The sequence below is a fragment of the Cervus canadensis genome, chromosome 25, assembly GCF_019320065.1.
Source record: "Cervus canadensis isolate Bull #8, Minnesota chromosome 25, ASM1932006v1, whole genome shotgun sequence".
NCBI classification, from domain to species: Eukaryota; Metazoa; Chordata; class Mammalia; order Artiodactyla; family Cervidae; genus Cervus; species Cervus canadensis.
In genome coordinates, this window is record NC_057410.1 from 52,341,087 (window position 1) to 52,462,982 (window position 121,896).

At 44.3% G+C, this 121,896-nt stretch overlaps 1 protein-coding gene across 3 annotated transcripts; it reads right to left on the reverse strand.

Annotated features, from left to right (window-relative positions):
- Nucleotides 1-4,877: 4,877 nt before the first annotated feature.
- TPH2 (tryptophan hydroxylase 2) lies at nucleotides 4,878-121,658 on the reverse strand. 3 transcript variants are annotated; one of them, XM_043447290.1, is made up of 13 exons: nucleotides 121,356-121,658; nucleotides 117,245-117,266; nucleotides 116,259-116,481; nucleotides 113,660-113,812; nucleotides 97,140-97,323; nucleotides 96,944-97,044; nucleotides 92,134-92,201; nucleotides 73,314-73,510; nucleotides 67,644-67,779; nucleotides 51,456-51,582; nucleotides 19,197-19,292; nucleotides 6,946-7,079; nucleotides 4,878-6,816 (listed from the first exon to the last, which is right to left on the reverse strand). In XM_043447290.1, exons 1-13 carry the CDS (start codon nucleotides 121,510-121,512, stop codon nucleotides 6,642-6,644), a joined length of 1,773 nt encoding a protein of 590 aa, XP_043303225.1. In that variant the 5' UTR covers nucleotides 121,513-121,658; the 3' UTR covers nucleotides 4,878-6,641. The 3 variants fall into 3 exon arrangements, with proteins under 3 accessions (XP_043303225.1, XP_043303224.1, XP_043303226.1); XM_043447289.1 differs by having other exon boundaries at nucleotides 96,944-97,047; XM_043447291.1 differs by lacking the exon at nucleotides 117,245-117,266 and having other exon boundaries at nucleotides 96,944-97,047; nucleotides 121,356-121,490.
- Nucleotides 121,659-121,896: the final 238 nt, after the last annotated feature.

A 121,896-nucleotide genomic window follows, 5' to 3' on the forward strand; every position in this document is an offset into this window, starting at 1 on the left:
ACTCGTTTTCAGCAGTAAGGATTAACCTGCAAGTTATTTTCTTTGATACTGACTATATGTGGGCAAGGGAGGAATTTAGGCTTCTTTTAAGTTCTGATCAACAGGCAAGACCAAAAAGTTTTAGAGATTTGTAAGGAGGCTAATCAGAATCTATTCCAACTTAATGGCTACGCTTTCACAATGAAATGGATAGGGGACATGTTCTGCCCTTGCAAGGTAGAGATTTTTCTTCCAAGTAACTATCTGATTTAGGAACCTCATTCTCTCATAATGCCACGTTCAGTGATCAATCAGATGTAATGATCAAAAAGACATTTGCTTCAATCAATCCCAATAAACAAATAAGTGCTATTGTGGCAAACCTGTGCTCTTCACTTCAAATTCACTTGCCGATAATTGGCCTCATTAATGTCTGTGAAGTTAGTTGTTCACTAAAATTGGGCAAGCTGTACATTAGATGTGTTCAGTGGTTTGCAAACCTTTGGGAATAATAGACGTACTGAATCAGCAAGTTCCATGAAAATTCTAGCAAGTTCCATGAAAATTAACATACTTAAAAAGTAAGCAGACTGTAACAGAACTGGAAGGAGCAAAGGAGACATCAGGAAAGTCCTACACCCTTCCTATAATTAATATTAACTTTCTCAACCTACAAAATGAGGGTTAGCTTTGCATCTTTTTTTAAAGATTTGATTTTGACAGAAAATGAACTTGATTTCTTTTGCCACTAGTTTTCAAATTACCCTGCCCGCATCTGTCAGATCGTTCTGTTGTTCAGTTATAAAAACTCTATCCAGACTGGATTATGAGAAAGCTGTTTGCTTGCACCATCACCACAGATGCCCTTGGGCTGAACACCAGGCTCACTACAATCCTCCCAAAGAAGGAAACATCCGTTCAGCTGCTGCACCAGACCCATCCTTCCTAGAGAGAGGAAGACAGCTCAGCAAGTGAGCCTTGCCTGGTATCTCAGATACGTGTTGAAGATGGACAGCAGTGAGAAGCGTGGAAGTAGACTTAATAAACTCCCTTGCATCTATATGACCTACTCCTATAGAAATGACCAGGGGGACAGTGAATACGACTATTTCCGTTTGCCCAGAGGTGAGGGTGCTTTTTTGTCTTGAATTACCCCGTATATCAGCACCAGCGTTCACCAATAATCCCCATTCCTTACTTCATTTCTGCTTATGCAGTGACTATGAGTCTCTAGGGGGGAAAAAAAAGTGTTTGCTCTCCAGTCTGCTTTCTTACCCTTAAAAGCTGTCCAGGGAAAATTAAACATGAGGTGATACTTTGTTAAAGGAAGTGTTAATTATTTGCATAAGACACAGGATGTCATTGGATGTCTGCTTCTCCAGTCAGATGATAATCCACCCAGGTACTGGTTATTCCAGTTTCCCCTGGTGTTTCATTTGACAGTTCTGAGTCACTTAGTAACTTATTTAATTATAACTATTTTTAATGATGTCCACCATGACCCAGTAAGATATTGATTTTTTCGAGTCTCAGTATTGCAATGGTCTCCTAATTGGTTTTCCAGCACTCTCCAATCCCCCGACAATTCATTTCCACACAGCAGCTTGAGTCACCTTTCAAAATGTAACTCAGATCTTGTTTACAGCCCTCCAGTGACTCCACTGCATTGAGAGCCCACCCCGCCCCCTCTGGAACCTGTGTTATCTCATCCTTGCTTCCCAGGCTGTCATTCTATCCTTCCTCTCCAGCCCACTGGCAATCTGTCTTCCCTGAACACATCCATTTCTGCCTATGATCTTGCTGTTCCCTCTTTCAGAGGACACTCTTTCCATGGCTCCCTTCATGCCTGGCTTCTGCTTATCCCATGGTTCTTAGTCAAATGCCATCTGCTCAGAAATGCTTTCCCTGGCCGGCTTATTCCCTCCCCATTCCATTGCTCTGTATCACATCACTCCAACTATTTTCTTCATAAAATTTGCCATGATCTCAATCTGGTTTTTTGCTGATATCTCTCATAGAATATAAGTTTGAAGTGGGCATAAACCTCTTCTGCCTAATTCATCACTATATACTCAGTGTTGAGAACAGTGCCTGATACAGCCCCTGATATGGTCTAAGCCATATCTGAACATTTTGAGACCACGAGTGACATTATATAAAGACTCACCATTCCATGTTTCAGAGCTGGTTTATTTTGAACACGTGCAAATCTAATATGAGAAGAGCAATATATCACTATTAATTCCCTTGCCTCTTCCCAGAAAATGGCAATCTGCATAAGAATAATTTTCCCAATAAGAGAATGTCTTTGGAAATTGAAGAAGGGAAAAAAAAAAAACTCAGACACACTAGAAAACTCTGGACTGCTTTCTTTTTCATTATAAGTAAGACAAGGTTCATGAGAGTAAGCATCAGGGCTTGATTCTTTAGAAGTTGAAAATTAGATCCAATGAATTAGAGGACAACTACATCTTGTGTTAATGTTTTCCTCCTCAAATGAAGAAAATGAGATGATGTGAGCCATGACTGCATTTGAAAATGAAACTTTGTATTTCTATTTGCTTTCACGTTAAAGCACACTGTTTTTCATTTTCAAACTTTTCATGTTGGAAAATGTTGCAATACATTACATTCATTAGGCGCAGGCCCATTTACCATGTGCAAGCAAGACAGGCACAGATATATCATTCCCATAAAGCATCATCTCTAAATTACACAGTAAATAAATGAGACTAAGCCAGACACTCGTTTCACAACCCTTAACACTAATGTAAAAAAAAAAAAGTTATTTTTTAACCAGCCTGGGTCACAGTTACCCACTCTTAAAACCAGCAATTTATGGGGAGGGAGATGGAACAGAGGTTCAAGAGGGAGGGACATATGTATACCTATGGCTGATTGATGCTGATATTTGGCAGAAGCTAACAAAATTTTGTAAAGCAATTATCCTTCAGCTAAAAAATATTTTTTGAAAAAACCCTGCAATTTATGAACCAGTTTATTAGGCCAAATAAACTTATCATCCAGGAATACACTGGTTGACTGACCCCAACTCATAACAGACAAAAATGCTTTAAGGAAAAACTGAACTAATCAGATTCTAGCTGTTTTTTGCAAAGGATGATACATAAGAAATCTGGTGTTACTAGGAACCTTGAGTTGATTTCTGATTAGCTGATTACAGAAGACAGCAGCAAAGCCAAAATAAAGTAGCGAGTCACAGTGAGATGACAGTGAGCAAGTGTCTTTAAATTTATAATTGCCCTTGGATCTATTTAATTTAGCTTTAAGTCAGGAGGCATAATTGAGACAAATGGTTGCACTGAGCAGGTATCAGATATGACAAGAATCTGGCTGTGATTATTTTGTTGTACTATTTCTATTTGGGGACTTTTTCTGCCAACACTTCTCCTCTGATGGCTATTAAACTTTATAGGACTTTTCCCACTATTAGTTGTAATGACATTTGCATGTTAAATGCTCACAACAAATGAAAACCACAATTCCATTGTTTAACATGGCGAGAACCATGGTTACTGCTATTCCAAAGGGATAATAAATCTATAAAGAATCAAGTAATCCCTCCTCCTTGTATGATACCTCTATAAGCCTGTGTGAAAGCCTTTGCAACTCTTCTATTTTTGAAACACATAGATTTTTGCCCATGTAAGAAAACTGAGGATGCCACTATAGCCAGTCAGAAGACAGATCAACTGTTATTTTTGTTGAGGGAGTTTGTCTATAATTAAGCACAATTCTTCCTTCAGTACATTTAACAGTACATTCTTAAGTACATTAAGAAACTCCGCTTCCACTGGGGCTAGAAGGGAAAAGCTTGATGGCTACTTTTGGGTTTTTTCCTTTTTTACTGAATTACAGTGACTGTAACATAAGTATAGGTGTATAGTATTCAGAATTTTTAAAGGCTATGCTCCCTTTATAGATAATATAAAATGTTGGCTATACTCCCCACGTTGTCCAGTATATCCTTGCAGCTTATCTTATACTTACTGCTCTGTACCTCTTAGCCCTCCAGCCCTCTCCTGCCCCTCCCGTCTTCCCCTCCCCTGGTAACCACTGTTTTGTTCTCTCTGTGACTCTGCTTCTTTTCTGTCATATCTACTAGTTGGTTGTATTTTCTTATTTCACGTATAAGTGATATCACACAGTATTTGTTTTTCTCTGGCTGGGTTATTTCACTTAACATAACATGCCCTCCAAGTCATCCTTGTTGCTGCAAAAGGTAAAATATTATCTAAAGCAACACCAAATTATGGGAACAACAGCAAAAGCAGACATGAAGAGTTTCTTAGCCAATTTTCTCCTTTGAGAAAATTCAGCAACCAGTTCTGGAAATTTCTTACTGTTCCTAGTCTCTCTTAACTGTTTATGGGAAATTTCTGGACTCATTGTTCTGGGTTATCATTCTAGATTAGTATTTATAAATAATTATTCAGGGTCATGTAGATCTAGCAAAGCAAGATGTAAGAAATTAGGTCTTTATGGATTTAGAAAATGATTGGAATTTACAACTACTTGATCATTTCAGATCCTTTTATTTGGGCCCAGCTTGCTCATCATTTCTCTACCACTGATAATTTTTCAAGGCACTACTCTTTCAGCTCAAACAGCATTTAAACTGCATGATTCTAACATTCTAACCATCAAATCCCTTCTCAAAAACTCCATTCTCAGATCTGAGAGGACAGCATCGAAACATGTATATTATCAAGTGTGAAACAGATCGCCAGTCCAGGTTGGATGCATGAGACAAGTGCTCGGGGGCTGGTGCACTGGGATGACCCAGAGGGATGGGATGGGGAGGGAGGTGGGAGGGGGGATCGGGATGGGGAACACATGTAAATCCATGGCTGATTCATGTCAATGTATGGCAAAAACCACTACAATATTGTAAAGTAATTAGCCTCCAACTAATAAAAATAAATGGAAAAAAAAAAAAACTCCACTGTTTTGAGAATCCTTCAAAAATGAAAGAGCCTCAATCATCAAGATAACCAAGAGTCAAATGTCTGATTTCTCATTGTAATTTTACCTCACTCTGATGTGTATTTTAATTTTCTCATATTCTTCCTGAATATATTTAGTCCCAAAATTTCTGACTTGTAACAGGCCATGCAACAGTATGAGTTAGTTTGAAATTTTATGCAATTTCCTATTTAAAGAAAATCCTTGGAAGTAAATATTTGAGAATTGCTACCTTAAAAGTTATTCTGTCATCTTACTCTTCTCTCCTTTTTCTCATCCTCTCTTTCCCCCACCCAGTATTCTGTGCTACTAAAGCAGACTAGAGGAACGATGATTGCATTTGTTAAGGGAGTCAGAAGCTAAAATTCATTCACTCATTCAGCAGTTATTTGTTCACTTGATCACCTGACTATAAGCAAGGGATGACAGGCCTGCAGCGCAGCGTTCCCTTCCCGCTGCTGGAGGGCGGTCACTTCGCCATGTTCTGTCAGTCACCGCGATACAGCAGTGAATCGGCTCTATGTACACATACATCCCCTCTTCCCTAGATTTCCTTCCTGGGCTACATCACTACCATTGACCTAAATTTGCCCAAACTTTGGACAAGTGGCCGGACTCCCAGAGACCTAGCCTGATTTGGGGTTGTGAGGGGAAACATCTGTACTGTTGTCAATCCTTGATCACAAGCCAAGCCCTGTTTACTGATAACATTAGTTCCGATAAGCATTACTTTCCCTTCTGTGACTACACGTCATAAATTACACACATACACCAAGCTGAATGTCTTAGCAATCCAAAAGTGAGATGTGAGCGGCTGTTCACATGGATGCATGGCTAACTGCTACTCTGAGCAAATCACTTAACTCTCTGTGACTCAGTTTCTGCACCAGAAATCAAAGCTCTGTGAAAATTGTTATTCTCCAAGAGAAATGGGTTAAACACCTGAGCAGAATAGTCACTTTATTCCAGCATAAAATTCACAGTCCCAAGATTTATTCTCTACTGTTTAGTCTTTCCTAATGTCCACCCTGGAAGGATTTTCTTCCAAAATACTTTGGGAAGCTTGCCACAACTCAGTCTCCACAAGGTCAATGCAACCTACATATTCTATGTGTGAAAAGTTCACTTTTCTTACATTGTATAAATAATCATCCTGAAAACCATTCCAACTAGTGTGTTCACTATCCATTTTTAAAGAAAATACTGAATCTTTTAGTAAGGTGATAAGAAGTTTCATACAATTCTGGGTTTATCTCAAATAGTGCTGTGAAAACACTCACACTGGAGAAAATAAACAGTCTCACTGCTATTTTCATTGTATCTAGTGAACACAAAGGAAAGGCTGGGATCTGAGAAAGGAAAGGTCACAAGCTAGAGTCAGAAGAGGGCTATTTGTTACCAATTTTCAACAGCTGCAGTTTGGCTAAGGACACTAAGCTGGAACGTCAAATTTATTTAAGACATTTAAACCTGCTTCATATAATGAGTGGCTCTCTACCATTGGGCTCTTTATGGTGTTTCACACATTATCACAGTAAGTTACAAGTAGGTAGGAATACACAGAACTGCGTGCTTACTAGCCAAGCCATGACACAGAAAGCTATTGGTGTTATATGACACTGAATTGTTGTTAAGCCCCCGAAACATCATGCTGGCAGTGACACGGGTCCCAGGCATCAAATCCCCAGATACTGGTTCATTTTGTTCAAGGCATCACACACGGTGTTCAAATCGCTGCGGAGGTCCTGCACCACATTCTCAATACTCCTGGTGTCTTTCAGAATTTCAATACTCTGAGTGTAGGGATTGAAGTAGACTGAGAAGGGACGGGTAATTGACTTTGCGAAGTCCCTGCAAAATAAACAGAACAGAGAAGAATATGGGATCAATCCTCACAGGTTCAAGAGACAGATATTAGGAAGGAACAGAGCCAGCAAAATAAAAAGTCATGTTCTCCAGATGGAAGCAAAAGAAATTTACCTCATCTTTTCTTTGGCTTCTTCAAAACTTTCTGAAACAAAGTAGGCTTCCTGGAAGGTGGTGATAAGGCATTCCTGCAAGCAGGTTGTCTTTGGGTCAAAGACTTTCACACAAGCCTTGTCAGAAAGAGCATGCTGCAAAACACACCATGAAACCTGTTAAAGTCCCGGATGAGACTGCCGCCAGCTCACACTCCTCCAGAGCAGCTCAGTCCTCCCATAGAACTGCCCGGTCACTCATCCACCGTGGCATGGGGACTCTCCCCACAGAAGTGCCCAGGTATCATCCACCGTGGCATACGGACTCTCCCCACAGAACTGCCCAGGTATCATCCACCATGGCAGGGGGACCCTCCCCACAGAACTGCCCGGTCACTCATCCACCATGGCATGCGGACTCTCCCCACAGAGCTGCCCAGTCACTCATCCACCGTGGCAGGGGGACTCTCCCACAGAACTGCCCAGTCATCCACCGTGGCATGGGGACTCTCCCCACAGAAGTGCCCAGTCACTCATCCACCGTGGCATGGGGAATCTCCCCATAGAAATGCCCAGTCACTCATCCACCATGGCAAGGGGACTCTCCCCACAGAGCTGCCCAGTCACCCATCATGGCATGGGGAATCTCCCCACAGAACTGCCCAGGTATCATCCACCATGGCATGGGGACTCTCCCCACAGAATTGCCCAGTCACTCATCCACCGTGGCATGGGGACTCTCCCCACAGAAGTGCCCAGGTATGCATCCACCATGGCATGCGGACTCTCCCCACAGAGCTGCCCAGTCACTCATCCACCGTGGCAGGGGGACTCTCCCCACAGAACTGCCCAGTCATCCACTGTGGCATGGGGACTCTCCCCAAAGAACTGCCCAGTCACTCATCCACTGTGGCATGGGGACTCTCCCCACAGAGCTGCCCAGTCACTCATCCACCATGGCATGGGGAACTCTCCCCGAGGCAGAAGAAACGGGCTGTGAAGGGTTTTGTTTGGTTGGTTGGTTGTTTTGAAGTCCCTTAGTAACTGAGGGGACAAAAAGGAGATAACGGTATTATTTTATTAACTATTAACCAAATTCATACTGAAAGACTGTTCAGAGCTGGAACCCCACAGAACATGCATGCGTGCATGGTCATGTCAGACTCTGTGACCCCATGGTCTGTAGCCCACCAGGCTCCTCTGTTCATAGGATTTCCCAGGCAAGAACACTGGAGTGGGCTGTCATTTCCTCCTCCAGGGGATCTTCCTGACCCAGGGACCAAAACTGCCTCTCCTGCATCTCCTGCGTTGGCAGGCAGATTCTTTACCACTGCGTCACCTGGGAAGCCCAACTCCACCGAAATGAAATTTTAAATCTATGCTATGAATAGAAACAGGAGAGAGAACAAATATGGTCTTAAATTTATTGCTATAAGCAATGGACTGGAATTTCCCTTAAATGGCAGAAGTAATAATTACCTGCGTGCAGAGGTAATTGGGACTCTGACTGAACTATTTGTGGACTCACTGTGAGACATTCTGAGGCCAGGTACTATGATTCAGCAGAGGCTGGAGTGGGCCTGAATATTTGAGGATACATGCAAAGCATTCCTTTACCTTCCCTCAAGCACAGCAGAGCAATATACAGTAGATAAATATTGCCAGGTGGGAAAAAAAAAAGAGCTAATATTAACAGCTATATTTATGCTCAGAGCAGACAAGACGGACACAGGAAAGCTAATGCAGGTCCTCTGCGAACCATCATCAGCCCTGTTCGGGTCACTCCATGACTGACGCTAAGAACAGCAAGCAACGATGAATGGTCGTATTCAGGATAAATCCAGTGATGCTAAAAGTTAGCACTCATTTCCTGCCACCTGCGTGCATATAGCCCCTGGATCTGTGGTTCTCACACAGAATGTGCCTGAGACCACTGAGGAGCCTGTAGAAAATGCAGAAACCCAGGCCTCAGTTTTATTTGGAAGATCTGGATAAATCCCAGAAGTCTGCATTTGAAAGGCATCCACGGTGATTCAGACAGGTGGTTGTAAATTATATTTTGAGGAACACCCCTTTAGATTCTTTCCTTCTTAATTTAAATGATAAACTGGTTGGGAGAGAGAGGCAGAGAGAGAAAAGGTAGCAGAAACAGCCTTGAACTGAGAGTTAGAAAACCTATTCGCAGGGCAGGAATGGAGACGCATGGAGACTGGACTTGTGGACACAGAGGGGACTGAAAGGGTGGGATGACTTGGGAGTTGGAATCGGCATGTATACACCACCATGTGTGAAATAAATAGCTAGTGGGCATGGGGTGGGGAGGTGCGAGGGATGCTCAGGAGGGAGAAAGAGAGAGAGAGAGAGTGTGTGTGTGTGTGTGTGTGTTTATGAATAGAGAGAGAGAGAGCGAGAGAGTGAGAGACAGAGCAAGAGAGAGAGAGAGAGCAAGCGAGAGCAAGCTGATTCACACTGCTGTCCAGCAGAAACCAGCTCAATCCTGTGACGCGTTTAGTCTCCAATAAAATAAATAAATAAGAATAAGTGGTGAATCACAGAGAAAGAAAGAAGAGAAAACCTGGACTCTAGTCCAGGCGTTGCTGCTAACTGGGTAACCTTGGCAGATGATTTCACCTCTCTGGGTCTCCATTTCCTGAGTGTCCATGAGCAGTCTGGGCTGGCTGATTTCTGAAGACACTCTATTCCAGCCTCTGGTCCACCCAAAGCACTTCTCAATCTGTAACTGCTAAGGTTTTCCCAGAGAAACACTGAAAAACCTTTCCTGTTCAATATTCCTGGTGCATTCCCGCAACAATTTCACAATGCTTGGAATGATTTGTAGCCTTCTATGAAGAAGGCTGTGGTTTCCTAAGTGTGAAAATACAATAGTGAACCCAAGGACTGACGGGTGAGAGAAAGGGCACACGGTCCTACCCTGGGTGAGATTTGCTTTCCCGCCAAGTCCCATTGTCCAGATCAATGCAGATGTGAATCAGGGAATGCACAGGGCCCCATCGAATGAACTAATCTTTTTCTTGGCCCACAGAACAACTTCATTATATGCGGAAGGTCACTACACCAGCACATGCATTTGTGCTATATTCAAGGCAGTGCAGCGAACATCAGGGGATTCGGGGTTCCACATGACTAATAATTCTGTCCACATTTTTAAAACGACTTCACAGTTTCAAGAAATAAAATGTGCTTTGATGAGAGTTGTTGCTCCTCTTGGGGATGGTTTTGATTCCTGTCTCCTGTACAATGTCATGAACCTCCGTCCATTGCTCTTCAGGCACTCTGTCTATCAGATCTAGTCCCTTAAATCTATTTCTCACTTCCACTGTATAGTCATAAAGGATTTGATTTAGGTCATACCTGAATGGTCTAGTGGTTTTCTCCACTTTCTTCAATTTCAGTCTGAATTTGGCAATAAGGAGTTCAAGATCTGAGCCATAGTCAGCTCCCAGTCTTGTTTTTGCTGACTGTATAGAGCTTCTCCATCTTTGGCTGCAAAGAATATAATCAATCTGATTTCGGTGTCGACCATCTGGTGATGTCCATTTGTAGAGCCTTCCCTTGTGTTGTTGGAAGAGGGTGTTTGCTATGACCAGTGTGTTTTCTTGACAAAACTCTATTAGCCTTTGCCCTGCTTCATTCTGTACTCAAAGGCCAAATTTGCCTGTTACTCCAGGTGTTTCTTGACTTCCTACTTTTGCATTCCAGTCCCCTATAATGAAAAAGACATCTTTGGGGGGTGTTACTTCTAGAAGGTCTCGTAGGTCCTCATAGAACTGTTCAACTTCAGCTTCTTCAGCACTACTGGTTGGGGCATAGACTTGGATTACCGTGATATTGAATGGTTTGCCTTGGAAACAAACAGAGATCATTCTGTCGTTTTTGAGATTGCATCCAAGTACTGCATTTTGGCCTCTTTTGTTGACTATGATGGCTACTCCATTTCTTCTAAGGGATTCTTGCCCACAGTAGTAGACATAATGGTCATCTGAGTTAAATTCACCCATTCCAGTCGATCTTAGTTCACTGATTCCTAGAATGGCAATGTTCACTCTTGCCATCTCCTCTTTGACCACTTCCAATTTGCCTTGATTCATGGACCTAACATTCCAGGTTCCTATGCAATATTGCTCTTTACAGCATCGAACCTTGCTTCTATCACCAGTCACATCCACAACTGGGTGGTGTTTTCGCTTTGGCTGCATCCCTTCATTCTTTCTGGAGTTATTTCTCCACTGATCTCCATCCTAAAGGAGATCAGTCCCGGGTGTTCATTGGAAGGACTGATTTTGAAGCTGAAACTCCAATACTTTGGCCACCTGATGCGAAGAGCTGACTCATTTGAAAAGACCCTGATGCTGGGAAAGATTGAGGGCAGGAGGAGAAGGGGATGGCAGAGGATGAGATTGTTGGATGGCATCACTGACTCAATGGACATGGGTTTGGGTGGACTCCGGGAGTTGGTGATGGACAGGGAGGCCTGGCATGCTGTGGTTCATGGGGTTGCAAAGAGTAGGACATGACTGAGTGACTGAACTGAACTGAACTGTTGCTCCTCTGCAAAGAATAGGCCTCCTATTGGTCCCCCATGATTTCTGGAACTAGAAGTTGCTTTCTTTGCAACCATACAATCTGCGTGCATTTTATTTAGTATGTTGCTCTAACTGTCCATTTATCCATCGGTACATACAAAAAGGAAGACAGTGCCTGCCTTAGTGTCCCCGATGCTTGCATGTTCCCACACTCGCATTGAGGTGCACGGGCAGAGAGGTAGCAGAACAGGCTGTGTGAAAGTTCAGGGCACGGCCCCCTTGGGGCTCCCCGCTGAGCCAGACTTCTCACTGGGCCAAGGACAAGCAAGGGAAGAGGAGGAAACTTATCAACCTAGGTCTGCAATGTGACAGACCTTGGCTGCAACAGGACCGGAGGACCTTTAGCAGTCACCACGTGTAGAGAATGCCTCTGGTATACAATAACAGAGATCAAAATTAGTGTAGTTTTAGAAAAATGTGTCATATGATGATTCTACTAGATACTCAAATGAGCTCATCTCATCATTTTAACAGATAAACGAGATGAGAGTAGACCAAGAAAAAGCCCAGAAGGCAAGGTGCTCTGCCTCTAAGAGAAGTCAGTGCATTCACAGCATATGATTTGAAGCAAAGACCATTAGCTAAGATATCTCACACTTGACTAATACAATCATCAAAAGGACAACTGGAAGTTCATTGTTCTAAGCTTTCAACAATGTAGTCTATCCTCAAGATCCTGCTGCATCCAACAGCTGGTTATATGTTGGGGACCGCTCCGTCCGTGGAGTATGAGACCAGTTCTCCCCTGTGGCTGTTAAAAATACAGGGATGATAATAGTACCCAAGGATTAGCCTGGAAAATGAAGAGTCCAGAGTTGGGGAAGCAGCCACTGAGTGAGGCCAACAAAGGAGGTGGCAATCACACCAATAAATGTCTCACTTACTAGTGGGAAGTTCTGTGTGATGACCTCCAGGCACATCCATGCAGCCCATGAAGGGCCCCTGCTTCGGGAAACTAAAGCACAGCTCAAGGCTTATAGAATATCGGTCACGTCTCCACTGGTTCCACTGCTCAGTGGAGCAAAGGCCTACTGAGTTTGCTTCTCAACTCCTATCCACATCTCTCTGTAAGCCACCTTGGTCTTAGGGAACAAGTTTCACACTCTCTCCTCTGTGTCCAGAGTCGATTCTCTGTAAACATACAGCCAAACTGCTTGGTGTCCCCAGGGAGCTCTGTGGTGAATCCTTTCCAAAGTGTTAAGAGTCTGATATCCTGAAGTCTGCAAAAATTAATCCAATTTCCTGCAGAGAGAGGCTTTCTAATGCTGAGAGAATCTGGCTGAGAGCTTTTTACTCTGAAGCCATTTTTAAAGTGCAGGAATGCTTGAGAATCACCTCCTCTCATCTACATCCTCTCTCAAAGGGCTGTTTTGGATTTATCCACAGGGCAAAAGGCACACAGGACTAGGAGCCAGGAGACCTGGATTCTAAACATAGCTGTCCCAAAGGTTTACCAGATGAGTGAAAATTCCCCAGGTTAGGATGCATTTTCCTCTTTGAGAAACTGCAAAGATTGTATCTACCTGAACTCTAAAGCTCTTCTTGCAATATGGTTCTAACAGGGCCTGTCATACACAGGGCTTCCCTGGTGGTTCAGATGGTAAAGAAACTGACTGCAATGCTGGGAAACTGGGTTCCATCTCTGGGTCAGGTAAATACACAGCCTTCGTACCATGGTCCCCTCCCTCCACCCCAACCCACATAAATTCACCATAGCAGCCTTTCCCATTGGGCCTGGGTATGGTCTTCCCACCCTCCCCAACAGAGATGGCCATTACCAATTAACTGACTTTAGTGCACTAATTTAAGACTTTTTTTTTTTGCCTGTTCCAGTCTTTTAAATAGAAATTTCTTTTCAGCATCAAAAATTTCGCTGAGTTATTCCACCTCTGAAAGCCTATTCCAGTGTTCATCTGGAAAACAGGAATAGTTCCAGTGTCTATAACCCGGGAATGTGGTAAGGATTAAACGAAAAAATGCATGCGAAGTGTCGGGCAAGTGGGAAGCACTCTGTAAACTCAGTTATCACGGCTGCTTCAGGCTCCCAGTGATGCCTGGTGTACATATGCAGTGAGCCACACCTTCTTGCACTGGGGCAACTCTTCTGGAACCATCGAGAAAGATGCATGGCCCTAGCTATGAGACTGCCAGGTCCTAGACCGCAACTGTGCCGGGCCTGAGTTTATCAGCTTAAAATCTTCCTTCCTCCCAGCCACCTGCCTTTGCAATAACACGGAGTTATTATCTCAGCTCTTCTAGATGTCAACCTGTGATCCTCACCCTCTATATTAGGACTGGTTAAAGTTGGGGAAAAACTCAAGTGTGAAGTCTAGGTAGTTTGGGCCCTAGATCCTAAATAAAAATTTACAAACACCCTTACACTCACACTACAATCATCTTTTCCTACATCAGAACAACAAACATATAATATAATAAGTATGTATGCATGTCTATAGTATTTTTTGAACCCCCCTTAAATGTTTTTCCTTCTAACTGAGCACAGCATGGTCACAACATCCCTACTGCCAAACTGAATATCACACTTTTTTATCAGTGATGTTGAAAGTTTCAGCAGTTTGAACAAGATTCCGGGGGCAGGAGGGGGCATTGGGACAAACTCCCTCAACAAGAAATCCCTGTGTAAAAGCCAAAGACCCTGCTCCAGCGCCCACTGTCTGATCTTTGCTCTGTTCTTACCAACAGTGCTGCTTCGGGAAAGGAAGGAGGAAGGGAGGAAGGGAGCTGGGAGCCGTCTGAACACAGTACAGGCAGAGCAGCTCAGAGGCTCTCAGAGCCCTATCTCCAGCCACCCCGCCGCCACACTGGAAGACCCAGGGGAACACACAGGGGCCCTGGGCCGCCTCCACAGCCTGGCCGTAACGACCAGCCTCTGATCACCTCACAGAGTTGCTGCAAGTGGCCGTAAATACAAATGATCGTAGTAAATATAAAGCTGTTCTGGGAATGCTGATGAACAGCTACGTAAATTCACCATGCAAGGATATCCTAAAACTAAAGCCAAAATATAGTAACTAAATTTTCAAAAACCACCAGCCTTGTCAAAACCTGAAAAGCAGAACAAATGTATTTGTATGTAATATTCCAGCGACACTTATGAGGTAGATGCCATTTGCCAAAAAAAGTATAATCTCTGCCCTTAAGGAAACAAAGAACTTATGCTCTTACCTGCAAAAAGGAAGGAGAAATTACCTTTCATTTTTGAGATGGATTAAGATGGTTGGATGGCATCACTGACTCAATGGGCATGATTCTGAGCAAATTCCGGGGGATAGTGAAGGACAGGGAAGCCTGGTGCAATGCAGTTCACGGGGTCGCAAAGAGTCAGACACAACTTAACGACAGCAAACTTTTTGAGATAAGATTCAGTCAATTCATCAACTAGCAAGCAGTCCTTTACCCCCTAACAAGAACAACCTGCGCTGTTGCTTCTCCAGGAGGACTGGATTCAGCAAAGACCCATGTTCACCCCTTTCTTAGATTTTATCCCCTAAAGACACAAACTTTCTTGAAAACTGAAACTTTCAGTTTTGAGCTTGTTGAGTAAAATAAGTGAAGGAATGAGTGAATAATAAATTTTTTAAATGACAGTCATACAGTTAAGTCAACTCTGAGATAGAAAAAGAATAGAAAAAGGAAAGAAACATGCTAGACTGTGAGTGAACAGCAAGAATTATCCCATTTTCAACCTTTTGTAAAGTCAGTTTTCCAGATGATCTAGCTCATTATCAACTGCTCCCCATAGCGATGAAGGTTTGGAAAGGTCCTTCCCAAGTACACTTCTGGAATTCCTAAAAGCACATCACAGATAAAATGACTAGAACAAGAGAGGGAGAGCAATCACTGCTGAGATGTTTTTGATATCCTTTATAGTTAGCAGATGTATGGTAGTTTTTATAAGCACTTCCATATTTATTTCCTTTATATCTTCAAAGATAAAAAATAAGCATTGTCAAAAAATACGAAGGAAAAATGAAAGGTATCCTTCAAACTATAGAGACACTGCTTGGAAGTACTTGGGCAACTCTGAAGTGCAACATTTATTCCTGAAAACCGAGCCTCTTAAAGCACACATTTTAAAATGTGCCCAGTTCAAGAAAAGAAGAAGAATTGTGGAGAGTTATGTAAAAGTTAGAAGGACTACACCAAAACTTCTGACAACTTACCCAGAATGGACTATAACTGGAACAGCAAAACCAGATTTTACCGCAAAAGGTAACCACATTCAAAACTGCATTAATAGGCAGATTTGTACAGGAATTATTATAATGCTGTTAATAAAGTTATCCCCACCTGGGCTCAAAACTGTCATCTGTTCATGCAAATAAAAGTTGGACAGATGTATTCACAAGTGCTGGGAGAGGACCCTAGACACTCAGGCCAAGGTGAGCAGGGATGGGGTAAGGGCAGGGCAAAGCTAAGACACCAGGGAAAGCTCTTGTGTTATGTATTCTCTGCAAACAGTCAGAAGACATTTCAGAGAGAAAGAATTTCTGAGTTGTAAAAATGGTCCAAATAGCAATCATAGGGATGTTGGAGTGTTGAAATATGGGAATGGAAGAATGCTAATGACCAGAGCTGATGGACCAGAACAAGAAGATTCACGGCAGACAATGCCCTTCAGTGTCCATGTTTCTGGCTGATTTCCATTTCCAGATGACTCGATCCGTACCGACGGAAACAAAAACAACAGATTCACCCGAGTGCTGCCTACACATGCCTCGTTAACCAGACCAGAGGACCCTGACAAAAGTTGGGGCAATGAGAGATTTGTTTCCTTTTTTTTCTGGTGTCATTTGTAAGCCCTCTGAGAAGAATGTAAATAGATGTAACTCAAGAGCTACATCATTTTCTGACTAATTCTTTTTTCTAGGAAATCAAGAAAGAGTCTATAGAAGGCATGGGTCACACAGGGAGATGACATCACACTATGACTTGTGAGCTTTGAGATCAACCCCAAATGGATGTTTTTGTTGTTGAGAACTTAGAAAAAAAATTTTTTTTCACCACATCATATCAGGCCTTTGTTATGTTGAATATTATCGTCTGTTCCAGAGAGGCCTGGCCTCACAGCTCCCGTAACAGGCCAGGCTCTGAGGAGGGCACACTCACGGCGCGGTCTATGGGCTGATCCAGCACCTCCCCTCCCTTTCCTACTCCTCCAAGTCATCCTCCCCTCTCCTCCGGAGTCATCCTTCCCACTCCTCTGGAGTCATCGTCCCCACTCCTTCGGAGTCATCCTTCCCACTCCTGGGGGTCATCCTTTCCACTGCTCCAGAGCCATCTTTCCCACTCCTCGGGGGTCATCCTTCCCACTCCTCCAGGGTCATCCTTCCCACTCCTCCGGGGTCATCCTTCCCACTCCTCCAGGGTCATCCTTCCCACTCCTCCAGAGTCATCCTTCCCACTCCTCAGGGGTCATCCTTTCCACTCCTCCAGAGTCATCTTTCCCACTCCTCGGGGGTCATCCTTTCCACTCCTCCGGGGTCATCCTTCCTAGTCCTCCAGAGTCATCCTTCCCACTCCTCTGGGGTCATCCTTCCCAGTCCTCCAGAGTCATCCTTCCCACTCCTCCAGAGTCATCCTTCCCAGTCCTCCAAAGTCATCCTTCCCACTCCTCCAGAGTCATCCTTCCCACTCCTCTGGGGTCATCCTTCCCAGTCCTCCAGAGTCATCCTTCCCACTCCTCCAGAGTCATCCTTCCCAGTCCTCCAGAGTCATCCTTCCCACTCCTCCAGAGTCATCCTTCCCACTCCTCTGGGGTCATCCTTCCCAGTCCTCCAGAGTCATCCTTCCCACTCCTCCAGAGTCATCCTTCCCAGTCCTCCAGAGTCATCCTTCCCACTCCTCCAGAGTCATCCTTCCCACTCCTCTGGGGTCATCCTTCCCAGTCCTCCAGAGTCATCCTTCCCACTCCTCCAGAGTCATCCTTCCCAGTCCTCCAGAGTCATCCTTCCCACTCCTCCAGAGTCATCCTTCCCACTCCTCTGGGGTCATCCTTCCCAGTCCTCCAGAGTCATCCTTCCCACTCCTCCAGAGTCATCCTTCCCAGTCCTCCAGAGTCATCCTTCCCACTCCTCCAGAGTCATCCTTCCCACTCCTCTGGGGTCATCCTTCCCAGTCCTCCAGAGTCATCCTTCCCACTCCTCCAGAGTCATCCTTCCCAGTCCTCCAGAGTCATCCTTCCCAGTCCTCCAGAATCCGCATAGGCGGCAGCACCCTCATCAGGGAGGCTTCCCAAGCATGGCCAAAAATGTGACAGGTGCATTCGTCACACTGTCTGTGTTACCTCAGTTGTTCGTCTCCTGCACTAGAACGTTACCTGCTTGTAGCAGGGGCCCCAGGTGCTGGGCTCAGATCCTGGAGCTCACACCGCCTGGGCTCGGGGCCACCTCCGACACTCACTAACTGTGGGACCTTCAGCACGCTCCTTACTGACCTTTACCCCTCTGTTCCTCACCTGTGATGACGATGTTACTTATCCTACTGTGTTGCTAGGAGAATTAAGTGGGTTAATAAGTTTCACCTTAAATTCTAAGGTTTATTGAAGTGTCTTTTGAGAGAGCTGTTATCTTTTTCATATTCTTATTCTTCATCATGACTATCTGTCTTTGTATCCTCAATGCCTGGCCCAAGTACACAGTGCATAGTAGGTGCTCAACCAAATATCTGAGAATTGAATGAAGTCATAAAGTGAGTGGACTGAATAAAACTACAGCTAAATCACATTTTTCAAAAGTACAAACATCTGAAAAGCTCTAGTAAACATACACATCCTAGGATAATAAATATCCTGTAAGGATAAAGAATATCAATATTCAAAATAAAAACCCTAGGACTGTTCATACTCCTGACCTCAGTGTGAGTAATCAAAGAAAGATTAAATTATTTTCAGTACCATTTCCAGATTAGATAACACAATGCATTCTAAATTCATCAAAACTTCCTATCCCCCAGTGGTATACAGATAGAAATTCTTAATTAACCAGAATAGTTAAATGATCAGAATGTCCCAGACCTCAACATTTCTGAACAAATTATTCTACTGTATTTTAAGGCAAAAAAAAAAAAGTATATATATATATACACCATCCATTAGGCATCACTGCCCATGTTAGATACCTCTCTGACCACATGTACATTTAAGTGTTTTTTTTTAAATTGTACATGCCCATAAATATTTTAATTTACATCAATTGTGAAGAAGCTAAAATGAGCTCAAAATCCCCTTTGGAAAGTAGATGCTAGGGAATCCATGGGAGCCATGGGGGTGACAGAATTGAGAGTAGCCAAGCCACCCTCACAAAGAAATTTTATATCAGTGGGATCACTGCTAGCTCAGTGCGCACTTTTCAGCACCATATTTAGGCCAGTCATTTGTTACCCAACATCTGAGCATACATTTGTCATTCCTGTTGATTCGGGCACATGGCTGCTCATCCATTTGAGTCACACCACAAACCCAGAAAGGCATGACCCATTTTCAAAAGTGTAAAAAGTCAGGTCAGCACCCACATATGAGGTGCCAAGTCCTCTGTACTAAATATTTATGGGGTATCTGTGAGTAGAGAGACTCAGACAGACGAATCAATATTTTCTGTGACCTTGAACCAGTTTGCTCGGGAAGGATATTTTGCTCACAGCTTCATACCTTTAATTCTCCAATGGAGGAAAGCAGTCCAGCGCCATATGCCCGCAGCTGCCCTTCTTGTTTGCAAAGGCCAAACTCAATCGTGAAGAAATAGCACTGCAAAAAAAATGTGTTTAATGGACACACATCCAGGGAACTGGGCAACAAGTTCTTCTATAAAATAAAAGGGCGCCCAAAATAAAATGGCGCCCTGTGCATAATTTCTTCAGCACCGTCAATGCAAATGCATCTGAATCAACACTTACTGACATTATTCTCTTGCCTAATAACCCCTCCCTAGGTTAAAGGTATATGGGAAAAGCGTTAACTGCTAAGAGTCTTATTTTTCCTAGATTCAGAAACCCTATGAGTCAAATCGTATCCCTTGCAACAATTTTAAAATTAAAAAAAAAAACAGATTTATAGAAAATTAATCTGTCACAGTGATAATGCCATAAGAATATGCTACTATATTTACTAAGTTGTGGTTCAGTAACATAAATAAATCTGTGTAAATGTGGAAAAATAACTTAGAATTCAACGATCCCAAACTGATTTTTACAGTTGGTTTATTCATTTAGCAAACATTTGTTGAGTTCCTACTATGTGCCAATGCTCGGTAAAGAATTGTGGTGAAGAAGCCAGGAGAGTTCAAGAAAACAAGTGTATGCCTTCCAAATTACCATTTTCTTAGCAAAATCTTAAACGGATGCCAATGTATGCACTTATATGTGTGTGTGTGTGCATGCTAAATCACTTCAGTTGTGTCTGACTCTTTGCGACCACATGGAATGCAGCCCAGCAGGCTCCTCTGTCCACGGGATTTCCCAGGCAAGAACACTGGAGTGGGCTGCCATTTCCTTCTCCAGAGGATCTTCCTGATCCAGGGATCAAACCCACGTCTCCTGCACTGGCAGGCAGATTCTTTACCACCAGGAAAGCCCACATACTTACACACGCATACATTAAATACATATAGTAAGAACCATTTCATTGACCCACGTTTTAACTTCATCGACTACTGCAGCTTCCCCAAGATACTAAAATCTACACTTGCTTCTGTTAAGTTCCTACAAATCAACCTAGATAAACAGAAATCTCTGTACAATCAAGCGACTCACAATGCTCTTGAGAGCAGCTGAAGTTACATTATTTGTGCTCTAAAAGTAAAGTGAGAGGCTGACAATGAGCAATAAAAAAATGCATCAAATTAACGCTGTTCTATACCAGTGATGATGGAGCAACAAAGGTGCTGAGAAAGAGAATTTAAACACCCCTGAAAGGGAGAGAAAACCACAATTATTTCTAGCCTGTGGCAGTTTGCTCTGCTTCTATTTGGAGGTTAAGATGTCCCTTGGTTCCCAAGCATTTTATATTTTTATTACATGTGGATGACCTCTGAACTGGAGCGGCCAATATGCTGGCGCCCTGGACTGCACCTCAAGGACTGCTCATTCCAGGTCACAGTGCTGAACCTCTGGAGGCAAAATTTCCTTTCCTGACTCATCTCCCCAAGAAGCTAAAATCACAGCCCTTCTTACCTTGTCACCACCCACAGCACCTACCAGCCTCCTCCTTATCCTGTTCTGACTTGGCTTTCTTTTCAATCACATCACTTTTTGACATGGATTTTCATTGGTATATGAAATGTACTATTTGTCATCTGTTTCCCCCATAACATTATCAGCTCCAGGAGAGCGGTATCCCTGTCTGTTCATCTAGAACAGAGGTTCCCACTCTCAGTAGGATTGACGCATTGGGGTGGCTAGCTCTTTGTTCTGGGGGGCTGTCCTGCACTTTGCAGCTTCCCTGGTCTCTGTCCCCACTAGTCCTCTGATGCCAGTAGCACCCCACCCCACTTGTAACAACCAATAACGTCTCTAGACATTGAGAAATGTTCCAAGAAGGTCAAAATCGCTCCTGGTTGAGAACAACTGATGTAGAATAGTGTCAGAATCATGATAAGAGCTCAATAAATCGCTGGTGAATAAATAAATATTGAATGAATTATTTCTAAATTAGGCTTTTTGTAAGGCAGCAGAACCTAGAGGAAGGAAACACATGAGGCTACCCAAGTCCGATTGTCATTTGTGATTGGCTATGTGACCACAACCTCCCTGCGCTGTAGTTTTCCTGCCTGTGACAACCATCCATTCATTCATCTACTTATTCTACAAACACTCCTACAAATCTGTGTATGCCAGACTCTGCTCTATAGAGAACAAGGGAACAAAGTGCCCCATCCACGAAGCAGGCATGCTACAGGGGTGAGACAGACAAAACAAAATCAGCATACAGGGACTTCCCTGATGGCCCAGTGGTTAAGAATCCACCTTGCAATTTAGGGGGTGTAGGTTCGATTCCTGCTTGGGGACCTAAGATCCCACATGCCGTGAGGCAACTAAGCCCATGCACTGCGACTGTGGCCCACCCGCCACAACCAAAGAATCCACATACCGCAGGTGGGCGCCCTCACATGAGGTAACTGAGACCCAATGCAGCAGATAAATAATAAATAAAATATTTAAAATATGTTAGACGATAATGTCAGGTGAAATCTGCTATATAAATCACAAAATCACGTGACATTCTGACATCAAGCAGAGGATATGGCTGTTTTAGATGGAGGGGTCAGGGAAGGCCTCCCTGCGGGAAGGATATTTGAGCTGCAACTTGCTTGCAAATGGCCCTTTCTTTAGGACGTGAAAAGGCCAGTTGTATAAAGACTACAAGAGTGTTCCCAGTAGACAGCCAGTGCAAAGGACCTGAGGCAGACATATATCTGTATTTCCAAGGGTGTCAGGAAGCTATTGGAAGGTCTAAGGCAGGAGAAAGATGTGTTCTGATTTCCTTTTCCAAAGATCATGTTGGTGCTGGGTAATGAACAGATTGTAGGGAGGCAACAGTGGAAGCAGAGAGACTATTGGAAGGCAGTTGCAGCCAAGAGACAAGGCTGGTAAGCCACTTCGAACTTGACTTCGGCCAGGGGTAGGAGGAGGTTGGGAGAAGTCAGTGTCACAGAGGCCTCAGGGGAAGATCCAAAATAAGAGATGTTAAGATGTGTCATGAGATGAATCAAAATAAAAGATGTAATGTACAGCATAGGAAATACAGTCAATAATACTGTAATAACTCTGTATGGTGACATATGGTAATTAGACATGGTGATAATCATGTTGTAACATATAGAAACATTGAATCATTACATCGTATATAGGAAACTAATATAAAACTGTAAGTCAAATACACTTCAATTGCAAAGGAGAAAGAATAGTTAAAATACAATCCTCAAGTGAGTCCTCAAAAATCTTTGTACAATCCTGGGCACAAAGGAGATGTGATCATACAGTCATAGAATGGGAGGACTGGAAGTTCAGCTTCTTTAACAAAAGGAAAACTCAAGTTTAAGGAGATGAAGTGATTTATCCTGGATCAGTCTAGATGGTGATATTTAAAAGATCCAGAGCTCAGTGTTGTATGAGCTCAACATCTGTCACATTTTAAAGTTTCCAGGTAAAAGATTAATAGATGCATGATTTTCCCTTACAACCAAAAAAAAATTTTAAAAAAGGTGGGGGGGGAATGAAAGGCTAAATCAGGAAAACTACAATCTCATGACACCTTAGTATGTTTTTGGTTGATTTCTCTAATTTATGCTGCATCTATAGCACATGATGTGAAATCCTTAGAGTCTTAACATTAACTACAGAAGAGTTTGTGAAACAAAAAAAAAATGTGGAGCCAGCTACAGGAGCACTTAGGTCAGCCTGTAACATGCATTTTTAATTTTCCGTACACTACATCAGCACATACATAATCCATCCTCATGATTATGATCTAAACCAAAGTAGGCTGAGAGAGCCCCTGAGAAAATCTGCTACACCATATTCACATGGTCTTCACATAGACCTGGCATCCCGACCTAGCATGAGGCAGGAAGTGAAAGGTCTGAAAATTCTAAGCTAAAGCGATCAGTGTGTCTTGGGTCCTTGTGCTTCTAGAACTGGAGTCGCCTCAGAGGAAAGAACCTCTGGGTTTCTTCCTCCCTGTTGTTTGAATGCTCTCGGGCCCCCTCCCTTATCTGGGAATCCTTCCAGAAACTCCGACCGTACACAGTTCCACCTGCTCGTTCCTTACCTGCCTTTCCCTCTGGTTTCCTGCTCTCCTCCACCAAGGAATGAGCTGAGATGCTGCTTCCGCAGGCTTTGCTCCCCAAAGAATCAGACCTTCAGCTTTGACACAGCTTTCTGTTTGCAGCTCCATGTGTGGCTAACAGATCAAGAGGAATGGTAAAGTGTACCTGAAGCTGAGGTGTTGGCAACATTTGAATTATGGACTTGCTCAGGGTAATTTTTCTCTTTCTGTTTCTAATGCCTTAAAATGCATTAGGTGGAGACCTCAAAATGCAGAAGACCCTGAGCACATCAGCAGCGGGGAGGAGAGGGCAATGACACACTCTTCTGCCTGGTGGTCTATTTCTTTTTTGCGGCCAAGCCACGCAGCACGTGGGATCTTAGTTCCCCTACCAGGAATCGAACCTGCTCCCCTTCATTTGGAAGCATGTAGTCTGAACCTCTGGACCACTGGGGAAGCCCCTGCCTGTTTTTTAAATGCAAAGCCTATTTAGAGTTGGACTGGATGACCCCTGCAGACCCTTGAGAATTCAAGGGTAGCTAATCAGTCCTTGAAACTTAAGGAAATAGAATTTGTTTTCCGCAGAGCACTCACCAGATGTGGATCTGCAATATATTCCCTAGAGACTTAACAAATAAATATCCTACCTATTATTTAAAAAAAGCCAAAAACTGAGCCCTAAAAGAACTTCTGTAAAAGAGAGAATTGCAGAGTCTTGGCCACTAATGCCTTTTAAACAGAAACAAATAATAATACTAAGACTAACACCTCCCAAATTGAAGGGTACCTTTCATCAAAGCTGACGTTCATGAATTCAAGTTTTACATACCACTAATTATATGTAATTATTTATAAATATTTTATTTGAATATAATTACACATAATCAGTAACTGAAAACCAAAACAAGAATGATAGATCGGACCTCTTCCCTAGAAGAAAAGCAGAGTCATTTACACACACAGTCATTAGGCAGAAGGGAGTCTGAGTGACAGAGTGAAGTCCAAACGCAGCCAGCGGATGAGCCAGCAGCGAGGCGCTTCGGAACATGAGCTAGGTCGCCCAATGCTGCCATCTTCAGATCACGACTGGTAGGACACCGTTCTGGCGGACGCTCTGGCCTCGTCAAAGAGCGGCAGGGAGAGCAGGCAGGAAGAGGCCACTGACGCTGGGCACGTCGGCAAATCCACCTGATCGCACACGCGCGTGTGCTCACGCTCAGTCAGGGCCAGTCCTTTGCGACCCCATGGACTGTAGCCCGCCAGGCTCCTCTGCTCATGGGACTCTCCAGGAGAGAATACTGGAGTAGGTTGCTGTTCCCTCCTCCAGGGGATCCTCCCGACCCAGGGATCAAACCCATGCCTCCTGTGTCTCCTGCATTGGCAGATGGGTTCCTTACCCCCAAGCCACCTGGAGAGCCCTGATCCCACATGATGATTTACAAAAGGACATGCTGCGATACCCTTCTCCTGTTTGGTGGCAGACATCTGACGCTCTCGCTAAGGCACATACTCCAATTAAAGAGTGCACATCCATGCAAGCTCTGTCGTTTCTGACTCTTTGCGATCCTGTGGACTGTAGCCCACCGGGCTCCTCTGTCCATGGAATTTTCCAGGCAAGAACAGTGGAGTGTGTTGCCATTTCCTCCTCCAGGGGACTAAAGAGATGTACACCTTTTTCAAGGGCCTTCCCAGGTGGTGCAGTGGTGAAGAATCAGCCTGCTGATTCAGGAGACCCTAGAGATGCGGGTTCGAGAGACACTTCCTGGGTCAGGAAGATCCCCTGGAGGAGCAAATGGCAACCCACTCTGGTATTCTTGCCTGGAATTTTCCATGGACAGAGGAGCCTGGCATTCTACAGTCCATGGAGTCACAAAGAGTCAGACATGACTAAGCATGCATGAACACGTTTCTCTCTTGATGAAAAAGAAATTTATAGTTCTGATCTTTCTCTGGAAGAGTTCGTTTGCCTCCTACTTTCCCATCTCTCTGCATCCCTTGAAATAATTATATAACCTCTTCCTGAGACTCAGTCTGCATTCTTAAATTAGATTTAAATGGTGCACAGTCCTAGGAAGATGCCCAAATATCCTACTTCTTTCATTTTGTTCAGGAAATTTGTTTATACACATCATTTAATAAATGCTTGAAGGGGCTTCCCTGGTAGCTCAGTGGTGAAGACCGTGCCAGTGCAGGGGACACAGGTTCGATTCCTGGTCCAGGAAGATCCCACATGCTGAGCAACTAAGCCCAAGCACCACAACTATTGAGCCTGTGCTCTGAGGCCCAGGGAGCCGCAACTACTGAACCCCGAGCACCCCACAGCCCATGCCACAACAAGAAAAGTCCCCACAATGAGAACGCACGCACGACAACCAGAGAGACGTCCACACTGTAAGGAAGACTGGCACAGCCAAAAATGTTAAATAAATGCCAAGTGAGGGACGTATATTCTCTACCACCGTCACTGAAAATGTGGGTTTTTTTGAGCTGGTAGCACATACTTCTAAGTAATCACATACATCATTTCACATCTGGAATTCCGTCATCCACACATACAGGACAGACAAGAGACAAGAAGCGAGCAAAGAATGTTTAAAACAGCCCTAACTGAGATGTGCTAAACATAACAAAAAGTCATGTGCTAAATTTGATTTGCTTTACATATAAAAGAATCCCTCAGGCCCTCACTCAGATGCCATTTATCCATATCTAGTACACAGTTCAAATAAACTTCAGATATGTAGCTTCTAAGTCAACACCCTGACATGAGAGGGGAACAAGAGAAATATACAAAATGCAGATCTGACGGAGAAACACAATATTTGGTGCTTGGATAAACAACCCTAAACACTTTCATACTTGAAGTTTTCACCTAACAGCAGAGCTCAATCATGACACTAACGGCAGAGGAGGAGGGTGGAATGCATTGAGAGAGCAGCATTAGAACATGTACATCCCCATGTGTAAACAGATAGCCAACGGGAAGTAGCTGTGTATCAGAGGAGCGCAGAACGGTGTCTGCGACAGCCTGGGGGCGGGAGGGGGATGACGGGGTGGGAGGTTCAGGCGGGAGAGGATGTGTGCACCCTCACGGCTGACTCACGCTGCTGTAAGGCAGAAGCCAACACAACACTGTAAAGCAATTCTCCTCCAGGTAAAGATACGTTTTTTAAAATGAAAAAGATAATAGCGAAACAGCCAGTGGACCTCCAGTTTAACATGTCCACACATATGTCATCTTGCTACAAATCTGCTACCTTACTACTAACTGAATAGCGTAGCTATTATTATTTCCATTGTACAGATGGGAAAGCTGAGTCTCAGTGATCCAGGAATCTTCCCAGGTTCCTGGACCCATGGCTGGCAGAGCTAGGAGTCAAGCTCCAGCTTCCTAACCTCAGACCCCACATTCTTTCCTCATCAACAGGTGCACTGACAGAAGCAGAGCCACTCCCAGTCCGCCACACTAGCACAGAAGCCCTTGTTGAAATATTGAGATATGTCCAGAACAGGTATAAACCCCTGTGAACACTCTCCAAATGCTCCCGGCCAACCAGGCTCCTCCAGCCCTCTTCCAAGCTCTGACCTCTCCCCCTCCCCGAACCCTTCCCCTCACTACCACTTCTCCATGATCTAGAAAATAAGGTCTTAATACCTACGAAGCTTGGACCTACTGTACCCTGATCCCACACAGGACTGATGAGCGTCGTTCTCTTTTGTACCTACGTCATCCCAGAAAGGAAGAAGGCCACACAAAGATGCTCTTCTACCTCAGGAAGCGCAGATAAAAATGCAGAAAAAGAGCCCTGTGTCTCACAGCCTCCCTTTCTCTAACATCTTTCCACCGAACGACTAGCATGTCAAAGACGACACTAGAAAAACTGTTGAGAAAATGAAGAGGATCCAGGACCCCAGTCACTCCTCTACCACTTGTTGCCAGCTGCTAGAGTTTGGATTTTAGCCACATTGAATTTCAGTCTACAAGCAGGAAGTACCTTCACACCTATAGCCGAAATTCCCTTAATCTTGAATAAATTGCAAATGATAGTAGGATTGGGACAGGAATGAGGTTTGATAGATAAGGGGGAAGCTCTGAGATGGACATGCGAAGGCAATACAAACCCACATGGGGAACAAAAGTGAAAGCGCACGCTGCTCTACTTAAGCCTTACAGGCCGTCAGTCAAGGTCACAAGGTAGAAAACTCTCCAGACACCCATTTTTACTGTAGTTTCTTTGACCACTTAAACTGTCAACACTCCAAGAGTCATGTATAAAGTCAAATCACACTAGGTTGCAATGATTACTACCCCCAGGCTTTGTTTGCAGAGCAAGTGTTCCTGGCTGGGCACAATCTCTGGAACTTAGCTTCAGAAAAGCAGGAAGCGGGGGAAGTGGTGGTTTGCAGTCTTCATGAGCTGACCCTGGGCTACTTCTGGGTGAAACAAAAGTGTAAGAAATGCTAGACACTTAGAGCTGGAAGACACTGGTCTTTTGCCGTCCCAGGCTACAGCCACTCTGTAACCACAGGCCATCCGCACCCCACCTTGAAGCCTCCCGCTGGTAAAAGGAGTGTTTTGGCAAAAGTCTTCCCCCATGTTTGGGGGCCAGCTGCTGTCTAGATTCTAGTACCATCATCCAGATGACTGCAGGATTAGAACCACACTCAGATCCCCACACTCATATGTTACCGCCAGCCCCTAAATGAAAACCACTATAGCAGATCACAACTTAATACATTTTTTAAATTTATATTTGCCCAGTTCTACTGTGTCGAGCTCGACTGGAGATTACAAAAGTAGTTAAAGATATGGTCTCAAGAAAGGGACAAGACAAACAGGTAGACAAGACATATAATAAAAACAACAACAGCAATAATAAAGTTCTGCTGCTGTGATGCCATCCCAAATTTCTGTCTTGAAACTGCAGCATGGCTTATCTGTCTCAGAAGACGAGGAATATGAAGCTTCTGCTGGACTTTGAAGGATCAATGGGACCTCAGACGAGCTTCTGGAAAAGAGGAAGCTGCTGGAAAGAGCAACTAACATCAAGGGCCTAGGGACGGGTGATATTTGGGAACCCAAAACATTAATAACAGGAAGTTAAAGGTAAATCAGATTATGGAAAGGATCGGCTCACAGGCTCCACTGGAGTAGCAGAGACTGCCTCATTTGCCAGTGGTTCTCCTCAAACCAAGACAGACAAACAGAAGCTGAGAAAAAGAGGAAAGCTGGGATCTGAGTATCGTCTTGTCAGCTAGAAAACAGTGACCCTGAATTGTGAAAACAGCATACACTGTCTTAGGCTAAGATCAGCCACAGAATGAATTAAAATGTAAAAACCTGAGCTCTGAGGAAACATTATGGCAAACCTTGTGGAAAATTGATCATCAAATACAAGAGGCACATCCATAGGGAGAATAAAAAAAAGTCAGCAGAAAACAACTTTTATTGAAAAATACATCGACATAGGCGATTTTCAAGCAGCACTGTTTTCAGCAAGATTTTTCTGTGTGTTTAACTACCCTTTCCTCTATCTTTTGGGTTGCTTACAAGAACAAATGGATGATTTGTTTAAGTGCCCTCTGACTGTTTCAGTTTTATGGCCCCTTGTTCAGCTTATCTGAGAGCATTTTCAACTTCAAATACCACCTGACTTGGAACCATTTTACACTTACAAGTTTTTATATCAGGCTTTAATGGCATTTTTTAATTAGAAAAAGAAAAAAAAACAAATGTCTCATCCCCTGGCTCCTGCTCATGGACTAACAGGAATGACAGGCATTCACCCAACATCTGGGCCATCTCATTGGTCCACGCCTAAATTCCAACAGGATCCATTCCACAGCCTCCATCCCCAGGGCTCAATATCAGGTCACAAGGGCCTCATGGTGACCCAGTTACAAGTCACCAGCCTAGGGTGCAGGTCACACTTCATATGGCATAAAAGTCCCTCGGGACTTCCCCGGTGGTCCAGCGGTTAGAATGCACCTGTCAATGCAGGGGACACGGGTTCAATCCTGGTACGGGAACTAAGATCCCACATGCCTTGGGGCAACTAAGCCCACGTGTGTGCCACAAGTATACCATCCAGGCTCCAGAGCCCACCAACCTCAACTACTGGGCCCTCAAGCTGCAACTACCGAAGTCTGAGCGCCCCAGAACCCATGCTCTGCAATAGGAGAAGCCACACAATGAGCAGTCCACACGCCACTACTAGAGAAAGCCCACCCAGCAAAAAGATCCAGCACAGCCCCAAGCAGAGAAAGACAGAAAAAAGACCCCCAAGGACTTGGGCCCTGCCTCCTGCAGCCTCATCTGCAGCCTGCCCTCCCTCCCTGCCGCCCACCCTGCTACCGCCCCTGGCCCCAAGAACTACTTGCAGCTGTGTGGATGGACGCGCTCTTTCCAGCTCCCCACCTAAGCCTTAGAACACTGCCCTGCCTCTGCCAGGGATGCTCTCGTCATGGCTCAGCCCCTCTGCCTACTTCCTGCTGGTCTGCCCCAAGAAGATGCGCTCACAGAGCCAGACGGAAACTTCCAGGCTTCCTGCCACTCCCTCCTCCAGGCTCGGGCCAAGGCTAGAGTCTGCCCTGTTTTTGCCGGTGCTGCTGTTTCACGGCTGGTCTCCTGCCCCCGACCTGACATGTAGCGGGCGCTTGGCAAACACTGAAGGCAGGGAGGAAAAAGTGAATGGAGAAGAATTTCCCAGCAGGCCAAGCCAACAGGGTCCACACCAATCTCCCAGATCAGTAAGTACTCCCCTCAGCACCCTTTCCAATGTTACAGACTCTTTGAAAAGATGAAAATCCCACGACTGTAGCCATCAAATCATTTTTAGCCTATACCTTCAGAAACGGATCGGTCTCTTGACCTCTCTCTACACCTCATTCACCAAAAGCCGAGGGTCCTCCAAGCTAGTGAGGAAGGAGGGGGCCTTCGGGACCCGGCATGCAGGCTGATTGGCAGGCGTCTCCTTCTGGAAGCTGAACAGGCCTGTGGTTACGTGACTTCTGGCCTCCGTCATCTGAGAGGAAAGCTTTTCAGTTTGCTGTTTCTAAGACTGTAGCCAACTGGAAATAAGCCAAGAAAAACGCTAACTGTGCTTGGTCAGAGGATGGAGGAGTTTGTGCTCACTCCAGCCCTCAAAGTACCCTAAGCATCTTCTGAACCTTCAGGTCTTTGGGTTCACAAATGGAAAGCTGGTGTTACGTTCAGTATTACTGCTTGGACCCTAGATTACTGCATGAGCCTCAGTGAACCATCTCCAAAACAAAGTGATCTACAGAGTTTGGCTCTCTTCTTTTAGGGCAATTCCATCTTTTTTCCAAATGACCCTTTGTTGAACCTACTATATAACTGTGTGCATGCTCAGTGGCTCCCTCATGGCCGACTCTTTGTGACCCCACAGACCATAGCCTGCCAGGCTTCTCCGTCCATGGGATTCTCCAGGCAAGAATACTGGAGTGGGTTGCCATTTCCTTCTCCAGGGATCTTCCCGACCCAGGGATCAAACTAGCGTCTCTTGTGTCTCCTGCACTGGCAGGCGTGTTCTTCACCACTGAGCCATCTGGGAAGCCCAACTATATATAACCAGCTACCTCGAAGTGGCTAAACTTCACTCTGAGGACACAGACACACACACACCCACCATTTTCATAGCGGGTGTATGGATCAACATTCCCTTTATATACGTGCTTAATCTACTTTGCACGGAAGACCTACTTAAGCAAAAGCTATAGGTTTGGAAGTGCCCAAGAACTGACTTTTATAACCTAAGCAATTCTGAGCTCCTTGAAGAAGAAAACTGATGAGCACATTCTTGGCCATTCATCCTTCTGCATGCCCTAGAATGCTCTGCCTCAGATCACACATTCTCCCCAGATGTGGTGATTCTAAGATAGGCTCTCAGATGCTTGTATGAAGAATAAGGTTTTTACTGACTCCCAAGTAAGCCGAGGGTAGTCACCACCACCTTTAAAGGGTCATTTTATTTTTATCCCTGTGTTATGAAAAGCTACACCCTCCCAGACATCAGGACTAGAGAGCTGGCATTTTCTCACCTATTTCTTTCCAGGCAAGGCCAAAGATCTTGGGAAATGATTATGTGTCTGAAAACTGAAGAGGAAAGTCCACTGAGTGGAGAGAGCCGTTTTCACCGCCCCACTGCACTGAGCTTCCTCTATATTAAGTTTTTATTAATGAAGTCATGTTTCTTTTCCAGTCACTAACCAACACCACGGTCATCATCATCTCTCACACTCAGAGTCGACACTAACCATCTCTATGTGCAAATGGAGTTGAAAAGATTTACCTATGAATTGGGGTCCCTGCCGCAATGAAGGTCTATAGGTAACTGAACCTCTAAATAGAATTTCAGCTTAGTTGAGCTCCCCTACCTCTAATAACAATCACTGCCAATTACTGAAACCTACAACCTACCACCACACCAAATGCATTACACGGCGCTCACCACAGCCGCAGAGGCAGGCAATGTAACAGTAACATGATAGGGTGGTTTCAGGGTTTGACTTTGGAGCGAAAGGCCAAGGTTCAAAGGCAGGCTCTGCCATTTCCTTGACTTTAGGAAGGTTATGTAGCCTCTCTGAGTCTTAGGTTTCTTGTCTGTAAAATGGAGAAAAATAAATGAATAACATTTATTGAACTCTTACTATGTACCAGTGCTAATACACTAGGACAGATGCTGAAACTGAAGCTCCGATACTTCAGCCACCTGATGAGAAGAGTTGACTCATCGGAAAAAACCCTGCCTGACGCTGGGAAAGATTGAAGGCGGGAGGAGAAGGGGACGACAGAGGGTGAGATGCTTGGATGGCATCATCAACTCAACCGACACGAGTTTGAGCAAGCTCTGGGAGATGGTGAAGGACAGGGAAGCCTGGGGTGCTGCAGTCCATCCATGGGGTCGCTAAGAGTCGGGCACGACTTATCAACTGAACTGAACAACAACCGGAGCTAAATCCCCCCATTTTACAGATGGGAAAACAGGTGGAGTTACTTGGGCAAGTTCAGGGGTGACAGAACTGGGTTGGAATTAGTTGTGCCTGATCCCCCCTGTCCATGCTGTTTGTACTACACCATACTGTTCACCTCTGTTCTTGGTGACTGCAGGCCCTAGAGCTGATGTTCACGTCACCTTTGTGACACTTGAGCTTGGTGGGTTCCTGGAAAGACGGACGCCCGTCCAGCTTGCCTACAGATATCCTGGCCTGGCTTGCACTGGGTCTCATAGCGGTCCAGGAGCGCGTCACAGACATATGAGGAGCCAGTAAGGAGCATAGACTAGAAACCTTCCATGTCAGGAAGCCCAGGCTTTCGAGTCTTGCCAAGGAACAACAGTACTACAGCTAAGCGCGGGAGAACCGAGATGACAAGAGAGGCTGGGCTGGAAATAAAATATATCATGTTTATGTTAAAAAATCATATTACAAAGCCCCAAACCAAACACTACATTGTACTGCTTTAAGCTGCAGCAATCGATTTACACTGGATACAGATGCGTTATTTGATGAGCACAAAGTAGATTTGCTAAAGGGTAATGAGAATTCAAGAGACAGTAAAGAAAGTGTGACCGGAAATGCTTTGGTGCCTCGTGACAAGCTGTTGAACCAAACGTATCCGCTGGCTCTGGCCACCAAGAGGACTGGCATGTCTGCTGCTGCCCAGAACATCAATCCTTCTGTTCTCTCTCCATTCCCCTGACCACTAAAGGATGGACAGGCAGGTGACTGGAAATGAAATTTCATTTCTCAACTCAGGATCATGTACCCCATCTAATGGGGACAGCAATCAGGTGTGGTCACGTGCGTCCTTGGATAAAGACAGTCCGACGGCTAGAGGCACTGGTCTTTTCAAGAGAAGCTGGGAATCTGGGTGTCCATGTGATGGCCTCTGAAGTGGAAACACAGGGCATTTTTTAAAGCTTCATCAAGGTGTAGACTATATTTTTTTCCCATTGACATTAGCCAGAAGACCCTGACTTGTAACCCCTTTAGAGAGGTGCATGATTTTAAAGAGCCCGAATCGCACTTCTGTACCCATAACTTGCCTCCAGGACACCAGTCACACCTTGCCTTGACATCCTAAACTCCTAAGAAGTGGGCTGGTGCACCAGATCAGGACACAGGAAGTCTAGTAGCTCAGCCTCTGCCATTATTGTAATGTATGATCTTGGACGAGTCAGTTCTCTTGTCTCAGTCTCATTTACAAATGGGGACTCCGTTCCTTGCCAAATTGTTACTGGGCACCAATTGTGTCTATAGCAACATGTGAACACCAGGAAGTGTGCCAGCAGGTAATAATGTGAGTCCCATCTGTCTCAGAGAGCCACTGAGACTCAGATGAGTCAATACATGTCAAATGCTAAATCAACGAAGAGGTTAAGTTTAGGTGAAGGTTCCCTGCTCTGAGGTTATTAAGACCATAGTCATATTCACATTGACTCATCCCTTGTCCCAGGACTCTGATTCTACAGAGAATCCCCTGTGGATAGGGGACAGCAGATTTAACTACAGGTCAGCAGTTCCTGACACCCAATCAAGGAGCTCTGCAATATGAAGATAGCCTGTTGAGAAGCAAAAGTTCCTCGAAGTTTTAACATCTATTCTGTCAGTAAGCATATATCACAGCAAATTAAAAAAATAACAATTAGACTGCTAAGAAAGTCTTCCTCAGAAAACCACTTCTGATCATCCATTCCCCTTCCTGAACCTGACCCAAGCACCTTCCTTTCCCTATCTTTGCACTTGTTACATTCAAATCTTTATGTATCCCTCAGTAGACTGTAAGTCCCCAAGAAACAGGGCCATGCCAGCCTGTTTTACAGTTGAATTCCTGATGCTTGACATGTAGTAGATGCTCATTCTCTGAAAGAATACGTGAAGGGGCCACAGTTGATTCTGTCAGAGCTATGGAAAAGATACGCAGTAGGCATCCAGCAAGGTCATGCCTTTGCTAAACATCTTTGCAAAGAAGCAGAGTCCAATGCCCCTTTCCTAGCCAGTTATAGCCTTGACTTTTATCTTGGAGGAACTCTTCTTAATTAGAGTTGAGAGAGGAAAAGGTGAACAGCCCCCAAAAAGTGTTTGTGAGAGCTAAACATTTAAACATTTCTGAAGTATGTCATTTAAAGGTGTGTCCCCTGGTTTTGTTACAGAGAATTTTCAAGCCTTGCTTTTTTGTTGTTCAGTCTCTCAGTCGTGTCTGACTCCGCAACCCTACGGACTGCAGCATGCCAGGCTTCCCTGTCCTTCACCATCTCCCAGAGCTTGCTCAAACTCCTGTCCACTGAGTCAGTGATGCCATCCAATCATCTCATCCTCTGTCACCCCCTTCTCCTCCTGTCTTCAGTCTTTCCCAGCATCAGGGTCTTTTCTAATGAGTCTTGCTAGTTAGACACTAACATAGGATCTCTGTGTATAAGTATGGAGACACATCCAAAATGCATCAAAACTAGAGCAAACACCTTTTGGAATTCTTCCAGTAGCTTCCTGGCATACTTTTATGTTAATACAGCCATCATACAGCCAAACTGCAAACACCTGGCTTAAATTCTCAGGAACTTGAACTCAAGGAGGGAGCAGTCAAGATTAGAAACCCTAAATTGATTGCTTTCTTGAGTTATTAAGAAAGCAATAAATTGGATGCAATCTCAAACATGACAGAATTATCTCTATTCGTTTCCAAGGCAAACTATTCAATATCACAGTAATCCAAGTCTGTGCCCTGACCAGTAATGCTGAAGAAGAACAGTTCAATGAAGACCTACAAGATCTTCTAGAACTAAAACCCAAAAAAGGTGTCCTTTTCATTATAGGGGACTGGAATGCAAAAGTAGGAAGTCAAGAGATACCTGTAGTAATAGGCAAGTTTGGCCTTGACTCCAAGGCCAAATTTGGAAAACTCAGCAGTGGCCATGGGACTGGAAAAGGTCAGTTTTCATTCCAATACCAAAAAGGCAATGCCAAAGGATGCTCAAACTACCACACAATTGCACTCATCTCACACACTAGCAAAGGAATGCTCAAAATTCTCCAAGCCAGGCTTCAACAGTACATGAACCGTGAATGTTCAAGCTGGATTTAGAAAAGGCAGAGGAATCAGAGATCAAATTGCCAGCATCTGTTGGATCATCGAAAAAGCAAGAGAGTTCCAGGAAAACATCTACTTTTGCTTTATTGACTATGCTAAAGCCTTTGACTGTGTGGATCACAAAAAAACTGGAAAATTCTTCAAGAGATGGGTATACCAGACCACCTGACCTGCCTCCTAAGAAATCTGTATGTAGGTCAAGAAGCAATAGTTAGAACTGGACATGGAAGAACAGACTGGTTCCAAATCAGGAAAGGAGTACATCAAGGCTGTATATTGTCACCCTGCTTATTTAACTTCTATGCAGAGTACATCATGAGAAATGTTGGGCTGGATGAAGCACAAGCTGGAATCAAGATTGCCAGGAGAACTATCAATAACTTCAGATATGCAGATGACACCACCCTTTAGGCAAAAAGCAAAGAACTAAAAAGCCTCTTGATGAAAGTGAAAGAGGACAGTGAAAAAGTTGGCTTAAAACTCAACATTCAAAAAACTAAGGTCATGGCATCCAGTGGCATCATTTCATGGCAAAAGATAAGTAAACAATGGAAACAGGGACAGACTTTATTTTGGGGGGGCTCCAAAATCACTGCAGATGGTGATCACAGCCATGAAATTAAAAGACACTTGCTCCTTGAAAGAAAAGTTATGACCATCCTAGACAGCATATTAAAAAGCAGAGACATTACTTTGCCAACAGGTCCATCTATTCAAAGCTATGGTTTTTCCGGTAGTCATGCATGGATGTGAGAGTTAGACTCTCACTGAGCACCAAAGAATTGATGCTTTTGAACTGTGGTGTTGAAGACTCTTGAGAGTCCCTTGGACTGCAAGGAGACCCAACCAACCAATCCTAAAGGAAGTCATTCCTGAATATTCATTGGAAGGACTGATGCTGAAGCTGAAACTCCAATATTTTGATCACCTGATGTGAAGAACTGACTCATTAGAAAAGATCCTGATGCTGTGAAAGATTGAAGGCAGGAGGAAAAGGGGAGGATAGCGGATGAGATGGTTGGATGGCATCACCAACTCAATGGACATGAGTTTGAGCAAGCTCCGGGAGTTGGTGATGGACAGGGAGGCCTGGTGTGCTGCAGTCCATGGGGTCGCAAAGAGTCAGACATGACTGAGCGACTGAACTGAACTGAGTTATTAAGGGAGTGCTGCATGTACCAATGAACAGCATCACTCCTAATCTGCTTGAGAAGTTTAAGTCAGGAATTCATTATTTCATGTGCTCTCATTGGCACAAACAGTTCTCCCCATTTGTTCTCCCCAGCTGGTTCCTGCAACTTGCCTTTCTCTATGCTCACTCACGGGAGGTGTGCTATTAACTCCACGGAGGCCTCTTCCATCTCCAGGGAGAAGTTTGACATCATTCGGAGGAGGCCTTCCCTTTATTATTTATGGTTAAAATACCTTACGTGGCACAGCAGCATGCCACTCCATCTACAACCCCTTTGTAATATAAACCGCACAGCCTGCGTTTCAGAAGGGAAAACCTGAGTTCAGTTAAAAGTTAGAGAACTTGGCAACCCACTCCAGTGTTCTTGCCTGGAGAACCCCAGGGATGGGGGAGCCTGGTGGGCGGCCGTCTATGGGGTCGCACAGGGTTGGACGTGACTGAAGAGCCTTAGCAGCAGCAGCAGCACTTAAAAGAATGGTTATTCCATGCACTTTAGTGGCACCTCTCTACACAGAGATCATTTTTCACCTTAGACAAAATAATCAAAATAGTAAATAAAGTCTATCTTTGGAGAATTCCATGAACAGAGGAGCCTGGTAGTCACAAAGTCAGACACAACCTAGTGACTATCACTACACTTCACTCATTTCCTTAGCTTCCCTTGTCTACCAACTCAGTGGATCTTTCCCCTTTTGACTGCTCCAACTTAAGAATTCAAGGTCATCATGCTCCTTTCCACAGATACCTAGTAAAATCTGCAGTCAAATAAAGTAGTGCTCTTAATTGTCCAAGCCTCTGTTTCTTTATCTGAAACTAAGGAAACTTTTTAGAGCAATCTGAGACCTGTGTACTAAAATCATCTGTATACACAACTCTTGCTAGTGTTATATACACAGAAAAGCTTACAAAGGTCTACCCTAAAGTGTTAACAGTGGTTATCTCTGAGTGAAAGAATGCAATAAATTTATTCCTTATGCAAAAAAAAAAAAGAAAAGAAAAGTTAGAGAACTAACCAAGATCACCAGAAAAGTCACAGTTCTCCCCAGGGGTCTTTCCTGCACTTGAGTTTTACTGACTTGACCACCTAGTGCAATTTGAGTGCAATTTGTCAAATACTCTAGCTGGTATTTATTGAATATCTAGCTCTGTGCTACGCAGCTTTACAATGCCTTATCTTATGAATCCTCAATAGTACTACAAGACTTGATAGTATTACTATTCTCATTTTAATGTTGAAGAAACTAGGGCACAGAGAGGCTAACTAATTTATCCAAGGTTATCCAACCAGTAAGTGATAGAGCCAGATGTGAAGTCACATAATTTGACCTTGAAGCCTGCATTCTGAATACCTACTACACTATACTGCCTTGCTAGCAAGTCCCTAAAGTGCTCAAGAAAAACCCTCATATATTGGAGCATTCACTCTATTTCATTCCAGCTTTTCATTTCTTCCTTACCTGTATGATTATCTGAGATTAAGGGCTCTGGGTAAAGATGTTCATGATCTTATTAAAAAAAAAAAAAAGAACAGTAGGAAGGGTGAATATTGGTTAGATAAAAGTAGAAATCACTAATCTGGGGACAAGAATAGTCCAAATTTTGAAGACTGAAGTTTAAAAGATATATGAAAACCAATTTTCTTATTTTAAAAAGTGCTAACTTTTTTCATTAGCTGCGTCTGATGTTCACTAAAGCACTTTGCAAATCACATGAGTGAAAAACCATAATCCCTATATTTCTAGAGTACTTCCAATTTACTTTTTCTTCCATTGATGTAAAAGGTAAAGTCTCTCCTGACAGCACAAGTGTTTGATCAATGGATCAACATCTTGCTGCTTCTTTTTCCAAAGCCAGGACTCCCCTTTACCAAGTTCTTATTTGCCGTGGCAAAATGACTTTTCAGAAAAACTAGGAGACTATGTACCAAATTGTTAACACTGGTCATTGTTGTGATAGTACAAATGATCTTTAAATTACTTTCCTTGCTTATCCATTTTTAAAATTTTCTACAGTGAATATGTGTCACTTGTATAATAAGAAAGAGAAACAAAGGTTTTTATAAAGACTTCTCAGTAGAGGAGTCCCTGATTCACTCTGCCTTCTCTTCATTGCTGAGGGAATGGGGTTTTTTCCCAGTTTTATTGAGACATAATCAACATATTTCACTGTATACACTTAAGGGGTACAGCAAAATGGTTTGACTTACATATATTGTGAATGATTACTACAAGAAGTTAGTTACACATATATATGGAATTTAGAAAGATGGTAACGATAACCCTATATGCAAAACAGAAAAAGAGACACAGAAGTACAGAGCAGACTTTTGAACTCTGTGGGAGAAGTGAGGGTGGGATGTTTCGAAAGAACAGCATGTATACTATCTATGGTGAAACAGATCACCAGCCCAGGTGGGATGCATGAGACAAGTGCTCGGGCCTGGTGCACTGGGAAGACCCAGAGGAATCGGGTGGAGAGGGAGGTGGGAGGGGGGATCGGGATGGGGAATACGTGTAAATCTATGGCTGATTCATATCAATGTATGACAAAACCCACTGAAATGTTGTGAATTAATTAGCCTCCAACTAATAAAAAAAATTTTTTTTTAATAAAATAAAATAAAAAAAAAAAGAAGTTAGCATCTCATCTACCATCTCATACGTATGTATGTGAAAGTAGCTCAGTCATGTCTGACTCCTTGCGACTCCATCTCATATAGACACAATAAAAAACAGAAAGAAAAAAGTGTTTTTCCTTGTGATGAGAATTCTTAGGGTTTACTTTCTTAGCAATTTTCATGATGTTTTATGGACACTGTAAAGGACAGACTTTAAGGCTGTTTAAAGAAGGATGAGGGCCCCGTGGTGATTTATTCCTTCCCACCCTCCTGGCAGGTCTTAATTGACACCTACTCTGCACTGAAGCCCTCAAATGATAGTATTTCCATTTTCTGGGCGCCTTCTCCCCAGGATGAAATCCACCCATCAGAAATGTTCCAGAAATGCCCATTCTCACAGTGACAAATATATAAAATTCTAAGCCAATTACAATATTTCTACAAAGGGAGCAAAGAGACTTTTAATCACTGTGTGTTCAGTCTCATGTTGCGTTCCTTATTATGCTTTCTTTCACTGTGGATCATAATGTGCAGTAATACATTTTACATCTACTAAATGTGTTCTGGGTTTTTATATCACTGTTCAGAAGAATAGCTCTGGAAAATCTTTTGACTCCTTTATTTGAAAACTACATTTGTGGAATGGGGTAATTAAATTCCTATAGTTCAATATAACATTACTTTTGCTATTCTTCTTCATAAAAAAAATCCCAACCACCTCTCTCTGCTTTTGCTAGAAATGGAATTACACCAGCAATATTTCTGTTAATACAAGTCTAAGATTTTGAAAACCTACTTTATTGTAGTTAAACTAGAAAATTCCTTCTTCTCTACATCTTTATGGAAATTAAAATGACTGCACAAATCTGTGCTTGAAGAAGGCATTCCAGCTTACTTTGAGCAGAGAAAGTAAGAAGGACTCAATGTCAGAGCTTTTGAATCACAGGAAGAAGTTGGCTCTGTGTGAGGAACTAGAGGATTTAAGGGCTTGAAATGACTTTGAAATTAATCAACAATATAACTCCTTTGGTGCAGTTTGGATTTGGGGAATGATAGTGAGATTAATATCACATGTTGATGTGATATATTAGACAATAGCACAGCATACATCACAGAAGTATTTCATCTCATTTGATCCTCATTCAGCATAGAGTGGTAGAAGAACATCTCCATTTTAAAGAAGAGATTTGAGGCACAAATAGGGAATATAGTTGGTGCCTGAGTACAAGATCAAGAAGCAACAGAGCTGGTACTCAGGTCACCAAAAGGTAAGAGCCAGGTTATCAAGAGTCAGGTTCACAAGGATGTGGAGAAAAGAGAACCCTTCTGCGCTACTGGTGAGAATGTAAACTGGTGCAGACACTGTGAAAAGCAGTATGAAGTTACCTCAAAAAACTGAAAACAAAAAAAAAACAAAAAAAAACTGAAAACAGAACTACTCTATGATCCAGAAGTTCTCCTTCTGGGTATATTATCAAAGGAAGTGAAAGCAAGATTTCAAGAGGTATCTGCACTGCATGTTTACCACCATGGCATTGTTTGAAATAGCCAAAATATGAAAACAATCTAACAGTCCATTTGTTGATTAATGGATAAAAATGTGATATGTATATATATGGTATATATATATATATGATATGTGTATATATATATATACACACACAGTAAGTCACTCAGTCATGTCTGACTCTTTGCGACCCCATGGACTAGCCCACCAGGCTCCTCTGCCCATGGGGACTCTCCAGGCAAGAACACTGCAGTGGGCTGCCGTGCCCTCCTCCAGGGGATCTCTCCAGCCCGGGGATCTGCATCTCTTGCATTGGCAGGCAGGTTCTTTATCACTAGCGCCACTTGGGAAGTCACACACACACACACACACACACACACACACTGTAATACTACTCAGCCATGAGAAAGAAGGAAATCCTGCCATTTGCAACAACATCAATGGACCATGAAGGCATTACACTAAGTAAAATAACTCAGAGAAAGACTAATATCTACGATATCGCTTACATGCGGATTCTTAAAAAATTGACCTCACCAAAACACAAATTAGAATGGTGGTTGCTTTCCTGGTGGTTCAGCTGGTAAAGAATCCACCTGCAATGAGGGAGACCCAGGTTCGATCTCTGGGTTGGGAAGATTCCTGGGAGAAGGGAATGGCTACCCGCTCCAGTGTTCTGGCCTGGAGAATTCCATGGATAGCATAGTCCATGGGGTTGCAAAGAGTCGGACACGACTGAGCGACTTGCACTTTCATTTCACTTTACCAGAAGATGGGAATCGGGGAAAAGGGAGATAACAGATCAAAGGATAGAAACCTCCAGCTGTAAGACAAGTAAGTTCTGGGGATCTAATGTATAGAATAGGGATAATAGTTAATAATGCTGTGTTATGTACTTGAAAATTGCTAAGAGAGTAGATCTTAAACATTCTCACCACAAAAAAGAAATGGCAATTTTATAAGGAGATGCAGGTGCTAGCCATCACTATCGTGGTAACCGTTTTGCAACAGGTAAGTATATGACCTATACAAGGTTGTAAGTCAGCTACATCTCAATATAGTTAGAAAAAAACAAAGCTGGCACTCCAGCCCCATCGGGCTCACTTCAGGTTCAGACCCTTCCCAGCACATTACCCCACACCATACACTGCCCTGCAAAACATCCATCTAGTAACTTCATCAAGTTCTGAGACCCCCAACTGCTAACTTGCAGTGATCCTCGAGGATAAAGTCAAGTGGGCACAGAGTTTAACACACAAACAGGATGAACAGTTACTGAAGCAGCTCTAACTTTATGAGTTTCCAAATATCTAAAATAAGCTGTTGGGTTGCTTTTATTTTTCCTCATCTGCAGTTATATGACGGCTCTCTGAGGCCCCTAGGATACAGTTATAAAATGATGAACAAAGATTTGACTTACAAAAATGGATGACCATTCCGGACTGAAAATAGATTTGTTTCTAAACATAGTGAGCAATGTAGAGCTCACTTTTTAATTCCCAGTAACAATGGTGTTCTCATCATAATATAAATAGATGACAAACACGTATAATAGCAACAATGAATATCATAAGTGAAACATATACAGATAGTGCAAAACAGCCTCAGCTCCAGTATCAACGACCTCAGGAGAGAGCACAGTCAGAAGAAAGAACTGCCTTGGGGCACTCAGGTAAGAAAAAGACCAAGGGCGGAGGTGGTAAAAAGACAACGACAAATGTCAGAAGTGAGGCTCTAAGGGGCTGGTTAAAGAAATACAGAGTTCCTTGCAGGGCAAGACCACTTTTCCATATGCACAGAGTACATAAGAGTGAAAGTAATGAGTTGGAATAGATATTATTAATTTTTAATTAAGTTACTCTCAGAAATAGCACACTAACTCATCATCCACCCAAACATCTCAATTAAGAGCGTGTAAATGTGCATTCCTTTCAGCTTTTTGTCAGCTTTGTATCAAATGTTCCAAATGCCTAAACTAGTTCAAAGACTCTACATGGAATAAATAAGCCTGGGGCTTATTTTGAGCTTTCTATAGAGATATTAAATGGTCATTTTTAATGTAATACATTTCAGAAAGAAGTAGAACTGGGCATAAGCTTTTTAAAAGCTGCAAGTTCCCCATGCCGAGCCAGGTAGGCAAACTCATAAGAGACAGGGTAACAAGCTAATGTCCTCCACAGACAGGAAAATATTCATTAGCAATTCATAAACTAACGTTACCTTTACAATTATACTTCTAATGTGAATTACAGTCAATTGTTAGTTTAAAGCTGACTGTACATTTCATTACCACTCTCAGCAAGAGAAAGTCCTACTTATACCTGGAAATTCAAACATACTTCATTAACAGCCATCAAAAGCCCCAAATAATGCAAACTTTTTACTTGGAACAAATAAATTATTTGTTTTTATAAAGTATAAACAGAACCCTATATTGTTAATTTTTTGACAGTCCTTTCTTACAAAAAAAATTAGCTGGTGATTTTTTTTTCATTCAGAGATTCTGCTCACAATGAATCTCATCCTTTCCAAAAAACATCTAGACCTGTAGCTCCTAAACTGTGCTCCTTGGAATATGAATAGCTTGGGATGCTAATACGTCTTCTTTGAAAACAGACTTCAGCAACCATCTAATTACTGGGTTGGCCAAAAAGTTTGTTCAGGTTTTTCTGTAACGTGGGGAAAACTCAGATGAATTTTTTGGTCAACCCAGTACTCTGTTAATTTTCAAGTTCACATTTTAACATTTCTAAAATAGAGCTTCTTACAAACAATATAAAATAATTTGCTAACTGAATCTTTTTTCCCCTTTTAAAGAAAGCTATTAATGATATGTCTTACCACCAATGTCATGTTAAGATGGAAGAAACTTCAGTTTGTAAAAATAAAATTTTTATCACTTATAAGATTCACTCTGCACATTATCTTAGGAAAGGCCCTGAAAACTCGATACTTTGAAAACAAAGTTGTTTATTTCACTTAATCTAGTTTTCCCCAAATATATTTGTCTATGGATCCCTTCTGTCACAGAGCTCATAATAACATTTCACGAGACTAATATTCTGGGAACACATTGTGGAAAAGACTGGTTATTCCTTCCTTACCCTTGGCCAAGACTCTGCTCATCAGCTTCACCAAGGCTCAGCGGCAGAAGTGCTTCATTAGAAAGTGAGGGTAAACATGTTTTGGAGTTGACAGAACTGAATGGATGACCTAAAACTCTCTGTAAAGGGAAAATTCTAACTGGGCCAGAGGCCGATTTATTCTGCTTGGGAAACATCTGTGGTGTATTCCTACTGATTGCTTTCTCCAACAAATGATGCACAGCTTTGTCTGTTTAAAATGCCTTTATGATGTGAGAGATGAACAGACTGAACTGAAGCATCTGCACCATGGGGAGGGGTGCGCTGCGTGGAGAAGGCATCCCTTTACATTTCCTAACAGTTGGGAAAGAGAAATCAATAATCCTTTCGGGACGAGCTCCTAAATCTACCTGATCAGCAAGTTTCTGTCTGTGCGTTCCTGTAAAACTGAACGACATAAGTCATATGGCAAATGAGCAGGTGGCAGGAGAGTGTGAGAGCAGACACACAAAATGGGACCAGGGACACGCACTCAGAGATACCAGGCTCCATTTCCAGGCTCAGGAGAAGTCCTAAATACACTCAGGTCACACCGCACAGTATTTATCCGGCAATGCCCTGTGAGCCCAGTTCTTAGGAAAAGCATTGAATCTGGAACTAAGGCTAAAGGATTGCCATATGCCTTCTGAAAAACACACCCGAGCCTCATCTAGCGGGCACACCTGTGTACCAGGTCACCTGCATCTCTGGACCACCAGCGTCACAGTACCTGGGAGCTCATCAGAAGTGCCAGCTTTCAGGCCCCATTCCAGACCTACTTGCCCAGAGTCTGCCTTGTAACGAGATCTCTAGGTTATTTTATACACATTACCATTTGAAAAGCACTGACATAGGGAATATACCCTTTGCCTGTCTTCCTATTTATATTGATTGAGGCCCAGATGCTGTGAAGTCAGGTGTCAATTTTGTGAAGATTGATAAATTTCAAGTTATTTTTGTCCACTAGACATGCAAATGATTTCTGCCTGGTAGAAAAGATAACTTCAAGCTTACTGTTCTTTGCTCCACAGAACATAAAACATTTTGCACCTTATTCCAGACTGGTCTCAGTCTCTGAAATTCTTCTCTGAGCGAAATTTACCATTTCGCTTTTACCTCATGAGTGAGTTAAATAAATTGTCAACACATGCTTAGCACATATGTATGACAGTCATGCTTGTGACTGTTTAAAGTTGTAATTCAAAACCAGTCACCTCTCAATAGCAGTAAGATATGTATTTCTAGTGAACACAGTAATAGCCGTCTTTTCTTGGGAAAAATAGCCAGTTGTCCAGTAAGTGGTAATTGAGTATGTCCAATATGAAATAAAGATGAATCCAGCATGGGCTGGTCCCTCTGCCTGGTATAATATAATGTATAATCCAACTTTCAATACAAGGGCTGGCAACTGAGAGCCTATAGTTCTGTTTTAGCTTGCAAACAAAGATTTGTAGTCAAAGAATATTTTGTTTTATTTTTATTTTTGGATGTGAAGGCTTTTAGGTATAAGATGTATTCTCTAGTTCTCCACAGGCTCCAATACTCCTTATTATCCTATATCAGGGTATTTCAGACATCCTTGCTACTATCTGGCTCCTGAAGGCATTTAAGTTTACAGCCCTTAAAGAAGACACTAATCTATTAAAGCCATGTAAGCCAGAGCTACTGAGAGAAATGGCTGGTCTGAAAATTACAGCACACGCTAAGCAGGCATTATTGGGAATATTTTTGCATATCTATCATGCACAGACCCTGGACAGCTACGATGAGTATGAAAAGAGTACCGCTGCCAAATCCAGTGACCTTATTCATTATCCACCAGAGGGCAAATTATTTACATGTATAACAGTGCATTTCAAATACAGTTACTGAGCATCATCATCAATTTATTCAGATACAAAAGAGTTTCATTTAAACGGTTCTCAGGGAGTTGCAACCATTGCCCACATAGAACAGCAGAGATAGCTTCACTCTCAAAAATGAGCATTATTAAAATGTCAAAATAAATATCATGCCGAAATATAGCAGAAAGAGGCAGTAGCTATAGGCAATAACCTGGCCCCTCTGAAATCATACCCAGAAGTTCAGAAGCAGCTTTGAACAAGAGTTTGGTGGCATCCACCAGGCTTAGCAGAGGTTGCTCTCTTCCTTAGATGGATTTGTTGACAGCACACGGCAGAAAGTTATTAAGTGTCTACTTTTACCAGGCGTGACTCTCTTTTTCCTAAGTGCTTAAATTCACTAAACAAGGAAAGAGAGGCAGTATATAAACAGAGTCATTAATAATATAAATCTTACCTAGAGTAAAAGAATAATATGGGCTGTCTCATTTTTCTGCATAAATAGTGATTTCTGTGCTTTTCCATTTGTCCTCTCTATGGATTTTTCTCCTTTGGTACATCTCATCTCTCATTTTGTTCTAATACTTTTTCAGGAGACTTAATGGAAACTACTTGGAGGAAATCAGCTAATAATACCTCCATTTCTCATCTGGACAGCTGAGAGGCCTCACTAACCACCACTCTGCCCCCACCATTGGTCTTTTTACCCCTCTCATTGAGGCCTTACCTCTTAATCTCTTAGTCCTTGCAACAGAGTCATTAAATTGAGCTTCTAGCTTCAGCATATGGCTTGACAATCCTTAATATGTGTGCCATCCAATAGGTTATTTATTCCCAGGTTTACTATGAACTTGCCCAGCTGGAATCCGTTTTCTTTCAAGCCAAATTCCAGCAGTGTTCTATTCACTTCGTTTTTAACTGAGGGATAAGATGTGGTTTTGGAAGTCAATGGCAGTATAGTATTATTTCAGCACAAAACCTCCCTAGCGTCCTCACACTGGGAGTCTGTCTTCCTCTATATTCTCCCTATCATGTGGGTAAAACTTTCCAAATTTTTCCTTGGTCCACAAAATACTTTTCAAAGTAAGTGGGCAGTCTATAAAATTGAGAAAAATGGAACTACAAGGCTTGTGAGAGACAGAAAATCAAAGAGAGTTGCTCATGCAAGATCTGCTCAAGCAAGGTCAGGAAAAGAGGAGGAGATCAGGCTCCAACTCTCCACTGTGTTTAAAGAAACTGGTAATCTTTAAGTTGAAGTCTCTTGAAAGCTGATGGTCTCTTTGGTTTTATAAGAGTCAAAGCCACTATGAGGTTCCAGACTTATTCTCTCCCTTGAGAGGCTCTTGATCCTCCCTCACCTGACTCTGCGGCCCAGTCTCCAACAACGAGCGCAGAACTCAGACACACTTAAAAGACTTACATTTACTTCTCCTATGTATCTGCTTATGTGTATGAATGAAAGCTAACACTGACTGGTTTACTGTATTTTTGTGTACTGGATCATGAGTTCTTTGAAGTAAATACTACTTCTTTGCCTTTCCCCTATTCCCACCCGTGGAACCTGGGATTCTTTAGCCACTTAAAGACTATCTGTTGACTTGAATCAGCTTCTGCAGGAAAAAAGTGGTATTTTCTAGGCAAAGAACAATCGAAAAAGAGGAAGAAAGATAGCAAAAGAAACATGATTAGTGATCTCTAATAGATGGAATTGTTTCTGGCCACTGGAACTAAAGCAATCCATGGCTAAGGGTATTGGAACCATGCAAAGGAATGTAAGTTCCAAAGGAAAACTTATTCTACAAATTCACTGGCCCTAGTAAAAAAAGGTTTCAAGCTTCAATTATTAGTTTTATCTTGCAAGCGTAAAAACAGAAACAAAGAAGAATGCCCCCTCAAAGATATCCAGAACCTATGAATATGCTATCTATGCAGACATGGAGTTTGAATGGGGAAATTCATGAATAACCCAGGTAGGCCCCACATTACCCCACAAAGCAATAGTCAATGAGAGACAGAGAGAGAAGTGACAATGGCAGGAAGGTCAGAGAGATGCAACACGGCCGCGTTGATGGTGGATGAAGGGGGCTACGAGCCAAGGAATGCAGGCAGCCTTTAACAGCGGGAAAAAGGCCAGGAAACAGATTATCCCCTAGAGCCTCCAGAGAGTGACACAGCCCTGCCGACACCTTCCTCTTAGCCCAGTGAACAGTGAGTCAGACGTCTAACTCTATGAAACTGCAAGATAACACATTTATACTGTTTTAGATGAGGAGTAATTTGTTCATTGTAATGACAGAAAAGGTGATCCTTGGTTTCAGCATGGTCCTCTAAACTGGTGAGCAGGCCTTCCCTGCCGAGCCTCCAAACCAGAGAGATTTCTTCTAAATGAAACCATCCCTCAACTCTTCCCTTCCCCCTCCCACCTTTCAAGACTCAACACAAAGTTTCTCTCCTCTGACAAGTCTCAGTTTTATCTATATAGTCTATGACTTTCTGAAAGGTGAGGATCCTGTCATATTCTTTGTAAATGTTAGTTTGAAAGATGGAATTACTTAATTGTCATTCAATGGAAGAGAAAATAAAACTGTTTTATTGTCACTGCTTTTAAGAAAGAAATTAGATCACTCACTAGGCTCCACCTACATTCACATCCATGAAGTCCTACCTCACTCCTTCTCCTCCTCTCTTTGGACACAGATACACACACACACACAACCTGGCAGGGTTGACCCCTAGTTTGCAGCTGTTCAGAATAAGACAAGCAAGCAAACCATCCATCTTTGATCAAGAAGTATAAGCTACAGGGGTCAAAGACTGAAACCAGAAAATTTCAAGGAATTTGCAAGGCACAACAAAGTTCTGAAATGTAGCATTTAAAGCCAGAGCTAAGGTTTGAGAATCAAGTAGCAGGACTTACGGTGCGGTGGTCTTAAAGCGCATCTACAGTGGCAAAGGATCACCGGCCGATACTGGAGACATGGATTCAAGCCCTGATCTCGGAAGACTCCACATGTTGCAGAGCAACTAACCCCACGTGTCACCACTACTGAGCCTGTGGTCTAGAGCCCACGTGTCACAACTACTGTTCCCATGTGACTTAGAGCCCAGGCTCCACAACGAGAAAAGCCACCGCAATGAGCAACCCACGTCCCACAACTAGCGGGCAGCCCCTGCTCGCTGCCACTAGAGGAGGCCCTCGCAACAGCAAAGACCCAGCACAACAATAAACAAACAAACAAAATAAAATACACCCACGAACGCTCTGACGCTCCTTCCTCCAAACAACAGAGATGAATTGTCCTCCCCTTGAGTGTGCACTGGAGTGAGTCCCTTCTAAAGAGCAGAACGTGGCTGACGTGATCCGCACCTGATCAAGTCACCAAAGGCATCACAGCTCCCTCGATCAACACCCACCTCTGCGCTGACCTGTGGACACAGCGGGGAAGGAGAGGGTGGGCGGACGGAGGAAGCAGCTCTGAGATACACAGCACCATGTGTACACACGTCGTTGCGTTTATACATCGTCTCGTGTGAAGTGGAGGGCTAGTGCGGAGCTGCTGGGTCACACGGGGACTCCGTGCTGACCCAGGGGGTGGGGTGAGGGGAGGGGACGTGTGTATAATTAATGACCGATTTGTACTGTTGTGCTGCAGAAAGCAATACACCATGGTAAAGTGCTTCTCCTCCAACTAAAAACCAAATTTAAAAATTAGCTATCTCTCTCTCTTCCCTTTCTCTCTTTCCTCCCCCCTCTCTCTCCCCTTCCTGTCTCCCTCTCTCTCTTCCGAAGGAAGCCAGTTGCCAATATCCACATGGCTGAGCCATCTTGGGAGAACTTTCTCAAATCTGAAGACCTCTATAGGTCTAGCCCACATCCTAATAGCAACAACAAAAAGCCCCTGAGCCAAAACCATTCAGCTAAGCTGCTCCCAAATCTTCAAACACAGAAACTATGAGATAACAAATGTTCATTCTTTTAAGCCACCAAGTTTTGGGATTACTTGTTACACAGTAATAGATAACCAAAATACATGAGATACAATTCCTACAGCAGAGGTTACAAATTGGAAGAACAGATCCTAATTCAGTCTACAAATATATTTTCCTGAGTTCATAATGGTAGAATTTTTTCATGAGCTAAAATTTTTAAATCATTCAATTTCACTTAGAAATCTAGATTTCCAATCTGTCTCAAATTTAGAAGATCCAGCAACACAAAGGCCTACATTCCCATCTGGCAGCTTCTGCTGTAAAAGACACACACTCTCCTGAGCTCACGGCAGCCCCCACCAACCTCTGCTCATCGCCACACGGACCCCAGCAGCATGGCTATTCCACTATTCTCTTCGAGTAGAATAATATTTCTCAGTTTCTATATCTCTGTCAAAATTAGGAAACAAAAGATATACTGAAAGGGCTTGGCATCTTAAGAAATCTAGGAGACCGTTTATTTCCTTGTGGGAGTGAAGAATATTCCTGCATGCCGAATATGTCACCAATGTATGTCTGTCAAACACACAATTTAGGATCCTATTTTTTCGTCCTCCAGTAGCTTTGCTCATTGTTGTCAATAGACTGTCCCCTGTAAATAAGTGAGTTTGTTCAACCTGCTCTTTGTTACTCTGGCTTCTTCATATGGGGCTAGGATAAAACATATGAGTTTGCTGGATCTGGCTCTTCAGCAGCTTAAAGGTAGCTGCCAACATTACACCTTTCCTCTCATATGACTTGCTTTGCAAAGAACCTTGCTGAGATCATAGTATCTATTCAATCTTTCTCTGGTTTTGTACTTATAGTAATTGTTTAGCATGAGCTGCTTAATGCTGGCTCAAATTGAGTCTGAAAAACCCATACTGACTAGTCAGAAATAATCCCAAGTACAACTCCTGCATGCACATTAAGTCGCTTTAATCATGTCCAACTCTTTGTGACCCCGTGGACTGTAGCCCGCCAGGCTCCTCTGTTCATGGGATTCTCCAAGCAAGGATACTGGAGTGGATTGCCATGCCCTCCTCCAGGGGATCTTCCTGACCCAGGGGCCAAACCCATGTCTCACGTCTCCTGAGTTCAACTCCTACTTTACCGTAAATGCACACTTTTCACTATTACAAACAATTCTAGAAAATAAAGATTGAACTAGAACAAGGGGCTTCCCAGGTGGCACTGGCGGTAAAGAACGTGCCTTCCGATGCAGGAGACGTAAGAGACGAGGGTTCGATCCCCGGGTGGGGAAGGTCCCCTGGAGGAGGGCATGGCCACCCACTCCAGTATCCTTGCCTGGGAAATCCCACGGACAGAGGAGCCTGGTGGGCTTCAGTGCTGGGGGTCACAGAGAGTCGGACGTGACTGAGCGACTCGGCAGCAGCACGAGAGTCAGCAAACAGGCCAATCCGCCCGCTGTCGGCTTTATACATAAGGTTTTATTGAAATCCACCCACGCATTCATTTCCTTACTGTCTGTGGCTGCTTTCACACCACGCTAGCTGAGCTGAGCAGTTATGAAAGAGACCTCAGGACCTACAGGCCTAAAATGCTTACTATCTAAGAGCTAGCCCCTGAATGAGGAGGATAAAATACAAAGATTCTGGCAGCTAATAAACCAAGTACACGTTGTGCTACAAAGGAACACACATGGGGGAAAATAAAGCCGCCACGCCCTCTCCAGAATGCTTGCCTTACTATTCACGGTGCCTCTAAAGCTTCCCTCATCTTACAAAGGACATACACAGAGTGGGTTTCAGGCTGAAGAGGAACTCACTGTGGCTAGCTTCTGAACATCTTCATCCGAAGCTCCCAGAGACGCCAGGCCTATTTCTTGTGAAAACTGAGCAAACTTAGGATCCGCAAGCAGAGGGACATGTCCCAGGAGTTCATGACATGTGTCTCTGACAAGAAAAACATCACAGAGAAATGTTAGATGAGTTAAATTATCACTGGTAGAAAAAGGCCTAAATTCTAAATAAAACTTTGTTACTATAATTAATTACTGTTACTAAGTTTTACCAATCCTAAAATTTTTTTATCACATTTTAACAACTGAAATCCATATGCATCCTACAACAAATAGCGTCTTAAATTATAGGATACACAGTACTTTAATATTTTGCTATTAATATTACAGTATCTACTATTTTCAAGTAGTAGATATTTGGCAGCAGTAGATACTTGGCATTTTATCACGTGCCAAGCATGTGCTAAGTGTTTTGTTACATACATCATCTCTTTTAATATTCAGAAGAAACTTGAATTAAAGTAACTTACAGTGCAACGTTCTATAGATCATGGGTGGGCAAACTGCAGCTGTTGGCCACATTGAGTCTGTGGCCTATTTCTGTAAATAAAGTTTTATTGGAACACAGGCATGCCTATTCACTGATGTATTGTGTATGGCTCCTTTTCACTAAGACAGCAGAGTTGACTAGTTGTCACCGAGATCATATGGCCCACAAAGCCTAAAATATTTACTAGCTGGCCCTTTACTGAAAAAGGTTGACTCTTGCTACAAACAGTGATAAAGCCAAAATCTGAATCCAGCTTATCATGATTTCTAAACTCTTGCTCTCAACCCTGAAGTCACACTGCATCCCATGTTACACTTTTCTGGCACTGGCAAAGAGCAGAGGACAATATTGTCATCAAGGGGCTTTTCCCATAGACCAAATTTTATGTCTGTAACACAAGCAACTTCTGGAGCCTTCACAGTGGAAGACCCCCAGTCCTCTGCCTTGTCCAGCCTCAACTGGGTCATAACAGAAATTCAGATCCTCTCTCATTTGCCTGGGCTTCCACTTGGAGCCAGATGACCAGGCAAAGGCGGGCATGTGCCGCGATGAGACAAAGCAGATGCCTTCCTGAGTCGTTGCTGTAAACCACAAACTGTTTCCTGACACCAAACAACACCGCAATGCTTCCCCCGATGATTCTCTGGAAATGAGTCAAAAAGCAGACCATATTTCATTTTCTCGACAAAACTAATGAGCCAGGTAGTAATTGAAAGATGCTTCCTGATATGGCCTGGCCTTCTCTTAAGTGTTATTACTTCAAATAGATGCTACAACATAAATGCCAGGTACTGCCACCATTAATACAGGCAGAAAGTAAGCCGGAGGGTTATGAGGTTGAGGCAAGGGGAGATGACGGATACCAGCGTAAAACAGATGGCATGCCTCAGTCAGAAAACCTCATTCCCACAACTCAAAATACACGTCCAGCCCTGGCCAGCCACTTCCCAGTACATCAGGTTGAGAGGACAGCCAAACAAGAATGCATGGACATGATACTGAAAGAAAATCCAAATTCATTCCCCATCAACTGTGTGCTGAGAGTCTCCTTTTTTGCACAGAAGTTGAATTTGTGGAAAAGACTATGTGGAGGTTACTCTCCAATCACACTGCTTAAGGCAGACAATCAGACTCACTGGATTTTAGTGCATCAGAGGAATTTAAATGTTATCAGAAGCCCTCATTTTACCTGTAAAGAAGTTAGAGACAGGAAGAGGAAAGAAAGAAAGCTAACATAGAGTAGGCTCCTGTTATGTGCTGAGTGTGATGCTAAATGTTTTCATATCCCATTAGTAATTTCATCTTCACTTCCAAAGAGGTCTTATTAATGTGAGAAGAAGTCTTTCTAATGTGAGACTGGGACAGGTCATAGTTACTGTGGTGGTGGATTTTTGGTGCAAAACTGGATTCACTTTTGAGCTTGTTAAATGCTTGATGGGGACAGTCTACTATTAATACCTGCCGAGGCACCAATGGAGTCCAAACACTTCTAGGTAGAAGGGAAAGTGAAAAGTAGCAGCTAAAAAAGAATGAAGGAAAATGTGAGAGATCCAAAGTCTTCAAGGAGTCGATTCTCTGTGGTAGAAAAGGAGCTATCACCTGGGTTTTGAGTTAAGGTGTCATTATCAGAAACCTATAACTCAGAGTCAGCTTAAGAGTCTTTAATAACATTACAGTGATAAGGTAATCCAGCCATATATAGAAGAGGAAAGAAATTAAAATTTGAAAGAAAAAAATCATACAACACAGCAGAATGAGTTATATTGTTTCATTAGGAAGGAAAGCCTGAAGCCGGAAGTCTAACGGATCTACTGATGAAGCATCTGGATGCCTCCGCTCTGTTCTGAGCAGAAATAGTTGCTATGTTTCGCTGGCCTGTGCTGTCCTCACTGCTCAGCCCACACAGAGACCCCTACAGAAACTTAGATGTAGTTCACATAGTAACCCCACTTCTCACCGAGCCAAGGCTCTAAGCACCGAAATTTCAAGACCATAAATAGAGCTGTTATCTTTTATGACTTTGGTGGAATATTCTCAGAGATAAACACCGGACTGGTCTCATTCCAGGTTCTTTGGCTAAGGCACATTGTGTAGAGAAAGGAAACTGAAGTGCCTGGAAACTCTTCAACCAGCAGAGAGAGATGTTTCATGTTGCTAGTTAAAAAGTTGGTATTTTCTTTAGCTTCTCTGAGACCAAAAGACTTGGAAGCTGCATTGACTTCTGACTCAGAGGCTGAAAGAGGTTCCAGACTATTGGGAATCTGAGGGAGAAGGCTGAGCCTTCTCTTCAAACTTTGTATCAATTAAGTTCTGTAGGGCTGATATCATGCTATTTCACACTACTTTACAAAGTGCAATCCCTTTTATGTCCAGCAGCTAAAGTAGTTCATGGTCCCAACACTGTGTCATCCACAGCGGGATCCCTGAATATCTAATTATGAATGGTTTCCGATGTGAGTTCATAACTATTGCCTGATCGCACCGCATCTCTCTTAAAACATTCAATTATCTAGCTATAATTGCACCTGTCAGCACACGCTGCCTTCAATCTCCACATCGGCAAACTCCTCTCTTTTCAACTCGCATCCCTTTGATGCATTTCGCCTGAATAATGCTTCTCAGAGCCCTTTTCACAAAAGCACTCTGTTCGCTGGAAATATGGGAACTTTCAAAAGTGTTAACACTGTAAAACATCATGTCTCCTTTTGAAAAAGAGAAGAAGAAGAAGAAAAGCTAGAGCTGATATCAGACACTAAACTTTTTGCTGCTCTAAATTGGAATCTTCTCTGATAAGCCCTGTTTGGAGTCTAAAGCTTACAAAGGGACCTGGGTGAAAACGTCCCCAGGGAATTCTGAAATCATTCTAAGGAAGTTGTGATCACTGCTGCTGGGAAAAGAAGGGTCCTAGTTGTTAAGTTCAAATTCAAAACAAATCTAGCATTCTTCGCTTATCAGTCAGTTTTTCAAAGCTGACTCCTCCTGCCTGGTATTGAACAACTTTTTATTTTTGCTGTAAATTAAAGCTTTTAAGAAGTGAGTGAGCATGCCGCATTTGCTTCCCATCCCCAATCAGCACATCTGTCTTTGAAACCCTATTTTGATAGGTTTTGTTTGTTCTAAATAACACAGAAGCCAACACTTCAGCTAAATCCTGAAGAGAAGGAAAGGAAGATGGGGGTGGGGGAGGGTCACATTGATGAAAAGAGCAGGAGGATGAGCTGGGAGCCGAAATAGTGGTGGGTTTTTTTTTGCTTTTGTTTTTTTCCAGCTTTCACACAACATTTGGTGGGTAAGTGCAAGTAATCCGGGATAACACACTGGGACACATTGGGGGTGGGGTGGGGGAGGGGTGACTTTGTTTTCACTTCACTAAAGAGATAATAACAGGAATTAATTTGGTATTGAGGCAGTTTTTCTCCGTTCTCATTTTAGAGCCACATACAGAGTTTCTGTAGTTTTAAAATAGCAGACTGTAAAATCTGGCCCAGATAAGCTTTTAGGCAGCTCTTGTGATCACTCCCTCTTATGTCCCTGTCAGAGCACAGATACATTCGTATGAGACCCTCTTTTCATGAAGCTGAGCATCTGGATATTGCCCTTGCGGAAATCTTCTTTCCTTTTCTCCCCCTAGGAATCATAAGGAAAGCCACCAATGTTACTCTTCTTCACAGCAATTCTTCTGAGACGGGCAAAAGATAGTACACTTAATTTTTTTTAATTTAGTTCAAGAAGCATTTCTTGTACAGCTATTAAATACTAAGTACTATGTTAGGAACTGAGGCTTAAAAGTAAGTAAGACAAAATCCTAGGATAACTCTTAGCAAAAGTCACCTCTTGGTTCCATAAACAGCAAGTACTAACTTTCCTGATTCAATTAAAAAAAAAAAAAAATCGTTTCCAGGTCCTCAAGTACCACAAAAGAGCTTCAGGGGAAATCTGTACTTAATGTCTCCTGTTCCCCATCATCCTAAATATTTCTTATTTCCTGAATAAAAAGAGATTTCTAACTCTTCCCCTGTCTGCTCCCTCTCCCCAAATTTTCACTAGATATTAGGGAAGCAATGTAACATAATGGTTATCAGTTTATAATCTGGAGTCAGAACAAGCCCACGTTGCACGTTCCTGTGTTGATAAAATGACTTAGAGCGGCGTGGTGCAATAGGGTTTCCTGCAATGACGGAAATATTCTGTATCTGCATCATCCAATACGACAGCCACTTGTTACAGGTGACTACAGAGCATCTTAAACGTGACCAGCACTACTGAGGAACTAAACTCATGGTTCTATTTCATTTTAATTAATAAACTTAGATAGACACATCTCTACCACATCGGACAGCACAGATGTATTGTTTTTTCATCTATAACCTGGAGATTATAAGGGTCCTTATCTCATGGAGTTCTTAGGTTTTGTCCTTTTTGAATCTGTTTTATCACTTCAAAAAGCAGCAGTAAGTTCCTCCAGGACAGAGGTCATGCCATGTTCATTTTTGGGTTTCTGGTACATAGGAAAGCCTGGCACATGTTAGATGTTCAGCAACTGCTTTCTGACTTAACAGAATAAAGCAAAGACGGTGGGGCCCTACTGCACCACAGACAGGCAAATCCACAGGAACCCCAAGCATAGTTTTCCTAATCTCCAAAGTATCTTAAGGGTTCTGGACTTGATCTTGGCCTTGCTATTTTCTAGTCAACTGTCCTGATGCTGAAGCTCTAATACTTTGGCCACCCGATGCGAAGAGCTGACTCATCGGAAAAGACCCTGATGCTGGGAAAGACTGAGGGCAGGAGGAGAAGGGGATGACAGAGGATGAGATGGTTGGATGGCATCACTGACTCGATGGACATGAGTTTGCACAAACTCTGGGAGATAGAAAAGGATAGGGAAGCCTAGCATGCTGCAGTCCGTGGGGTCACAAAGAGTTGGACACGACTTAGGAACCAAACAGCAAGTTATGCGTACATAGGGGAATGATCTGACTTCACTGATCTCTGGAATTACCATCTGTAAAATGGCGACAATCCTGCCTACCCCACATCCACAAGCAGAATGACGTGAGCTGACAGGGGAAATGGCAGATCTCTTTTTCCTTCTCTCTTGCGGGGCCTTCTCTACCTGTTTCTCTACACGGTAGTGAAGAGGTACAACCAGTGCTTACCTCTTCCTTGCCTAAAATTCACTCACCTTGAATTTCTTCTCAATTTGCAATCTTAAAAAGCAAATATTCCTTAAAAAAATTTTCCCAGATCATCTCCATCTTCCACGCCTGAAGGTACATGAATGAGCTTCTCCCTATGACCTGGCACCGAGGGAGTATGAATTGTGAGTCTGCTGTGGGTGCATATGGGTGCTAATTTTGGATGACACACACCACACAAGGGTGGCGAACCTTGGTGGGGGTGGAGTGATGGGGGAAAAAGAAATCCTGCTTTGAATCTGCTAAAATATATACATTCCTACAACTGAAAGCTTTACCCCAAAAAGTCACTACCATTAATAGCCTAAGCGAACAACAGGGCTCTAGCTGGCATTCAGGCACAAATATGGTTTTAAAATGCACAGGTTTTAAATAATGTATAGGGTTGTGTGGGGTGGTGGTGGAGTTCTCAGAATGTTTATTGTTAGAATGCTCAGAGCTTTTGAGACAAAAAAGGCTTGCATAAAAATTCCTAGGGCTTATTTTTGCTTTGAGGTACCTCACGAAACTAGACAAAATACAATGACTGAAAACTTGGGAGGCTGGGTCTAGGAACATGTCCTTGTAACTAAGAGTGACTGGAATGTTTCAAACACATCAGTTTCCACATGAATTTCAGAGGTGACAAGGGAAGAGTGGACCTATTTGGTATTTTCTATAAAGCCTTTTTCTCTGCGAAGATCAAAGCCTTACTTCATCAGCCCTCACACAGGGAGGTTAAGTGTGGTTTGCCAACAGTCACACAGAGCTGCCAGCGGGGCCTGGACCGCGGGCACGTGGTCCAGAGGGCCTTCTGCCTCAGGGTGCACACAGCATCCTCCCATCTGCACCCCTGCTCTGGAGAGAGGCACCTCCCCTCCTTTTTCCTAGCGAAATAAAAGATGCCTCCTCCAGATGAAGGGGCGGGCTAACTGGCCCTGTGAAGATCAAAAGAGAGAGTGGGCTTCTGACAAAGCTTGGTAGTTGGATCATCACTGGATGGAATAGCATGGCACAAGACCACCCAGTAGACACATCCAGTACTTAGGGTCCTGGCAAAGCAGAGCTGCCAGATTAAAGAAAGAAAGTGTCACTCTCAACTATTTTATATAAAATCTGTAATTGGAAAATCGAGAAAGAAACTATTCAACTTTAGTACACATACAAGTTTGGAGTTTTCTCCTGGGCTTGTGTGCTAAGTCGCCTCAGTCGCATCCAACTCTTTGTGACCCCATGGACTATAGTCCACCAGCTCCTCTGTCCATGGGATTCTCCAGGCAAGAACACTGGAGTGGGTTGCCATGCCCTCCTCCAGGTGATCTTCCCAACCCAGGGATCAAAGCCATGTCTCTCACGTCTCCTGAATAACAACCCCTATTGGTAGGTGGGTTCTTTACTACGAGTGCCCCCTCTTGTGGGGTGAGCTTAATACAGAAGAGCAGTCAATCCCACAGACGCCGGCACCACTCCCTGACTCCCCCCCTTACCGGCTGTGTGACCTGGAACAAGGTACTTAACCTTTCTGTGCCTCAATTGCCTCATCCATACATGCAAAATTATAAAAGTAACTCAGAACTTAGAAGGTTGTTGTGAGTACTGAGTTCATCCACTTACAATGCTTAAAATAGTGCCTGGCATATAATAGTTGATAGAGACATGTTTACTGTTAGTAATAATACACACACACACACATATATATGTATATATATACATATATTTAATTGCTTCTTCTGCTATTGTTTTTGAACTAATCTCTGTTGGAGAATGGAAGGGGTGAAAACACTCCCAGGTTTTAGGGCCTCTAACATTCTACCTGACCCCGGTGTGTGTCAGTTGCTCAGTCATGTCCAAGTCTTTGCGACCCCATGAACTATAGCCCACCAGGCTCCTCTGTCCATAGAGTTCTCCTGGCAAGAATACTGGAGTGGGTCGCCATGCCATCCTCCAGGGATCTTCCTGACCCAGAGATCGAACCCAGGTCTCCCACATTGCAGATTCTTTACCATCTGAGCCACCAGGGAAGCCCTGGGTATAGCCCAAACCAAAATTCTTCTGAGGAAGGAGATGGCTGCTAAGCTCGGAGTGTGAACTCCTGTTAAAACTCGGGAAAGGAAGGCCAGATGGGATCAGCTTTTTGAGAACAAGCCATTCTCTGAGAATCACTGGTACAATGCTGCTCTGCTATCCTGAACGGCAAAAACGGTGACAGAGCTGGGGAGGGAGCCAGCTGGCTGGGCAGGAAGCTTGGCATCACACTTGGCAGAGATGAGGCTGATCTGTGGGGGAGGCAACTTTAAGCTAAACAAGAGCTCACAGGGATGAAGGTTCAACCCTATAAAGCTCTGGCTCATCTTCCCAGCTCACCAGGAAGACCATGCCCAGACCTGACTTCAGCAGGCCCTGATATTAAAAACACCCAGGACAGTCAGGGCTTAGATCAGACAAATCCACAGACCCAGGATGTCTCAGACAGCAAGGAGGGAAAGTTGGGAAAGGAAAGGTCCAGTGAAAGGAATCTGTTTGATCCAGAGAGCGGTAGTCAAGCTTCTTATCAATGTGAAAGCCTCTGTCTTCAGCTGCTGGTACTGTTAGTTAACAAATGAGGATTAATGTCAGAGCCACAAGAACAGGAGATGAATGACATCTGCCCATGTTAGACAGGGTTCTGTTGTAACACACAAGGACTAAGCATTAAGTTCACTGACTCGGCTTAGATGAAAACCAGCGTTAGAAATAATTCACTTTTATTTTTCTTATAAAATAGAAACACAGCAGCAATTATAAGAAAAATCACCTGACTGCAAAACCTTTTTTAAACTTTAAAACAGTTATATTTTAAAATAACATTAATTGCCCCTGAAATGTTCAACTATAACAAGAAATATTTTTCTGAATGCAAATGCATTAAGCAATATTATGACAATAAACGTTGCAGTGTGAGCCCATGGTGTCATGAATTATTTCCTGGCGGGGAAAGTTTGCTCTCTGATTTGAAAAGGGACACACGGGGGAAGAGCAGGACAGACTCACATCAGCATGTGCTGGAATCATCAGTCATCAACGCAGCCCTGAATGGGGACTCCCTGACTGAATAAGCTTACACTATGCTGTGCCAAGGATATTTTTGTTACTAGCATATTCAGCACAACATCTGAAAATAAAATAGAAGAAATCTTTTTTAATGTCTTCATTAAAACATTTTTTAAAGGGATTTCTGGTGCAAAAACTGCACTATTACTTTGGCAAGAACTCTACTGGAAAGACACATACTGTACTGGTTTGACCTCGAAGAACTGACATTGAAGAACGGATGTTATATTGAAAATGCCAGTCTTCTCCCTGAGCAGAGGAGAAGGGGTCAGAGTGCTGTGTTATGGATCTGTGTTTCAACACTGCTCTGGGCAATATTTTAGGTTTCTAAGCTACAGAAACAGTTAGAACTGGACATGGAACAACAGACTGGTTCCAAATAGGAAAAGGAGTACGTCAAGGCTGTATATTGTCACCCTGCTTATTTAACTTATATGCAGAGTACATCATGAGAAATGCTGGGCTGGAAGAAGCACAAGCTGGAATCAAGATTGCTGGGGAGAAATATCAATAACCTCAGATATGCAGATGACACCACCCTTATGGCAGAAAGTGAAGAGGAACTAAAAAGCCTGTTGATGAAAGTGAAAGAGGAGAGTGAAAAAATTGGCTGAAAGCTCAACATTCAGAAAACTAAGATCATGGCATCTGGTCCCATCACTTCATGGCAAATAGATGGGGAAATAGTGGAAACAGTGGCTGACTTTATTTTTCTGGACTCCAAAATCACTGCAGATGGTGATTGCAGCCATGAAATTAAAAGACGCTTACTCCTTGGAAGGAAAGTTATGACCAACCTAGAGAGCATATTAAAAAGCAGAGACATTATTTTGCCAACAAAGGTCCATCTAGCCAAGGCTATGGTTTTTCCAGTGGTCATGTATGGACGTGAGAGTTGGACTATAAAGAAAGCTGAGCACTGAAGAATTGATGCTTTTGAACTGTGGTTTGGAGAAGACTCTTGAGAGTCCCTTGGACTGCAAGGAGATCCAACCAGTCCATCCTAAAGGAGATCAGTCCTGGGTGTTCATTGGAAGGACTGATGCTGAAGCTGAAGCTCCAATACTTTGGCCACCTGATGAGAAGAGTTGACTCATTGGAAAAGACCCTGATGCTGGGAGGGATTGGGGGCAGGAGGAGAAGGGGGCAACAGAGGATGAGATGGCTGGATGGCATCACCAAGTTGATGTACATGGGTTTGGGTGGACTCCGGGAGTTGGTGATGGACAGGGAGGCCTGGCACGCTGTGGTTCATGGGGTCGCAAAGAGTCGGACACGACTGAGCGACTGAACTGAACTGAAGGCTAGAGAACCTTGAACTATCTGGCCACCTCTGGTCTCCACCCAGAAATATAGATGGGTGGGTTTGGCCTATACTGGAGAAAACAAGACTAGATTATAATACTTCAGAAAATGGGACCTTCTTGGGACTTCCCTGGTGGTCCAGGGGTTAAGGACCCACCGTGCAATGCGGGGACCCAGGCTTGACCCCTTGCTGGAGATCTAAGATTCCACCTGCCAGGGGCAACTACTCCCTTGCAGGGCAACTACAGAGCCCACGAGCCTCAGAAAGATCCCACGTGATGCAAAGATCCCACATCACAAAGCCAAATAAATATTCTGTAAAACAGAAAAAAAATAGGCCCTTCATGCTTTACCCTCCTTCCTTTCCTAGACCTCAGTCAGTCCACACAGCTTCTGAAGAAAAGCATGAGATTTGGCCCCAGGAGAATATGGTTTTATTAAACCATATTTCTCATTAAAGAGCTCTACATTTCTGAGATACCACTGGCCATCAGGACTACAGATAAAAATAAAAATCATATAGGCAAGTATACATGCACAGGCAAATTCAGAGAGCAAGAATTCAACATCACTTTGCATAAAACACAGCCAAGAAGTCTGTTGCAACTATGAAGAATAGAAACCACAGACCCCCTAAAAGGAAGTGTCTGGGGAAGAAAAACCAAATGCACTAAAGCAGAACTAGGAAGAAGGGGGATACATACAACAGCTGAAAATCCAGAACGCCTCTGAAAGCTGACACCAGAGACAAGACCAGGGCAAGATCCCTCCCTCCAACTCGCTTGCTGCAGTGTGCCCTAGACTTTCCTACACTGCATCTCCACCGCCCCTCTCCAGCAAGAATCTTCTAGAGATTCTTCTAGACAAATCCAGAGATGCTCACTGTTCTACCCACTCACTGCAAACGTGGACAGCACTGCCCAAGACTTTCCTGCACTGACTCTCCAGTGTCCCTCTGCAGCAAGAATCTTCTAGAAACAAATCCAGAGATGTTTCTAATGCTCTATCCACTCAGAGGACAGTCCTGCAGGGACCTACATCAACGCTTGCAGATACAGTCTCAGCGTATCTCTTCTTTATGTCACGTTTAAGACGTTCATATAGAAGTCGGAACACTTCACAGACTGACACTGTTTTTTAAAGGAGGGCAATGAGCTTTCCCGCCTTTAAGGTGAAACTAAATTCGGGGTTTTTTTTACCCAAAGGGGGAAACACCTTCTTAGCACCACATGCCATGCAGTCGGGTCTCCTTTTCTTTCTTGAGCTCTACCCCATATTCATGAAGGGAAGAAGGAAACAACCTTCACATTTCCTTTACGTCCACTCCTTCAGCTTCACAGAGAACAACTAGTTTTGCCATCTGAAACAACGTGCCTTCTCAAAGCAAAAAGGTGAACAGACCAGGCCGCCCCTCCTGGGGATGATTTAGAGAGAAGACTCTTCCAAATGGTCCAAATGGGCTAACTTCAAAGCTGCAACTGATGCCTAAAATTCCACCATTAATGGTTCATGACTTTACCTGAAGACACTGACTATATAATGACTTATTGATGGAAGGGAGTCCAGCCTAGTTCCTGAAATCAGGGTGAAGCTGCGGGAGGGGGTGGAGGATCTGCAACCCTGCAGGGGTAGCCGCTCCTGGCACACGGGGCGCCGCCAGGTCTCCCCTGGGCCCCTCTCCCCACAGATCTCAGACGGAGCCTGGCACTCTGCATATGGCTCCCTAATCGGGCACCTCCTGGTAGCAGCGGCATTCGCGGCTCCAGCCCACCTTGGCCTCCGTTTTCACTCTGGACGCCAGGTTTGGGGATCCACTCCAAACTCAGTCTGGATCTTCTTGTTCCTCTGTTGCCTTTGCCAGCTGGCCTTGAGTTAATTATAGTCTGATGAAGGAGACCAACACATGAACAAACAATTACCATGCAGGGCTGTGAGTGCTCAAATAGAAGTAAGGCAAAAGGCTACAGGAATATCCAGAACTGCCTGGGAAAGTCTTCACAGGAAAGGTTGCAATTGAGTTTTAATCCTGAGACTTAAAATGATCTCACGAGAGTCATTCCAGGGCTAATGAACCATCTGTGCAAAGAGATGCTGGCAAGAACCAGTAGGGCCCCCAGGATGGTGAGAAGTCCAGTGTGGCTGGAGCATAAGGTTTTAGAAGGGGCAGAAAGAGAGACAGAAGATATGATTGGATGATCTCAGACATTTTCCCCCTGAATGTAACAGGGAACCAACAGAGGTTAAACATGAGAATGCTATACTCATATTGGTGTTTTAGAAAGGGAACAAAGCCTACAGCTCGATTTGAAGAGTACAGTAACTGTCGGACAGAGTAGCCATGTTAAGATGACCTGTCAAATATCTCAAACAGTGGCTCGCACTGGGGAAGATGTTGCCCCCTGGGGATATTTGGCAATGTCTGGAGACAACTTCGGTTGTCACATCTGGCAGGGGTGGGTGCCTATGCTTGACATCTAGCGGGTAGAGGCAAGGGATATTGCTAAACATTCTACAATACACAGGACAGCCGCCCACAGCAAAGCATTATTTAGCTCAAAATATCAATACTGCCAAGGCTAAGAAACCCTGCTCTAAAAGACGAGATGGCCAGAGGGTACAGGATGACACAGCCCACAGGGACTCCCCAGAGAGGCAGAAAGGGGACCAGGAGATTGTGGGGCTTCTCACATTTTTGTCCTGCCCCCACGGTAGGTGTGATGCTCACACACCCATGCAACTTGGAGCTTAGCTTCTTTCTGTCTTTCCACGGACTGAGAAGAACGCTATTACTGCAACAACCTTGAATTTGACCCAACTGATTTTTTTTTAAGGAAATCGTTTGTAAACTTCAATACTTGATTAGTGACAAAGGTGCTTGCTGATCAAAGTAGGCTGATCAACGAGGTGCAGAATCCCTGCCTGGGGCAGTGCTCCAAGGGAGAAAGAGCCAGAACACCATCTCCGTTCGGGCAGGATCAGTGACCTTTCAGTCCAAGTAGAAATGCATGGAAAAGAAGCTCCTCCCTCCTCTTCCTGAGCGGGAATTGCTGATTCTCCAGGACACTCTCCTCTACTGTCCCCCAGGCCAGACCACTCCCCACGGGGCAAACCCAAATTGCCATTGCCATTTTAAATTCAAGTCCCAGTTCCTGGCGGGCTTAGAGACACCGGAGTTTTAAAATGTAAAATGGTAAAACAAGCCATGTTTGAAAGTCAATAATGTATTGAGAGTGGGGATATCAAAATACATTCTATCCAGACCAAAATGGAAAATAAAGCTTTTTTTCAGATAACATGTTTTTGCTGCTTTCACTCTCTTTGCTAGCTGCGTCTTCAGGGCTCACCTTTGTCTTATTAGTGCTGCCTCCACCACAACAGTTCAGCAGCTAGAAGCAGTTATTTGGAAGCAGGGTACAAGCACCAAGCGCAGGAGTCAAGTTGAACTCCGCAAATTGGAGAAACTGCCCTCTTGTTGGTTCTCAATTGAGGGAATGGGATTGCATTTAAAAGACAATGCCTGTGAAAGTGCTTGGGCAGGAAACAGAATTTCATAGATTCAAACTACAGCCTGTGGCTGGGAAGAGATCTGGGACTCTGCAGGACCTGAGGACTGAAGGGCTCCTTCCAGAGCACTGTGTCCACACAGGGTATTCCTGGAAGGATGTGGTTGCCGCCAGGGAGGACGCAGCGGGTGTCAAGGAGCAGAGGAAGGGAAACAGTCAATGTTCACAGTGGGCCCTTCTGTAAGCTCTGAATGCTGGATTGTGTACAAGCGTCACCGACTCACAAATCATCATCATCATTTAAGAGACAAATGAATGATATAAAACCCACAGAAGAGGGGACTTCCCTGGTGGGCCAGTGGTTAAGACTGCGAGCCTCCAATGCAAGTGGTGCAGGTTCGATCCCTGCTCAGGGAACTAAGATCCCACATGCTATGTGGCTTGGCTAAAAAAAAAAAAAAAATTTTAAAAATAAGAGTAACTTTAAAAGTAAATAAAATTCATAAAAATGAGCCTGTACAAACAATCCCAAGTTTGCGAATCGCAAGTCTCCATGCTTTCCTTCAGCGTCCTCTTGCTGTGTGGTCAGGGGAGTTGTGAAAGAAGAGAACAGTAAGATCAACAGCGGGAACTAAAATTCACTTCTGAGCTCTCAGCTCTGACTTCCAACCACCAGGAGCTCCTCCATCTGGAGGTCCCTTCCATGGGCCTCTCTAAGACAGGGTGCTCCAAACTCAAAGCCCCCTGTTGTCTCCCTCTTTCCTCCAGGCCTAAGCCCCTTCTGATATTTTCCAGTATTATGAGAAACAACTACCGATCCAGCTTCCCAATCTAAAAACCTGAACACTGCCTTAGGGACCCTCTCACCCTCATTACAGTCGCAAATGCTGTAAATTCCATCTTAAGGAAGCGTTTCACAGAGGTGGCCTCTCCTGCTGTCCTACTGATGCCTTACACACTGCATTCCTTCCTGCATCTCCCAGACAGTTCATGCTCCATATGTCCCAGCCCCCAGCCCCATCAGCTTCCCTAAACATGATGACTTCATCATGCTGAGGAGCCTTGGATAGCTCCCTGCTGCCTACAGAACTATGTCCAAATGCCCTATTTTGACAAATGACTGTTTACATTGTGGACCAGTCAATCCTATCCATCCTAAAGGAAAGCAACCCTGAATATTCATTGGAAGGACTGATGTTGAAGCTGAAACTCCAATATTTTGGCCACCTGATGCAAAGAGCCGACTCATTAGAAAAGACCCTGATGCTGGAAAAGACTGAAGGTAAAAGGAGAAGAGGGTGGCAGAGGATGAGATGGTTGGACGGCATCATCCACTGAGAGGTCATGAGTTTAAGCAAACTCTGGGAGTTGGTGATGGACAGGGAAGCCTGGCATGCTGCAGTCCACGGGGTTGCAAAGAGTTGGACATGACTGAGTGACTTAACAACAAAACTGTGGACAGAAGAATCATTTCACCCCTAACACGTACCTGTGCTCTGGCTACTCTGAAGTAATCAGCCTTGCTCATTTCTGCCTCTCCCTGCCTCCATATCTTTGCACTGGTTGTTTCCTTGACTTGAAAGCGTCCCCCTCACCCCACTTTGCTTATCCAAAGAGAAACTCCTGTCCACCCTTCTAGACCCCTACTCATGTTACATTTCCTCTGAAAAGCCTCTCTGGACCGCTCCCTCCTCTTTGCTCCTCCAACACTCTGCACATATGGCCCCTTACCACACTCTTTTGTAACTGTTTATGCTTCTATCTCTCCTGCCAGAAAAGTCAGAGGCTTTAAAAAAAAAAAAAAAAGCAGCTGCTATATTTTATTCATCTTTGAATCCGCTGCACCTCCCTGCTAGCATTGCACATAAATGTTTGCTGAATGAATTGGCAGCAAGTACTTTGGTAAAAATATAACACATTATCCCCCCAATTCTATAGACCTCTGTGGCTAAAATCTCATTTCTTTGGCCTCTCTCTCTGCATACCTATTGGCACGCTACCACAGGTCTCAGGAGGGCCGGTTATTCAGAGAGCTAACAAAGTGCCTGCTATTTGTAAACAGGGCCATTTGTAAACCCTCTGGGCCAGATTTAGAGATGGCCTATCCAACTGTAACAGCAATTCTTTGAGCACTCATCCACTCTAACAAGTGTTTCTTTCCCAAATGTCTGGAGTCCTATAAGTAACCTTTGTTTGCCCTGAAAACATTTTCAGGGAAGCTGAAAGGAGATAAAAATAAAACTTAAAAAATAAAAGCCATGTAGTGACCCTAGAGGGACCCGCCTGTCAGTGAGCGTCAGGGCCCCTAGGGAGGCGGGGGGCTTTGGACTCAGCTGGAATCCCTGGCACTTCTGCTGTCATCAGCTACTTTACTGCCTGAACCTCCGAGGCTCCCTGCTCCCTAGCGAAGACCTTGGCAGTCCATTAATCACAAGACTATTCAGGTAAAACAGCATCAAAAGCAGAGTGATGAGCTTGGTGGCCCGAGGAACAGTGGTCTTTAGGGTTCCTGGACCCAACTTGTCTCAAATAAAGTGGGCACTGGGACGGCGGTCTCCACCCCACACAGGCTTCCAGCGCGGGTACTCACGGCTCCGGGGTGTAGAGGGGATCTGAGCCGTGGCGGACGTACTGGGTGCAGTGGAACACTCTGTAGGCCAGTCCCGCCAGAAAGTCCCGAGGGCTCAGGTATCCGGCCACCGGCCTCACCGTGAAGCCAGATCTTTCTAAAGAGGTAACAGAAAGAGTCAAGTAAGTATTAACGCAGCAGGACTTGACGGCCCCAGCAGGGCTTCCTATTATTTTTAAGGACGCTCCAGAAACAATGTAATCAAGGTCCTAAAACTCTTGACAATTGAATGACATACACTGCTTACAGCTATCACATTTGTGGCTTCTGATAACTAAAATCCACTCACGAATGATGGTTTCCAGGGGAACAAGACATTCATTAAAATGGAAAGAAAGGTGAAAAAAAAAAAAATTAAGGATTTGAATTCAGAGGCCAAATTAGGATAAGAAAGCTCAAATGCACAGAAGAAGACTACAGTCTAAATTTTTGGTGGTGAGCACACTAGACTGTACACAGAAATAGACATATAAGGTTGTACACATGAAACTTACCTAATAGTCTAAACCAATGTGGCCTTGGTAAGAAATAAATTCTTTTATAAGACATCAGATGTGAAAGACTACTACACATTTTGTGCTTCTATTTATGTGATGTCCAAAGAAGGAAAAGCTAGAGACAGAAAGCAAATCAGTGGTTTCCCAGGGCTAAGGATAGGAATAAGGATTGATTATAAAGGAGCAAAAGGGAACTTTCTGTAGAGATAGAAATGTTGTAAAACTGAATTGTTGTGACGGTTACACAATTCTATTAATTTACTAACATCACTGACTTGTACAGTTACAAAGGGTAAATTTTATTTTATGTAAACTATACCTCAATGAAGTTGCTAAAAAATATAAATAAAATATAGTGATGCTTACCGTGTATCACTTGATATCTTTCTAAAGACACACCTAGATAAGAATACTTCCTGTATGTATGTGGTCAGTGAACACGCTGCCAACTTAGCCCGTTGACTAGCATTATGGAATCGGTTCATACTACAGCTTTTTATTGACAGTCAAACCTATGGTTTGTCCAACAGTCGTGTATGGATGTGAGATCTGAACCATAAAGAAGGCTGAGTGTCAAAGAATTGATGCTTTTGAACTGTGGTGCTGGAGAAGACTCTTGAGAGTCCCTTGGACTGCAAGGAGATATAACCAGTCCATCCTAAAGGAGATCAGTCCTGGGTGTTCATTGGAAGGACAGATGCTGAAGCTGAAACTCCAATACTTTGGCCACCTGATGTGAAGAGCTGACTCTGGAAAAGACCCTTATGCTGGGAAAGATTGAGGGCAGGAGGAGAAGGGGCGACGGAGGATGAGATGGTTGGATGGCATCACCACTCGATGGACATGAGTTTGGACAGGCTCTGGGAGATGGTGAAGGACAGGGAAGCCTGGCGTGCTGCAGTCCATGTGGTCACAAAGAGTTGGACACGTTCGAGCTACTAAACAACAACAACCCCCTAACCCCTTCATTCTACATTGTCATATCCCATTTCTTTGATATTATGAAAACAATTATATTAATTATGACAATTTGAAAGATACACTAAAGCTCTACATGCTCTATAGGTTTGTGGTAAGAGGACAAAAAAAATAAGCAGGATACAATAAGATCTATGAAAATCACACTAGACGGCTAACCCAGTTAAAGACTGCCTCATGCTTCCTGCTCATCAGGGCCCACAAAAAAATGACAGGAGGGCTCTTCTCTCTGATATAAGCACTGTAAAGGCTCCCGTTTTAAAAACCTCAGTTCATTCGGAAAGCACTTCTGAATGGTTAGAAATAGTTTTTAAAGATAAAAACCAATTAAGTGTATAAAACAAGTCCACCCTGGGATCCTGGGTACCTACAGGGAAATAACCCTATTCTCAGATATCCTCAAGCCTATGATTCTAACAGTATTAAGGTCATTCCAAAAGTTTCCAGGTAGATTCATTATTCCCCACTGAAAATCAAAAAGATAAGTGTATTTTCTTCTTTTTGTATTCTATGCCAGTATCCCACATGTGGGGTACAAGGGGACATTCTTTAATAGCTATATATTTTATTTTCTTATAAACTTTAAAATGTGTATCTATTACATCAAGAACTTTGAATCTGTGAATACCACTGCTTAAGAAGTTTCTTTTTAAAATAAAGTTGGTATTTTAAAAGTGAGTCAATTAAAAGAAATAAAAATACACACAACTTATATTGTGCTTGCTGTTCACCAATGAATGATGCAAACTGACTACCCAGGACAACCAGTTCACCAAGCATGATGCAAAACAATAGCAATAATAGTAGTAATCATAACTAAAACTCTGGTACACTTAATGTGTGCCCAGCAATAACTTTAGGCACACATTGTTAGTTTCCCCTCCCAACCTTGTAAGGTAGATAAGATGATGACCTCTGTTTGCAGAGAGGAAATAGAGGCAAAGAGAAGCTAAGGCAATTCATCCATCTAAGGTCACACAACCAGGAACTGGTGGAGCCGGCCTCAACCCCAGGCATTCTGCACCCAGAATCTGTTCTGTACCATACTGCCCCTCATAAAAATATTAAATTGGGTGACAGATATGGAAAATATTGAGATGGGAATGTAACTACTGGGGTTTGAGAAACAAAGCAGTAAAAAGCAATCCTCATACGGGAGTAATCGAGCCCATGGTAAATATATAATACGTAATTCCATGGGAAAGAAAGAGGCAAGCCAGAGGCAGGGCCATCAGGGAGCACAGAATCTAGTTAAACAACACATAGGTATCACATAATTAGGGGCTAATTGGATGATACTGATCAGTGGTTCTTAATCTCTTTCAGTAACAAATACCAAGGATGGCGACCCTGCACAGGGCCCTCCCATCATGCTGAGGGTGGTTCTCAGGGGACCACTGTCAGGCCACACCTGCCTTTCCCCCGATACACACATGATCTGGGATGAAATCGGGAAAGGGAGAGGTCACGGTGGCTGTATGATCAGGATTCAGAGAGAATCCAGGGCTTGCTCCGAGTCTTGAGGAACACAAAGAATTTGAGTAGGTGTAGGGATGACCGTGGTGCTGGAGAAGACTTCTGAGAGTCCCTGGGACAGCAAGGAGGTCAACCAGCCAATCGTAAAGGAAAGCAACCCTGAATACTCATTGGAAGGACTGATGCTGAAGCTCCAATACTTTGGTCACGTGATGCGAAGAGCCGACTCATTGGAAAAGACCTTGAGGCTGGGGTGGGGGGAGGGCAGAAGAAGAGGGTGACAGAGGATGAGATGGCTGGATGGCATCACTGATTCAATGGACATGAACTTGGGCAAACTCCAGGAGATGGTGACAGACAGGAAAGCCTGGCATGCTGCAGTCCATGGGGCTGCGAAGTCAGACACGACTTGGCAACTGAACAACAACTCTCCTAGCAAGTCACAGAGCCTAAGTAACGATATGAAGACCCACAGCTAGAACAAAGGGTCTGTGCAGAGCGGTCACAGCAGGAGACACACTGGGAGAACGGGGTCAGGGCCGTGAGCTGAGGATGAGCAGCTAAGAATTTGCCTCTGTTACAAAGCAGAGGCCAGCAAACTGCGGTCTGTAGTCCAAACCCAGGTTGCTGCCTGTTCATGTACACCTGTGAGCTAAGAATAGTTTCTGCATTTTCAAATGTTCACGTTTAAACAGTGATATAAGTATGTACTAATAGCCTCAATTTTGGCTCTTGGCCCACACAACCTAAAATATTTATGGTCCATCTGGACTTTTACCAAAAACATTTAAAAGTTTGCCAACCTCAGTAAAATCAAGGGGAAGCCACTGCTAGCTTCTGAGCACGGATGCCAGGAACAAAGGAACTCTCTAGGGAGCTTCATCTGGAAGCTGCGGACAGGAGAGGAGAGGGGAGGAGATGCTGGGGTCAAGGGTGCAATGATGAGGCCTCCGTGTGAGTGCGGCACGGGGATGGAAGGATGGGGCGCAAAGCTAGAAGTGACAGTGCCCGCAGACTGGGGTAAGCTCAGTTCCGTTAGGCCCTTCTAATAAGCCCCTGCTCTAATGCCCTGGGCCTGAGAATGCATTCCCTTAGGTGGCAAAATGAACTTTACTCATGGAGTTAAGGTAAGGGTCTTGCGCTGGGGCAATCAGCCCAGATGATCCCGGTGGGGCCACGCAGAAGCATCCTTCTGAGAGATAGGCAGGAGGGTCAGAGAAGGAGGCAGGTGATGGAAGCAAATGTCAGAGTGAGGCGAGGAAGGCGCTCTGTGGCAAGGTATGCGGATAGACTCTAGAAGCTGAAAAGGAAGGAAACAGAAGTCTCCAAAGGGATCCAGCCTTGCCAAGACCTTGATTTTAAACTTCTAACCTTCAGAACTTTAAGATAATACGTTCATGTTAAGTCATTAAGTCTGTGGTAATTGTTGCAGCTGAATAAGAAGCTTCTACAAAGGCTGATGAAGTGTGGCAGGAAGGGGGTGGGTAGGACTTCACAGAAAGAGTGTTACCGAGCAGGACTCTCTGAGGCCTTCCCAGAATAGACCCCATCCATGTCCTCTGCCTGCCTTTTGTCTGTGGAAAACTCTTTGCCAATGAATAAATTTAATCAGAGAAGTAAGAAGAGAAAAGAAAACAGCCAAGCAAGCCAAAATAATAATAATACAGCCATTAAACAAAGTCAAGGACTTTTCATTCTTCCTCAAGGAATATGGACAATATTCTAAGCCATGTTCTTTGAGCTGTTTTGCAGAAACTGAAACCTCCAGCAGGTGGAAGAAGTTAACTGTGTGCTGCCCACAAGCTGGCTGGAACCAGAAGCTTGATGCTGACTCCCAATCACCTCCCCAGCAACCAACCAGAAAAACGTCCACGAGCTGCCCACAGCCCATTCCTGGGACACTCCCAGACTCCTGGACGCCCCCAGGGCGGGACACACAGTTCAGAGGGGTGGACCTGCTGCAGCCCCTGTGCCCGGAGCAATAAAACTACTCTTTAGGCAACAGGAGTCCTTAGCGCCTGAGCCTAAGAATCCATCACCCCCGATAGAAACAGGGAAGGCAGGCGAGGAAGGAAGTTCCAGGGAGGGAGGCAGGCAGCAAGATTTTAGCTTTTAGAACCGTGTGCTTGAAACAGGGGGGAGAGAGAGAGAAGAGGAGAACCCGAGGACTCAGCCACAGTGAAGGACTGAGCAAGAAGCAGGGCCACCCTGAAGCTTCACCTGTACCCCCAACCCCGCGAGAGCCCAGAGTTCCCCCGCTCCCATCCCAGCAGGGCCAGTGAGGACAGCGGCCACGCAGAGGACACGAACGCCAGGTGACTCCGCTTCCCGTGTTCACTGCCTGCGGCTACCACCTCCCTGGGTGCGTTTACACCAATGCGTTAGACTAGTGATCGGACTGACCGACTCCCTGCCAGAGGAAAGTCACTGTGCTCAACATCATCCAGGATATTTCTTCATCCAGTATAAAGCTTTTCTGTTTCACTTGTGAACACTAGTGTAATAAACTGTTCAATTGTTCACGTGCCTCTCACGGGTGGTCCAGGTTCTGGCGGAGCAGCCCCCTCTTTTTAAACCAGAGGGAGTCCTACCTTGTGTGGGAAAAGGGCAATCGCTGCCCACTGTGTCCTTGGCAAGCCCACGCGGATGCTTAGCCTGAAAGAGCCCGTGTGAAGCTCACCTTTCAGAAACGTCGAGACGTCTTCCAGTTGGGGCACATTATCCTCCCTGTAGCCACAGTGTTTAGTCAGCAGGGGGAAGTTTTTCAAATACTCCCGGCAAGCGTGAGTGGGATAGAGTTTGGAGAGCTCCCGGAACACAACACCCCAAGTCTTCGTTTCTTCCTCCGTGTACTCCACCCTGGGGATGGGCTGACCGCTAGGCAGGAGAGAGCAGAAAAGCATGAGTCTATAGCCCTGGGCCACTGTGTTGCGTGTGTCCTCACCCTCGTACCTATGCAAGTCAGGTTACTGCAGAAGGGGATGCCTGAGTGTCTCAAAGGACCCCACGAGGTGTTCTGTTTTGGAAGTAAATGCTAACATTCTAAGTTTGTGTTTGTGTTTAAACTTTAACATAAATGATTTGTTATGTCTTCACACATCCTTCTGGACATTTGATGAAATTTTTGTTCTGATGCTGGGATCAGTAATGAGGTAAGAATTCTGGGTTGAAGGAACCGGTTTAGCTATAAAACTGTGCCCTGAGGACTTTGTCTGCAATCCCCTGACAACAGTAAAACATGGACATTGCCTTTTGAAAATAAAATTGCCCATAGATCTTCTCTGTCTTTTGTGGGGAGCTCGCCCCAATCTCCAAGGATAACTTTGAGGTTATTTGTTCAGTTTGCAATACACTGGGAAACACTAAAGTACTGTGGAATTTAATAGTTTTGCAAACTGCAAAATGGGAGTATTTATTAGACATCAGGCTAAGAGGCGTACACATTAAGCCCTGTCTGTTAGGAGAGAGGACAGCAAACTTTTTCTGTAAAAGGCCAAAAAGTAAGTACTTTAGGCTTACACGCCATACAGTCTCCAGCAAAACTGCTTAGTTCTGCCATCATATCTTGAAGACAGCCACGGATAAGATGTAGACACAAGAATGTAGCTATGTTCTAATAGAACTTGCATTACAAAAACAGGCAATGGTCTGGATTCAGCCCATAAGTCATAGGGAGCTGACGGCTGGTTTGAAATACTGAGAGGCAGCCCTGGACTGGAGTGGTCAGAGAGAGCTTCCTGGAGGAGGCACAGCTTAAGCTGAGACTGTTGGCCAACCAGGATGTGCAGGTTCCCTGACAGAAAGAAAGGTGAGTTTAAAAATGCTCTTCTAATAACAGACAGAAGAAGGGGGCAGCAGAGGATGAGATGGTTAGATGGCATCACTGACTCAATGGACATGAATTTGAGCAAACTCCAGGAGACAGTGGAGGACAGAGGGGCCTGGCGTGCTGCAGTCCATAAGGTCACAAGGAGTCGGACACGACTTCTCGACTGAAGCAACAAAAACGGCAGATGGCATCCAGGAGCAGAGACCAGAGCTCCTGAGGCCACGCAAGCCAGGAGGAAGTGGAGAATATGGACGTGTACTTTCAAAAACTATTGCTTGAGCAAGAAGAATCTAAATTTAGCCTCTGATTACGAAATCTATTCCGAAAGTGAAGTTGGGGTTGGAGAAAACTTCTCATGACATGTTCCACAGTTACCAGCGGCATCCCCCGACCACCATCCCTGGCCATTTGTCACGGGTTCTGCCCCGCAGTCAGCAAAGACACACACAGCATGTGTGTCCAACACACACACATAAGGCTAGGGGGTCTCCCTCTGTGAGCTCATCAACCAGCCTGCAGAGCAACCCCCCAGGAGCCCAGGCAGAGGCAGCCACTGCCCCTCAGGCTGCTCCAGCCTCAGGCACGGTCAACACGCTGTTGTGTGGTCAGTCGGAAGGACCGCTGGGGCAGTGCAAAGGGGAGGCTTTTGTAATCAAAGCAGGCTCACAGCAGATCCCCCCTTCCACTCCTCTACAGACTTCAAAAAGTTCTTACCAAAATGCTTTCTAAGATTCAGGTTCAAATCTGGTTCCCATCATCCCAAATTATTTTTGTTTTAAAAAAACTAACGGCAGTACGTGAAGGATGAACGAATAACACATACTGAAGAAAACCCCAGAAATTAACATTTATTTTCTCTAAGTACCAAGACTAGGGTTTATGACAAACCAAATTAGAACAAGATTAGCCTTGTTTGAATTTGACTGTTGATAATAAATACAAAATTACAACCTGGCAAATATTTGCTGTGAAGATTAAGACTGCTAAAACTTAGCATCTGTGATGAATTAAAAGAAAGTTTGAAATGAAGAGTAAAAATAGAAAGGATGTAAGGAAATAAAAATAGAAGCGATCTACTTCTGGTACTAGAAAATTCAACACCGTCAATCTAAGGCAGGGAAGACGATAAAGCTAGTAAGGGCTGGGCACAATTGGCAGGTGGAAAGCAAAGAGGCTGAAACAACACATGACCCACTGAGAAGCCATTTGAAAAGAATCGTAAGGTCAAACTTGCCCCTTCGACATCAATCTGCAAACATGCAGCATTTCAAAGGGGAACTGACCGTAGCCAACAGGAAGCAGCAGAAGAAAGACAAGTGTGAGCTGGGGTAGAAAGAAACAGTGATACAGACCCTCCTCCACTTACAGTGGGCTAATCGTGACAAATTGAAAATAGCGTTGTCGAAAACACCTTTAAGACACCTAACCTACCCAACATCACGGCTTAGTCTAGACCATGTGAAATGTGCTCAGCCCACTTACCTTGGCCTACAGGTGGGCAAAATCATCTTACACAAAATCTGTTTTATAATAAAGTGATGAGTATCTCATGTAACTTAAGGAATATGGTACTAAAAGTGAAAAACAGAATGGTATGTGGCTTCGGAATCGGGTAGCTGACTGTGGCTCCCTGCCACAGCCCAACATCATGAGAATTTCTCTGCATACCACACTGAGAAAAAAGATCAAAATTCAAAGGACAGTTTCTCCTGAATGCATTCCACTTTCATACCATATTGAGGTGGAATCATCATTAAGTCGAGGACTGTCTGTATTAATATCTGTAACTTCCTAATGAATTTCCAGCACCGCAGTCTTGGGGGTACAAACAGTCACACAGAGTCTCGTCCGCTCCCACTTGTCCGTCCTACCTGGGTAACTAGTGAGGCTGCTCTCTGAGGGAATGGCTGGTGGACTGCATTGCTGCTTCACCGAACAGGTGATTCTGACTGATCGTATAAAGAAACCTCTTACCCTGCTCTGACCCTCATCCTGGGTAACTATTTAAGGTAAGTGTTTAAATATCAGCTTCACACCAAGTAAAGGCTAGTTTTACCCATTTATTTTTTGTTAAAAATATCCCTAAAACAGACAAAATAAGAAATGTCCCATTTTTCTATGTAGTTAATACAGTTATATAATTATAGCTTATTTTTGAGAGCTTCCTATGGCCAGATAGTTTTTTAAGTTCAGCCTTTTTATTTAATTTAGTCCATCTGATTCTCATAGCTTCATTGAGGTAGACCCCCAGACACAGTTTACAGATAAGGATACTAAGGCTCAGAGAAGTTGAGTCATTTGACTAAAATCATGGCACCAAGCTTAAAACTCAGTCTGTCAGGTTCAAGACTGGCTGTGGTCTTAACCGATTAGCATACACCTATGAAATAAAGAATTTTTCCAGGTACCAGCTTATTTCCACATACAAAATTAAAATAAGACTTATAGGTATCCGTACTTAAATACAGAAAATCTCATGTATAATCATATGCAATCGTAATAGCAACATGTGTCTGTAGATTCCACAAAGTCCTGTCTTATTTATTCACTCATCCAACCTTCTCAGTGAGACTGCCAGCTAGTGCTGGGGGCACCAGGAATGCAGGGGCAGTTTTTAAAAAGAAAAACAACTTTGAGATCTGACATTTAGAAAAATAAAAATTGTAGTCATGAGAAATATCTAAACGTGCTACACTTCTCTGTACTTGTCATGGGATAGTAGGCCTTTTGTGAATTATATGTGAGGATGACAGGGTCGCGTCCTGATCTTTTCAGGGCCGAGGACATATACCCACACATCATTATGCATCTGTCCCTGGGTACATGTCATAACACATATGTAATAGGCAACCAGCGTCCTAAAACTCTGCTCTCCCACAGCTGAAGTCCTGAAGCAGGCCACATTCTAGAGGGAGCTCCCAGCAACTAGCACCAGCCACCTCCCTGCAGGGCTCGGCAGGAGGCAGCGGAAATGGCTCTCCCAGCAGCAAACCCCTCTCGTACCAACCTTCCCGCCTCACCAAGCCTCACCCACCAGTCTAGCAGGGAGTCAGACACGCAGGACCGCAAGGGAGGCCAGTGTTGGAGAGGAAATTCCTGCTCTCTCTCCTTCCCTAAGGGGAGAGGGCAGCCTGGGCCCCAGAATCACTGTAAGGCCTGCAGAGCCCTCGAGAGGTAGGGTCTGGCCTCTCCTTTCCCATCTGGACGCTTGCCGAGCAGAATATCCATGCCCTCCCTGGTGCCATCACCAGAATGGAACAGTAGAGGGCTTCCCTGGTGGTCCAGTGGTTGGTTAAGAAGCCAACTTGCAGTGCAGGAGACACTGGTTTGATCCTTGGTCTGGGAAGACCCCACGTGCCATAGAACAACAAACCCCACGCGCCACATGCCCCCAGGAGCCGCAGCGACTGAAGCCGGTGTGCCCCAGAGTCCTGCTCCAGTTCTGCTCAGCTCTCGGGGGACAGAAGAGGGCTTCAGGGGCTCCCCTCAGCCCTGACGAGGCGGCACTAACGGCCAGGTGCGTGCGGGAGGGGTGCCCAAACTCGGATGCAGTAGAGACCACCTCATCAGAAAGAACCTTTCCAAACCAGGCTGAAAGAGGCCTGCGGCCTGCCCACCCCTGACATTCAAACAACCCCACAGAACGCCCTCAGCCGCCTCCCCCTCCTCAGTGCCCAACTCCAGAGGAACCAAGTCCTAGAAGAGAGAAGAGAAGGAAAAACATCTCCAAACCATGCGTGCACACACACACACACACACACACACTCCAAAGAACTGAGGAGGAGAATACACTTTGAACCAAATTTGAGATTAACTTCTTTTTAAATGAATGGGCCTAGGTCTTAAATACCCTGGTGAGACTATTCTAATAATTGAAAATGACAGGAAATTAGATGTTGCTAAGGAACTTGCTTCCCAGCAGGAAAGTAGGATTCAACACGATACAGTTGAAAGCAGTGAGTGGGGAAAATAAAATCATTTTACATTTACATCGGTATAAACCCCAACAAGATGAGACACCTCAACAAACTAATTACAAGTGAATATTATAATTAGATCTCTAGGGAGTTGCCTCCACTTCTATGGAATTAGTTGTGATTCCAGAATTCTAAACAACCACCAAAATTATTGCTCATAGATTCCTAACTCACTGGAGAAAAACAGATGTGACTTTCAGTGACTACCACTCACTGCGGACTCTGCCCTCTTGCCAAAGAATGGCCAGCTAAGATGTTACAAACACGATAGGGAACCATCACTCAGCCAGGACAGTGCGAGGAAAAGGGCCAGAACCTTCATCGTCAGGATTTAGCTTGACAACAGGAAAAACTCCCTGGTACCATATGTGACTCAAAGATGACTGAGAACTTTCTTGGGAAATACTGAAGGCTGTGGGAGGTGTCCTTCTGCCTGGACAGTTGAATCCCACTGTTTCTACAGGAAGGGTGATGATTCTGAAAAATCTGTTCCTTACAGAGAGGAGAGGGTGGAAAGTACATAGCCAAACCTAACTGGAGGCAGGTCAGATAGAGCTAGGGCTTCCCGAGTGGCACTAGTGGGAGAGAACCCACCTGCAGGTGCAGGAGACATGAGAGACGCAGGTTCGATGCCTGGGTCAGGAAGATCCCCTGGAGGCAGGCCTGGCAACCTCTAGTACTCTTGCCTGGAGAAGCCCATGGACAGGGGGGCCTGAATTCAAGCCCACAGGGTCGCAGAGTCAGGCACAACTGAAGCAAATTAGCACACACGCACAGGGTTATTCTCTGTAAGTCCTGAGCTTGTTAAAACAATGCTGTTTAACAAACACACTTTTACACTGAAATCAACCCCACTGAGGCTGAAGTTACGGAAGTTCTCCCTACAGCCAGATGAATAAACTTTGTTTTAACTATTTGTCTGATCTCCACCAGGTCCAACAGAAAGCTCCTTTTCTTATACATATGTATATTTTTTTTAATTTGGGGGATTGGAAAACATTTGATTGTGGTGGTCCAGCCTGGCTACCTCCTGGAGTCCCTGCTGCTAAAATTCCCAATAGGAGACGCAGTTCCTCTGCTTGTATTATCTTTAGAGGAACTCCAGGGTCAAGAAGCAATCCCCCTACTCAGTGGAGGAAGAGGTGACAGGCTGCAATTGACAGTATTCACAGCAAGATGGCAAAACTGGCTGAATCATGATGCAGGTTGTGTTCTTGGGAAACAGTTGGAGTTCCTCCGTGGCAAGGACTGAACAGAGCAGAAGAGAAACTGAGAATTGTTCAAGGGGGGATGGGTGAATCTGATATTAACAAAAACAGGAATGGACTCATTTTCTATTTTATTTCATTACACTTTCCTCGGGGCAGGGGATGCCTCACTTACTCAGGCACTGTTTATCTGCCTGGAATAAACAGCCCCTTTCATCTCTGCCTCATCTTTCCTCTCCTTTCCCATCTCAGGCATTTCTCTTGTGATGGAAGCTTCCACCTGGGACTGCTGAAGGGAAATGATAAGAGGTGACATGTAAAAATCCATCAACTTTGCAACTCATTAGCAATTAGCAGCTCCTCTGAGGGGTTGGTCAAAGCCTTTGGAGAAAGATTATTGGAACAGGAAGGCATGAGGTTTCTGCTCCTCCTCGAATTGAGACATGTGTCCTGCGCTTCTCACTGGGCATACCCTCAATTCTGCCGCATTTCCAGGGAGCTATCTGTAATTCACCTTCTCTCCTTCTCATCCAGGGCACATAAGAATATGGCAAAGTGAGACTGACATGATTCCAACATTATTCTCAAAATAATCTTGATTTTGATCTAATGTAATTTTAAAAAGACATCACTTTGCTGACAAAGGTCCTTATAGTCAAAGCTATGGTTTTTCCAGTAGTCGTGTCCGGATGTGAGAGCTGGACCATAAAAAAAGCTGAGGACCAAAGAACTGATGCTTTCAAACTGTGGTGCTAGAGAAGTCCTTTCGGAATCCCTTGGACAGCAAGGAGTTCAAGCCAGTCAATCCTAAAGGAAACCAACTCTGAATATTCATTGGAAGGACTGATGCTGAAGCTCCAATACTTTAGCCATGTGATGCAAAGAGTCGACTCAGTGGAAAAGACCCTGATGCTGGGAAAGATTAAGGGCAGGAGGAGAAGAAGGCAACAAAGGAAAAGCAGGTGACAGAAGATGAGATGATTGGACGGCATCATCGACTCAATGGACATGAGTTTGAACAAACTCTGGGAGATAGTGAAGGATATAGTGAAGGAGGAGATAGTGAAAGGAGAAAGTGAAAGAGACAGTGAAGGGCAGGGAAGACTGGCGTTCCTGGGGTCACAAAGAGTTGGACACAGCTTAGTGACCAAACAACAATATTTAAAAAGGGAAATATTCATTATTTTCGAAACTTGTTAGTATTGCCCAGCATTTGTCATACTGCTAAAAACTAGACGACACACCAATATGCAGAAACCAGTGCTGGATGACTCTCACCCATAGCCAGTGAGAATAACGCCACCTCCTACTGTGTCGGCTGACACCACCTTCATGAACAGCATCACCTGCAGCCCGGTGTCCCCAGAGTACAACCATATAGTCAATAAATGTTCCACAAGATGATGGCTCATGTCTTTGAGACTGGAAAAAAAAAATGTTGCTACATATAAGAAAAAAAAAAAAATTCTCAGTAAAGTAGATAAAGTCCATTAAAGTTTAACCAGGAGGCAAATGCCATTTTTATCTACTGATTTTTAAGAGTCAGTGAGAAAAGTCTAAGGCTCTCGAATTTGATAAAATCATCCTTCAAAAGACACTCAATAACTTTATGATAAACTACTATCAGTAGTACTCAGGGGGGAAATAAACAAGTAAAATATCCAAAATTATTATTCTGCTCAATCTATGCCCCATTACCATGTGTCCTCCTTGAAGACAGGGACTTCTGTTTGCTTCGTTCATTTTTATAGCCCTGTCCACCCCCAGAACAAAGCCTGGAACAGACTGGTATTCAATAAATAATATTTGTTGAATAAGTAAATCAATCAATCAGAATAAAACAAGCCACACATTTAAAGGTTGAGAAAAAGTACAGTTGTTTATCCAAAAGTCTGGCAGACAGTTTCTTTTCAAAAAAGAAACTCACAGATCAGTACAGTGACTTAAATCTTGAGTTATACCAAGATTTGCAACCATTCAAGTCATCTGACCTTAAGTGGCTCCATGAGGGGTTCATCTGACGAGGAGCTGGGCGGATGGGGACTGCTAAACTACACCAGAGAGAAAACTGTGAAGGCACAAACTCATTTTCAGCAAGTCCCCTAGGCCAGTCAGGTAAAGAGCACTTATGATCACATATTTTATTTGCTTTTGCAAATGAGTCACCTCATCCCTGTCTCATGTATTTCAATTGCTATGGAAAAAGCAACTCCAAAGACTTTGAGATTTCAATATGTTTTCTGGAAACTTCTGATTAATTTTATGTCCTGCTTACTTTTCAGGCAGGGGTTTCTCTTTTCTGATTTTCTCACTCAGGTTTCCTAGGCATTGTCACCCCTCACACTTGTAGCCAAAATTTTTACCAGGAAAGAAAGCAGCCTATGCAAACCCAAAGTGAAGTGAAGTCGCTCAGTCGTGTCCAGCTCTTTGCAACCCCATGGACTGTAGCCCACCAAGCTCCTCTGTCCATGGGATTCTGCAGGCAAGAATACTGGAGTGGGTTGCCATTTCCTTCTCCAGGGGATCTTCCCGACCCAGGGATCAAACCCAGGTTTCCTGCATTGTAGGCAGACGCTTTATCCTCTGAGCCACCAGGGAAGCCCAAAGGGACATAACTAAATACAGAGACGTTTCCTTGGCTAGACATCTTTTTTACTCTGGTTATTTTTAATCGCTTTACAATACCGTGTTGGTTGCTGCCATGCGTCAGTATGAATCAGCCATAGGTATACATATGTCCCCTCCCTCGTGAATCTCCCTCCCATCTCCCACCCCATCCCACCCCTCTAGGTTGTCAATTGGCTAGGTATTTTAATGAATGAACTTTCAGAGATATTTTCAATGCCACAGGCATGATGATTAAACTATATTTTTCAAAAAAGAAACTCACAGATCAGTACAGTGACTTAAATCTTGAGTTATACCAAGATTTGCAACCATTCAAGCTATCTGACCTTAAGTGGCTCCATGAGGGGTTCATCTGACGAGGAGCTGGGCAGATGGGGACTGCTAAACTACACCAGAGAGAAAACTGTGAAGGCACAAACTCATTTTCAGCAAGTCCCCTAGGCCAGTCAGGTAAAGAGCACTTATGATCACATATTTTATTTGCCTTTGCAAATGAGCTTTGCACACATGAATTTTCGTAAATGAGTCTATAGGCCCTAAGGAACTTTCAGATGGTAGCAGACAAAAACGTTGGTGTGTTTTGCTCACATTGGTAATAGTGGCACTGCTTTTACAAGAGACATAATGAAAATAAACTACTACACCTAGGGAGCCTCGAGGAGAGAGAAGATTTAACTCCTGGAAATCATGTTTTTATTTGTCCTGTGCACCCCAGGGTAGGGTTTCCCACCATTTTCTTACCTTGCAGAAAGCCTTCACCACATTCTAGAGGAGTGATTTTCTTCTGTCAAAACTACCATGAAATTAAATATCAATAGCAGCAACAGCAGGTCTAACATCCACTGACAGGCACATGCTCAGCATACACAGGGAAGGGGAACTCAGAGGATGCAGCCCAGAAAAGAACTAAAAGTTAAAAGCAGCCAACAATCTCAGGTCAATTTTAGGATGAAGAGACTCAGGCCAGGGTCTTGTAGAACCTCAAGTTCAGCCCCCTATATCCTGCATCTTGATCACCAGGGACCAAATGTTGCTGACTGCTGGGCCCCAATCTGCCTCTTTCAGGAGCAGATGACGGAATGCAGTCACCCTACAGCTCACAGGCCTAACAGCGGCATCCATTATCCACCATCCACTTAACTGTAATAATAACAATAATATCATAGCACATGACATGGATTTTCTTCTGTACCGCTGCCCTTATACAGTGATTAAACGACTGTTTACAGTTAAAGAGGTTAAGGCTTACAGACATAGTAATCTAGCCAAGATCAAACAGTAAGTGGCATAGCAGGTGCTGAGATTCAGAAACAGTAGCTCTGGAGACCCGACTCTAAACCAACATGCCTCAGTGAGAAATCTACACTACCTAGCACTGGGTCTGGCCTCTCTTTCCTCGTTTGAAACTGAGGGAAGTAAGGCAACCACACAACACACAGTATCAAATGGGACATCTTTGCAAAGCTCCAGGGCCAATGCCTCGTATCTAAAGGGACTCAACATAGTTGGTTCACTTCCTCCAGGTGTATAGAAATGAAAAAGACTTCATCACTTCCCTGCAGGGTTGGAAATAGGTCTGGAGATGAAAAACCACATTCTCCCTTATAAATCCATTCACCTCTCAGACAGCACTTGTGGAAGTAATTTTAATCCTTCATGTTTGTGGAAATCATTTCAAAGTAAAAGCACGCAGACCTCATTCCGCATGAAAGATGTTAGAACTCGGTGCAGAGGCCCTTTCAGTAAGTCATCCCGGCGGCACTGTGCTCCTGCTTTCCCCAGCTGCGGGAGCCATGCTATAACCAGGCAGCATCCTCCTAAAGCACCGACACACACCTGAAAAACCCACCAAGCCCCCAAAAGGGAACGGAGAAAACTTTTCCAAATCAATTGTCTCTTTCGTCTTTCTTAGGAATCTTCAGGCTCCCTTCATTTCCGCCATTGAGTTGAACTTCAGGTAGAGAGAAACATTTGGCATGAAAATGATTTTGCATAAAGCCTGACGTCTTTTAAATACCTACAAGAGTTGTGCATTTAAAATATACTGAGAACTCTATACAGAGAATAACTTTTTAAAAACCCATGTTATTTAATTCTGTTGCTTTTGTTTTCAACTTGTGTATGATACCACCTATGTCAAATGGAAGTAGCTATGCAGATTTTTTTTAAGACAACAAAAAGAAGAAAGCATTGCCTCTTGGGCAGAAATTTAAAAAAAATATTTAGATTCTCCGAGAGAGAGACTCTTGAAATCTCTAATGTGACCTTCCTCAGAAACTATTCAAGTCATCTGGGAAATGACCCCCATTACGACAAATATTTGGTTTTGTTCTACTTTTCAATTTACCGCTCCATTTCAAAGAAATTAAAGCATCAACAACTGGTGTTTATGCAGGAGTCACAAAGTACCCAAACAGCCACATACATCTCAGTTTCATTCAAAAGCCGGGAAAGCAAATCAATGGAGGATAATGGAATGGGATAAAATTAGCTCAGTCAGGGAGAAAACATATTTGCCTTCTCAGGTGCCTCTTCTCAAATGGGCAGAGAGGGGGAAAAATTAAAACCCAGGCCCCCATCACTATAGACCCCATAATTCATCAAGGTGACCATCTGCTAATGAAACTGATGAGGAAAATGTTGTTAAGGAAAAAAACTTGCAACCCCTGTTAAGTTTTTTTCCTGTTAAGAAAGCATAACTTTTCTCTTTCCTTCTTGCTCCACCTTCTATTTGTTACATTTCCAATTAAGATTCGGCTATCTAAAAATAGGTAACTTGGCACTCAGGAGTCCGGTTAGTAATGCAATCCTTTAAGCTATATTATGAAATCATGCAGGGTCCATAAATCATGGCTCTTCTCACGTGAAATGAGAAATGCTAAGGTCAACTGAAATTTCTGGAAAGGTGAAGAGGTAGCGGCACCCCGGTTATTTTTCTGCAAGTTGCAATAATTGCAAATGCCTCCTAGGAACAACTCAGCATCAGTAATTCTCCAGCTCAAACATAAGCTGAATCATCGAAGCTACCTGTGAGCAGGTAAACCCCAAAATGCACAGTACTGGGTAAGAGACCAGGAAGAGCTTTTGTCTCTGATCATCCATCTCCTTCCTCTTCTTTACAAGCCTTTGGCTGACTCCTGCCGAACCATCTAGCGAAGGGAAAACTGAGACCTCCTAGGAGGTGAGATGCTGGCTTGGAAATCCAATATGTTTATTCCAAGGAAAACCCAGTCCACAATTATGTATCTATTCAGCATCTTTAGAAACATGCATTCTATCCCTGAGTTGGTAAGATCCCCTGGAGGAGGAAATGGCAACCCACTCCAGTATTCTTGCCTAGAGAATCCCATGAGCAGAGGAGCCGGGTGGGCTACAGTCCATAGGGCTGCAAACTGAGCCACTGAGCACAACAACTTAGAATCACAACGCAGTACTGAATCTTAGTCCCTGGGTGTTTCCTTTTGACGACTCGCAGTGTTTGGGGCTGTGGGTGGGAGGAAGGAAGGTGGTAAGAAAATGCCTGTCTCTGTTTTGATAGGAAGAGGAGCTTAGAGTCATCACAATTCCATGTTGAATGAAAGCATTCTCTCTCTTCCTCCCTCTGATGGTGCTGCATAGAATATTTACAAGCTCACCCAAATTGAATGAGCCTGCTGGGCTGGGTGATTGCACTTTTCAAATATGCTAGTTCCCATTGGGGGTTTTTTTGTTTTAGAATCTCTGTTTAGCTGTGTACTTACACTTCGACCAAATTAATCACAAAAGGTGCAGTTCTGTAAATCAAAAAATCAAGAAATAGTCTAGCAACTAGAAAAAGCCAGAGAGGAACAAATCCCTGGCAATTGTTTTTCAAGCCTCAACCCAGCCATGTTTATTTCCAGCCGTATTATATCCCCTGAGGGTCAGGCTCCGGCAGGAGGAGAGGCGCTCAGGGCCTAAGAGAGAGTGCACTTGCTGCGCGGGGCAAGCATGCGGCTCTGCCATGCCAGGGCCAGAGAGATGTCCCAGGCACCCGGGAGAGAGAGCATAGCCTTGCAGGCAGGGCCGGTCGGAGTCCTGGCTTCATAAAGTCTGAAGTGTATTAAGTACACACAAAAACTGTGCATTTCAAACACCTGAGAATTCTCTAAAGAGAAGAATGACTTTTTAAAATGCCAAGTCCCTTACTTCTGTCACTATTATATTCATCTGATCTCAAGGGAAACGCTACAGACACTTCCAGACCAAAAAGAAGGAGAAGATGTGCCTTCTTGAGCAAAGAAAGACATTTAGATTCTATGAGAGAGGCACACTTGAAAATGGTCTTTTTCCGAAACTATTCTGGTCGTCTGGGAAACAAACCTAGGACTACAAATATTTGCTTTCGTTGTACATTTCCATTTACTACTCAACTTCAGAGAAATTAAAGCATCAACCATGGGTGCTTATCCGGGTGATACAATCAGCTCTGTCACCTCTAGTAAGTTTCCTAATGTCTCTGAGCTTCAGTTTCCTTATCTTCAAAATGAGATCACATACCTATCTCAAAGGCTTATTGAGAGTTTACTGGAAGACCATAAGCAACATGTTTAATTAATACCATGTCCAGCAGATAGCAGGAATTTAACAAAAGGAAACTAAAACCCCCTGTGCATTACAGCTGAGAAGTCTAGCTTTGGTGAACAGTTCTACCACCATCAGTCATTCAGAAATGAGTCCAACACAGCCCAACCCCTATCTGCTCCCTCTGACCTTAGCTGAGACCCACTGGCCTGCAAAGGCAATGCAGAGAGTCAATTTTTCAGACTGAAGAAGCAAGCTGTGTGCATGAGTTACAGGACACTATAGTGTATACACACACACATATACACACACCACACACATTTTTTTAAACTCCTTTAACCCAGTCTATTGTGGGGGTTGAAATTCCCTAATTCATTCACTCCTTAAGGTACTGTGTTTATTTTAAAGCTTAACAGATGATTACATGGAATCAAGGAACCACCAGCTACTCAAGACGTGATAATAATAATCGTATCTGTCATAGAATCAACCCCAGCTTGTAGCAATCAGCATCTGAGCCCTGAAGCACTGATAATCCTCCCAAACATTCAAGGTGGACACTGCGTCCATTTAAGACACGGGCGCTGAGACCAGGAGCCTAGGTCAGTGCTCATGGCCACAGAGCTCGTAAGTGATGGAACAGGAATTCAAACCCAGTTCTGTTTAGCTCCAAAGCCTAGACTTCTGTCACATGTTTCGCCACACCAGAACTGAAGAGTTTCAGATCTGACAGCCCCAGCACCACAGTCAAAATTTTGTCTTCCTCCACATAGCATCTGCGCCAGCCCCATGCACTTCCATTTCCTCTGAAGTGCATGCCCATATACTCTTCACATTATCTAAGCAGGAGGCGCCTTTATCTGTTTATGCCAGGATTTCTTTCATTTGGGTGGAGGAGGTCAGGGTTTAGAGGATGTGGTGTCTCACAGATGACTTCAGAAATGGTGCGTTCCTTCCCCATCCACCGCCTTCCGTCTTAGGTCGGCCATGGACAGTGATATTTGCACTGACGAAGGCTTCCTCTGCTGTTACCGGCCAGGCAATCAGGCCTTGCAGACCCTCGCGGCCCACCATTCAGGCATGTCTGCAGCAGCCACAGGCCTCCGGGTAATCAGTCCTGTTTCCCAGCAGCTCTGCCAATCAGAAACTCCCTGAGTGGCCCCTGTGGCCAGTTCTCAGCAGGCCGCATGTCCCCACTCCCTTTCTGCTTTCTGTCTCAAGGTAACACAGACTTTGAGCCTGCTGTTTTTTCATCATCTAGAGGAATTTTTTTCATTTTTCTCTGCTTGTGTTGATTCTTTCCCCCTGCTTTATCCTTTCAAGACTATCATAGAAAATATGGTATTCAACACGAATTCCCCAGAGGGCTTCTTGGCTGTGGTTTCAATATACATTATTCTGTATTTCGCTTCTTCTCCTCTTCATCTTTTGACACCTCAGACTCCATCCTGCCAATTGCTACGACACCACTAAAATATCTGTGCTCCATCTCCATCTATATTTCTGACCTTTTCAGTGTCCTAAAAGCCTGAATGAACTATCAACAGGGAACTGAGTTATTTCCCCCATGTTCAAATAGTCCCTAATTTTATTATTACCAAACTATATTTGCAGAAACCTCACTTGCTGAATTTTTTTCAGGACCACCCCAATTTCAACTAATCTGGCTCCTCAGACCAGTGGTTCCAAGCTTTGCTTTGGAAAAATCCAGTCACAGCATGCTGCCAGAAGCCACTCAAGCGAACTTAAGTAATTACTGTATTGACATCTTTCCCCTTTGCTCACTTGGAAAACCAACAGCACTAGAAAATACATACTGCAATTAGAAATTGCATCTTTTTTTCGTGTTAAACCAAAAGGAAACCTTCCCTACCGCATGGCACAGTGGAGACCATGGCCCAGGCCCTCTTAGGACTTGTAAGAACTTGTGCCCCAACCCACCAGCACCATCGCATGAGCTTGCACACACGCACACACATGCGTAACAGCTAGCCCACAGCCATCCTCAAAGCCACAGTCAGAGAAGCCACAGCGATGACGATGACGGCACGAAGGGGATCAAGGAATGATCCTTTTCTCTCCACTTCCCTCACACCATCCACTTACAAGAAGCACCTGAGGCAACGGGTGACCTTTCTCAGTATCTTGGCAGCTTCCCACACATACCCAAATGGGAATATGACTGTTTTCTATGAAATTTCTCCATAAAGAGGGAGGCTGTTCAGCATGAAGAGTTATCAGTCTATGAGCAGCCTTTTAAATGAGAAACTGGAGGAATTTTCTTTCAAGGATTACTTCTCGGGATGTTCAAGCTATAGTATTTCCTAAGATGGTGCATAAATGGTGCTGTTAAGATGGCTAAAGAATGAATCAGTAGATCAAAGGGAAGCAGAAGCCAGCCTGAGGAAAGGGAGGGGGCGGATGTAAGAGCAGTAACTGACACCAGTGATCACAAACCGCGTCCAGCTTCACGCTCAGCACGGCGTACACACTCCCTCGTAGCCCGGACAGCCCTGAGACGGGCCCTCCTGTCAGACACGCTTCCCAGAAGGAGGGCCTGCGGCGCTCACCAGCTAGGAAGCAGTGAGGCTGGAACTCCACCTCCGCCCTGTCTGACTCCAAAACCCCAGCTGTGAACCACTTTCTTATTCTTTGTGGTCAGCACTGTCCAGGGGCAGAGGGTGACAAGGCCCCTGGGTTCCAAACTCTCATGTCCAAACACCCTTTGCTCTGACGCTGTTCCCACTGACTAGTGTAATCTGACCTCCCTGGCATCAGGACCACAGGGAGAGTGGTTTCTGCCTAGGTAATGAGGAAGAGGCAGTGCCCTGCCTATCTCAGCCTCCTGACCATTCGGTTCCTAGGAGTCAGTCCCCTCCAGACGGGAACCAGATCCTGGACTGCTCCGCCTGAGTGCAGCCCTCCTTTGTATAAAACCTCCACCACGTCCAACCTCCAGTTTTTACTTTCATTTTCCGTAGACATCAGGCCTCAATTTCGCTTTAGCTAATGGGAAATGGCAACTGCAAGCTCCTGTTAACACTTTGAGGGCCTCACCCTACATCATTATAACTATCTGCTTCTTTCCTCTCCTCCCCAAACAAATATGCTTCCTTTAAAACCATAAAAGTCCCCATTATCAGTGCTCCTTGAAACGGGTGGACTCGTGTATACCAGTTTCTACTAGAGCCACTACATTATAAGCCTGTCGTGGTCCAATTTCTGGGGTCCGCAAGAAGAAATAACTAATATTTGAGGCAGTCCCTTGATTGTAAGTACAGGCTTCCTTGGTGGCTCAGTGATACAGAATCCACCTGCCAATGCAGGAGATGCAGCAGGAGCTGAGGGTTGAATCTTTGGTTTGGGAAGATCCCCTGGAGAGGAAATGGTAACCCACTCCAGTATTCTTGCCTGGAGAATCCCATGGACAGAGGAGACTGGTGGGCTACAGTCCATGGGGTCACAAAAGAGTCAGACACGACTGAGCACGCACACACGCACTTGATCCCTATGCTGACAAAATCCTTTACATATATATAAATACACACACACACACACACACACACACACACACACACATACTGTTCTTATATATATAATATATTCCATGGAGCATCTGTGTATAAAATACTTTTTTTTAAAATACATTTTTGTCTATATGTTTTATCTAAAGAAAAAGTGTCTGCCAAGAACTGAGCTTTTACCATGTCCTGGGCAGATTGTGCCCCAAAGGTCTGTCCTGCCTACGTTCTGCCTACACAGACATGACCAGATTTCACAGGGAGGGTCTGTGAACCAAGGGGGCCAATGTTAAGGTCACAGCCCTCTATCGGGGCCTGATGTGGAAAGGTGCACGTGGCCCGTCAGAGTCCTCACTGGGCAACCTGACTGGGGACCCTGGGAGACGGAGCTAACAGTGATGGTGCTGAGGGTGCGGGGGCCATGAGGTCAGGCGCGGGCGGGATAAGCCGAGCACGCTGCCGTCGGAGGCGCCAGAAAGGCACTGTGGTCTAAAGAGGGTCAAGAACCTGCTTGGAACAGAGGAGTCAGGCCGAGAGGAGACACACGCGGAAAAGCGTGCCCAAGAGTCCGTTTTTCATGCTTATAAGAAAGAGTGAGCGGTGCCTGGGGCTTGGGAGGAGGGAGCAAAGAGCATCCAAAGCATCAGAGGAGGTTAGGAACGAGCACAGACTGCCAGCCAGAGGGCTGGGGGGATGCGCTCACGTCGCTCTCATACCTGTGTGTCAGATTCCTTTAAATCAAGGAAACATGGTACCCTCCTTAACACTCATAATGGCCCAATTCTCAGCAAGGACAAACCTGCCCCACACGACAGTCAAGCCTCTCAGCAGTCTCAGTGAGAAGAAGAAAGACGCGTTCCTACCAGGCACGGGTTTACAGTGTGTTCTGTTCAGAAGACGCATGGAGCTGACCGAACGGATGCGGCAGCGCTGTGACGGTCCCTACGCGATTTTCATCGGCGTGAGCAGAAGAGGCAGGGGCTGACGTCCACTCCAGCTCTCCGGGCGTGGCCTCTGCTGCCAGTCACAAACCTCCTGCCCCTGCCGCGTGGCCCAGTCCCGAGGCGCTCCAGTTTCACCTCAAGCCTAATCCCCGACTGGGGATGAAACTTCCAGTGTAGGGACGTCCCTGGTGCTCCAGCGGCTAAGACTGTGATCCCACGGCAGAGAGCCTGGGTTAGATCCCTGGTCAGGGAAGTAGATCCCACATACCACAACTAAAGATCCCTGGTCCGCACACCGCTATGAAGACTGAAGATCCCAAGTGCCGCAACTAAGACCTCGTGCAGCCAAATAATAAATAAAAAAAAATTTTTTTTTAAACCCTCCAGTTTACAGGAAGTTTCCTTTTCCTATAAAACCACATTTCTTTTCTGTGATGGCTGCTTACATGAGCCTTTTCGTCATTCCTGTGGAATCCTCTACTTTCACCAGGGAAGCTGGACGTGGAAGGGAGTTAACTAAAATGTCAAATCAAAAGTAAAAGTAAAACACATTTCCCAGGCCCTGCAGAGTGTACAGAAATGGCTCCTTGCCTTAGTTGATCTCTGAGTACTATGGTGAAAATGTAGCACTTGGCGTCAGCCCACAGCACTCATTATTTTGCAATTATACCCACATGTCAAACATCCGTGTTGGCAATTAAAGCCTACAGCATTGGTGAGTGTATAAAATGGTTCATGTCTGCTTTCTGCAAAAGTTAAAAGGGACGAGAAGACAGGTCTGTTTAACCCAGCATGTGATTTACCTAATCCGCCAGCAACAAGTCACAGGACAGAGTCACACAGGTACTTACTATTTGTAGCCCATGGCGACATCCACAAAATACTTCCTTCTCTGTCGATAGACATTGTCTTTAAATCCCTTAAACAGAAAAGAAATGAAGTTATTTAACAGACTGCCAAAAAAGTTAGTTACAGAAGACCTAAAAGAAAATTGCTGTGATGTTTATTGAGGGTCCAATTCAAATGTAATTTTTTCCCTTGGATGACCACCTTGATGATACAGGAGGAAGCAAATTGTACTTACAGTAAAACCTCATTAAATTTGGGCTATCCTAATTTGGGATGCGTGGGAATTCAGACTAAAGTTAACCTCTCCATAAGTAAGCAGAATGGCTTAGTTAAGCAAATTGATATTGTGAACAATATCCTTTGGTTTTTAAGTATCATTTACATGTAACTGATCTTAATTACAAATTAATCTTATCTGTTCAATAAAACAGATCCCTTTAACATGGCTATTCAGTGAGTTAACCTAAATTTAATTGCTTTGTGCAAATAACCAGTAAATGTTCATACATTAAAATTCTATCACTCAGAATAATCATCAAAATCCCAAATTAGGATGAATTAAAGAGGTTTTGCTGTATGTTATGAGTATAGCCACATAAAGCAAAATCGATTACAAGGGATCCAGACACAGGATAGCAAGCTAGCTCCATTTCCCTCTGAGTTCCTATAATTCTGACTAGTTTTCAGCCAAGTTCAAGATTTTACCCAGCATCATGCACTTGGGAAATTAACCATCCTGTCTGTATCAAGTGGAGTCCTTCCAAGAGGACTTCCTGGTTTATTCAAGAGTCTCTGCTCTTGTCAACAGACTTTCAATTTTCCTTTCTTTCAGGTACTTTCAGACAATCGGTTCTTTCCAGGGGTGTTTCTTCAAACAGCTGGAAGCCCAGATGGTATGGTTTCAATTTAACTTCTTACCTCTGCAACCCCTGGAACCCTGAGGGATAAACCAAGATGGGAGGGCCACTCTGAGAAAGAAAGTCGGGCAAGAAGACAGGCTGTGGGATCAGGGCTCCGGGAGGAGAACCGGGACAGGCCCACGAAGCCCTGAGCCATCACCGCTCAATCGGCATCCACTCAGACACGTTCAAGGGGAACCTTAGCTCATTTTCCTCTCTCTTCCGGCTGAAGGAGAACTGGCCTTGAGGTCAGAAATCTTCACAGGACTGAATGCCGAACAGAAACAAAGAATGTCCACTGCCAAGAGCCTTTCTCTCAGGAATGACAAGAGGTCAGGAACAGAGGGAGACAGGGAGGGCCCTGAGCTCACCCAAAGGCCCTGCAGAAGGGAAGGGCGCCCACCCTCAAGGCCAGCACTGTCTTTTCTGCTATGAATTGAGGGTCTTTAAACTGGAGTCCAAAAGCAGGCTGACAGAGCCTTCAAATGTCTATATACAAAATTTGTGATTACATTTACAAAATGTGTGACCACCTTTACAAATGGGTCTGTGACCTAAGAAAAATGTCTTATGCCACAGAGGTAGAAGTGGTCATGCTAGAAAATGCGGATTTCAACACTCACTAGTCACACCCAACAACCTGGGATGCTAAAACTGAAGAATGCCAAGCACCCTTAATACTCAAAGAGAAAGCAGGCTGCGACAAAAGGAAAAGAGTGATGTGAAAATCTGAGCATCTGTTCCCTGATTCCTGCCAAACCAGACACCATGGCAACCACATCATAATCTGCTGGGCTTCCCAAAGAATCTTGACTGTCTGCTTGGCAAACACCTGCACCTTTTCCAGGCACACAAGAGAATGATTTACTCATCATGGCTCATCAGCCTAGCCTGGTGGTAATTACACAAGTGTTATGGGCGAACCAGAAATTTCAGCATTGAAACGTGCGTGAACTAGCAAAATAGAACAGAGATGCTAGCTACTCTAGTGATTACAGAGAAACAGAATTCCCTGGCCATCCATTCTAAATTGATGCCAGGGATAAGGTTACCAGGTAAAATACAAGACACTCAGGCAATATTTGGGACATTACTTATACTAAAAAAATGTTATTGTTTATATGAAATGAAAATGTAACTGGGCATCCTGTACTTGTATTTGCTAAATCTGGCAACACAAGCACTCAGAGAATGTCTGCTAGACATGACCTTTCCTCTCTCAACGTAAATCAAGGGGAACTGAAGACCCAACCAGCACCCAAAAGTGCTCAGCTGAATGTACTTTGGCGAGCACGGCTATCCCAAATCGGTCAACCCTGGCAGAACACCAGTATCATCCGCCAAGCTTTTAAATAATACTCCAAACCTGGACGCATTCCCAGAGGTTTTGATGCAAGCACACTGAGAGGAGATGCTGGCATTAGTATATTTTTCTAATTTCCCAGAGATTATCTAAATGGAAAGTGAGGGCCGAGAATCACCGAGTTAGCCTCACAAGCTCTCAAACTTGAGCGCTCACTGGACTCTCCGGTAAATCCATTTAAAGGCAGATTCCAGGCTCCATCCCTGGAAGTTCTGATTCAGTAGGCTTCAGATGAGCCCCAAGGTACTGCAGTTTTAATGAGAGCCTTATGCAGGGGACCTTGAATCCCACTTTGAAAGACCCTCGCAGTCTAGATCCTGGCTATTCAAAGTGTGGTCCCTGGACCACCAGTGTATGCCTCACCCGGGAGCTCCCTAGAAAGGCAGCATCTCAGGACCTCCACCTGCATTTTGAAAAGATCTACATGATTTGTATGTCCTTTAATGTTTGAGATGGACTCACCTACATATTTAACCCTTTCTTGAGAACCTCAGCAGCATGACTCATATTCCAAGCCCCCTGTGAGCTATCTCAGCACAAGAACGTGATCCTAGCATAATAATCCCTGCCTTGGGACTGAAATTATTCCCAGGCACAAAAATTCCTTAGAAACTTTTATCTATCTTCATCAAATAATAATTTTAAAAACACCAACTTACCAATATTAAATTTTGCATAATAAATATTTGGTGTGCTTATATAAAAAAAATATATGTGGTAAAAAATGATGAGTCAGGTAGGAGATTGCTAAGTACTTGCAATTATTTCAAGTGGCTGCATAGAAAATAAGAGAAGGTATCATAAGACGGGTACAATTAGGAATGATGGAACGAAATTAAGCATAGAAAAATTTATGCTGGATATTAGAATAAATTTTTTCACAGCAAGGTCAGCGGTTCCTGTGGTTGTTCTGACCCCCTTTCTCCAATTCGAGTGATTTCCAGACTAGACTAAGGGGAGCATTTGGAAATAAGAGGTTAGCAAAAAACTCCTTTACTGTCCAGGCATTGATCTGCATGATTTAATACAGCATTTCCTTTCCCAGAATTAAGCATTTACTCTTGCCAAAATGCTTTCCAGTTGTTTTATTAACTAGGCCTTTCAAACGCCCCTTTGAGCTCAATAAGCATTTTATGCCCACATTTGATGTAAAGAATCTGAGCTGCAGAAGTAGGGGGACTTGCCCAAGGTCATCCTGAAATTAACAGCTGGTGTCTGAGCCATCCTGCTCCTGCTAAGATCTTAGATCAGCTTCTGTACTAATCCTGACTCCTCTGAGGTGAGAAGGGGAAGATAAACAAATGGATGATTCTTAAAGACACTTTTGAGTATTTCTGTAAAGTTCAGGAACCTTTCATGTGAACTACTGTGAATTACTCTGAATTTTTAAGCTATACTGGCAAACGTAACAGAATGTGTCTTTGAGCGAACTCAGTTTTTTGAATCATGGAATTGAATTAGGTTTGTCTGACCACTAAATGGTATGCTATGAATTGGTCTGAATTTGTGTTTTATGCCAAAAGACTGGTTTGACTGAATAGCTCGCTCTTGCTGAAGGTGTCCTGGTCTCCTTTAAAGCAGTGGTTCTCACGCTCGAGTGTGGGCTTAGTGAGACGAGCCCCTGGGTGATACCAAGGCAGCTGGCCCAGGACCACACTGAGAGCGCCTCTGCACAGTCTGTAAGATTTCCAGACTTCCTCCATTTAAATAAGATGGATATCTGAAAACCATTACCCCCAGTCGACAAAAGGCTCTATAAGCATGACCAATCTGCTCGGGTTTCACCCTTTAATCCACCACTTTTAGGCACAGGGCACTGGGGGAAAATCTTTTGTAACAAAGGAGTACATTGCTTGCTTCTCCCAGACTACTAACTGTACTTCATTCTGACCATAAAGAAGTTTCAGGTCTCCTGTGTTAAATAAAAACTGATGTAAAGGGGAAGAGAGGAAATAATGGAAATGCTTACTACATATCATATTTCTTTAAAGGTGGTCATTTTTACAGCTGTAGAGCTGAGATGGCGGTAAATAGATTCAGGAAGGCGAGATGAGTCTTCCATCATGGTCTGATTCTATCACCCTCTGCCTTTCCATTGAGACTGAAGTCCACCACATTGCTCTGCTCCTGACTACTTCCAGTCCAGGAAAATAACAAGGGGAGTTCTACTCTCTCACTGAGTCGCACAACACCCAGTCCTCCCTCATTTCCCAAAGAGGTGATCAATTTCAGCTCCTCCTTTCTTCCAAGGGCCACCATCTGTAAGTATATTTCAGGTTGTCTAATTCTATAGAAAGGTTCTCCAAGGTTTATACTCTCCTCCTCTTTTATCCAACCCTTTTAAAAATAAAAGCAAGGTGGAACTACCATCCCTCTAACCTGCTTCCAGCCAACGCATACGTACAGAGAAGCCTTATCATTTAAGAGTCTGCTCTCAGTTACAGGGAATAAATAATAAATTGCTCTATGATAAAGCATCCTGGCACAGAATATGGCACTCTGCCATATGCTTGAAGAGCGCACGTGGGATGGATTTGACCGGGCACTTACTGGGTGGTCGGCATCCAGCTCTGAACCATACATGAGGACTCGGTGAGAGCACCTATCTAACTCCGAGATCTTCCGGGGAAACCAGGGCACATCCTCCAACTCTGCTGGAAACAGGGCAGGTTCAAAAATATTAGCTTTCCCCTTTGCAACACGCGTCAGCTTGCAAAATCACCCAACAAACAAAAACTGGCCTTGCCTTCTTCCTCCGTCCAAATGTTCTCTGGCGGATTCAGCGTCACAATCGTGGTTTGAAATTTCAGCGACTGAATGAGCTCATTGAATTCCGTTTTGCCACACTCACAGTCCACAAAGATTTCAACTTCCGAACTTCGCCGCCGGGATTTCCGGGACTCAATGTGAATCATGTTGACATGTTTTTCCTGTGAAAGTATAAACAACATATCTAAATCAGCTCCAGGGAACAATAAAAGAGATGCCATGGACTGGCCTTGTTTAACATGTAAGCAAAAAGGTGCCAAGTGCCCACGAAAGAGGAAAAGACAATTATCTCACTGTTTGCTTGACTAAAACACGGAAATGTTTTCCAACCATTGTCTCTATTAATAAGAATAGTAACTGTGTGTAGGTTTTCCTGTCTCTTTTTCAACAAGGAGGGACATTACGGTATATAAAAGCCCCACAAAATGTATAATAATTATGAAGATTATCATTTCCTAGAGGACTCCACATCCCACTGATGGTATGCATGATTATTTGGGGGGGAATTTAGTTTATCATACTGTCAGGTTGATTTTTTTAAATATATTTTCCCAAAAATCTTATAACTCAAACTCTTGATTTTATAGTAATAAAACATTTCTTTTTGAAATAAAACTTAAGCTAATTGTAGAAGAAATAATTAATAGTATGAACAGCAGGCAAATAAGGCAGAAACGGGGAAGGTGATATGAAAATGACCGAAATTTGGGACACACTAACCAAAGAGCGGCCCACATTTTAGGGGGTGGGGTGGCGGAAGGAAGCAAGAAAAGTAGCCAAAGAAGGGTCTCTATAGGCAAGGAAATAAAAGAAGACTCCCTAATGGAACCACTTAGGAACTATTCTCTTTCAGCAACCTCCAGGCTAACTAACTTCACCCAAGAATGTGTTGCTGCAACTGAAGAAGGAATTCATAGGGCCAGGACTCAATCTCAGGCCTATCTGTGCTGATCGTGCTCGGCTGCCTCTCCAGTGGACTCTGAACTCTCTGCTTAGTGCCTGTGGGAACGACAATGGAAGGATAAGACCCCCTCCAGACAGGGGAATCTTGAAGATCACATCCAGGTTACTCATTGCCTAAGAGGAAACATACCGTAATCACCCCTGACTCCGGACAGGTCATAAACTTTTTCCGTATCTATCAGGATGTAATCACAGGCTTATCAATTATTAACTGGTTGGAACGTGACCACAAGCTTATTGATTATTAACTGTTTGGAATGTAACTGCAGGCTTATTGATTATTGACTGTTTGAACACATAACACGTGAATGATGGGGTTATTGTAGTTATATTTACCTTACCTTTGTTTATGTAAGTCTCAAGGGAATTTGGGTGGTGGGTTTGGACACGTACACATGGGGTATAAAAGATTTTCACAAATGCTGGTCGGGGTCCTTGGCTAAGAGGAGACTCTGCCTTGGGCCCGCCAGTGTAATAAACTGCACTCCACTATCTGCATTGTCCTTCTGAGTGAGTTTGCTTCCCGGAATGCGTGGCTATAACACAACTATCACGATGGATTTCATGAGTAAAATCTCCTTACAATAAGATGTTCAAAGCAGGGTAGCAATTTCATACTCAAGTCTCAGGTTTAAATTCCCCCCAGGGACGTAGTCTTTCTTTGTCCTCAGGTAACTGAAGACTAAGTTCTCCTCTCCATCCTGACCACCCCCAGACAAGCAGATCCCTCCCCATCAGTCCACGGTATCCTCTGATTATCAGCATAACTCCTAGTAGAATCTGGGAGGCCTCAGACCTTTCAGCACAGCAGCAGGAGAGGCAATTTCCAGTACCAGACCAGGATGAAAGCACAGCATCCTTCTCTGTATAAAGAAACTCATCCTGTGACCAGGCTGCTAATTGTTCTATTTATGTTTTTAATAAGTTCTGCAATAATGCCATATTTTCTAAATTGGGAGGTAATAAAGGTAAGATTGACATTAGGTTCAAAGTTCAAGCGTCTTCACACAACTGGGTCACTGTGTGTGTGGACTTTGGTTGAAGCAGAGTGGATATTTTTAGACAAGAAAACTGGGGTTCAGATGGGTTAAGTGATATAACTAAGACCCCATCACCAGCTGATGGCCAAGTGAAAACTCAGAGCTGATGAGTCTGTCTCCAGGGGTTTTTGCGCTGCACCCAGCGGTCTAGTTGAATTGGCCTGCCTTTGGGCACTGTATGGAGACAGCAGTGGATGATATCATTATGTGTAAAATAGTTCCCCAAACTTCCATTACCACTGTTTATGGTACCTGATCCTTTCTTCAAGGTCAGAAGAGAACAAGGAAATATTTGCCAAATCAGGCTGCTAATTCCCCCTCTATGGTCATCAAAGAGGCATCACAGTAATGCCTCACGTCTGCACACTTCACAAAGCACTTACACTCCTGTTATTTCAGCACAACAACCTTGTTAGGTAGGAATTATTACTGCTATTTTACAAATGAAGCTATTGAATCTAGGAAGCAGCTAGTGATTAGCCGAGCCAAGAGAACACGGGTCTGAAACCTCTGACTGCAATTCAGTCTTTCCATGGCACCAGGAGCCCAAGGCACCATACAGCGCTAGGCCCCTGTGACAGCTCTAATCATGGCCACTGCCCCCAAACAAAACTAAGGGAATTAACTTTAACGAACAGTAGTCTAATACAGTATGTGGAAGGCTTGCTCATAGCTAGTCCAGATTCTACCAGCTCTCAAATGGACACTATTAAAACTCTAAATTTCCTATATGAAAAGGGTTATCGAGTATCCCCCAAGAAGGCTCAGATTAGCTCAACCCAAGTAAAATACCTTGGATTTATAACTAGGGAAAGGAAAAGAATTCTTGACCCCGAGGGGAAATCCCTCGTCTTAAATACCCCTACCCCGAAACAAAAAAACAGCTTAGGGGATTTTTAGGAATGACCGGGTTTTGCAGGGTCTGGATTCCTAATTATGGCAACCTGGCCAGACCCCTATATGAAAAGTTAAGGGGGAAAGAAAAAGAGCCACTCAACTGGGATGAGACCTGCAAGGTGGCCTTTAATGCCCTAAAAGAGTCCATCACCACAGCCCCAGCTTTAGGCCTCCCAAACCTGGAGAAGCCTTTTAGACTCTATGTTTCTGAAAGGATAGGAACTGCTCTTGGGATGTCAGGGCAGATGATGGGGCCCGTATTACAACCCGTGGCTTATCTCTCAAAATAACTAGATGAGGTGGCCAGAGGGTGGCCCACTTGCCTCCGGGCAGTAGCAGCCACCGCTCTTATGGTTAAGGAGGCATCTAAGCTGACCCTGGGTCAGCCCACCACAGTGTATACGCCTCACCAGGTGCAAGCAGTCTTGGAAACTAAAGGGGACAGGTGGATGACAGGGGGAAGGATCACCCAATACCAAGCCCTCCTCCTCGACACTCCAGAAATAAAGTTGAGGGTCTGCCAGACTTTAAATCCAGCAACCTTACTGCCAGATCCCCCTACTTCCCCTCTGGATCACCAGTGCAGACAAATCATAGACGAGTTATACTCTTCTCGCCCGGACCTATCAGAGACACGTTTATCTGACCCAGAGGAAAATTGGTACACAGATGGCAGCAGTTTTGTAGAAAAAGGAGAGAGGAAAGCAGGATATGCTGTAGTGAGCCTAGAAGAAACTAAGGAAAGTGGGTCTCTTCCCCCAGACACCTCAGCCCAGAAAGCTGAACTTTTTGCCCTGACAAGAGCTTTGGAGTTAGGAAAAGGAAAGAGGATTAATGTGTATACGGACTCTAAGTATGCTTTCCTCATTCTGCATGCCCATGCAGCAATTTGGAAAGAAAGAGGGATGCTCAGTGCCCGAAGCTCTCCTATTAAACACAAAGAGCTCATTCTCAGGCTCCTGGAGGCAGTCAAACGTCCTGCAAAATTAGCCGTCATCCACTGCAAGAGTCACCAAAAGGGGCAAGAAGAAGAGGCCCAGGGAAATAGGAGAGCTGATCAGGAGGCAAGACGAGCTGCCAGGGAAGCTACCTCTGCCACTGCTCTCTGCCCCCTTTTCCCCAAGGAAACCCTGACTCCAGATTATACCCCAGAGGAACATTCCTGATATGCTGAGCGGGGCTGGGAGATTGGGTCACATGGGTGGTTTCAGACTGATCAGGCCCAAATAATACTCCCTGATTCTCAGGTTTGGAAAATTACTAACTCGTTACATAAGAGCACCCATTTTGGAAGAGATGATCTAGAAATCTTGCTTAAGTCTATTCTCTACCATCCCCAGTTAGCTAAGGTTGTTAGACAGGTCACACAGAATTGTGATACCTGTCTAAGAAATAATCCAAAAACCAGACCCTTGCCACCTCCTCTAATTAAACCTGTCCAACATCGGGGATCATACCCAGGAGAGGACTGGCAAGTAGATTTTACAGCCATGCCAAAGACCCAAGGGTTTTCTTATTTGCTAGTCTTTATTGACACATTCACAGGATGGATCAACGCGTTCCCTACTAAGACAGAGAGAGCTACAGATGTCTGTAAAGCTCTGCTGAAGGAGATAGTGCCTAGGTTTGGGCTGCCTCAGTCACTTCAGAGTGACAATGGGCCCTCATTTACAGCCACGATATCCCAGAACCTAGCCGCATGCTTAGGCATAAAATACCGGCTCCACTCATCCTGGAGGCCTCAAGCTTCAGGAAAGGTAGAGAGAGCCAACCAGACTCTTAAAAGGGCTCTGGCTCAGCTATGCCAAGAAACACATAATAAGTGGACACATATGCTACCCATGGCCCTCATGAGGGTACGGACATCCCCCAAACGGCCACGATTGTTAAGTCCTTATGAAATGATGTATGGACGTCCATTCTTAACCTCTCATTTGTTTTTTGATGAGGATGCCAATACACTTTTAAAACACATAATTGACCTGGGAAGGTTTCAACAGGAACTCCAACGGTATGGAGAACAGATCCTCCCTAAACCACAGGGAGACTTGAAAAATCCCCAGGTAGAGCCAGGGGATCAAGTATTAGTAAAGACCTGGCAAGAAAAAGGGAGTCCAAACCAGCTGTCTGAGAAATGGATAGGGCCATATCAGGTTGTTCCAGTGACTTCAACTGCTGTAAAAGTGAAGGGTCTATCTGCCTGGGTCCACAATTCTAGAATAGAACCCTATGGCCTACAGGAGGGGGAGACAGAAACTGAGACTCCAAAGCTAGAGGACAGCTATTCCTGTGAACCTGTTAAAGATCTCAGGCTCTTGTTCAAGCGGAACCCCATCAACTCTCCCTCAGATAAGTAAAATGCATCATATGATGTTCTTCCTCTTTCTAATCATATCTCCCTGTATGGCTATTGATCTCTCCCTAAACGAGGCATATACACTTGCAAACCACACTGCTTCTCAACTCAACCTAACCAGCCCGTGCTGGATCTGCATTAATGGCAGAAGTTGGGGATATGTCCAACCTATCCCAGGGTATCAATGGCCCACCCTTCCAGCCGAGCTACGGGCTGTTACGCAGCACACCCCATCTGGTCGTAATATGGCCTTTTGGGAAAAAGGGGAAAAAAACTTCATGCCTTGGTACCAGCAACAACGGTCTCTATTTACCCCCTCGATGACATCTGCAATCCCACCTGAGCCCTTATTTTCTCTCTTGACTAACATCCCCCAAGTGACCTTCCCTATCTGTCTAAGAAGCCACTCCCTAACAGGGGTGTCAGTGGGAAATCTAGACGACTCACAATGTGGGGTGACCTTCACTGTTGAAACTGATGGGAAAAACCGGGACCTAGAAATTTCACTAGGGTATTACGATTTAGCCCAAAGTTTGGGAACTGAGGTTCTGGCAGAACCGACACACTATACCTATCCCCGAACATGAGGCTCTCCTCAGATGCCATTAACCAGTCTCGAAAATCCATGTTCTGTGCTGGACGACCAAAGAACCACACTCGTTCGTCCTGGTTTCTAAACCAGACGGGCAACTCTGACCCCTGTTATTCCCTTGTAGGGGTACCCACCCCTAAAAACCTAACCCTATGGTGGGAGCCCAAACGAAATACTCTCTACCTTGAGGACAAAACCCAGGATGCCTCACAACACTTAAATCCGTTCCTAAATGCCCTCACTGCTGCCGGTTTTGCCGCAAGTGGAGTGACAGTCTCCTCCCAGCTGCTAAAGGACTGCCCCTGTTCCATTATGCCATGTTCCAGTTGTAAGGCAGATGAAAATCCTGTTCCTCTTTGGCAAACCCATTTTGCTGCCCAACTTAAACCTAGTCATGGTGTCTATTTCATATGTGGAGATAAAGCTTATTTATCCCTACCACCTTTTTGGTCAGGAACTTGCTCCCTAGGGTATGTCACGCCCCACGTAGATCTGGCCTGGAGTAATACCTCCTTGCCTTTACCAGTATATACCAACCAGAGGATACGTCGTGCGGTAATACTTACCCCTATTTTCCTGGCATTAGGACTGACTGCTGGTTTAACAAGAGTTGCCATGGGGGGAACTTCTTTACATAAATTTCAGCAGCTTTCTACCGACACTGCTGTATCCATAGAAAAAACAGCGAGGACCCTCCAACGCCTACAATCCCAGTTAGACTCCCTAGCCGCAATGGTCCTACAAAATCGTCGGGCCCTAGACTTATTGACTGCAGGACAGGGAGGCACTTGTCTATATCTAAAGGAAAAATGCTGTTTTTATTATAATCAGTCTGGGCAGGTCCAAGAAGATATCAAGGGGCTTTTGGAACAGGCTACAAAGATCCGAGATTGAAGTTCAACAGGTGTATGGAGTTCTCCTTCTTTCCCTTCTTGGCTCTTACCATTCATGGGTCCAGGGATAACTATCCTATTAGGCCTCCTATTTGGCCCCTGTATACTCCAACTCCTTACAAAGTTTATCTCCAGCAGACTCCAGCAGTTCCAGGCCAAATTGATGTTACTACAAGGGTGGGAGCTGATTTCAAATATAGAACACCCCAACTTAGATCAGGTAGAGAGAGACTTCTGCTCTGCTAGGCAGGCCTACGCCCAGGCACAGCAGGGAAGAAGTTACAAAAAAAAAGAGACCTCCGCCCCAATTCCCAAAAAGCATCTTGAGTATAAAGTCTCTCAGGGGCGAGTTGTTAGGGGAAGCACACTGATTGAAACCGCCCACCCTGGCCAGGCACCATAGTAACCATTTGCATGAGTTGTTTTATGACAGGAGATCCTGATAAGGAATACGGAACTAATAAGCCACCACCAGCCGGGAGAGTTCGGGAAAGGTCAAGAGGAGACACTACCTGTCCGTCCACTTCCCAGAATCCCTCTCGCCAGCATCCATCTTGGCTGAGCGATGCGTGCGCCACCAGGAAAGACTGTGAATTAGAATGACTGGCCAAAGACCACCCGGAAACTAATCCCGTCACCATAAAACCCAAGACTGTGAGCCACGCGGCAGAGCAGTTCTCCTGGGTTCCCTTACCCTCCTGCTCTCCACCTGGGTGCCCCTCCCAATAAAATCTCTTGCTTTGTCAGCACGTGTCTCCTCGGACAATTCTTTTCCGAGTGTTAGGCAAGAGCCCAACTTCGGGCCCTGGAAGGGGGTACCACTTCCTACAACAACTGGCGACCACGAAGGGACACCCCCATTTCTACTGGGGCTGACATCCAGACCGCTCGGGGTACCCCAGGACCAGCTCGCCTGCCGACGGATCTGACCCAGGGGCCGCAACTGGGACTTGTTTGTCCCTGGTCTCCTCCTGACGCAGACAACTGGCCAGGGTGCCCCAACCGGGTAAGGAACAAGAGATTTTGTTGACCCCTCTTTTCTCACCCCTCTTTTCAACCTATCCTATTTTTCTAGTCCCCCAGTCTGGACGCAGGAATCTGGTCGAAGGGCCTCAGCTTAAGCTGAGGATTGGAGACTGATCACCTCCTCTTGGCAAAGAACTCAAATTCTAGTTCTGGTAGGGCCGAGTTCCAGTCCTCCCTTCTCTGGAAGCCCAGGGAAAAGTCCTGTAATGCCTGGGTGTCTGCAGGTGGCAGGAGACGTCTGTAAGGCCACCCCTTTTTTTCTCTTTCTCTCCCCCACTCCTAGACCTTCTGTCTCGTCCCACTCCTTTTCTCTCAACCTGGCCCTTTTCCCTCTCTTTGAAGACCCAAGTTATTTCCGCTTACTCTGTCTGTCAATACTTGGACCTGAAGTTCTGGGTCTTTGTAAGAGATTTTCAGAGAGGCTATGCCCTCTGCTCCCCATCAACTGTGCTTTCTGTTCTTGGGGAGACGATCGGGCATTAGAAGCCCTCCATCGGGTGCCCTGTTTCTATAAATTCAGCCATTTAATTGAGCATTTGGCTGAGTGCTTCCACGTGGAAGTGATTGACGGGGTTCAGTATAGTCGCACCCGGTCTTGGGTGAAAATTAACACCCTAGATACATCCTTAGGGGTTAATTTACCTTTTGGGACCAGCCCTACAGCCCCGTTGATTGTGCTTACTACCGAACATTTCCTTTGGCGCTTATACAATCAGGCCCTTTGGGACCAGGAGAGAGCTTACAATCTCTCTAGAGTCAGATATAGAGACATCCGCCCCAATACTGGTCCCTTGGGAAGGAGATATAAGCTATACCATCGCTAAAATGAGAAATAAGCCTAGCTTCCCTCTAGACACCCCGCTTGGTTGTCTTTTGGCCAACTGGGAGGGATACCAACTGGGAGGGTTAAAAAAGAAAAAACTTATCAAATACTGTACTCAGTACTGGCCTACTTACTCCCTGGGAGGAGGGGAAAAATGGCCCCAGTCAGGATCACTTAGACACAACACCATTTTACAGCTCAGTCTATACTACAAACGTGAGGGTAAATACAAGGAAGTTCCCTATGTCCAGGCCTTTATGGCCCTCTACCAGGATTCTGAAAAAAAGGGAAAATATAAGCTTGAGGACTTTGATAAATGCTCTTCCAAAATCCTTTTAACAAGGTCTGAAACAGAAGATCCCCTTGACCTTCTCTTGACCTCCCCTGCTTCAGCACAGAGGCCATGAGGAAGGGAGGGTCAGACAAGCCCGGAAGTCAGGAGGCTGGGCCCGAAAGTCATGGGATCAGAAGGGGAGTCACTCCCAGTCGCCTTGGCTCCTCCTCCATATGTCCCCTCCCCCATGGGGTTACGATCAGGAAGTAAGCTTTGTCCTCTACAGAAAAAAAGGTCATCCTCAGACAAAACCTGCCCCCTAAGAGAGGTACCAGATGGGGAGGGGGGAACTATGCATGTTCATGTTCCGTTCTCTATGCAAGACATTACCCAATGCAAGGAACAATTGGGTTCATATTCAGAGAACCCAAAAAAATTTAAGGATGAATTTGAGCATCTTAGCCTTAAGTCCTCCCTCACCTGGAGGGATATAATGGTCATCCTCACCCGGTGTTGTAATGATGAGGAAAAAGCTCAAATCCTAGATCAGGCTAGAAAAGTGGCTGATGAAAGACAGTGGGTAGATGTCAGTCTGGCCCCTGCCGAAGAGACAATTCCCTCAACAGAGCCAGACTGGGATCCTAATACAAGGGCAAAAAAGGAATCCTTAAGATACTTCATTACTTGCCTACTACAGGGAATGACCCAGGGTGTGCGAAAGGTTGTTAATTATAATAAGATAAAAGAGGTTACACAGGAAAAAAATGAAAATCCAGCTCTTTTTTTTTTGGACAGACTCACAGAAGCCTTTAAAAACTTTACCAAGACAGATTTAATAAGTATGGAAGGACGAGTCCTGTTGGCCCATTCCTTCATAACCCAGGCAGCCCCAGACATAAGGAGAAAATTACAAAAACTAGGAAAAGGACCAGAGACCCCAATTTCCGATTTGGTGGAGGAGGCAAATAGGGTGTTTTTGAACAGGGACCGGGAGGAGGAAGCAAGAAGGGAGCAAAAAGAAGTCCAAAAAGATAGGAGAATAGAGAGGCAGACCCAGGCCTTGGACCAACAACAGGCTAAAATTCTGGCCTTGATTCATCCTGCCACTATGCGAGAGTCCCAGAGAGAGCAAGGAATAAAAAAAGATCCTAACAATCCACCGCGGCTGAGCCGCACCCAGTGTGCCTACTGCAGAGAGGATGGGCATTGGAAAAGGGAGTGTCCATATCGCCCTAAGGGAAGGCGTATGGCGACCCCTACAACTGCTCCCTCTGTGTTAGTTCTGGGCGACCGGGTGCCCAGTGGCTCGAAAAACCCCCGCAAATGGTGAGATCCAGATCACTCCTCTCGACCCTTGGGTGACTCTACAAATAAAAGGTAAAGATGTGAACTTTCTTTTAGACACGGGGACTGCCTTCTCCGTTCTTCCTTTCCAATTAGGACCTTTAGAATCCCAGGCTAAAATGGTGATGGGGTAGATGGAAAACCCCAAAGCCGGAATTTTACTAAGCCCCTCCATTATAAGGTGGGAAATTGGCAAGGAACCCACCCCTTCTTATACATCCCCGGTTGCCCTGCTCCCCTACTGGGGAGAGACCTTCTTTGCCGCCTCCAAACCAGAGTGACTTGGGGAAAGGTAGAAGTCGATAATTTTCTTTGCCTAGTGTCTGAATATTTACAGTCAGAGGTAAAAAAGGAGGAGTCTGTCCCTTTCCTAGATGAGGTCAATCCCCAGGTGTGGGATGTCTCCAGCCCTGGTTTAGCCATAAATGTTCCACCGGTAAAGATTTCTCTGAGGCCAAATGCTCCCTACCCTTGGAAAAGACAATATCCCTTAAAACCAGAAGCTCTTGAGGGTCTTAGACCATTAGTTAACAAATACCAAGATACTGGAATTCTAATCAGCTGTGAGTCCCCCTGCAATACTCCAATCTTGCCCGTTAAAAAACCAGATGGATCTTATCGATTCGTCCAGGATCTAAGAGCTGTTAATGAAGCTGTGGTTCCCATCCACCCCATAGTCCCAAACCCGTATACCCTCCTATCCCAAGTCCCAGGAAATGCCAAGTACTTCTCAGTCTTGGATCTTAAAGATGCTTTCTTTTGCATTCCTCGCCATCCTGAATCCCAAAAGCTCTTTGCTTTTGAGTGGCGGGACTTGGAAACAAGAGAGCCCATACAACTCTGCTGGACTCGACTACCACAAGGGTTAGGGATAGCTCTCGTATCTTTGGGACTTCCTTGGGGAGAGAACTAAGGGAATTAACTTTAACAAACAGTAGTCTAATACAGTATGTGGATGACTTGCTCATAGCTAGTCCAGATTTTACCAGCTCTCAAATGGACACTATTAAAACTCTAAATTTCCTATATGAAAAGGGTTATCGAGTATCCCCCAAGAAGGCTCAGATTAGCTCAACCCAAGTAAAATACCTTGGATTTATAACTAGGGAAAGGAAAAGAATGCTTGACCCCAAGGGGAAATCCCTCATCTTAAATACCCCGTACCCAGAAATAAAAAAACAGCTTAGGGGATTTTTAGGAATGACCGGGTTTTGCAGGGTCTGGATTCCTAATTATGGCAACCTGGCCAGACCCCTATATGAAAAGTTAAGGGGGAAAGAAAAAGAGCCACTCAACTGGGATGAGACCTGCAAGGTGGCCTTTAATGCCCTAAAAGAGTCCATCACCACAGCCCCAGCTTTAGGCCTCCCAAACCTGGAGAAGCCTTTTAGACTCTATGTTTCTGAAAGGATAGGAACTGCTCTTGGGATGTCAGGGCAGATGATGGGGCCCGTATTACAACCCGTGGCTTATCTCTCAAAATAACTAGATGAGGTGGCCAGAGGGTGGCCCACTTGCCTCCGGGCAGTAGCAGCCACCGCTCTTATGGTTAAGGAGGCATCTAAGCTGACCCTGGGTCAGCCCACCACAGTGTATACGCCTCACCAGGTGCAAGCAGTCTTGGAAACTAAAGGGGACAGGTGGATGACAGGAGGAAGGATCACCCAATACCAAGCCCTCCTCCTCGACACTCCAGAAATAAAGTTGAGGGTCTGCCAGACTTTAAATCCAGCAACCTTACTGCCAGATCCCCCTACTTCCCCTCTGGATCACCAGTGCAGACAAATCATAGACGAGTTATACTCTTCTCGCCCGGACCTATCAGAGACACGTTTATCTGACCCAGAGGAAAATTGGTACACAGATGGCAGCAGTTTTGTAGAAAAAGGAGAGAGGAAAGCAGGATATGCTGTAGTGAGCCTAGAAGAAACTAAGGAAAGTGGGTCTCTTCCCCCAGACACCTCAGCCCAGAAAGCTGAACTTTTTGCCCTGACAAGAGCTTTGGAGTTAGGAAAAGGAAAGAGGATTAATGTGTATACGGACTCTAAGTATGCTTTCCTCATTCTGCATGCCCATGCAGCAATTTGGAAAGAAAGAGGGATGCTCAGTGCCCGAAGCTCTCCTATTAAACACAAAGAGCTCATTCTCAGGCTCCTGGAGGCAGTCAAACGTCCTGCAAAATTAGCCGTCATCCACTGCAAGAGTCACCAAAAGGGGCAAGAAGAAGAGGCCCAGGGAAATAGGAGAGCTGATCAGGAGGCAAGACGAGCTGCCAGGGAAGCTACCTCTGCCACTGCTATCTGCCCCCTTTTCCCCAAGGAAACCCTGACTCCAGATTATACCCCAGAGGAACATTCCCGATATGCTGAGCGGGGCTGGGAGATTGGGTCACATGGGTGGTTTCAGACTGATCAGGCCCAAATAATACTCCCTGATTCTCAGGTTTGGAAAATTACTAACTCATTACATAAGAGCACCCATTTTGGAAGAGATGATCTAGAAATCTTGCTTAAGTCTATTCTCTACCATCCCCAGTTAGCTAAGGTTGTTAGACAGGTCACACAGAATTGTGATACCTGTCTAAGGAATAATCCAAAAACCAGACCCTTGCCACCTCCTCTAATTAAACCTGTCCAACATCGGGGATCATACCCAGGAGAGGACTGGCAAGTAGATTTTACAGCCATGCCAAAGACCCAAGGGTTTTCTTATTTGCTAGTCTTTATTGACACATTCACAGGATAGATCAACGCGTTCCCTACTAAGACAGAGAGAGCTACAGATGTCTGTAAAGCTCTGCTGAAGGAGAGCTAGGTTTGGGCTGCCTCGGTCACTTCAGAGTGACAATGGGTCCTCATTTACAGCCACGACATCCCAGAACCTAGCCGCATGCTTAGGCATAAAATACCGGCTCCGCTCATCCTGGAGGCCTCAAGCTTCAGGAAAGGTAGAGAGAGCCAACCAGACTCTTAAAAGGGCTCTGGCTCAGCTATGCCAAGAAACACATAATAAGTGGACACATATGCTACCCATGGCCCTCATGAGGGTACGGACATCCCCCAAACGGCCACGATTGTTAAGTCCTTATGAAATGATGCATGGACGTCCATTCTTAACTTCTGATTTGTTTTTCGATGAGGATGCCAATACACTTTTAAAACATATAATTGACCTGGGAAGGTTTCAACAGGAACTCCAACGGTATGGAGAACAGATCCTCCCTAAACCACAGGGAGACTTGAAAAATCCCCAGGTAGAGCCAGGGGATCAAGTATTAGTAAAGACCCAGCAAGAAAAAGGGAGTCCAAACCAGCTGTCCGAGAAATGGACAGGGCCATATCAGGTTGTTCCAGTGACTTCAACTGCTGTAAAAGTGAAGGGTCTATCTGCCTGGGCCCACAATTCTAGAATAGAACCCTATGGCCTACAGGAGGGGGAGACAGAAACTGAGACTCCAAAGCCAGAGGACAGCTATTCCTGTGAACCTGTTAAAGATCTCAGGCTCTTGTTCAAGCGGAACCCCATCAACTCTCCCTCAGATAAGTAAAATGCATCATATGATGTTCTTCCTCTTTCTAATCATATCTCCCTGTATGGCTATTGATCTCTCCCTAAACGAGGCATATACACTTGCAAACCACACTGCTTCTCAACTCAACCTAACCAGCCCGTGCTGGATCTGCATTAATGACAAAAGTTGGGGGTATGTCCAACCTATCCCAGGGTATCAATGGCCCACCCTCCAGCCGAGCTACGGGCTGTTACTCAGCACACCCCATCTGGTCGTAATATGGCCTTTTGGGAAAAGGGAAAAAAACTTCATGCCTTGGTACCAGCAACAACGGTCTCTATTTACCCCCTCGATGACATCTGCAATCCCACCTGAGCCCTTATTTTCTCTCTTGACTAACATCCCCCAAGTGACCTTCCCTATCTGTCTAAAAAGCCACTCCCTAACAGGGGTGTCAGTGGGAAATCTAGACGACTCACAATGTGGGGTGATGTTCACTGTTGAAACTGATGGGAAAAACCGGGACCTAGAAATTTCACTAGGGTATTACGATTTAGCCCAAAGTTTGGGAACTAGAGGTTCTGGCAGAACCGACACACTATACCTATCCCCGAACATGAGGCTCTCCTCAGATGCCATTAACCAGTCTCGAAAATCCATGTTCTGTGCTGGACGACCAAAGAACCACACTCGTTCGTCCTGGTTTCTAAACCAGACGGGCAACTCTGACCCCTGTTATTCCCTTGTAGGTGTACCCACCCCTAAAAACCTAACCCTATGGTGGGAGCCCAAACGAAATACTCTCTACCTTGAGGACAAACCCCAGGATGCCTCACAACACTTAAATCCGTTCCTAAATGCCCTCACTGCTGCCGGTTTTGCCGCAAGTGGAGTGACAGTCTCCTCCCAGCTGCTAAAGGACTGCCCCTGTTCCATTATGCCATGTTCCAGTTGTAAGGCAGATGAAAATCCTGTTCCTCTTTGGCAAACCCATTTTGCTGCCCAACTTAAACCTAGTCATGGTGTCTATTTCATATGTGGAGATAAAGCTTATTTATCCCTACCACCTTTTTGGTCAGGAACTTGCTCCCTAGGGTATGTCACGCCCCACGTAGATCTGGCCTGGAGTAATACCTCCTTGCCTTTACCAGTATATACCAACCAGAGGATACGTCGTGCGGTAATACTTACCCCTATTTTCCTGGCATTAGGACTGACTGCTGGTTTAACAAGAGTTGCCATGGGGGGAACTTCTTTACATAAATTTCAGCAGCTTTCTACCGACACTGCTGTATCCATAGAAAAAACAGCGAGGACCCTCCAACGCCTACAATCCCAGTTAGACTCCCTAGCCGCAATGGTCCTACAAAATCGTCAGGCCCTAGACTTATTGACTGCAGGACAGGGAGGCACTTGTCTATATCTAAAGGAAAAATGCTGTTTTTATTATAATCAGTCTGGGCAGGTCCAAGAAGATATCAAGGGGCTTTTGGAACAGGCTACAAAGATCCGAGATTGAAGTTCAACAGGTGTATGGAGTTCTCCTTCTTTCCCTTCTTGGCTCTTACCATTCATGGGTCCAGGGATAACTATCCTATTAGGCCTCCTATTTGGCCCCTGTATACTCCAACTCCTTACAAAGTTTATCTCCAGCAGACTCCAGCAGTTCCAGGCCAAATTGATGTTACTACAAGGGTGGGAGCTGATTTCAAATATAGAACACCCCAACTTAGATCAGGTAGAGAGAGACTTCTGCTCTGCTAGGCAGGCCCACGCCCAGGCACAGCAAGAAGAAGTTACAAAAAAAAAGAGACCTCCGCCCCAATTCCCAAAAAGCATCTTGAGTATAAAGTCTCTCAGGGGCGAGTTGTTAGGGGAAGCACACTGATTGAAACCGCCCACCCTGGCCAGGCACCATAGTAACCATTTGCATGAGTTGTTTTATGACAGGAGATCCTGATAAGGAATACGGAACTAATAAGCCACCACCAGCCGGAAGAGTTCGGGAAAGGTCGAGAGGAGACACTACCTGTCCGTCCACTTCCCAGAATCCCTCTTGCTAGCATCCATCTTGGCTGAGCGATGCGTGCACCACCAGGAAAGACTCTGAATTAGAATGATTGGCCAAAGACCACCTGGAAACTAATCCCATCACCATAAAACCCAAGACTGCGGCAGAGCAGTTCTCCTGGGTTCCCTTACCCTTCTGCTCTCCACCCGGGTGCCCTTTCCCAATAAAATCTCTTGCTTTGTCAGCACGTGTCTCCTCGGACAATTCTTTTCCGAGTGTTAGGCAAGAGCCCAACTTCGGGCCCTGGAAGGGGGTTCCTCTTCCTACAACAGAATAACGAGTGCCTATACTAACATATCTCATTTTATGCCATCAATGTGCTCTAGGACATATGCATGATTCAAACGTGAACAAACTGAATCAGGCTGCAAGCTCTTGATATTTAAAGATACCTTCTTTGGCTTCTTTTGTGTTTACATTTCCGGGTGTGAAGCTCACACTTTCAAATTACCTACTTCCTCACCTGACAACAGTATGCAGAATTATGAATCGGCTGACTCTAAGTTAATAAACCATGATTTCCACGAATGTTTATTTTATTGTTTGACAGACTAACCCCTCTTATAGAGTGTCATGAAGTTTGGTCTCTTTGAACCTTTCAACACATTATCTAGAAATGGACTCAGTGATATTTCATAACAGATGACAGGTTTGTAGACCAGCACAGAGACAGTTTTAAAATTAGATAATGACATTTTTACATTCACCTGGAAGAGTTTCAGTGCTTTGACCAATCCACCAACTTCATTTTTCAAGGAGAATACAACTGCCGTCTTGCCACTCTCAGTAACAGTGTCATTTTTGCTGCTTCCCTTGTTGCCTTTTTTATCATCATTTTTGCCAGAGTTAGTTTTATTTAGCTTTAAAAAGGTAGAAACACACATGAAAGTATTAGTTAGGATTCCAGAGTTCTCTGTAACCAGATTCTTTTTCAGACATTCCATTCATATGCTGGAACCCTTAGCAAGCATACAAACTCAAGGAGAAGTTGCCAAGTCACTTATAACTATCGATCATAAGTACTGGTCTAATTTACTCATGGACACTATTTTGAAATGCTCAAAGATATCATCCAGTGGTTGAAATTAAAGGGAAATCATATTTGTTTCATTTTAATAGCAACAAAAACCTGACCATCATAAAGTCTCTTGTGTGAATAACTCCCTTCTTTCTAACAGATTTTACAGCATGAAGTTTGATCTGTTAGCCTAGTTGAATTATATCGAAGATATATTAATTAGTAAACATAAAATTAAGCTATGTTAATTACTAAACATATTTTTCAAAATAATTTTTTAATTAATCTTAAAAACAAAATATTAATTTTGTTCTGAAATATGTCAGGACATGCACTAAAATTGACCACCTTACTTTCTGCAGTTAGATCCACATGGTCAATGTGAGTCTATCTGCAGAAGTTTAGCACATAGGAGTGCATTTAATGAAGGCCACCTGTGTCAGCAGATATCTGAAAAGTGGCCATAAAAATTCAGCTACATGAAAAAACTGAAGAAAAGAAAGAAAGATGAAGGAGAGGAGGGAGGGAGGGAGAGAGAAAGGAAGGCAGGAAGAAAGAGGAGGGTAAAAAGAAATCAAGAAACAAAGAGACTAGCTCATCATTAGGAGCCAAGAGTAGAATCTGAGAAATTGAAAAATATTAGCACTTCATTGGCCAACCAAGATACCATAATAATACATAACTAAGTAATGACTATTGGTCCTATTGGCTAAAGACAAAAATGACAGATTCCAGAAACTTGGATCATATTGTCAGAAATACACAATTAAAAAGCTGGAAACTTACTCAGCAGAATGCAAACCGGAGTGTACCTTTCCATGTTCTTTATATGCAGATGAAGAACTGGGCAAATAGAACGTTCTCCCTGGCAGACAGTGATATAGTGCAGTCATACCCATCTATTACTTGCTCATGAAACTGAAACATGCACATTTGATATGGAACCCAGTGAACAGTTCTTTGTTATTTTCTTCCTCTCACTTCCCTACTGGCTTTATTTTCACATATTACTATTGCCTCACTCACTAGATTTACATATCACAGAAATAAACATTTTATAATTTACGACTTGAGGGACAAAAGAAGTTTATGCGGGCATTGGCATTTGACAGTATGTTCCATCATTAAAAGCTCGAATGTTGTAGTGCTCTCAACATCTGCCACAGATCTTATATATTTAAGTAGTATTTTCTATATGAAAGGGTTATTACGCATTAACCATAACTCTGAGTTTTCCTTGTTTTCCTCCCAGAAGGTCACTGTGGCTTCAGAATTCTTCATTGTAATATCTCATTCAAATATTCATTTCTAACATTTAAATGTTAGAAAACTTATTTATGTTTTAGACTCATTTTTGCAAATTGATTTAAACAGTTCTTCAAAACTTGCCCTGATTACTTTCCAACATTTTTAGGAGTAATAATATACCAGTACAATACAACCCTCTGGCACATAGTCAGAGCTATGATACTAAAACAGATTTTTCTATAATACACATTGAATTGTAATTGGTTGATTAACTCTGGTAGTATAGTAATGAAATATCATTTAATATTTTTAATAACTAGAAATCTGAATACATTTTTCATTCACTGTCTTCTTTATCAAATCCTATGATTATTACCCCATATCAGGCTCTAAAGCCTGCAAAATGTTACTTTTTTATTTACTTTTTTTTAATAAAACTGCCTTTAATATTGAAACAAGTGGTGTATTGCTTTCATTACCCCATCAGTTAAACTGAAAAATAATGAAGTAATGAGGAACACAGGAAAACTTTTGAAAGGAATCTGATCTTTCTCTTATTCCAAAAAACAGCATCTATAGACAAAAACAGAAAATATTACTTTGTGTTTAAAGACCAGGTTTTGTAGATGGAAGAGGGTACAGAAGACACAACAATCTTGCAGGAACCACAGAAATCCATTTTATTTCTTCTCCCTGTTCCAACTCATAATAAACGATCCTCTCAAAAATTCTGCACACTTATTTTGGTTGTTGATGTAAGACATTATTTCATACAACTTCTCATTCTTAACATTCGGGAACTTCTTTACTTCAACTCAAAAACTTTGAGGAAAGAAAGTTGTGCCCCGTAGAGATCAGGACACCTGCTTTACTTTATGGAGAGAGAAAGAAGGGTGGAGAGAGGCAGCAGGGAGGCAGGTTAGACAGATGAGGAAGGAATTAAGGGCGTGTGTTTAGAGTAGGTGTCCCAGCGGCAAGGATAAGGCTGTCCCCGACCTGGAAAACCCTCCTCTAGAGAGTGCCCACTACTCAAGACTCACTGTTGAGCTGGCGAGCAGCTGATGCTCTTCGGGCACTGCTGAGTCCAGGGAAAGCCCTCTTCTTGCCCAGTATTTACTGGAAAACATCATCATTGCTGGCTGCATGGGTCCCGGTGTAATTTGCTTCCTCTGCAGCAGGGGGACGAGCAGGGCAGCAGCCGCGGTGAGGTGAGAGGGGCTGGCCGGCGGCGGACCTCTCGGGGCGCTGACCAGAACCCTGGTGCTGAAGAAAATGCAATGCGAATCTTCCCCTTCCAGGCCCTTTATATGAGTGACTGGGGACTGATGGAAGGCTGATTAGAAAGAAACTCATTTCTGGCTGCCGATGGCCACAGTCAGATTACAGACCTGAAGCCTGGGGTTATCTGTGTTCCCCGGGCTCTTTGTTTGTTTCATAGGTCGAGTAGCTGCTCGGGCGTGGGTGGTGGGGAACAATACATAATGGAGTGCTATTTGTAAAAGAAAACATCTGTCCCCTGACCTTAGCTCTCATCTCTCAAACCTGCTACTGGCAAGCTAACCTCACCCTTAAGGTAATGAGGAATTCAATGTTTTCCAAAAGAAGGAAAATAATTCGAGAAAGATCAGTATTGCAGAGTCCCTAAGCCATTTTACTTTATGTTAATAAATTTTTTCTGATCTGATGTGTTATGACTGTGTGAGTGGAATTGTGTGTGTGATGGTGTTCATAAAATGCACAGCTTCCCAGTTGTGTGATAAAACTATGCAGTGATGTTTAGGCAACTGTAAAGGAAATGTGAGGCTGTGATTTAGCCACATATATGCATAGTTGTAAGACCTCTTCAAACAGCCATTTTGCTTTATTGCATTTCTTTTCCATGGGGGTGGTCTTGATCCCTGTCTCCTGTACAATGTCACGAACCTCCGTCCATAGTCCATCAGGCACTCTGCCTATCAGATCTAGCCCTTTAAATCTATTTCTCACTTCCACTGTATAATCATAAGGGATTTGATTTAGGTCATACCTGAATGGTCCAGATGTGCAGGCTGGTTTTAGAAAAGACAGAGGAACCAGAGATCAAATTGCCAACATCCGCTGGATCATCGAAAAAGCAAGAGACTTCCAGAAAAACATCTATTTCTGCTTTATTGACTATGCCAAAGCCTTTGACTATGTCGATCACAGTAAACTGTGGAAAATTCTGAAAGAGATGGGAATACCACACCACCTGATCTGCCTCTTGAGAAACCTGTATGCAGGTCAGGAAGCAACAGTTAGAACTGGACATGGAACAACAGACTGGTTCCAAACAGGAAAAGGAGTACATCAAGGCTGTATATGTTATGCCCGATGTCCGAATCCCCGAGCGGGGAGAGAGAGAAGGCTTCCAAGACAATGCAACTCGCAAAAAGGGAAGTTTATTACTGTCTCGAGCCAGGGCTTTCTGCCACAAAACATCACAGTGGTGCAGGGTCAGAAAGCGCCGAGCTCAAGCTTGGTACACAAATTTATAAGATATGCAAAAGCGGTTAGTAGCTGGCTTAAGCGGATTGGTTACATGTTTGCAAAGTAATTCTATCGGTACAGACTTTCACGGGCTTTTCAGCTCTCCCTTTGTTCTTACTGGGCGCATATTGATTGGCTGGCTCCAGGTTACCTGATGGGGGTAGGGAATCTTACCATTTCGGGGGAAGCTAAAACTTAGGTCCAGGCCGCCCGTCATGGTATTAACCCTGGCAGCCTCACAGTATATTGTCACCCTGCTTATTTAACTTATATGCAGAGTACATCATGAGAAACGCTGGGCTGGAAGAAGCACAAGCTGGAATCAAGATTGCTGGGAGAAATATCAATAACCTCAGATATGCAGACGACACCACCCTTATGGCAGAAAGTGAAGAGGAACTAAAAAGCCTCTTGATAAAAGTGAAAGAGGAGAGTGAAAAAGTTGCCTTAAAGCTCAACATTCAGAAAACTAAGATCATGGCATCTGGTCCCATCACTTCATGGGAAGTAGATGGGGAAACAGTGGAAACAGTGTCAGACTATTTTGGGGGGGGGGCTCCAAAATCACTGCACATGGCGATTGCAGCCATGAAATTAAAAGACACTTACTCCTTGGAAGGAAAGTTATGACCAACCTAGACAGCATATTAAAAAGCAGAGACATTACTTTGTCAAAAAAGGTCCATCTAGTCAAGGCTATGGTTTTTCCAGTGGTCATGTTTGGATGTGAGAGGTGGACTGTGAAGAAAGCTGAGTGCCGAAAAATTGATGCTTTTGAACTGTGGTGTTGGAGAAGACTCTTGAGAGTCCCTTGGACTGCAAGGAGATCCAACCAGTCCACCCTGAAGGAGATCAGTCCTGGGTGCTCATTGGTAGGACTGATGCTGAAGCGGAAACTCCGATACCTTGGCCACCTCATGCGAAGAGCTGACTCACTGAAAAGACCCTGATGCTGGGAGGGATCGGGGGCAGGAGGAGAAGGGGACGACAGAGGATGAGATGGCTGGATGGCATCACCGACTTGATGGGCATGGGTTTGAGTAAACTCCAGGAGTTTGTGATGGACAGGGAGGCCTGGCGTGCTAGGATTCATGGGTCGCAAAGAGTCAGACACAACTGAGCGATTGAACTGAACTGATGCATAGTTGAGACACTAACCCTAGAATCTTCCTCACTAGGTAGGAAGGAAAAGGATATGAAATGTCCATATAATCATTCCTTTGATGACTTCAAACTAGAACAAGTCCAACAATTTGAAATGCATAGATCAACTGATAACTTACCATTCAAACTTTAGTAAGTCATAAAATTACCAAGGAAAATATTAATAGCCTCCTGAAGGATTGAAGACTCTTGATCAAATGGACATGTTTATGGAGAAACAGATATAGGGAACAGACTTATGGACATGGGGAGAGGGAGGGAGAGGGTGAGATGTATGGAAAGAGTAATTTGGAAACTTACATCACCATGAGTAAAATAGAGAGCCAACAGGAATCTGCTGTGTCGCTCAGGAAATTCAAACAGGGGCTCTGTACCAACCTAGAGGTCCAGTGGACAAGGGAACCTGGCGGGCTGCAGTCCAGAGGGTCGCAAAGAGTCGGACATGACTGAAGTGACTTAGCACACACGCACGCCAAAGGTTTACAAAATTAAAAGGTGGCTGAGGCAGGATTTATATTCAGGCAGTTTGGCTCCAAAATCCATGGTCTCAACTATTACATTAAACCTTTGAGTATTCCAAACAAGGAAATAAAAGTAAGCTCAAGAAAACATACATAGATTATTTCATCTAGAAGAGGATTTGGGAAGATGTATAATTCAACAAAGATTTGTTAAGGACTCACTCTGTTAGGACTTCCCTGGTGGCTCAGACGGTAAAGCGTCTGCCTACAATGCGGGAGACCCAGGTTCAATCCCTGAGTCGGGAAGATCTCCTGGAGAAGGAAATGGCAACCCACTCCAGTATTCTTGCCTGGAAAATCCCACAGATGGAGGATCCTGGTATGCTACAGTCCAGGGGGTCGCAGAGTTGGACACGACTGGGCAAGTTCACTTCATTCTGTCAGGCACTGAAACCACGTCCTGGGGATGCAAAGATGAGGTACACTGCCACCCTCAAGCAAAGCACAGACTGGCTGAAGGAATATACATGCAAATAAATAAGTGAAACAAAACATCGAATTCTCTACAGAAGACAGTAAAAGCACAAGGGACAGAGTGCTCAGTGTTACCTTAGGGGAGTTAATTGGGCCTTTCTAGAAGCTGAATAATTAAAAGTGAGTTTGTGTTTATTAATTGGAATGGATAGGAGATAGTGAGGAGGTGATTCCATGTAGACAGAACAATATAAGAAATATATCGACAAATGATGTTGCTCAACAAGAATGGAGTGTGGGCCAGGGCAAAGGTGCCCTTGAAGGATAAGGCCGAAGGGGAAAACGGGATCCAAATCCTGATAAATCTTGAATGGCGTTCAGTGGGCTTTTCACTTTATCACCTTATCCTGTAAGGGAAAGAGAGCACTTGGAAGGGCATTAGGCAAGGCAACAGTGTAACCATCTTGGTATTTCAGAAAAGCAGCAGCTTGGGGGAGGACCTAAAGACTAAAGGTATAAACCATTTAGGACGTTAAATAGTCCAACTGGGGGACGAAGTAAGCAATGAAAAGAATAAGAGATGTTAAGGAGTAAAATCCATAGGATAACATGTCTACTTGGATGTGGGAGCAGATAAAAAGCTCCCAGAATAACTCTCAAGTTTCTGACTGGGTGGACTGGGTAAATTACAGTCTCATTCATTGAACTAGACCACACATAAATAATTGCAAGTTAAGAAAAAAAAAAAAGAAACTCTTAAAAGTTAGACCTTATATACATTGCATGTGAATGACCAAGTGAAACTGTCCAATAAGCATTTGAATATATGGGTTTAAAACTTGAAATGAGACCTAAGCTGGATATAGAGCTTTGACTATTGTCAAGTACTGAATTGGTTTAATACAGCTTCACTCACAAAGTATATGTTGTTTGAGAAGACAGTCAAGAACAGAAAACCCTGGGGAACATCAAATTTAAGAAATGATTTAAAACAACAACAACAAAAAAAACAGAACCATAAAAAGGAAAATAAGAAAGGAAAAATTTCAGAGAGGTAGGAAAAGCAAAGCCAAGAGAAGGTAAGTTTTGGGAAGACAAACATGAAACTTGAAAAACAGAATGAAGGACTGAGTGTTTGTAAATCTGAATGCCAGGACTGTTGCCGTTGTTTAACCGCTAAGTCCTATTTGACTCTTTTGCAACTCTATGGACTGCAGCCCTCCAGGCTCCTCTGTCCACGGGATTTCCCAGGCAAGAACACTGGAGTGTCCTTGCCGTTTCCTTCAACAGGGGTCCTCCGGACCCAGGGATCAAACCTACGCCTCTTGTCTCCTGCATCGACAGGCGAGTTCTTCACCAGAGCCACTGGGAAGCCCAAGCAACAGTACCCTGGGGGAAACTGCTCCGCCCCCAGAGGCCCTGTCTGCTGGTTCCGGGGCGGCTGCACCTCTCCGAGGCAGGTAGGGAGAGACCCGCAGCCGCAGCGCACAGGCCCAAAGCTCCCTGCCGTTTGTAACCTCAGCCACTGACCAGGAAGTCTGTCCACGTTCAGACAAGGGGCCCCATGCGCCTGGATCTCGGGCGGGAAGAAACTGCTAGCGCAGCATGGAGAGAAGTCTCTGGGCGTCGTCGGCCGCCGCCGGAGCTCCACCCCACACATCCGGGGTTTCAGACATCCCTGCAGCATACAAACCAAAGGCCGTGGCCACTCGGCACCTAAACTGGCTTCTAGGCACACAGGACACCGGAAGTGGTCAAGGGACTCAGCCTCTGCCCCGACCCTGCCGGCAGCGCACCATCCAAACAGTCCTGTGGCAGCCCAGCCGTGCCGTAGCGCAGCCGTCGTGCAGCTCCGCGGCGCAGCGGAAAGGGGCGGAGGGGAGGAGGGGGCGGGGGGCGGCGGGGGCAGGGGAGAGGGGGGGCGGCGGGGGGAGGGGAGGGGGGGACGGCGAGGGGAGGGGGGGGCGGCGGGGGGAGGGGAGGGGGGGGCCGGCGGGGCAGGAGTCAACGGGGTGGGTCTCCTGGCCAGCAGGGGCGGGGTGAGGGCCTGAATATTGCTTCTGAAATAGAA

Bases quoted from the DNA above. Each gene is read 5' to 3' on its own strand.
- TPH2 (XM_043447289.1), bottom strand. From the start codon at position 121,512: ATGCTGCAGGGATGTCTGAAACCCCGGATGTGTGGGGTGGAGCTCCGG. The intron at 92,202-96,943 runs GTAAGTGCCCGG...TTTCTGTTTAAG, and splicing joins AGCTGGATGCCGACCACCCA to GGATTTAAAGACAATGTCTA. The intron at 67,780-73,313 runs GTGAGCTTCACA...TTACCTCTTTAG, and splicing joins CGTCTCGACGTTTCTGAAAG to AAAGATCTGGCTTCACGGTG.